The sequence below is a fragment of the Falco cherrug genome, chromosome 3 (assembly GCF_023634085.1).
Source record: "Falco cherrug isolate bFalChe1 chromosome 3, bFalChe1.pri, whole genome shotgun sequence".
Lineage (NCBI taxonomy): Eukaryota > Metazoa > Chordata > Aves > Falconiformes > Falconidae > Falco > Falco cherrug.
In genome coordinates, this window is record NC_073699.1 from 20,801,087 (window position 1) to 20,945,265 (window position 144,179).

Consider the following 144,179-nt stretch of genomic DNA (forward strand, 5'->3'; position numbering starts at 1 on the left):
AAAAATGGCCTGCAAGATGATTGAATCAGAACTGCAAACTGACTGCATAAGCCAGAGGTGACACAGACTTGAGAAGCAGTGCATAATATACTTAATATTCCGAAGGGTGAATGTATCTATGGCAATGAGCCCTGATGAACTTTTATTCCATTCTATTTGCTTTGCATGAAAAATGCTGGTATATCTCTATGAAGAGTCATTATGACATTCCTAAAATACACGGGTCCATTTTGACCACTCTGCTGAGTATTCAGGATAAATGATACAAATTTCTGACTTGGGAATTAGAGGTATATTTTGTGATATGCTACATTTCTGTCTCAGTCTTCCCATCTGTGCAATCGAGGTAAAGCTTTTACTTCCTTTCTTCAAGGAAGCGCTGGTAGGATTAAACAGTTAATATTTATTTAGGATTTTAAAAATGGAAAAGATGAGACAAGCAAAAATTGAATGTTTTATAACCGTGCATTTCTTGCATTACATACATTGTGGAAGGTATTTCCCTTTGCCTCTATTATCAGAAGATTGTGACAGTCCAGAACATTCAGCAAAAGCAATCACAGACGTTGACTACACCCACATATTTCTGAAGTTTTCGGCGATAAGTATGCAGTCTGCATACCTACAGGAATAAACATGTACCAGTTCACATAGAAAAATGAAGATACAGCAATTTAAATTAAGTGCTGATGAATTGTGTCTATCCCCCCCTCTAGCTATTTGCTGCAATAATAAAAAAATAAAATTAAATCAGTACTTTTACTTCTTCCTCCGTAAGACAATAGGCTTTCATTCCTCTTTCTTCTAGCATGCCAATGTGTCAAAATGTCAGTGTGGTATCTTTCAAAGTCACTTCAGTGGGATCAGATATTGAAGATCAAAGTGAGAAAGAAATTGGAATGAAAATCATGTTGGAATTTGAATAATACAGAGAAGTTTAAATGTTAAAACCGTTCAACTCCTGGAGGTTTATAGTTAGCTACTGCATTTTTCTGAGAACTGCTGTATACACAGTTTGTTAGCCAATACTTCTGGCAAGAGGGGAACCAGGAATATGGAAAACTATTATAATGTGGAGAACTATTATAAGAATTTCTTCAGTCTTCTCAGAGACAGGTGCATGATTAAATTTGCAATGTGATAGATTAATATGAGCACACAAAAATTCCGAGATTTGGTCTGTAAAATCCAGCTTTTGAAATAGAAAATGTTAAGCCTCCAGGCAAGCAGGAGCAGGTTTCATTGGTTTAGAGGAATTTGTGGTTCTTAGACTCTGAAATTAAGAATGTATATTTATTTACTAATTAATCGCTGGATTTGGGAAGAAAACGTTACTCACCAAAATATAAAAACACTTGACCATAACATAAAATGCATCTTGCTATTTTCTCTATAACTGTCCTTGCTTTCAAGCCTCATCAGTGACAAGAGCCACATGAAACCGGTAACTAAAATAAGCTTTCTAGAACTGTAGTTTTGCAATCACTGAGCCCTTATGCTGCTGATAGGTAGCAGGGTCCCAGGTTCCTGTAGTCAGTCACAACCCTGGCTGATCCTCCCTTGCTTCTGTCTTGCACAATTATTAATCTGTTTTGGGCACACAGTTACATTCCTTAGGTTTTAAACATCTTCAAGTAGCAGAAGCAGGCCCCGGCTCTAGTTTGTGGTTGCTGGTGTATTGTAGAACCTCATTTTTTTCCTTCTGAGGATGGAGAGCCCAAGATGGAGCCATTTTCAGGAGCAATGTCTAACTGTGTAAAGGAATGTGATAGCAGAACCAAATTAATTTAACAAAATACTACTTTGACTAGCTAAAGAAATGTACGTATGTGGATAAAATAATAAATGCACAGGTGCCATCACTGGTCTTGTTTCATTACTATTGGAAAGTGGTCTGGAATTTTGAAATAACACACATTACAGAGCTTAGAGTACCTCCCCTTCCCAATGTCTGTTATAAATGGGTTTTCTGGTAACATCTCCCTTGGTCCAAAAGGTCAGATGCAGCATATATTTAGAGGAGTTCTTCTCATGCCTACATCAACATTATACCTCTGCTATCCAGTCTTGAAACAAGCCTATAGCTCACTGTGCTTCCAAGAACTACAGATTCTTATATATTTATGTGTATATATGGTTACACATATTTTTGTCTACGTACACTGCTTTTGATTTCATCTGGCTTTATGAAACGTAGGAAACTTGAACGGAGGCTTCAGCAGTCTATGTATCTGAGCGCTGGGTGTCAGGCAGATGTCCTAAGCAAGATTTCCTCATTTGTCCTCTTCAGTGGGTGACTTTTCTGTCTGCTGTCAGCCACGTGGTATCACTGCAGAGGGAAAACCACAGAGGAAGGGTGCACCAAAAGGCTGATGTCCATTACCTTGAATACACCTGAAAGCTGAGCAAACAGCCTGGGACTCTCTCACCTAAAAGAATTCAATGAATTATCTCAGAAATAACTCTGAAATACTCCTGAGGGTAAATAATGATGATGGGCGTTGAGTTTGGCCTAAAGCCCAGCCTTATGACTTCTCTTACACAACAGAATATATGTAATAAATATGTCTGTGGCTATTCACAACCTCAAGTGCTTTGTGTTTAAGGAAATGGTAGAAGAAACAGTAAGAATGTAGACTGTCAAGATTCATTTCATTTAATATTTGTAGTTTTAACAGAATTCGGTTTACCAGCAGATGACACCAGGATCTTCCAGCTAACACTGAGGCAGATATGAAGACAGAGATGGAATAGGAAACATGGTTTTCTGCACACAGTGCTAAGAGAAATCACTGTGATACCCTGGCTCTGTCCAGGTTTAGAAATGGCAAATAAATATCAGCGAGCACCGTGTATTTTTTTGCTTGACCTTTTGGTGGATCAGATAATGGCAGTGCTTTCAGCTGTCCTGGCATTCCATGCAGGGCTAGGTAGGGTACACATATGTTCTACCATTAAAAATAGTCTTATGAGAAAGAAAATAACCTTTTGGAATCTGAACTGAAATAAAAATACATGTTTTTTGCCATAAGTTGACATAATTTGGCTGTCGTCTTAATTTTCATAAATCAAGTTCTACAAATAGATTAGCAACATGATTCTGCTGGTAGAGGGAGCCTGGTGTATAACTGATAAGCATCCAATCTAGAAACCTGTGTTTTCAGTGCTTTCTTAATTAGAGACTCTGTTTTTCATGCCTCAAATTACATGGGCTGTAGCTGGAAGGAGTTCTGCCAGGGTTGGGAGCAAAAAGTCAGAAGTGACAGCATGCCTTCAGCTGTACCTGCAGAAATCCACATGTACAACCACACCTATATCTGTCTTTCACAGCACGTGTGATAGATTTGCAAGATGCATTACCTGGACACAAAAACAGGAGCCAGATTTTGAAAAGATGATGACAGAAAACTCTGCAAAGCCAGCTTCTGCCTTTAGGCATAGGCTGTGAGCTGGCCCATAACTTCACTTTCCCTAAGGATCCCGCAACAGGAGCCATTTGCTCAAGCTCTTATGGGTGTGTAGCAAGCTTATTCTCCTGTCATTCTGACTTACTTTCATGGCCAAAAACCTGGAAGCAGGGTCGAGACTGCACCTACTGCCATAGATCCTTTACCAGCAAACAAGGAGCTGAGAGGACAGTTATGCCTCCCCTGCTCTCTCCTCCTTCATTGCGTACTATTGAGGTTTGGAGAAACAGTACAGGAAAGTGTCTGTGTAGCTTATGCTCCTTTATGTCCCTGCAGGCTCTCAAAAGGAGCAGCCACCGTGTAATTCCAGTTTAAAATGCCATCTTAGAAATATTTGGCGGAAGATCTCGGGTGCTGTTGAGACACTTGACTTAATTCTGCCACCAATTCAAATGGAGTGCTGGGCTGCTTTCCTGTCTCTGTTTGGATTTTAAATCCTCTCTGGATCCTGCTGAAATAATCTCTGCCAGAGACAACTTATCGCTAGGTATTACTGAAATAGTCCCAAGGAGCACATTTCTTTCTTTCTTTCTTTCTTATTCTTGGACTAGACCAGGTCACAAAAAATGGGAGAAATCTTAAAGAAAATTCCCAGAAGTGGATGACAAGAATACTCCTCTTTTTGCCCCAAAGTGTCATCTTCCCCAGGTTTAGGGTAAGCAAGCCAAGCGTGGCTTTGCTTCACCCATATCCCTGGTCTGTCTTCCAGGAACAAAACATGAAGTGATGTGCTTTGTGCAGGTAAGATCACCTCCCTGCTTGGGGACAGAAGTGAGACAGCATTCAGATGACATGGAAGTCATCTGCAGTCTCCCAAACATCCTGGGTAAAAACAGATGGATATTTACTGGGAATTCCCTTGTTTAAGATGTTGGCAGTAGGCTTCCACAGTGCTGGGGTTATATGTATGCATATATGTGTGTGTGTGTGTATGTAAAAAATAAGTATTCCACCTGCTGCATTTTTGGAACACTTTCCAGTAACTAGTTCCATCTTCCTGTCTCCTCCACAACAAGTCCATGGCCAGGGAACCTGTGCGATACATGAATTTAAGCACTTTTCCATAGCTGCCTCTCCCAGTGGCTTTTGCCAGCTCTGACCATTCAGCAGATCCTTCTTCCAGGGCAGGACCCAAGGGACAGTTGTAAATGGCTCCACCACCCACCCTACCTCTGCTTTAAATCCCTGGACCCATAGGTGGGAGCTGTTTGTTTCCTCTTCCAGCCTTGTCAAGCACCTGGCTGATGGCTTGGAGTTTGTGTACTGAGCACTTAACCAGAATCCAGGATAAAGTATTACATATTTGTGATACATGGTGAGTAGGTGAGGAAGGACTGTTAACAAACATTCCTCTAGACTAGTGGAAAGAAAATGGCAAGAGTGAGTGGAGGATTTTCCTAGAGCCAGTACCCAAAAGCCAGCAAGCATTTGAAGTAAATTAGTGATAAAGGGCTCATTACAGATACTGGTGAAGTTTTTATAAAACGATCATGGAAAATTCCAGCTCTTTAATATTTAGAGTTAACTCCTGCAGGAACACTTAGGGTTTTAACTCTTTCAGTATTTTAGCAGGACATACTGTATTTACAATGAACAGAGGTTTGTGTTCCTTGTAAAGTAGAAGGTGTTTAATTTGTTGAGAACATTTGTTCTCAGAAAAATAACTACGTGGTTTTATAAAAAAAGGTGATGTTTTTCTTTACACCTAGTAAACCAGATTCATTAGGAGCAGTTGACATGTCCTGGTTTTCCCACTGTTTTTCAGTTCTTGAGGTTCCAGGTTGTGACACTATGAAAGAGCCGGAAAATGTGCCAGACTTCCACTGTTTGGGATACCAGCTGGTAAATTCTGCCTGCCTGGAGCAATCGAGGATCCAGTACTGGGGTCTGATCCTTGCACAGGGACTTGCTGCCCCTTCCAGAGCTCCATGGAAAATGGTGGGGGACTTGGCGGTTGCAAAGGTTTGTCATCACTTCTGATCTCAGACTTGCATTTCAGCTAGTCTAAACCTGTGTTTAGGAAATTAGCACTATCTACCCAAGAAACTGAAAGCAGTGATGCACTGCAAAACAGCAGGCAAAAAAAAGTTGCTAACTTATTTTTATGAAATGTAACCTTAAAAATATAACATTCTTGATTATTCTGTGGCATTCCTGTTCTTCCCCAATAAATAAACTAAGCCTTAATCCATATAAAATAGATTTTACTAGAATGTAAGAATGCATGGGAAAGTATGAACCATTTACTGAAGGAAACTTGAACTTCCTGTGAAATGGAAACAATTTGAGAGCAGAATATTAAGATCATTCATTGATTATATTCATTGGCCTTAAAATTTTTATTTATGGACAGTCAGAAAAGATGGGAGAGGTGCTAGACATATCCCAGCCACAGTGTATATATTTCCATTATTGATGCTAAACCCCAAGTTATTTTAAAGAGGACTGGTGCCTTCAGCTCACCTTCTGCTTTTAATAAAAATAGCATTTTCATAGAAAAAGTAATAATGGCTTCCCTTCATTCCTCCACATTCATATTTTGCTGTAGACTTCAGTATTGGAGTAAGCACAAGGTACAAGGTAAGACTTCCTAATGATTACTTTTATGCCTAGCCATGGCAGTAAAATTGTACTCCTTTTATATACGTGTGGGTATATATATCTATAAAATGTACCATATACTCTTTAAAGGTCAGAAGAGCATTCCATGAGTTATTGATGTGGTGGAGATGCACTGCGTACGCTGTGTATGTGCTCCAGACATATGAAAGTCAGTGGAAAGACTACGATGTTCCTCAGGGAGAACTGGATCAGACTCCGTATGACTAAAGAAAAAGGTTAAACATTCCTGTTGCCCTAACTCCCTGGAAGTCAGAATATAGAAAATGTGGTTCAGTGTTTTCCTTTCATTAAACACCACTTCTTTATTGGACATCAACACAAATCCTCTGAGTACTTACTTTGTAGTTACTGCAAAAGATTAAATGCTTACACATAAAGAAAAGCCATCTGATCAAAGACCAGGAGAGATATATTATTATCAGTGATACAATCCCAACTTGACAAAAAAAGGGAGGAAAACCCCTCCATGGTAGAGATTTGGAAAAACTAAGAGAAATAACTCCCCAAAAATACTCAAAGAAAGATGAATCAGTTGAAATCAATATGACTTGCAAAGCGGCCTGAGGGCAACAGTAGGACACATGGCTGGGAGATCTCTGTTAGCGTCCAGACGCAAAGCTGCATCCAGCAGTCCATGGGCTTTGCAGAGAGGATCTTGCTGTGATGAGACAAGTCTCATTGCCTGTGACAGTGCATATACAGTGCATCTAACATGTTGAACTGGCTGCAAGTGTGCAGAGAAAAGGAATTCTCTAGACAATCTCAGGAGGTCCCCTCCCACCTCAACCATTCTGTATTTCTGTGATTCATAGCACCTTCAGCAAGTTTAAAATTTTTGCCTTGAAGTGCTGAGCAGTGGCTTCTCATTCTGTTGTGCCTACCTTGAGACACTGCTACACAAGTACTGCTGTTAAGATGATTTGCTGCTGGAGAATCAACTGAGCTGACAAAGCAACTTGCTCTGCTCCTTAGATGCCTGAAGGAAGTCCATCTAAGTGTAAGTCAAGTCTCATTTAGGCCTTTCTGCTGTCAAGGTTTGCTTTGCCTATGCTGCCGAAGTCACAGAATCGTGGAATAGTTGAGCTTGGTAGGGAACTATGGATCCATGGTCTAACCACCCTGCTTAAAGCAGGGTCAGCTGGAGCAGGATGCTCAGGGCTGTATCTAGCTGGGTTTTGGATATCTCCAAGGATGGAGCTTCTCTGGGTGATCTGTTCCAGTGTTTGACTACTTTCACAGTAGGAAAAAGTAGGGGTTTTACTTTAAATGGAATTATTGTATAATGGAATTATTGTATTTCAGTTTGTGTCCATTGCCTCTTGTGCTGTTACTGGGCACTGCTGAGAAGAGCATGGCTCTGTGTTTTTTACTTTCCCCATCAGGTATTGATGAAATCCCCTTGCACCTTCTCTTCTCCTGGCTGAACAGTCCTAGCTCTTGTTGTCTCCCCGGGTGCCAGATGCTCCAAGCCCTTAATCATCTTCATGTCCCCTTACTGGGACTCACTTCAATATGTTCGTGTCTTTCTTGTACTGGAGAGCCCAGCACTGGAAACACTACCAAGATCTGCCTCACCAAGGCTGACCAAAGGGGAAGGATCACCTCCCTGAACCTGTTGGCAATGCTCTGCCCAGTGCAGTCCAGGAGGCTGTTGACCTTCTTTGCTGCAAGAGCACATCATTGTTGGCTCATAGAATCGTAAACCCATAGAACACTTTGGGTTGGGAGGGACCTTTTAAGACCATGCAGTCCAGCACTCCCTGACATGGGCAGGGACATCCTTTACTAGATCAGGTTGCTCAAAGCCCCATCCAACCAGACCTTGAACACTTCCAATGATGGGGCATGCCTTGGTGTCCACCAAGACCCCCAGAGTCTTTTCTGCATAGCTTGCTTTCCAGCCAGTTGGCCACCAGAGTGTACAGGTGCTTGGGATTATTCCTCCCTGGGGACAGGACTTTTCATTTCCCTTTGTTGAACCACATGAGGCTCTTGTCAGACCAACTGTCCAGCCTGTCCAGGTCCCTCTAGATGGTAACGTGATCCTCTGGGACATCAGCCAGTCCTCCCAGTTTTGTATCATGTGCAAACTTGCTGAGGGTACACTCTGTCCCATCATCCTACTAAGTTGTTAACAAAGGTGTTAAAAATCCAGCCAAGCTGTGATTGTTTTCCAAAATGATCAGCCTGGAGGCAAGACACTTAGGACATGCATCCATACTCTGTGACTCTAGGGATCAAATAACACTTCACAGGCTCCTTGACAGAAGTCTCCAGACTCTTGCAGGGGGACCAATAGCCTTTTCTCCCCCTAGTATGCTTAGGGCTGACAGTAGGAGCGGTGTCCCCCTCAAAGTGGCCCCCCATAGTGCGGGGTCCACCTTGAGTGACACTGCAAATGGTAAGGCAGAGTGGACCCAAGCAAGACCCCAGGGGCCCATGGCGATAACTAGCAGGGGAGGAGACTGAGAACCGCACCTTGCACGTGTCAGACAGGCTCTTTGAGATGTTGCATTTTGAAGGCAGTAGAAGTGTAACTGGCACATTTGAGACAGGCAGCTAGTCACTGGGCCACGAGTAGTAAAGGGCAGGAGAGGAGGAAAGAGGCAGAGGTGCAGGCTTTTGAGTGCAGAGCTTGCTGTGGGGCAGATTTTGGTGAGGGTAGTTGGCTGCTGTGGTTCATTTGTGAGTTTAGTGAAAATACATTTTTAAAAGCTTTCTTATAAATACACTTTATTTTTCTAAGTGCATACTTGAATCTTATTAACGATTTCTTATTCTAAGGGAATGACCTTTGTGGCTCCAAATACTGGCTAAGCACTCAAATTAAAAAAAATAAAAATTAAACTCTTTAGGCACAGGAATAGGATGGAGGATGAAACCTTACTGAAAAATAAACTGTAAGTGATAGCCTCTTGCCATCAATCTACTTCCCTAGATGATTTTCTTCACAGTACCCTCTAAAGACATTAGCAAATGCCAAGGACTTCGTGTGAGGCTATTGGACACTGTGTCCTGCTGTCTCTTGGTTTTGAAGTCCTTAGCTACGCTATCCATGTAGGACACATCTGGTACCTTTCTCAGCAGCCCTCTGGAACATTGCTTTTGACCAAATAGCAAATCCTGACCCTCTTCCAGTCCCAGCTCAGACCCACCCTGCAAGGGGAACACCCACGCGTGCTGTGATGATGTGCTGGGAGAGTCACCGCTCCTGGGCAGCGTTGGTTCAGTTTGTGTAGATCTGGTCTGGTGTGTTAGCTTAGGGCCTCTACAAATCTTAGGTTTTGTCAGCTGTAACTACTGTGCTTAATACTAAGGAACCGTGAAGTGTAAGGTGATTTCAGCAAAAGCCATGTGGGGACGGAATGATATTGGAACTGGGAGTCAGTTTTGTACCGACTTGCATGCAGAGTTGTTGGTGTAAGCGCCAGTGTGAGCACTTGGCAAGGAAATTATACAAAAATGACTTGCCAGAGGCTTGCATTTTATTCCTGCATATATTTCTGTGGTGAAATTTCACACCTGCTAGCCAAACCGACTTGTACTTAGCTTCATCAGGAAGACTTCTTGCAGAGGCACGACTGTAGCCTTCCTGAGACACCTGTGCTGGAGCCTTTGCCATTGGCATCTCAGTTCTGCTTTTCATTCTGGGACACTCAGTGTCCTGGAGCATCAGAGAGTCAAAGTGACCATGAATGACACCTTTTTGGCATTCCAGAGTGATGTGATATTGCAGAGATTTACATCATATAAGTGCTGAGCCTTAGAGCAGAAAAATCATAAAACCCTTATGGAAATGCACTTTTCTAGCCCTCTTTCCCTCACGTGGCTTCTGATTAAACTAGATGGGGAGATGCTTTGGAAAAGCCAGAGTATATTAATGAATGGATTTGCATACCCAATTTCTGTCCCTAATAATAAAAGATTTTCCCCTGAAATGTCTAAAGGCTGGCTGTACAATGGGAATTTTGCTCAACTAAAAATCACAAAAGGATCACTACTGGGATCATCACTGAATACTCTGCAAAAGAGCAATGTGGTGTCAGCGATAGAATGCAGCACACTCTATGGAAGGAGCTTCTTCTCATCCCCATGAGGTCAGAGAGCACGCAGACATCCTCCAAGATAGTCCTTCCGTATTTCATGGTCTTCTTCCTAGTGAGTCAACAAATAGAGTCCATCCACAGAGCAACGGGGCAGGCATGAGTTCAGTATATACAACAGCATGTCCTTATTAAGTGAAGAAGGTGAATAAATAGCTTGTGCCTTGCTTGGTAGTGTCAAACTACTCACAGCAGGTCTTACAACTCACTGCAGGTAGCCTCCGAGTTGGGGTCTTGTCTTGAAAGAATTGTTCCCCATAAGGGATGGCTGCGAGTATATCCCACACATTGTCGCACATTACAATGTAATTCTCTGCTGGTGCGTTCTGCAAGAGCTTGAGGGAAGAGCTTGCCTCATTTAGCATGGTTCTCCACTCCAGGTCTTCCAGTACTGCTCAAAACCACATGAAATTCAAAAGCTAGACCAGATGCCAACAGGGAGAGCAAACCAGGGTATTGCCTACTAAGCTGCACCTCAGCATCACTGATGGATGTCAGTGAGGGCGTGGGGACCGTTGCCCCGGGCATAGCAATATATGCACTGTCCTTGCTTGCAACCAGGGCTGTGATGAGAGTAAAGCACTATGGCGAGCACAGTGCCTTGTGCTATAGGAACTCCCCTTGAGATTAAAGTGAAATACTGCACAGGGCTGTTCAACATAGGAATTGAAAGGGAAGCATAATTAGCAGCAATTGCCTTTTAAGTCATTTGATAACATGCTTCCTCGTCTCCTGGACCCTTTTCCAGTGTATTTTGTCACATGGCACCTTGAAAATGAAATGCAAATTAGCTATAAGTACGGCAGTGTCTCCTTGCCATGCACTGAGACACCTTACCTGCCCTCTCGTTCAGAATCAAGTCAGGAAACTCCAGTTTGAGTGCTGAGCACCCATATTTAGGTATGGCAACGTGCACAGTAGTCATAATGCAGGCCTCTGGGGAGCTGGCCCTTCCTGACTTAAAAAAGCAACGGGATTTTTAGACTTTCACATCACATACATGGTTTAAAAAATATGCCCCAAATTTAACTCATGTGGCATGTTGCTACCGCTGATGCACTACACTTTCTTGGTAAAGTTTTCTGTTCCTTTGTGGATAAAACCTGTGAAGGAGTACTTGAAAGATGAACTACAGTCTGCTCTCCTAGTGGCAGCATAGCTTTCTTCCAGTATCCTAGAAAAAAGCAGCAGTAAATCTCAGGCCAAGTGTCATATGAGGTAAGAGAGTCTATCTGACATAATTTCTTTCTTAGAAACTTTCAGTCTTGAAAGTCTTTAAACTTTGGCACTTTGCCAAAATCCACAATCCCCACCACAAAATTAGAAGATATCTAAAAAAGAAGTCCCTTTCCAGGAATGATACAAACAGAAATGAATGAACAGAGTGAGAGGAAAAAAATCTCCTGCTGTTCAGGATAGATTAGACAGAACACTTCCCTTTTAACTTAAAGGGCACTGGGGATTTAGCCATACATTTTAGTGAGTCTTAGAGAAATTATTATTTTCCAATTACAGTTCTCAGACCTGAGTTCTGCTCTTCCCACAACTGATTATTTCCCAGAAGTCACATTTTTCATATTTCAGTTTGGTTTCTTTGATACTGAAACTAGTTGAAACCAGGGGTCTGGAGAGAAGAAAAAACTTAGACACCTAGCTCTGAAGAAAGTATTTTTCCCATTTCTGCAGTTACTAAAATTTAGTAATTTACCAAAACTGCTCATAAACACAACATTTTCTACCCAGGCAAATTCCAGAGAGGCTGACCATCACTCTCTTTGGTTGAATTTTACAGTATCCTTTTAAGCCACTTTATATAAAAGAATCTACAGCTGAAAAAAACACGGTACAGCTTCAGTTCAGTTCACATTTCCAACTCATTTGTTCATGGCTCTCACAGAGACAAGCTGTTTTCCTTTTCTTTGGTGAAGTTTATTATAATGTGGGCAAAACATCAAAGGAGAGAGCTGGACTGAGCTGTAAAGTAAGCCACAAGGGGCACACTATTACACTGGAACAGTCGGTATTTTTTAAATGCTAAAGATAGGAAATACTTTAAATCCTTTTTTCCCCTTTCTGTTGGATGTGCTGCTCAGTACACCCTGCCCACGTCCATGAGAGAGCTGCCAGCTCCCTCCAGGACAGGTACCCTCGGTGGGGCCAGTGGGCCAGGATGGGGCATGCAGCCAGGCTGGGGACATCCAAAATTGCTGTCGGAAACAGGCTCACCTGAGACTGCACCTGGGGACAGATCTCAGCACACCACGTTGCTGTGAGAAGAGTGGGAAATTCATCCAGGCTGATAGTAGCTATGGGCGCCTGTAATGATATCATAGTCCAAAAATTTGATCATGTTCTACAGCTATCAAAATTTTAACCTGTAGCCTGTCAGGGGTATTCTGTAGCTGTTTGGTAATGGAAGGCAAGGACACGATGGGAAAATGGTCGTCACCTGAAGTTTATTGATGGCTCTTGCCATGTGAATGTAACACCCCTTTATTCATTATGGAACAACTTCAGCCTGTGTGTTTGGGAGGAGTTTCAGCCTTGATGAGGGTGTGGTGTTTAGGGATCTCTTTTGACAGCGGGAGAAGGGAGTTTAAACCCCTTAGATGAGAGAAGAACAAGCCACTCAGGGGACAGCTTTTATCACAGGAGTGTTATACAAAAAGGTAAAAAGAAAAGGACTTTGCAGACCTTGTTTTTGGTGAAATTCTTCCCCCTCTAGCTACAGGCTTTGTTTATGTGTGTTACTAGCACAATAGCATGAGCTAGAAGGTCACTTGTCTCCCTTTGGATTTACGTGACATTACTGCTAAAGCCAGAGGCTGGAAAATGGAAAGCTTTCCAGGTCAGCTTCGACTCCTGTCAAAGGCAATCCAGGAAGCTGTGCAGCCTCTGTGCTGAATACCCAGAGTTATATGGAATATGGCTGCTTGCTACCCTTTAATGCATATTCAAGTAAAAGATACTCTGAGGGAAGCGTGTTATTGTGAACCTGTCTGAAACAAGGTGCTGGAAGTCTGTTCCTTCCACCTGTCCCCATATGCTTGTACCTCTCTCAGAGAGCTACTGGTGTTATCATCAGAGTTTTCCCTTACCATCACGGAGGCTGCTGGGTAAAGAAAAATAAAGCATAAAGGTTACAAAAGAACCTTTGTTAAAGACCAACTGACATGAGCTGGCACAGCTGGGCAAGCCAAGAGCACTGCCCTACAGCAGAAGGAAAAGAGGTCCTCAGCTTCAGACCTCCAGGAAAGCGGTACATATGCTCGGTGAAGGAGGGGACTTTAAAAGTGGCAAATACTCCTCTCACTCAGACAGTCTGAAAAGCAAACCACATTCTCATTTACTTCAGGAAAATGTCATTTAGACTGTAATTGAGAAAATTTGGTCATAACAATACAAGCATTTTTCAGCGATGATCATACAGCTGAAATTTTGTCCTAAAAAGGCAGCCTTCCTTTGGTGTCACAGGGACACGTTTGGTGTGAAGGGTTAAAGATGCTATGGCTAGAGCAGGAAGCCTTGCCTGCCATTAAGGAAACTTAACACTTTCCTTTGAAAGGCTTTTTCAGTTGCTTATGATTTGCTAGATTTTAAACCAATGAGGCTGACATTCTGCATGCTGGTTGCTTGTTTTCTGCTGAACTGTCTGGGAAAGGTTTCATCAGAAGTCATTCCATCCTTTCCAATAGAGCAACTGGGAAAAACTGCTTCACCTATAGCAAAAAAAAAATCCTGTAACTAACCATATTACTAAGCTGCTGTGTGTTTTGTGAGGGAAAGGCAGGCACCTGACCACCTCCGGCCCCTCGCTCAACACTCAGCACTAGTGGCATGCCCAGCAGAGGAGTGTAACTCCTCGCTTGCCTGAAGTCCCACAGCCCTGCTCAAGACACTCAGAGGACTACATCGCTGTCTTCCATCTAGCACAAGCAATGAGTTGGTTAAGGCTGACAACAGGGAAGAATAAAAAATGGCATGAGGACTGTGAGAAGAGGCAGGGATAAAACACCAGCAAGGCACAGTGGGACTGAAAACACTACACTGAGAAAACTAGGATGGTATTGAAAAAAAAAAAATGGAGCAGAGGGAATGGTTGAACCAGGATGCTATGAGAGACTGGGAAGGGAATTAGATGATGAAAACTGTGAGTGAGATGAGGTAGTGTGCGTGTGTGTGTTTGCATGCATGAGCATGTGCATCCTGGCAGCCCAGCCCTCAAATAACAGTAGGAGAAAATGTAATGAACTGGGGAAGAAAAAAAACAGGACAGAAAGTATCTAGGAGATAATTAGAAAATTTTGTGAATCTTCTTTTTCAATAACCTTGTACGTATACTTCATTTTGACAGTTGGCTTTCAGCTTGTCACTGCTGAAAAAATGTGTTTGGGGAAAGTCTGAAGAGCAGTACTAAAGGCTAAGGTAGGACTTTCTCAGCTGACTCTGGCATCTTGTATTTATCCATTTACTGTTCCCAAAATGGTGTATAAAAGCATGACCTGATTTTACCTCTTGTTCTTCCATTGCCTTGTGAAGGACCAGGAGCCAACACTGTTATTCATTTGTACTGAATCAAGCAGCTCTGTTTATGCTAGGACATACAAGTTGTACCTTTTCCTAAAAAATCTTATTTTGGCTGGCTTGATTTTAAACTATCGGCAGGCCTCAGGTGTCAGCCTCGGGGTGAACTCAGCATTTCAGTGAGGCAGCAAGGACTGAGAGTGTAGGTGAGGCAGGGGAACTTTGCTGTTTGCAAGAAGTCACAAGCTGCATGTAAGAGATGGCCTGTGGGCCCCAGCAATGAGCCGTCCAGCCCGCTGCCCTGTTTCCAACGGTGCCAAGAGGATATGCTGTTTAGGAAGAACATGTGAGGCTGGTTGTTATTACAGCCCTTTCCCCTGGTCACAACTAGTTTCCCTAACTAGTCACAGTTAGTTCCCCTAATTTACAACTGTTGGATTAGGGATACAAGACAGTATGTTCCTGCCTCATCCTTTAAGCATAAAAACCTATTAATGTGTCTAATCCCTTTTTGAACATGCTAATACCGTCTGCCTCCAGAAGCTCCTGTGTTGGCAAGCTCCAGAGGTTCACTACCCACTGTGCAAGCAAGTACTATCTTTTATTTCTTTTAAATGAATCTTTTCTAGTTGCCTCAAGCACCCCCTAGATCCCATACCAGGTTCCTGTAAGCAACAGTTGTATGCTTGTTTTAACCAGCACATTCATCGTACTATAAATCACAATTACATCACTCCATCGCCTCCTTCGATCTGGAGCAGAGTGCCAGTGTTTTCAGGCTTCGTAAGGCAGCAGCTTCGACACCTCAACCTTTTTTGCTGCCCTTTAAATCTACTACAAGAATGCACCAGGTTTTGGTTTTTTTTTTTTATTTTTAATGCAGCAGCAACATTACACCCTCTGTCCTGTTCTTAATAACTTTCTTACAAGTTCCAACATTTTGTTGCGCTTTGTTTGCCATGGCATACTGAGCTCATGATTTCAGAGAACCATCAGCAGTGGCTCAGAGATCTCTTTCCTCAGTTGTAACTCTCAGTTCCAAGTCTGATATAGATAATTTTTTCCTAGATTCATTGCCCGGGCTTTATCTATATTGCAGTTTATCTGCCACCTTTGAGCCAACGCAGTTTGGTGAAGTCCTGCACAGAATCTGACCGCCTGAGACAGCCTGGTGTGATCTGCAGTGACCCTGTGGTGTGAGCTGGTTTGGTGGCCATTTTAGATGAGTTGACTTGGTTAACATTTATAACTCCCTAGGGAAAAGAAGTCCCTCCAAAATCCCCTTAAGGCTCAAAGGCTGCTTTCTGCTCCTCCAGCCTATTGGAGCTCCATGGATTTCAGTCACAAATGATTTATAGAGGTCAATAAAGCCCACTGTGTCCTGCAGGGAGAAGAGGGAAGGCAATCGCCTCCAGCTGCCTCAGCTCCTCAGGAAAGGGACTTTGCTCTGTAGTGGTGTCCTGGGGTCGTTCCTGAGGGATATGAAATCCGTAATGCATGGAGGCCGCCCGGAGGCGCCAGGCCTGCTGGCAGTGGAACGACAGCAGGTACGGCGGGTCCCTTCAGGGCAGCCGGGGGAGCTGCGGGGAGTGGCGGGCTGAGGCACGGGCCGGCCGCGGCGCAACCCGCGGTTGTGGCGCCATCTGCTGGTGCCGGCTGGCCTCGCCACGGGCGGCGGGTAACGCGCCCTCCGGAGCGGGGCTGCCGCGTCACCGCCGCGGGGAGCGGGAGGGAGGGGAATGCCCCAGGGGTCTCCCCTCCTGGTATCGCTTCGGCCAGCTGAGGTGCCCGCATCTCTGAGAGACCCGTGTTCGGTTCTGGGCCCCTCACTGCAGGAGGGACACGGAGGGCCTGGAGCGTATCCAGAGATGGGCAACGGGGCTGGGGAAGGGGCTGGGGCACAAGTCTGATGGGGAGCGGCTGAGGGAGCTGGGGGTGTTCAGCCTGGAGAAAAGGAGGCTGAGGGGGGACCTTGTCGCTCTCTGCAGCTCCCCGAGAGGGGGCTGTAGGCAGGTGGGGGTCGGTCTCTTTTCCCAAGTAACAAGTGATGGGGCAAGAGGAAATGGCCTCAAGGTGCACCAGGGGAGGTTTAGATTGGATATTGGGAATAATTTCTTCACTGAAAGGGTGGTCAAGCATTGGAACAGGCTGCCCAGGGAGGTGGTGGAATCACCACCCCTGGAGGTGTTTAAAAAATGCCTAGATGTGGCACTTAGGGACATGGTTTAGTGGTGGACTTGGTGGTCCCGGGTTATTGGACTCGATGATCTTAAAAGTCTTTTCCAGCCTAAATGAATCTATGATTCTATGACTTGGTGATATTGTAGCAGCTCTTCATCTTGGGAGTTCTATGTGATGTGGCACCTCACATACCCTGTCCAGCATTGCCAGCCCTAAAGCATCCACAACCCATGAGTCAGGTCCCCCAGAATAATGAGATTCTACAAGGGCTGGATTTTTATCTTGGATTCTTCACACTTTCTAAGTCTGCCATGGCCACGAAGGCTATTTTTCCCTTAATGGCAGCAGCTATTCCAGCAGTAACTTATCCCAGCAGCAGGATCCTTGGGAGAAAAAGCAAATGACACAAGGCCAAGGAATTTGTAATACCGTGTTTCAAAGGTCAGCTCTATTCCCTCTCTAAGGGAAAATTCTGTTCCTACTTCCATTAGTGAAATTCCTCACTGGCGACTGGACCTCAAAAGAAGTTGCATTTATATAACTAGATGAAAAATTTGGCCTCTCGTTCATCATGAAATTTCTAAGGTAGCTCTGTCTTTTTCTAAGAACATTTGCTCCAGCTAAAACTCGGGCTTGTTGTTTGACAACTTAATTACTGGATAGATTTACCTTTTACTGTAGGTCAAGGACTGAACCTTGGACTTGGCCCAGGAACAGCTGTCACTGCTTTGGGTAGGTCGAGCATGTCTCAGAACTCAGATGGCATTTCTGTCCGAGTCTTCCTTTTTGTCCCCCAGCTCATCCAGGGCCCATGGTGATTGGAGCCAGGGAATGGAGAGGAAGAGAACTACTCCTGGCCTTCTTCCAACTCTTAGAGCTGGTACCAAGTTGGGGAGTGGACCTGGGAAGTGGAGAACACTTCCCGTTCTCCTCTGCTCCAGAGTCTTGGGTTAAAGCATCTGCTGATGATTCACCTTGCCTCTTATTCTAACAGCCCAAGGCTCTGAGCTGGCCCTACAGGTTTCCCAGGGCTTCAGACCCCAGGCCAAGTTATTTAGTTTGAAAAACAGGTATATTAAGGAGTAAAGTGCTAGATTCAATGCCAGATTTTATACAGGGGACAAATACAACCAAGCACTATAGTCTTAATCTCCTTTTCTAATCAGTAGGCTTCCCACTCCATTTCCCCATTTGCCATAACTTTGTATGTTATCTTGGTGGAACCATCTTGAGCCCATCTGTGCCCATTAGTGTGACTGAACAGTGAATCATACCCAATACACCACATTGCTTTCTGGGTTGTCCAGCCTGTCCAGATCATGCTGCAGCTCCCTTTCTTTCCAAATACAGGGAAAAGGCAGGGAGAAGATGTGTGTTTAGGTCTTACTGTGGCTGTGACCTAGCTGCGATGTTCACCTGGACCCAGGAGTCTGGAAATACTTCCAGGTCATGCAAGTTGGGAACAGTAAGATCTATGATATCATCAATTACACTATTAATTTATGCTGAAGTATGTTTTCCACTTGAGAAGTAATCACAAAGAAAAATGGCTATGATCTTTGTGTGGGACAAAAAAGAGGCAGCAAAGTGTTTATAGAAACAAAACACTTTTTGCCTCATCGGTTTGTCTCATAAATCTTATTGAACCTAAAATGACACCCGTAATAAAGTAATATTAAAAGGCAATCATTCATGGGCACTGCGAGTAGAACTACCCAAGCATGGAATCGCATCACTAGGAAGCCCCAGCACTTTTCTACAGGGCAAGGGGTCTGCGTGAGGTCCCAGCCCTGCAGAGAGAGGAGTGCAGAAGGATGCTTTTCGCTGCAAGGAACCCCTCTGGACTTTTTCTGGTCTGCTTTTTCTTGTGCCACACCACTGGGTCCAGTGACATAGGCCACACCTTGCTGAGATGACCAGGAAAAGGTTTGTGGATGAGATTAAAATATTCAGTAATTCTTTTAAATTACTAGTAATGCTGCAATCAGGCATGGATCCCACAGGCTGAGTCCTTGCATGAGGAGCCCCTCTGGAGCCAGGCACAGTTAAGTCTGATACTGAATATGCTGGACATAAGCGTATTAATATTTTGTCCCCAAAATCCAGAATCCTTATAGATATTTGCAATAATGCCACAGCAAGAAAGGTGTTAAAACCACACCTAGACATAATCTGACTTGATCATTGTGTTCCCTTGAAAGATAGCTTGACAAGTTAGTTGCCAAAACTTAGCTCAAGTTTCTGAACTGAAAAAAAACCTGTGCCCTGGCAGGCTTATGACAGGTAATACTTTGCTAACGCCAAGAATTTGGGGCTGAAACACATTGTATAGGAGGAAGCAGCTGAAACCTGCAGATCCTGGTGAGCTGTTTCCTCTATTAAAATGAAGCAAGTAGATCAACACCTCAAGCAGGAACTCTGCGTAGCCTATTTACAATTGGATAATCAAAATTCAAGGTCAGAACACCCAGAAACTACAATGTTTGATCTAGGAATGACAATTTGGCATGTTAAACCTCCCTTTGACTCATAATCGTTCACAAAGCATCATTCTACCTTTTAACCCCGTGTTACTAATTGCCAGAGTAATCCTGCCATGACAGAGACAGAAGTGGAACAGGTCACGTACAATCCACGCTATACGGCTCCCCTTCCTGCTCAGTGCAGCCAGCAGTACAGGCTGCTGAGCACAGCACTGACATCTCACTTGAAAAAAACAGGTTTCCTTTTCTTGCTCCACCACAGATCCCCTGTGCAAGGCCTTCAGCAAGCAATGCTTAGTGTCTATGTCTGAGTCACCCACCTGTGAAATGAGAACAGCACTACTCTTTCCAGGAGCACCTTAAGGATAAATACAGTAGATTCTGAGATGCTCAGGTTAGAAGGGAGTTTAGATAAACACGGTAAGGGATGAAAAGACACTTAATCCAGTGGGAGAAAGAGGAATAGTCATGCTGAACTCAACTTCTAAAAAAAAATTAAATACTTTCCTTTGCTGTTTACTGATTTCAATACATCAGATTTGCTTTGGCTTCTGATGGTTTTGTGTCTCAACAAAGACCAATGAATCACGACCAATGGTACAAAATACAGCTAAGAAGAAATACAACATGCTCTCCCTTTGAAGTTTTTCTTTTTGTAAGACTGAAAAGAGCAATGAGCTATTTGCACCTCAGTTTGAGAACTTGTGGTTCACCGTTACCACAGACAAGACCTAGTAAGCCTTTCTGTACAAACTGGACAGCCTGGCAATGGAGTGTGAGATGCATTGGGAGAGTAGTTTCACAGTATATATGTAAAACTGGAACAAACAAGCTAGCTGAGTTTCAAGCTCTCTTTCTTTTTTCAAATTCAGATAGGAAAATGATGAATATCAATCTTTGCTTAAAGTTATCAAGCAAATGCAAAAATACAATGATTAGAGAAAGTGCAACAGGAGTCAGCATTGTCATCATCTCGTTTTGGAAGCCGAAGAGAAAGACGACACCGGTCTAGTGATTATCCAGTACTTTTTTCTTTAACTTTCTATGAAGGGCACAGATTTCTGCAATCACTGGCTCTGCCTCTCTCACCTTTTACAGCTGTGTTTTACAACTGCATTTTATGACAGCATTTTATAGTGGCATAACTTCACTCACATCAGGGGCTATAACCAATGTACACAGCCAGAGAAATCACAACCACCTGAATGGACAGATCCTGTATATATCAATAATTACTTCAAGACCTGTGTCACTTTGGGTTATTTCCAGGCATTCAGTAGGACAGAAGCAGTGTCAGGACTTCAGTGAAGCACTTGCTGTGCATATTTTCTGAGAAAGTTCTAGCTTTCTAAAATGTGCACTTTCATTTCTCTTTAGCAATAAGCAACAGACTGTTGCTTCTCTCTGCATCCTTTAAGGAAAGTCTCCTTAGAGAGAGCTTATTTACCAGCAGCTACTACACAACGGTACCCAAAAACCCCATGAAATATTCTCTGATCCTAAAAGCAGGGACCTGCATGGTACCTTAGATACTCCTGTGCTGCAGCTTCATATCAGAGGTGTTTGATGAAAACGCTATTTGGCATCTGTGGTCTCATTCCTTTTACCTTAAATTCATTGAGATAGATTATCTCCCTATGTCTTCCCTTGCCCCTTCCATTCTTTGAAGAGGTCCAAGCTTGTGTTCTTCAAGGTCATAGGCTTGGGGGAATTTTTGTACAGGGAAGAGTGATATTTATTAGAACCAGCTTGCATGTATCACCTGTAATACCTATCACAAGAATTACGTGTTATTCCTGTATCAGTATTTGCATACGGACATCCTAGCCTGCACATACCATTTCTGAGTCCCACCTTTCCTTTCCTTTCTTGTTTGTTTTTTTTTTTTTTTTTGAAAGAATGTAACTGCTTGTTCTGGTGTGTCCTTCCTTAGATCTTCCTCCAAGTACTGCAAACTCCTTGCATACTAACAGAAAATTTCCATTCTTTCACTCCTTTTTAGCTGTGAAAGCTGTTCTCCATTACTGTAGTCTTTACCTTTATCTCCTCTCTGCCCTTTGTTTGTCTTTGATACTGAAGAGGGAAAGTTCAGCCTTTCCTCACTATACAAACAGTTTCCATGCTGTGCTAACCACACTGCTATCTGGACTTCCACAAGTAGATTAAGAGACTTGAACAGCGCCCATCAATCATGATCTTTACACCTCTAAACTTGGACAGCTTTTTAATTGACACCATGTGTGAGATTCATACTCTGTAGGTTTAAACAGGCAAAAGATTAAGATCTTTCGCCCACCATCCCAGCTGGCTGCAGAGACTGTAGCTGTAGCATGCATAGCCTGTGGTGTGCAGTGCATATGCAGGTTGCAGGATGAAGGAAAAAACACACCAAAGATTAGCACCCACTTGCAACGTTGTCCCAGCCAACCTTACTCTTCTCCTCACTAATATTCATGCTGTGTCACATGGCAAATGGCTATAAAGCTATCACCAATGTACTTGTGCCTTGTCAAGAAATCTTAGCTTTAATTTTATGTCTAGCATCAGGTCAGTCCAAGTTGCAAGGTAGTTACTTTCCAAAGACAGAATTAATAAACAGACTACTGCCATAAATATATTAAGTAATTTTAATGCTGCTTAGCATAAGTCTTTGTTACATACTTTCATCCATATACTCCAGTGTAAATGTATTTCATACAGTATGAAGTATTTTTAAAAGTATATGGCTCCCGATAAAAAGTTCACAAAGTGAGTTTCAATGCAAATAGAGAATTAGAAAAAAAATAATTAGCCAGAGTACAAAATCTTTGGAAGATAAAAATTTCAGGAAACAAGATATAAGAAAACATCCCATTGCAGTAATTCAGGATGACCAAGTGGTTCCAGTAGTCAGAAGGGCGGCTACTCACTGCTGTGTCATCCCTAAGAACCTGTCCTGGGTCAGCAGGGACTGCAGGGCACTGCTGAGGGTGGCTGGCTCTCACAGATCCTTGTACCTGACAAGTTTGATAAAGTAACCTTCATAGTAGACACCCTCGTTGGCTCAAGGAGAATGAGTAGGCCTGGGAATGAAGAAAGTCCTGTCTTCCCTTACCCAACCCACTGCTGGTCTCTGCAGAATATGCAGCTGCACTGGCAAGTTGTTTTACAAATGACAGAGAGCCTTTATTCTCCCAGGTTATCAATTTGGCACTATTCACAAGAGCGAAAAACTATTTCCTAGCATTATAAAAAAAAGTTTCACCATCTGCATAATGGCACAAGTGTTAGGGAGCAGAGCGCAATGCTGTCATTTAGTTTTGTTACATTAATTTTCTATATATATTGCGTGTCATTATACAACAGGGTTATTCAGGAGAGGCTCAATTAAACTTCATTTGTGCCAAAAGCAGACTCCATAGTGGGTGGACTGCTTTGCATTCCACTGCTTTCAGCAATATGTTGCATAGGCATCTGTCCAAATAAAAACACGTTTACAACACTGCATGTTTAGAATGCAACAAATAACATACCGCAAGAATTGAGGTCAGATGTTATTCACCATTTGGTACTCAATTCAAATGCTATTGACTCACATAATAAGTAACATGCAGCACCTGAAGTTAACAAAACCAACGCTGTACTTCTACAAATTAAACCAGTGCAAATATTCCTGTTAAACAAAAATATACCATGTATATACACACATAACACAAATGCACTGTTTTGTTTTGCAGTATAAATAGATCTGATTAAGCTGAATTCCTAAAACTAATGAACTACTGACTGACAGTCCCAAACAGTTTCCACCTACTAAAGAATACAGTAAGCTTTAAGGATCAGATGACCATAGCTGGATATGGCTATAAAAGAGTATCAAAAGATTTCACTGGATGGATATTTAAAATATTTTCTCTGTACATCAAAGTTAATAATATATATACTAAGTTGGTATCACAAATTTGGTCAGCCTGGGCTCTGATCATTGCAAGGAGCAGCACACATTAAAACCAGGAGGAGTCTTCTCCGTACCCTCAAGGTTCTACCTGTGTGGAATGCACTGTAAGCTGCAAAACACTTAAGGCCCAATCCCAGGAGTTAATGGAGGGGAGCTTTTTAGCTGTCTGTGCAGTTAACGTGCTGGTTTAGTTTCCATCTTCTTCCTCTTCTGATTTAGCACTAGAATTCTGTTATCTGCTAATGACACATTTGTTTATGCCTGAACTCCGTAACACCATACAATGAGTATGCTTCTAATGAGTACAAAATAAAATTAAAAATTAGAAAGGGAAGAGATGGAAACTTGTTATCTGTTAAGGAAATTCTGGTTAGGGGTTATTTCAGCACTTTAAAATAGAGTTTAAGCAAAAAACAAAAAGTCTTTTTTGAATTAGATTACAGTAAAACAGACATGTAGCACTTAATTTGACCTGAAGTAGAACACTCAGGCATTAACCTTTCTTCAACTGCTATAGCCTCCATCTTCTTAATGCCAGGGCTGTACTGCAACCGTAACAAACAGCTGTTGCAAAGGCAAAAATCTAAAAAAGGAGCAGGAATAAAAAGAAGAAACAAGGAAAAAGTGAATCACACATTATATTGTTCTACTTTTTTTTTCCTATTCTAAATGAATACAGGAACACAAATGATTCAAAAGCTACCTCCCCCGGCCAAAATGCTTAAGGTAAAGATAGGTTTTGGATCCCCTTAAGTTTTCTCATGAACCTCTCTGTTATAACACCACGTTACTGCTTTTCACTTACTTGCCTGCTTCAGAAGACGTTTTGAAATACAGTATGAAGCAGAATGTCTGCATGAGTTACGGTACAAAGTAATCATATGTATGTACACTGGGTATTTCAGTTTCCTCTTATCTAGACTGATCAAACATTAATCTTGGATTTGTTTCCAAGTTAATGCCTTTACCAGCAAACAACTAAGACAACACATCCCTCCAAACAGCAGAACTCTTCTACTTGCAGAAACACAGAAACAGCTTCAAATCTGGCCTCCTTGACCAGATAACCAGCCATTAGAACAACTTCCAGAGAAATGACAGGAAGTTGCTATTGTTCAAGAACTGAACTGAATAGACTTGAATTGAAGGTCATGCCACAGCAAACTTGAATATATAACATAAACCAGAAGGAAGAAATGAGAAACTGAATTGCTGAAAAAAAGTTTCTCATATTGTCCAGTGTTAACAATGGATTCTGTCTCTTAGAACATACAAATTCAATCATGTCGTAAAAACCTATCCCTGGCTTTCTATACAAGTGTTAATTTCACAATGAAAGCTTTGAAAAGATGCTACACTGTGGAACTATCACCCATATAAAATGAACATATATATTTTTAATCACAGTATATAAAAGTAATTTTAAAAGACAAAATATTAGAAACCTTTTATTTTTTTCCATGTAGGTCACAGGACTGTTTTAATCAAGTGTTTCAAAGGATTACAATTTTTTTCTGTATGTCCTGACTTTATAATTACATACTTTCGGAAACAATGCAAAGGCACTAAAGACTCAGTTATCTGATTCACCATTTCCCAGCATCTCTTAATGAAAAATACTGAGGCAAATTACAAAAGTCTCCACCTCCCCTATCTTGACAGGGATTTGAGAGGCTTGAAGAACTGAATGCTCCCTTGGAAAAACAGTATGGAGGGAGGAAAGGTCTCTTGGAGTCCTCGGCATCCTGCTGTCAGACAAAATGACCATATATTCACTGGGATCTGAAAACATTGAACAAGAACTGAAGAGCTACACTTAAGGGTAGAATCTTAGACACCTGCTTAGTTTAAAGCCCTCCCTTAGTTCAGGCACAGGTATGAGACACCACCTCTGTCCTTGTGCCATATGGGCCCATACAGGGTTCAGATGTGCTCAAGTGTGTTACTGGCAAGAGGGTAACGGTGAGGCACTCTGGGCCTGGAGACTGCCATGCCCACCTCACCCCTTCAGAGACTGAAAGGACCTTTCCTTTTTATTCTCCTCTTGCAGAAAGAATGTGAACTTTACACCTTATGTTCATCTGTTTTTATCTTACGATTAACTGAATGTGTTGTACTGCACAATATTTATGGTGTATTTAGTTTTAAGGACAACAGATACCCTCAGAAGGCTTTAGAAGTTTAATAAATAAGTACAGTTCCCTGGGGTATGCAAGACCCTCTGTATGGTACAAAAAAATAAGAACAGTAGCTTCAGTTCTTTAAGTGAAGCTTACTGGCACACCTCTACTTGCCCTTCAGGAGTCCAGCCTGGGAGAAAGCTAGAGGCTGGTGTACTTTCTTACACAGCTATGCACACCCACATCACCAGATGCAATGACTTAGTGATGATGCAACTACAGTGAGTGAGAAAAATGCAGTCTGAGCTTAGGCTATCAATTAAAGCACTCTAATCCTTGCCATAATAGACAACAGGGCCCTTACAGATATTTACGCCTGATGTAATAAATGACATATCTGGAACTTCACAAGGAGCTAGTCCAAGTGTTTTTTCCCCGTGGCATGTTCAGGACTATCTAAATAGTATTAAAAAAGTAACTGAAAGTTTGAGCACAAGCATGAAATTCACACCTGATGCTTTGATGAAGGCCCAGTTACTATCTTTTCCTTCTATTCTAATAACCAACATTGCTTTTACAAAATACCTCGTCTGAAAATTATAAGCTGTAGTGATCATATATTTAAAACACAGCAGCGAAGACAGGCAACTGAGCACCTACCACATTAGCATTAGCTTATTCCAGTATTTTTTGCACGTCACTGTTAGACACACTCAAAGACAATCCTTTCTCTCACAACTTCTCCTTCTATTCCAGCTTGCTATTAAGTTCCCAAGTTAAATGGCTGGCTACAAAAGTTTACAACAGACTTCTGTTTCTCAGATATAAATGTATGAAATACATACCGAGGCTGCTATGCTTATGTTATATTCATGATCAGCTAGAAGCTTCTCTTGTGTGGTGGAATTGAATTTGCGGGGAAAGTAATGTAGAGATGTAGTTGCTGCTTGCAGTAGAAAAGCTCCAAAATAAAAGACAAAAGTTGTCCCATGGAAAAGAAAATCCTGAAAAGCAAACAACAGAATCAGTCTGGGCTGCAATACGTATCTAATTCTTCCAGTCTCAGTACAAATGAAACCAAGCACTGAAACATGAAATGAGCACCGATAACGGTAATTTGAGATAAGCAGTGTTAAATCCATGCAAAGCTTAACCTGCACATGTTTTCACAGTTGCTTGCAATTATAAGCAACTCACTAACATAATCAGTGATGAAGGGCAACTCTCCCCAAACCCTGTAGTCTTTCAGATTAAGAGGCATGTGCTCACCTATATGCACATATGCTGACCCTGTAGATCACTTCAAAGCCGTTAGAGTTTACATTGCTCTCCCTTCATGCGGCTTAGATAAAAAAGAAGGGACATGCAGGCCAATCTTATCACAATTTAAGCAGTATAATACAAGCTTGCAGTCCCCCAAATCCCTTCTCAGCTATAACCTAAGGTCCAGAAGTCCCCCCTCCACGTTTAAATTTTGCTTCTGTACATGCCTAGAAACACCTCAGCCTTGACACAGCTGAAGTTTACTTCATGATACAATCAGAATCCAAGAACTGAGGCATTTCTTGAGAACTCTCTCTGACTTGGCTCTGCCCAAAATACAGTAATTTGGAAGTACTTCATGATACTGTGGAATAAAATGCCTGACACTTGAGAGGACAGGAGTTAGGATTCACTTTAAATATGCTTCTCTCCTGGCCTTCTCCAGGCGATTCCCTCCTCTGTGGTGAATGCTAGCTGAACACAAGGTTTAAACATCTAACTCTTATTTCTGGATTCTATTACTGGAGCACATGAAAAAGCAGCTCTGGTGCCTAAATCTTACTGGGGGTTGTATTTCAGAGTCCAGTGTTCCACACAGCAAGAGCCAAGACATGTTCCAGTGCAGTTTTAAAATACTTTAAATATTCTTCCAACATCTCTTTCTGTTGTTGAGTCTGCAAAGCTGACATTTGCACTGCACTCAGTTCCTGAGTCTATACAACATATACTTTCTGCCTATACCTATGCAGGTCTGCAAAAGCCATAGACACAATTTTTAAAATTATACAGAAGTATATGCATGCTTTTTGGTGACATCCACATTGCATATTCTGCCTCCAGCACTAAGGAATTATTTATGTGCTTTTAATTCACTTGAACATAATGGAATACCAGAATGCCAAGAGTGAGAACCCAGGGTACACCACGTATGAGTCCATCCTAACAGCAGACAGCATTCGTATGCACTAGCTATTGACTGTCTGATATGGAAGTGAGAATGGGTTGCATTCCCTGTTTACAGAACTGTGTCTTTGGAAATGCGAGGTTTTATTTTTGTTTAAAGAATTTTCTTTCCCAACTCATCAGTTTTTCTGTATCTGATAGCAGCTAAAGCTACTTAAATCACACCCTGTTCAGTTTTTATAAGTTATGATATATGCTGTTACTACAGTTTCCCATTCCACTCAGATCAGGAAACAATTTTCTCTTAATTAAGAATCATTTGATCATTTGTGATTAGGTCACAGAGTGTACAGCTTTTCTTAATGACTCCCAATTACTGGGAATCCAGTTTTGGCAAAACACCTGCAGTAATTCCCAGCTTTTGGTTTTCCTTTCTGGCTGGGGTGTTGGTTTGGGGTTTTTTCCATTTTTTAAAAACAGTTACTTCCTCTTGGAGTAACACCAGGAGGCCCCACTGACATCCACAGAACTGAGAAGGGGGCAGAGGGTACCTTCCTAGCCTAGCTGGATAGCTTTTATGGGCTAAGCTTGCCAGATCTCAAGTTTTGGGTGTAAGAAACATTCCCTCAGTCACCAGCTCTGCTGTAATGCCTGTATGTCATAGAAAAAAATAGTAGGGACCTACTCCAGCACAAGAGTGCTGAAGCATCACAGAAGCTGCAGTGCTCTGCTGCAGCTGGGGGAGGCACTTCCCCACCAGACACTTAGCTGTTGTGGCTTACCCCTGCTCACTTGAGCTGGCAGATGGACACGCACAGCTTTCATGCTGCCACCTACGCACACCACATCAGACTGCATGCAGGTGTGTGTTCGCTGTGTGACGAATACTGGACCCCATATCATGGCCTGACATTTCATAACACAGGATTCCAGCAACTTGAAAGGTCTGCACAAACCCATGAATATTCAAGGACATCCATTATTCTTGGGCTGCTAAATACCAAGCATGCAACTATGCCAGCGTTACCAGCTGTATGCTTTTGGCACCACAGCTCACAAAGGAGCAAAATAGCTCCATGAGGAAGACTGTGCTTACTACATACAGGAGAGATATTTTCAGAAGACAAACTTTTTCATTTCCTTCATTCTCCTGCCAGACCCTTTAATTTCTTTCTCCTGGCAGTAATTACAGTGAAGCTATGTAGTATCAGTAAGATTTCATGTTTCTGCGACCAAAAAACCCAACATCTTATGAGGAAGGTTTTTTTGGTTTTTAGTAATTGCTAGCATGGTGCCTGACTCTCCCTTGCCTCCACACTTGTATTATCATTGAAATCTCATACAAAGTATCTGTAAAACACTACCAGATGTGCATGATATGTTAGTTTACATCTAATTTGTAAATGAGTGTGTTGTGAGTCAGGCTGTAAAGGACAGTATTTGTCATACCGTCTGGTTTAATACAGTGATGCACAGAGTGATGTACCTCCATAAGGCCCATATTTCCACCCCCTATCTGTGTGGCATCTTACTTTTGAAGTATCAGTATTAGGATCAATGGAGCTACTTGTGACATAAGGTATTACTAAATGCAGGACTGTCAGAACCCAATCCTATTTTGCAAACTTACATTTAAACTCCTGGAGTCTTAAACCACACTTCTTCATGAATCTTTACATGAAGCTACAGTACTCCAATATAACTAAACCATGACTTCCCATTTTTGACCCAATCTAATGACCTGTAGCTTCCGAGTTCTATTTTGTTTAAGAAATAGCAAAACCAGTGTATTTACCTAAATACATGCCATATTAAAACAAACAGGTACACTATTTTATACTAATAAAAATAGTTCTAGTGTTTCTAGTATTTATTTACAACAGAAGGTAAAAAATCCTTGTGAAGTGCAGCTGAAGAGTTTAGTCCCAACAGGTTACAGAACATTTGGGTACCTGAAAATAGGTCAAATGATCTTAGCTTTGTTGATGGCTGAAGGGGCTGGATTTCAGCTACCATGTTAGAGATCAAATGATTCACTCTGAATTTATTTAAAATGTTGACTTAGTTATGAGAGTTATTTAGATTAAGTTGCAGAGTCCCACAGATGCAGCTTTTATACAAGTCATGTAGCAACTTCCTGACATAAAGTGTTTCAGTAATTTCTCACATACAAGGGGACGAAATTAACAGTACAACAAATCACTGCCAGCATCAAGTAGCCAATGTGTAAGACACATTCACAAATTTGTTGTAAGATGAACATTTGTGTAGCATTTTCAATCTATAAAAGGCTATGCCCTCACCCAGCGACACTTAAATAGATGCGTGATTGTAAATTGGCAGTTTCAATGAAACCCAGGACACTATTAATTTACTTAAGTTATGCACATGCTCAAGGGCTTTGTTGCATCATAACTTGCGAGGATGTCACAGCATAAATTCCTGTAAAGGTCTCTGTAATTGTAATTCGTTATTAGCCTAATTACTGCCTGTATTGTGCTGAAAAGCTGACACTGTATGGATGTGTATTTGCTATCAAAAGTACTAAAGTTTGTTTTAATAAAATCCAGTCTGTTAACACTGATGGGCTTTGAAGTTACCAGTTAAGAGCCCCAGACTCATGAAGCTCTATGATTTGCTTTAAAGACCTTTTGTTTTAAGGGACTGTCCATGAGTAACGTGAACAGAGAAATAATTGCAGATGTTGATACTGAAACACACAATTCCAGCTATGATCAAGAAGTGTCAATAGGAAAACTAAGCCACACAGGAGGAAGGTGAAGGTGATCAGCAGTTCTAAACAGCCATACTTTTGTATTTTAGAAGTTCCAGTCCTTTCGGAATTTTTTGGGGAATTCCCATTCTGATCACAGTTTTGGCATCTCTTATTAATAAGAGAGTAACTACTTGAGTGCTAGAAACTCAAGGTAAAAACCAGTTAATAACAACAAAGGGATACATAATAGCAGTCAATAACCTGAGGTATCTATGTGGTCGGTAAAAACTGGAGCCAACCGCTTCCCTGTTTTAATAGGAAGGTATAGTCTGAGAACTATCGGCACAAGCCATAACAATCCATTACAGCAAAAATCAAGTCTTGTCTCCACAATGAAGAAATGCTGAGCAGTGCATAATGATACCTGTAGTCTCTTCTCTAGTTTTTCCTCTAAGAAAGATAAATCTTAAGTCTCCTAAAAAAAATGTTAACCGATATCATACTGCAGGTTATGTTGTCTTTGACCACCTAAGGTCTAACAGTCACTCACCAATGCTGCCCTAGCTTTAAGGAATTGACCCAAAGGTCAGCAGAAGACTTTCTTAGGAACTGGAGGAGACTGCCTGGGTGACTTATTACAGTCCATGCTATCTCAGACAACCACATCACACAATGGGTTCACGAATGTTATCACCTCCTTTACAATATTAGATGTATCTTTCTACCCCGCATTATTCTCAGGGTGTTACTACCACTTGTCTAATAGTCAGAAAGTATTTTCCATTTTCCAGTCCACAATTACTTCTGGCCATTTAAATCAATTTGTTGTCATGCCGTGTTAAACTAGTCCTCTTCCTACTGCTCATGCATTTTATGGGCTCATAGAGGACAAGTATGCTCCTTCAAACAGTTTAAAAAGCTGTGCTCTTTCAGACTCCATTGTAAAAGAGGTCCTGTATTTTCCTCTGTCATCCTTGTAGTCCTACTCCCTCTTTTTCCAGTTTTGAATTCCTCTGTTTTGAAAAACTTTCTGCTAAAACAGAAGGCCAGACATTAAGACTTAGGATCAGTACTCATGAAATGATCTTCCATTTATAAAACAAAGGGAATCCTTAAATAAAGAAAAAAAATCTTACTGTTTGGTTCCAGTTGACAGCAATTCTATTTGCATAACCAAAGAGGAACACACACAGGAACACAATGGACAGGAACCACGCAGTCACTGCTACAAACATTACCCATCCCTGCAGCAGCAGCAGCGGAACTCCAGTAGAAGCTACCAAAATCCAGACTATCGTTCCAAATAGCTGCAAGAAAGGAATACAGATGATGAACTGGAAGATTACTTTTATTCAGTCCTTTCTGTCTAAGAACTAATATACATCAACATGTCCTCAGATTACTTTTAGGAACCAAGAGGAAACACTTCAAAAGTACTCAGAGAGCCCAAGTGCCGTTCTCAGAAATGATAGGCACTAAGTGGTGGTAAGATGAAGCCACTCTGAAATTATTAAGGGCTCTTAAAATAGTCTTGAAAACGGGATTTACAAACCCAGGTGACTTGCATTCTGCTGGTGCAAATTTTACTCTTGCTTTCATTTTGAGGGAAATATAAGAAATCTGAAAACATTGTTCAGACACACAGATACGAATCTCTATATAGACACACTGAAGTTAGCATGACAAGGATGTACACCAGATTTGGATTCAATCTCATACTGTTTAGTTTTGTAGTCCTAATCAGATGGGATACAGAAAAGAGATTAAACTACATCCTCTTTTTCAATGCATTTGTAATAGAAAGCTGAAAGAGAAGAGATTAAGCAATAAAGTAAAAAAGAAAACTAGAATACAGAATAAGGTGAGTTGTAAATTATGTTGTAATGTCTAGAAAAACACACAGCTTTCCAGAATTCATAACCCAGGGAAGAATTCAGCACCGCCAATTTTCTTTTCAGCATACTGATTGCAGTGAATGAGTGGTGAGGATGTTGTTCTATGATAGGCTGATGGAGAATTTACATACTCTAAGGCTTGCCTACTTTAAACAGCTCTTGACCTAAGGAAGGGTACTAGTTCTCCCTTCGAATCCTGTCTCTTTATAAAAAAGGATAACTGGAGAAATTTGTAATTGCCATCTGAAATATGCTCATTTCTCACAGAAAGATTTATCTTAATAATCCAACCTGCTGTGTAGTGACAGCTACAATCAATTTCAAGGCAAGTTACAACTTTCCTCTTTAAATCCTACAGATTTACAACTACAAAGTTAGAGGTAACATTTCCAGATTCAGAGAACTTTCGTTTGAATCAAGGTTGGATGAGAGATACCTTTCAAAAGATGCCTGCTATAACATTAGTTGGTTCCTCTCTTGTGTTACATTGCAGCAGCATATATGTAAAGATGCATTGCTAGTCTCAGTTCAAAGCTCCCAAGGGTTTATGTATTAGCCTTCAAGTTGTTCTCTAGGGTTCCTTTTTTAGCTGTTGTGAAGAACCAAACTTTCTCTAGTTTCACAAGACTGCAGGTGCAAGTCTGTTGCTCAGAGACCAGATAGTGATGGGCAGTGAGGAAGCAGAAGGGATAGCAGAAAGTGTCTGTTAAACAAAAAGCAGAGACACGTGAATTGTTTCCAGTATTCTGAATGCGCAACTTTGAAGGCTTCTTTAAATTTAGAAATCTACCACAGAGACTGCTCTAATCTCAGCACCCACTGTCGTGCCATTTCCCTTATACTACGCCTGTCCATTTCAGCTCGGCTGTCAGATGTGTAACAGGTTGGCCAACCTAATTAACCTTTTGTCCCTACTGACTCAGGGCCTGATTCAGTGCCCGGGCTTGTGTTCTGAGTGTTTTGCTCAGGTGCAGTTTTACAGCTTGCAGGTTGGGATCCATCTCAGAGCCTGGGGACCCAAGCAGTATCCTGCTCTGACCCCAGGGAAAAAAAAATAAACTAAATTAATAAAATCAGATGAGTTCTGTCAAGGTGTTGGGTTTTTTCCTCCTATTCATTTGCACCACGGCCCTGCAGCGCCTCACACCCAGCCGTAGCTCAAAGGTCTTACACGCACACGGCATTAGACGTACTTGTAGGAGTTTGCATAGCGCCCGTAACAGGCATACGGGTAAAAACCTGCGTAACTCTCCACGGTGTGGGTTTGGGGGTCTGGGATTCCATGTGGCTCAAATGCTCGACAGCTTAAACACCCCCCGTGAGACCCGTCCCTGCGGGCCTCCCGGTGTCGCCGGGGGCAGTGCCGGGGCAGGCCGGGGGGAGCGGGGACCGGTCCCGCTGCCCTGCCCGCACCGACACCGGCGCCGGGGCCGCTCGGAGGGCTCCCTCGCCTCTGCCGCAGCCTCGGCCGCCCGCACCTTCCTCGCTCTCAAAATGGCAGGTGAGAAGCGCGGGCGACGCGGGGCGGTTTCTCGGCCGTCCCCGGGCGGAGGCACCTCGCCGCCCCCGGCCCGGGCACCGCCGCCGCGGCGGGACGGGAAGGAGCGGGGCAGCGGGGCGCTGAGGGGAGGCGAAAGCGCGGGCAGGCCGGTGGCCGCCCCCCACCCCCGGCACTCACGATCTCCAGGAAGATGACGGCTCCCGAGTAGGTGCGCAGGATGTCCAGGCCGGAGGGCAAAGTGACCCGAGGAGGCGGGAAGTAGGCGGCGGGGTTGGGAGGCGGTGGCATGGACGACGCTCCGCTGGGCAACATGTTGCTTGTGGCCGCGGCGGCGGCTGCTGCTGCCGAGCGCGGCGGGGACGGCCGAGCCGCGGCCAGGTGGGCGAGGAGGAGGAGGAGGGTGAAGGAGGGAGCAGGTGCGCGCCGCCCCGGCCGCCTCCCTCCTGCCCGCCCCGCCGCCGGGCCCGCCCCGCCGCCTCGCCTCGCCCGGGCTTGGGCGGCCACCGCCGAGGTGCCGGGGCCGGGACTGCGCCGCTTCACCGGGCCCCGGGCCGCCCAGGACGGAGGCCGCGGCGGCGCTGGGCGGGCGGGGGTGGTTTCTCCCGGTCGGTGTCGGTGCCCGGTGGCGGGGCGGGCTGCGGGACGCTGAGGCCTGGCCCGGGCCTCCCGGCGGCCGGAGGGGCCGCGCTGTGTGCGGCCGGGGCTGCCCCAGCAGCGCGGCGGTGCCCCGCGTTCCCCGGCCCTGAGTCAGATCCAGCCGCGCTCTGGGCGTTATTTCCTAACGCCGGTTTGCAAAAGGTTGTTATTTACTTTCTGGTTACAGATATTTGTGGCTTCAAAATTACGAGGTTGCCCTTTTTTTTTTTTCTTCTTTTTTTTTTTTTTGAGAAACGTAACTAGTTTGCCTATTCAAAATACCAAAAACGTTCATTTGTGATCTTCTTTTTGTTCGGTCTAACTCAACCCTACGCACCTACTTAAAAGTAATGGAAAATGCTTGTTTGATGTAAAAGTTTTGGGTAGGTGAGGGTCCAGAAAGCTCTATGTTCGTCAGACCGCTTATCATGCATTTTCTTGTACTTCTGAGTATAATTTATCTTCCCCAGATGAAGGATTGTGGTATCATCCAGCAGTTCGGTTAGTTTCTCCCTTTGCAGCTCAGGATGAGGGATGACTAGGCACAGTTTCACCCAGTGTTATCCCATGCAGTGTTGCTGGGTGTTTATCCTCAACATACGCAGCTCAATTTTTAAAGATTACATTTTAAGAAGGTTTCATGCAAGTGTATGCAGCTGCTCTGGAGGCAGAACCAGCTTGGGTGTTACCATTGTATTCCTTTATTTTTAGATGTTTGACGTTTCTCAGTTGTGCTTTTGTGGTGACAAGAAATGCCTCAGCCTGAGATGCCTGTCTTCCCCACCCCGATCCAAGGTCTAGGTGGGGAGCAGTTGGCTCCTCTAAACACAACTCATCCATGCTTCCAGCGTGCCTAGTACATGAACAGGTTTGGGATGCTTCTAAAATGCAGTAGCAGCTGCTTAGCTTCAAAATCATGGCATCTAAAGGAAGAAGAAGCAACGGTTTGCATTCTTTCTTGTGCTCTCTCCTCATCCCTACACCCCTTGTAGCTGGATGCCTCTTGCAGTCTTTAAGATGTGGGAGATGTGGGATTGAATTCTCATTAGGCTTAGGAAAGCACTGAGCCAAGCCCTCCCCCCTTTTCTGAGAGCTTTACCCCATCAGTTATCAGATGAGATAATATTCCTCCTCTAGACCTATTTTAAAAGAACCTTGTGTCCTGTCCATTTATCTTCAGGGAAGGGCTGCCGGGTCTGGAGATGCGTGCCTACAGATCCTGATTTGGGTGTGTTTTGGAAGGGAATGGGGTTCTGACTAAGTGATTAGGTGTTGGTGGTTTGTTCTTGGGGTTGCATTCTGGAGACCATATGTCCAACTAATTTCACTGTCTGGCCCTAAATCTGTTGAGACTGCCCTGAAGAGGGAGAAATCTGAGCGGGTAGAAAACCGGGTTGATCAGTTTATGAGTCTGAACAAGAAATATCATTATCCTTATCTTATACAGAGGAAGTACAAATAACACTTGTCATAAACATTTCCAGTTTTATTATCCAGCCCTACAATTAATCTCCAGCAGCACTGGATTTTACTGGTAATTGCATACCTTGTGCAGTCATTTTTTTCTTGCTTGTAAATACCATTCATTTTAACCTGCACATTCCTTTTAACACCAATTTTCTTGAATTTTAGTAGGTTTTCACAATGAAGTATAAATTTCACTGCTAGATATACATAGACACAACAAATTTATGGCAGTACTTTTCCCTAAATCCTAGTCATTTAAATGAAAGTAGCTGTTTAAGTTGGTTTTACTGTGCTCGGGCAGGATGTGCTACAATGCCATGTGGGATTCTTTGTATACTGATATATATACTGTTTGAATCTTTAAAAATCTGGATTCTTTAAGAGATTAGTATCAGGACTGCATTTTTCAGTTTCCATGGCAAAAGGACATGTTTGTTTTGGATTGCTTTTTAATAGCATTTTTGTGTAACTAATTGCATCTTGGCATGTTACAGGGTAAACTAATGTTGCTGCTTCAAATCCACGAGTCAACAAGTAAACAGAAGTATATTCACTGTACATACTAGACTGTCTGTCTATACAACCAAAAGGACTAAAAAATTCTCTTAAATAACAGTTACATAAAGTCCAAACTCCTTCCCCTTCGTGTTCTTATGTTTATGGCAGCCTAATGTAAAGTTGGCATTGTCACAGAACTACAAATAATGTAAGTTCCAAGTGTAGTGAAGTAATATGTGCATATCTTTAATATATATAGAAATTTTGAATATTGCAATTCTCCCCCTCCCCCAATTGACCAACCATTAGAAAAACGCATTAGATTATGAAAATCTGTAGTCAGCTGTTAACCGTAACATATAAGATTAGGGATTAGAAGAAATAAATTGATACTTTGAAAAAACATAGACATACATCATGCTGGAAATGAAAATTACTTATACAGCTAGTCCTATATTGCAAGACTCAGACTACCTTTTGTGACCTGTGGCGTGTCACTTCTGGAAGAGCTGAAGATTTTTAAGGATGCTAGAGTAATAGATGTAAGTAATGCCAATAAAAGTATTCATGGCCTTAACACCTTATCTAAGTGCATTATCAGAAGCACCTCTGGAAGCATGTGTAACTCTGCCGATCTCATGTCTTGTGTTGTAGTGTGCACAAGGGCGGTCTGCCAAAATAGCCAAAGGGCTGGAAAGTTTAAAAAAATAAATGAAAGTAACCCTATTCTCTACCCATGTGGCTCTGTTTACCCACAGGCAGATCTGCACAAACAGATCTTCCTAAGCCAGAGCAGAGCTGAGCAAGGTTTTTCCGATTGTATCAGGATCTGCTGCTTTCTTCCAGTTACTTTCTTGATCTGGAGGAACTTGCCCTCAAAAGCCCTCTGTGGCTTTTTTTTTTTTTTTTTTTTTTTTTAATGTATTTGCAAAGCTGCTCTTTCTTAAGAAAGAAAACAGACTCTTTTATCCCTTAGTTAGTTATATATCAAAAATAGAAAGCCCAAAGTTGGTTGTATAAAATGCAGACTGTTCTCTTTATGGATGAACTGATTTAACATGCTTCTGGAAATTGCACAGGATTCTGATCACATACTGGTGCAAACTCAGGAGTCATTCCCCTTTAGCCAGTGAAATTAAGTAGGCATAAAACTGGTTTACATAAGATGAATGATAAGGAAACCCTTGAGCGTCATTTGTATAGTGTATTTACTCAGTGGTAACAGAACTTTAATGTCATAGTTGGACCAGTGCATATTACGAATTAGTGTGCAAATACCACCACATTGCTGGGAGGTTTCTTGGGAGGCAGCATGACAGTTTTTATTTTAACAGGCAAGGCCAGGCTTTTGATTGCATGCTGTCCCTTTTTGCACCATCAAACTAAGGGGAAAAAAACCCTGTTGAAATCACTCATTTGATCGAGTTAAACTGAGCTTAAGATGCCTGCTGGAAAGATATGAAGATAAATGTGCCACCATTTTGGTCCACTGGTCCCAGGGATGGCTAGTTACCAAACCAGTTCCCAGAGCAGCTTAAAGCAGTCTCCGAGCTGCTCTAAGCAACGATTTCTGTCTGGCTTTAAGGCTGCGGTGGTACTCTGGATATGGCCTCTGCTCGCAGAAGTGTCTTCTGTGCCCAGAGCTGTGAGAGGCTCGGTCTCAGGAAGCCTTTTAAAGCCGGGAATCCTTACTTGCCTGGGTGAGGGAATTTGAGGGTCCTTTCACACAGGCACCACACAGCCAAGAGGCAGGCATTGAGCCAGAGACCCTGCTTGGTGGAGCAGGCTGCTGTTACTGAGAACAGAATGAGATCTCTGACCTGCCCGGTAACATCGTTTCCATGTTCGTAAGGATGCTGACACAAATTTGTTGCACTGCAGTTCTCTAGCAGTATAGTATAACATGGAGTCAAAGGACCAGTTCTCCTTTCATTTACACTGAGAAGTTCCTTTGATATGTGTGAGGGTGCAGCAAAGGTAAAAATGCAAAATCTCATTGTAGAGAGGAGGATCCTGAACTCACATGGTGCAGTAGGCTAGGTGGGTAGAAAGGGGCATGACAGAGCAGAGCAAAGTTACCAAGTGGGAAAATATTTCAAGAAGTCAATGTGCTGCTCTTGGTATAGATGAGCCAGCAGAAAAAATGAGTTGCGTGGGTCGTCCTCAGCAGGGAATGGGAACGTGTCGGAGGTGCAAACTGGAGCATAACATTCTTGTAGGTGAGGGATGAGTGAATGGCACTGGCTGTTTAAAGCTCGTTTAAGAATTGCCCAGCGAAACAAGTAGACAAACAGCACTGCAGCAGTACTTTATGTTTTTTCTTCCCTGTCTCCCTCCTGCTCCATGGTGTAGAAGAGGAACAGGTTAGCTGGTTACAGTGGAATACACTGAATTCAGCAGTGGGAGAGGAGGATATGCTGCCTAAGTGCTGCCAAGCTGGATGCAACACAGTGCCATGCCAGTAATACTGCTGGCAGCGTGGGGCTCTTCTCACTTTGTCATCAGTGAAGGCTTGATGTACTAATGTTTAATTATAATGCACTGGCCTCTGAACTTACCTCTTGTTGGTCAGGAGTGTATAATTATTGCTTTGATGAACTATCAGTGCTGACTGGGAGTCACTTTTTTTTCCTCAGTTGCAGTTTGTTTGCTTTTGGGGGACTGTTTGTTTTATTGAGCAAATTCCTGGCTAAAAATCCAATAGAAGGCAAAGGATAATTAAGCAAAAGACAATGGTGGCTTCATTTTATGATGAATGAATTCAGGAAGGAGCAGCAGAGAGACATGTTAAAATAAGCTTGTATAAAAAAGCTCTGTAAGGTTTTGAAATAGCATAAAAACACTGCTGCAAAAGGAGTGAGCCTGTAGATGTCAAAGCACTATGAATTTATTCCTCTGTAAATAAAAAGGATTTATCTTAGTGTTAGAATATATACACATCAATAGGCCTTTACCTGATGACTGTTAGTAGCATGGTAAAGAGTTATTTGATACTAAGTATGAGCATCATTGAGGGATTCGTAAGTAACCTCTATATTTGTAGTTAGTTTCAGTTTGTTTAAAATAGCTGGGTCTTACTCTACTGGCTTCTGTTGCTACTTACATTAACTACTGGATCTATAGGTCTGAGAGGGAGCTTTTCAACAACTGAATCACTGGCAAACCTGTAATCCTTTTACTGACTGTGCTTCATCTCAAAACTGTCTTTGACCCCAGCCTCCGAGAATCATATGCCTCTGACGATCATGAACTTTCTTGTGGTAGTTCAAGCTGCACATAAGCCAGTGTAACTGAGCTGCCGCTGCCAAATGAAATGATCCTATTCCCCCAGCCATGGTTTCACTCTGCCTCCTTTGCATTAAAGCTAGTGAAAGTGAGGGTACAGGGTAGGTCAGACCAAGGCAAAATCGTTCCTTTTTTCTCTTTGATTGATTAGGCTTGTGCTGAAATTAATTAATTTTCAGTACTAACAGATCAGTTTAAAAATAAACACAAAACTTATGAGCCAGATACACTGCCATGTTTGATCTTCTTTATGGAATGTACAGTACATGGACGTTGCTTCCCTTTCAAGGTGATAGATGGAAAGCCATTATCATGATTTTTCTTAGATGAAATTCTGATGCAGCCTCTAGAAGCCTTCACGTGGTCTGAGCCATGCTTCTGCACCTCTGGACACTGTATGCTGCTGTGTCCATATTAAGTAAAGGGAAAAATCAGATCATCACAGTTATCTATTCCTACTGAAAGAAAATTGATTTAATTATGAAATTCAGATTGTTCATAAAGAGGTGTTCAAATGTTCTTATGTATAGGTGATTTTAGGGAAATTAGTATCTGGAGTGCGTTTTCTTGCATTAAGTTTACAGCGTTTTACATCAAGGAGAACTCCAAGGGTCTCAATAAAGATGAATATGTCATGATATATCAGCATTTGTCTCATTTTTTGTTACTTAGAGTGAGCACAAATGCATGCTCTGTAACCTTGAACTTTAGATATGAGCTTGCCTGTCCTCTGCAATGGTAAAACTCCCATAGGGCACTCCCATAGGGAGTTAGGCATTTGCAGGAGCTGGGTGCCCTTTACAGAGCACAAAACCTATTTCTAATGCACGGTTTTCAGTGTCAGACTGAGAATGCTGCCTGCTGATGTGTTTACATCCTCTGAAAACCATCCCTGATGCAGGTGGCAAATTCCAAATAGTAACTGTTTCTGTTACTTCTGTTACCAGGTGTTGAAGCAACATCAGAAGTTAGTGTAACAGATGAGAACAGTATCTTATTTGAAAAGACCCTGAGTTTGGGAAGGTTTGTGGTTACTCCCACCTGCATCAGGGATTCTCATTCTGGGGAAGAGGCTGGAGGAATCTCAGCTGCAAATGCGATGAACTGACAAGTGTTTATAATCAGGGGATTACTATGAATGTATTTCTTCAGGCCTATTATCAACTACTCAATTCCTACTGCACCCAGCCTCAGTTTTTTTCACAAAGTTTTGGTAAGTTTAAGCATCAAGTAGGTTTTGATTCATAGGAAAGCAAATAGGTGTGAGGGGTTTTTTTCTTTCTTTCATAAATCCTAAACCAGTTAAGCTGCATTCCTGTTAGCCTGGCGTCCTTCATGAAGAAATAAGTATTACACACAGTATGTATGCAATTTCGTGGTAGAAAACAATCTGATTCTACTAGCATCCTTTAAGTTATGAATCATTAAGAAAGCTGAAGTGCTTTGTGCTGTCCTCACACTGAGACGCTCTCTGCTAGGATGTCATTTATAGACTATGAAAAATAAGTTAAAGACCAAATATGTCACTTTCATTTCATTACTTTCAAGTGACAGCTGCAGAATTTACTCACACAGATAATGTTAATGAATATTTTAATTAATTCACAGATGCTAACAGTTTGTGTTCATTAGTGTCTGACTTTGGGCTTTGTTTCCTGAAATCTTTCCACTTCTTGTACATGCTCCTCTTACGTAGTGAGTCACCCTCTACAGTAAATAACTCCTCCCAGTGGATGTGCACACTGTTCTCAGAGATGCTGGATGAAGGGAGGGAAAGGGATAATGAATTAGCTACCAGGAAAATTTTTTAGTTTATTTACAAGGCAGTAATTAAAAAATAAAACCAAACAAACCTAAAATAGCAGCCTCCCTTAAACAAAATCATTCTTATATTCTTGAATCTGATTCAGAGTGGTACCTTATGTTCACATATCCTTCTGAGTGTTTACAATCTGTAGCAGTGCATTTCAAATACTTGTCTTGCCATTTTCTCCCTACCAGTAATTCGTGGAGGTATTTAAGTAGCTTAAATTTTAATCCACAGCTATTTGGAAGAAGGATGAATCAGTGGTCAAAAAATGCAGCTCATTAATTTTACATAATAGCAAAAGAATAAATAGGTCAGTATCCTGTGCGTTATTTTACTAATAGGATAGTCTAATTGCTGTGTAGTTAGTGTTTATAGAGTACTTTGAAGATGTAATTTGGTGTACAGGGCTAATGTTGTGTTCATACACTTCTACATCTAGCTATACTTGGAAAGAAATAATTAACTTCATGTGAAGTCCTTCGGGTTTCTGGTGCATGGTGAAAGAAACCAGGATGGGATTCAGCTGACTAAATGCCTACGTGTACCTCTGAGCTACCTGGCTAGACCCTCCACTACAAGCAGGAAAGAAATAGCCACATCTGAGGAATGATTTATTTTGTACTCCAGTAGGTGTCTGAAAATAGATCATATGAATCATTTGTATCTGCTTCTTGACTGCAAAGGAAGTTTATGGTGGCTGGGCCTGATGTGGACATCTGCCTTGCAGATAACTAAAGTTAGGTTGAGAAAGCCCTGTACCAAAAAAATTCAGTGTTTTCTGCAGTGATTTGGAAGTAAATATAAAGGGTGCTTAAAATGAGTCAAATGAAAGCCTAGACTGGTTGATTGAAGGGACTGGCTCAACGTAACTTGAAGAAATTGTGTATGCCATATACATACGTACTTGGTTCCAAGATGTTTGATACAGGGAATGAGAAATGTTGTTACACCTCTTTTTCTTTGCCCTCCAAGTCTGTATTCTTCTTTCTGTCAAAGGCTAGCAGAGTAAGTTCCTAGGGCACACCCATCCAGGCTTGAAGCTGTATCAGCCTGCCCTAGCCTTCCAGAGACTTCTGAGCTTCCCAGCCTCTTGTGCTGGTCAGTAGTGCGAGTGGTATCTCTGAACCTGAGTCACATTCTCACGTGGTCTGTGGTAAGGTAAACACAAAGCAAGTATAAGACCTTCCTTCCTTCTTGGGTCTATGGCAGGCAGAAAGCTCTCCTCAGCTTCCCCCATGCTGAACTTATTGTCTTCTGCCCAGAATCCTTCCAGCTCCACAGAAACAGTTCTTCAGGTGATCAGTGGAATGTCTACCCATGTTTTGGGTGCCCAACACTGAATGGCACACTTTACCTCAAACTAAACAACCTTTTTCCTTCCCTTGCATGTCCCGGTCTGGCTTTTCTGTAGGAAATCTTTATTTTCAAATTTGTTTCTACAAAACATTCTCCAGCTCCTTTCCCCATGGTCTTCCAGATGGATCAATGCAGGGCTGTGCTTCCGAGGGGCTCTCTTCAACCTTTTCCAAATCTCTCTTTCCCATTTTTTTGCTAAGAATACAAGCAGTTGGTCCTCATTTCCCGCTTTTCTAGTAAGCCTCACCTCCACTGGAATAGGAACTAGCTAATACCCTTCTCCATGCACAGAGAAAATTACCTGTCTGCAGCGACCAAAAGGGGATGAATATAGGGACTGATGATAGCATATGCAGTTTGACAGCTCTAAGTTATGAATCAGATCCTTGTGTGTTGGGAGGAACCAAAGCCTGAATCCTCAGAAGCTAAGTATGTAGTTAGAACAACTGAATAGGATAAGCAAGGATACCTGTCTTTATTCCATAACCTTCCCTCCTCTGCTTCCCAGTTTCATGGCTACTTGGATAGTTTTGATGTAAAGTTATTCTTCGATCATTATTATTATTACTATTACTACTATTATCATTATCATCTTATTTTCTCTTTTATGAGTGTCTTTTAGTGGCATGGCATGGCATGGCATGCACAGTCACTACCATTTGTCACACACTGTCCTGACCAAGGAGAAAACAGTGCAGTGCAGTCATAGCATTCCTTGCTTAAACTTTAGTGGGTCCCCTGTATGTGCCTATGTTGGAAAACGTTCACACATGAGAAACTAGGGATGTAAAAATTGTGCCTTTCATAAGGAAAGACTTCTAATTGTCCTTGGTTTTGTCAAAAATGTATTTCTACTTCCTCGGGTCCTGAGAAAGTTCTCTGTCTTACATATGTGAACTTGCAGGAAGCTCTGGGATTCCTGAGTTATGGAATTGAGATTTCTTTTTTCATCTACTGACAACCTTTCAGATTTCCTCTGACAAGCTTTAAAGTATTTTCAAGACCTAGAAACTGGCTCACAGTGGGAAATAAATTCCTCAGTTCACATGCTAAGCATCCGCCAACTCTGTATTCACATTTTTGTGCACAGTTTTACTTAATCTCTTACTAACTGACTGCTCTTCATTGTTGTGCCTTCCTCCCTCCGCACGGTAGAGTGCCCCACGTGTTCAGGGAATGTTGTGAGGCAACTGATATAAAGACTCCTATTGTATGAAGTTGGGAAAATTAGCATCTCTTGCTAGACAATTCACTGCTGAGAGGTTAATAAGATAGCAAAGGCTTGAAACATGTAGTAAGGGGGGAAAAAGACCCGGGGATTCATGGCTGAAATCTGTTTCCAAAAGGACATTACTTCTATTTGTTGTACTCTTAAGGCTTGAACTATGTCTGCAATAAGGAGACCAAAGTAATAGTTGGAATCTGGTTACTTTTGAAAAGTTATTTCTGTTTCGTAAAACACATACGCAAAGACAAATGCAGCAAAAGGGAAGACCATAGTTAAATTGCATCATACGAGGAGGTCATGGCTCTGCAGACGCTCCCATGCTGTACTGCATCACACCAATGGGGATACCTACAGCCCCTCTGCTGCCCCAGCATCTGTAGATCTTCACTTGATTAGGCACAGGACTTCCACGGGATTTAAGCATAGGTATAGCACTGAGGATGTTAAGGGTCTTGGGGATTCAGAACTCAGAAATGCACTTGATCACACACGCTTTCCGGCCAGTGAGAGTTTTGTGTACTTAGTGACTATGCTTCGGTAGGCAGCTACTGCTATCTGCAGAACAGGGCCATGCGAGTTCCTGGTCCCACCCACCTCATGAAAATCGAGTGAAACTTTTCCTCCCGGTGTTGAAACATTGCATGCAGAAACCTTTCCAGGGCAGGCGCGGGTGGGGCCCTGGGGCTGCAGTCAGGCGCGCTGCACCCGGCAGGTAGGCAGAGAATGCTTTTACAATTTGCTGTTCTCCCTTACTACCCAAGCATAAAAGCAACCCAGATTAAGCTACTGCTTTGATCTTGCTCATTCTTTCTTACACGTGTTGAATAGGTTACATACAACTTCAATAAATAAGAGAGGGGGAAAAAGGAAATGGCAATTCATGTGTTTTGTACCCGTTCAAACGGATTAGAGCAAGACAATCTAGAGCAGTGCTTTCCAAATAACCACAAATTAATCCCTCTCTCTATGGCACATTTACTATTTTTATCATCAAACAGTGTCAAATTGCATCTCTTAATAGCCATTTCAGCCAGTTGAACTACAGCTGCAATGTGCCATTTCAGATTTATGTGAAACTAAATAGACATGCTTGTGTATTCTTATAGCTGTGGTCAAGAATGTGGCACTCCATTGCTCTAGGTGCTGAACTATGCATTTTTTCAAAGTGATTGAACAGACCAAAGGCAGTGAAAGAAGTGTATCTGCTTAATGCCCATGTGAAATTGTTTGAAATGCTTGAGGAAAATATATTCTTAACGGGATATATTGATTATGTGATTGGTTTTATTAGAATTAGTTTTTAAAACATTAGATTTACCACAGGTGTCTGTGCCTTATGCACGTTCTAGACCTGGGGAGAGCAAGATGGTAATGCTTGCACTGTGGCAATCTTCAGAATATAGAAGATCATAAAATCCTGGCTGTCCAGGAGGCAGGAAGCATGCTGAAGTGTTCCTGCTGTGATGTAGCAAGGTCTTAGGCAGCTGTCTTGTGTTCACTGTACATCTACAGCCAGGTGTATCAGCAGAGTGGCATTGGCTAAACAGGGAGCTTGGTGGAGCTCCGATGCAAAAAGGCAGCATAAAGGAGATGGAAGCAGGGATGGACTACAGTGAAATAATTTCAAAACATTGCCTGAGTTTGTAGGGGTAGCTGCAGGAGATCCAAAGCCTAAATGCACTTGAGCCTTGCACGGGAAGTGCAACAAGAAGAGCTTCCACTGCTGTGTTAGTATAAAAAGGCTGAGCAAGGAAAACATGGAATCATTGCTGAATGGAGCAGGTGACGTAGTAATAGCAGACACAGATAAAGCTGAGGTATTCTAAGGTTTCTTTGCCATCTTTACCAACAAGCTATCCTATTCCTGTGTGCTTCAGGGAAGGGTTCAAAGAGAACTACCAGCAGCATGTGAATGTTCAGTCACAGATTACTTGAGAGAGTTTGACCAGAAAACTCCATGGGACCAAACAGACCACATCCAAGGTGCCAAGAAAACTGGTTTGATGTCTCTGCAGGCCCACTCAATCACATTGGAAAGGTTATGGAGATCATGGAATGTTCCTAAAGGCTGGAAACAGGTAAATGTTACACCCTTTTTCAAAAAGGCCAGAGGCAATCTAAGGAACTAAAACTGATCAGCATTGTGTTGGTGCTCATGGAGCTTAGAGGAGTGAGTCCTCTTGGAGCATGTTTCTGGGCATATGAAGAAGAAGGTGATTGGGAACAATCAGCATGGATTTACTAAGGGTAAATCATGTCTGACAACCTGATTGTGTTTATGAAAGAATGACTGGATTTGTGGATGAGGGAAGAGCAGATGTCATTTACCTCAAATTTAGCAAGGCTTTTGCCACTGTCTCCAGCAACATTCTTGCATCCAAGTTAGGATGGGTGAAAATTGGTTGATGGTTGGGCTCAGAGAATGGTTAATGAGTTTTCCTCTGGGTAGAGAACAAGTAGAGTGCTACAGGGGTCCAGATCCTGGGGCTGTCCTTTGTAACACTTTTACCAATTACATCGAGGAACTGATGAAGTCCACTTTCCTCCAGTTTACAGATGACACCAAATTGGAGGGAGGAGCGGATATGCTGTGGGCAGGGCTGCCACACAGAGGGACCTAGGCAAGCTGGAGGAATGGGCCAACAGGAACCTTATGAAATTCAACAAGGACAAATGCAAAGTTTCTCTCATCCAGGAATGCCGAATCCTTGCACCAGTACATGCTGGGGCTGACTGGCTTTACTGAGGAGGTTCTGGAGAGTCCTGTCAGACAGCACACTGCCCATGCATCAGGAGTGTGCCCTGGCAACAGCATCCTCACTGCATTAGTGGGAGCACAGCCAGGAGCTTGAGGAAAGAGATTGTGCTCCTGCTCAGCACTTGTTAGACTACATCTAGACACCGTGTCCTTTTGAGCCCCCCTCCCCGCCCAGTACAGGAAAGGTGTTGAAAATTTGGAGCCGTGCTCAGCTAAGGGCCTCTGAGATGGGTGGAGTTGGAGCCATGTGAGAAGGAGCTAAAGGACTGGATTTGTTCAGCCTGGAGAGGAGGTGGCTTTAGGTGGACCTGATAGCTGCCTGCCAGGACCTACGAGGGAGTCTTGAAGAAGAGAAAGCCAGGTTCTTCACAGTGGTAATTGCTGGGAGGACAAGAAACAGCAGGCATAAATTAAAACATGAAAGGTTCAGCCTGTGAATAATGAAAAGAAAAACGTGGGGAAAAATAATATTGGGATTGGGTAAAATGATTTAGGTGTCAAGCTCTAACAGACCATAAATCCTGAATAGTCAGGCACCATTTCCTGTGCTCCTGGCTCCATCCACTTCACGTAGAAACCTAAGGTACTTTACCCACCACACTGAATTTCCATTGGCTAGCAGCGAAACCTGTGATATAGTCCACATTCTTAATTATAACAAGCATTATTTTTTTTTCTGCAAAATACAGCTATAATATTTGAGTTAGTGCAGGCTCAAGCCTGCGTCCGCATGGCGCAGTGCAGGGCTGTGTGGACCTACCTGCCAGGTTTCCTGTGTGGGACAGCCTTTTATTGTTTGGCTTGGCCTATGAGTTAGGCTTCTTGGCAAAAGTTATTAACTGGGACCCAGTGCTGCAGGAACGGGTTGCACAAGCAGCTGATCACACTTCAGCCTGGCTAGCTTGAACATCTGTGCTGTGCTCCTCTGCCCTGCTGTCCCCCTTCTGTAGTTAGCAAAGGAACAGCCACGCCAGGTCTACTTGCTTCAACTGGTATAGCCTTGCCCAATGTTATGTGAATACGTAGTGGGTATGAGGGTTAGTTTTATTGAATTTTTTTCTATTTTAAAAAGGACAAAGCTGGTGTGGTAGGAGAGGAGGAGGATGGAGGAACTGGGCAGTTCTGGCCTTTCTATTGCAGAAACCCAGCACAAGTTCCTTGCTTGCTTCCCTCAGCCATACAGCCAGAGGCTGCCACAGTCACTCTTTCCCATACATGGAGGATACTCCAGGATTACTTATAACTCACAGTCTCCTAAAAGTATCAGAGTTTCAGTTTAGATAGGTATTCCCTTATTTTGTACATGAAGGAGAGAACCTGATCCAATCTCAGGCAGAGCTTGATCCTGCAGCAATGTATTGCTCCTCTTTCACCTTCTCTCAGCTCTGGATTCCTCCTAAAGAACAGGAAAATGGCCTGTTCGTGATGGCTATAGCTTTAAAGACATCTCTGGATTTTGTTAGCCAGTGGTCTCAGCATGGCCAGAAGGTTTCCCAAGTTTGAACCCCCAGTCTGGCAAGCATGTTTTGGTGACTTTTTGGGTTAGAAGTAAAGATGAGGTGTGGAGAATGTATCAGTGTGATTGTGCCTACCCACAGGGAAGTTACTATGCCACTTCTGCATGACTAGTAAGGACTTGACCTGCTGTGAGTGAGGCTAGCAGCCCTGGGCTTGAACTTCTAAAAGGCATTACTTTTGCTCAAGAAACCTTGCCTTGAATTAGTCATTAATTCTTTATCATAACCCATTAATGATTCTAAACCCAAAGTGTTTAGCTTAATTGAGTTTATTACTATAGATCCTAAAAAGTGTAACTCTGCTTAGTTTTGGGGAGTATCAATTCCCAGGAAGGGAACAATTCAGGATGAGTTATTTGTGCTAAGTGAACCTGTTTGCCCAAATACTCTCATAGCATAGCAGGGGAGCAATGAAAAGAAATGTGGTCCCACCCCTTCATTCACGGGTCTGAACAGTTTCCAGGAAGGAGTGTAACTACACAGGTAATCTGCTGGTAGCAACAGGTGGTTTTCTGGAGGAACAAATGGCAGAGAAACTGGATTACAAGAGTGGTTCTGAGTCACAAGAGTGTCCTGGGGTGCTCCTGCACTGGTCATTGCTCAGAGATTAGCTTGGAGTCAAACTAACAACCAGCTAAATGGTTTGGAGGATTTTCTTGTTGAGGGTGAGGCTGAGGAAGTATGACGGATGTGTAGTTCCCTTTGCAGTGTTGTACACAGCAGTAGAAGGGAGGCTTGGAGCTGACCCTCTGCATTACGAGCTGGTGGCATGGCCACCTCTCTGTATACCCAGATGAAGACTACGTGCAACTGGTGCTCAGAGTGATCTGCAGGCTAAATCGCTGCACTGTGCCTAGTGTCTAGCATTCTCCTTAGCCTCCAGATATCATTCCTTCATTTTTAGTGTCACGTAGGAAACAAAATCTATAGACCTTCATTGCAGGGGCCCTGGGGTTTCCCTTGACTGTGTAACCCTCTGCTGTGAGGAAAGGTGAACCATGACTAAGAACAGGCTCGCTTCTGAAGGCAAAATGGTTGCTGTGTTTGAAGAAAGAGCCTCTTCAGTATTATCAAAGATAGGAAAATATGATCCATTATGGGCATACTGACATGGAGATATGAGTAGCCAGGCACTGACAGCAACGCCTTCACACTTACTGCTCATCATTTGTGGAGAGTCCCACTAAAGTGCATGACTAAGTTGCTCTCCCACACCTTTGCAACATAGGAAGAAGCTATAGAACAGCCTTTATCCCCCTAAATATCCCCCAGATTCAGGTGTGGTTGAACTGGCTACTGAGTTAGGGGGATAACATGTTCCTAGAATCACTTGTTAAACCGGCAATGCACGTTGGTATAGCTGATACTATGTGTGCCTGTTTACAGCCTACAGCAGTGGTGTTGCTTCCTTTCCATCGTTCTCTTTGGGCTAGAGTTTTCTACGTTTTTCACAGATTTTGGGGGCCATCGGAGACTAGAACTGTTCCATCTCTTCTTGGGTTGCCTACAAGTTGTGCAGGCTTGCATGCAGATTGCTAAGTTAATTCCTCACACCTCAGATCAGCCTGATGGATGACAGTTGGAAGCAGAGATAAGCAAGTCCTCCCCTGCATGTCGGGCAACATAATTGCACAGTCAAATTAAGAAGAGTATAAAAAATTCTAATAAAAATTTGCAGTTGGCCCTGCTTTGCATGGGCAATTCAACCAGATGACCTCCAGAGACTCCTTCCAACTTAAATTACTATATGATTCTAGCAAAAGAAGGATATTTTTAAGAGAAACTGCAAATCTGTTCTCCCAGTTCTGAAGTCACCAAGGAAATACTGGGACTTCTGTGCAGGTCAGAGATGAGTAAAGATCACACTCTTCCCATCTGTGAATTTTGCAAAGCACATCAGTAACTTAATACACCAGTGGTTACTATTTCTGGCATTAATGAAATCATATTCACCTCTGCATGCTCTAAATTTGTCCCTAAATTACACATAGAAATGCCCACCTTAAATTCCACATAGAAATTAAAAATTCCCAACCAGCTGGATGCCTTCTGCAGACCTGTGCTGACTTTATGGTCACTGTCATCTTGACAGTAGTTACTCTTGCTTAACCCAGTGAAGTGAAGGCTGGATTGAGCCCTGTCCCTGGTTGTCTGCTCTCCCTACAGTGGATGAATGAGGAGGGTTATTGTATGTACAGCAGGTGCCACGCATATTCTGCGGCATTTTTATTTCCTCTTCTTGAGGAATTCACAGACGAAGTAGATGGTGACTTGGCACTCAGAGTCATTCCACTCTCCTGTGCTGAGCATTTCCACACAGTCCTCGCGGCCAGCTGGGTCGTGAGGCTCCCCTTCCTTCCAGTTACTGTAGTTCTGCAGCGGGCTGTTGTCTGCGTACACAAACTGTCCTTCTTTTTCCATGTCGTTCAGCCCAATGAAGGCTCGGAAGAGGCCACTGTTGGAAATGTAGTCAGCGATCAGGGCATTGGTTGCCTCATCTTTAGGCATGGCCAGTGTTCCTCCTCTGTCCCTGCAGTGGATCAAGGCTTCTCTGTAATTCTTCTCTTCTTTCACGATGTAATAGAATTTTTCGTCTGTCTCCCTGATACCTGCTATAACTTTAAAGGGGAAAAAAATTTGCTTAACGGCATGTCAACGGTTATTGAAAGTGCTTCTGTTCCAATATAACAATGAGATGATTTCTACATTCTAACTAATTAAAGAGAGAGAGGAAAAGTATTCCCACCTTCGAATTTGTGATGAACGATGAGGACATGATCAGGAACTGATGATAGGAATGGGACTGAAAGGCACCTTGCACACGTTCGGACAAGAACTATTCAGTCTTGATTGGCGTGTGTCTACTGTGACACTTAAATTTTACTTCATGGATATCTAGTACTAATCAAATCAAGGCATGCTGAATGGTCAAATAGCAATGTCTAACTCTGGATCACCTACATTGCATGTTTTTGAATACAAATTGTGAAAGAGTGCCCTGGGATAGAAATGCAGGATAAAGATCATTTTTCAGGCCTTTTCCATATAGAGGAAAGTTAATGTGACTGCTAAAATAAGACATTTTAAATACAGCTCTGATATTCAGAGCAGCTATAGCCATTAAGTGGCATTGACTAGGAAGAAAACTGTGGCTGCTCAGCAGGTTTAAAAGGCAAACTTCTGAACCAGTGTATATCCCAGCGAATCAAGCAGCACCCGGGAGCAGCCTGGACAGCTGGAAGTTGATTGTCCCTGCTGATGGATTGCTGATGGTCCTGAGCAGAGCTTTGGCCTGGAGCGATTAACACTCTCCCAAACAATTCAGGAGTTACCTCAGGAATAGTTTAGGAGTTAGTAAAGGGACGCTCCTGGTGCTATGGCATTCAGTTTTGTAGGATTTGTAACACAGATGCGGGCTGTTCTGTGCTGGTTGCCCACAGTGCCAGAGAAAAGTCTCAAACATGTTTTATTTACTGATGCAGACCTAGTCTTAGAAGCAGGGGTGAAGCCTTCTCAAAATCTCTGCTATGCCAGGAAATATACTTCCTTCCTTTCAAGTGGGGGCAGTTTACATGGTCTGCCTGACAGTGCTGCCTGCAAATGTGGCTTCTTATAACCCACATCTTTGAGTGTCGGTCCCTTGTTACAGCAAAATGATGCTTGCACTGAGGGGAGCACTAGGAGTACTGTGTCTGCAGCCTTCCTGTGCAGCAGAAACATCAAGAGGTTACTCTTGCTTTTCCTGCCTGTCTGGAGCAGATTGGCACAAACCTCTCTGTTTCACTGCCTGAGTGGCTGTTGAGCCTGAGCAGGCTGATGGTGCAGAGGCAGTTAGTGAGCCATGCCTTGTGCTTTTCATGATTCTTTCTGTTGTGCTGTTGGTAATTTCTGTATTGGTTTTGCTTTTAGTCATCTGCTGCTGATATCCTTACAGGTATAATAATAATTCAGAGTGCCTCACACAGTGGGACCCTCTCTTTGGGTCACCTGTGGATGTGGCCATAGAGCAGCAATGGTAGAAGAATAGCAATGATAAATGTTATAGGAACCAAATAAATCACATCAAATATATAAGGATCCTTACCGTTCTTCACAAACTTGATGGACGTGTTAAGACGAGCAACATTGATATTCAGTTGTCCAACAACTCTGCGGTATCTTCCACAGTCACAGACCGTGCCTGGTGCAATACAAGGGATAGAGGACTTATCTGTTTAGAAGCATTTGTGCTTGTGCTTGGAGAGTCATCTGTAGCTCACTTCCAAACCTTCTGAAGACCTCCACTCCATTTGCGGAGAGCCAGTCTCACCCCGCCCCGCTGGCCATACTTCTGTTCATTTAACCCCCTTAATATTTCGGCTCTGTACACTCCCTTGCTAATTGGCTTAAGAATCCCTGCTTTTAAAAACATGGATAGAAGTGTTAGCTATCTTCTTTCCACCCATATCAGTATGGGATTTGCACATCCTCTGACCCTTTCATCATTATTGATTCCATCTAGCTGCAGAGGTGTGACTTGTCATGGTGATCACTACAGTGTTACATCTGAATGCCGAAGGGATACCTTTGTATCTGTAAACAGCACAGGTTCCCTGGCCTTCTAATAGAAACAACAGCATCCATGAAATGGGGAACTGCTGCTTTCTCGGTGAAGGAGTTTTGTGAGTATGCATAGAGGTGGGATTGGCAAAACTTTGGTAGAAAGGCTATGTTAGTGAATTGCTGCACTCAGCTGTGGTACAGCGGTAACAGTCAATACCAATTCAAATAATCAATAACTTTCAAGTACTGAAGTCTCAGTTATATATTTGTTGGTAAACTGAAATTTGGCTTGGTATAGGTTTTGTTTGTTCCTCTGTTATCCTCAGGAAGAAAATAAGTTGTGAATGATTTCCCATTAAGAACCAAATGGGCATTGCATATGAAATCTCTTAAAAATGAACACAGCTGTATTTTCAAGGTGGGAAAACATTCAAGGTTATTAGGACTGAGAAGAACTTTCTGGATCATCAGGTCCAAATTCTCCTCCTGTAAGAAAATGCATTGCATTCCTTTGACAATAGATTATGCTTTATCTAAAATCACTTATTTTTTCGTCCCCATGCTCCTATTAGGAAACTCATAAAGGACTTCATGCCTTTGGTATTCAGACACTTTTTTCTAGTTTCTAGTGTAAATGTACTGCTGGCCTGTGTATGTGTTAGTTTTTATGGTATTAAACATTGCTATTAGTTTAGGTGACTCTTCTCCATATTTTGTGCATGTTGGCATATTCATAGGCATCAGTCATATCCCTACCCAAGCCTTCATTTTGCTGAACAAAACTTTTTCAGTCTCTTCCTGTTCATTTCATCTATTCTTAAATTTTTCCATTGGCCTCAAAATCTGCTGAAACTCAAGACAAGCCAATCCTGAAATCAAAGACCCAGCAGACTTGAGCATTCTGCAGAGAAAGATACATAGCATACCTGCTCTTCCCTTTTTTCCAGAAACCCCCGATAAGCCTTTGGCTCCTTTGTCACCTGAATAAAGAGGAAAATATATTCTCAGATCTCAGACAGTGCACATGTCAGGGGAGCTTATTTGAAAAACCTGTTTAATAATATATTAACGGTGTGCTTCCCTCATGTACTGTACTGGTAGATGTGCCAAGTCAAACAAACCGTGATTAATTCTGTTGTACGGAAATAAGGAGAACCCTTTAATAGCTAACTCGCTGATAACACAGGCATCTTGCGTGCTGCTGGTTCCTGGTACCACTTACTTTAAATATAAACTGCAAAATGATCCAGAGAGGCCGAAAGCACTCAAGAAATCTGAAAGGTGAGACCTGGGTTCTCTCATTGCCTTGCAGGACAGAGCCCTTCCCTGCGTTCAGTAGCTCCGTGATGGGCTGAGGCAACACATGAGGGTGATGTGCACTAAGCCACTGAATTCATGTGTGCAACAGATTGTGCGTGTGGGCAGCACTTAGCACCTGCACAAAATAAGGTCAGTAAGGAGCAGCATTTAATTTCAGATATAGTTCATGGAAATGCGATTTATTTTCATCCAACTGCTTTCCTCTTCTGTAAATCGTAAAAATGGTAGAAATACTGCTCCAAGCTGTGCTACTAGATAAGTGGAGGTGACTAGCTTTTTAAAAAATCTCAGCTGTAATTTGGGTCAGGAACAGCTGGACTTTTTCTGAAATTCATGTCAGCTGTTCTTTTATGAATTAAAACCTTCAGAGGTCAAAAATACTAATGTTTGCTCTGCCTTGTTGATGGCTATTTTTTGATGTGCTTTTTCCTTTATATGGTTGTGGGTTTTAAAAGACATTTTAATTGGCATTGCTTGACACTGCACACTTACAAGCTGAAATTTCAGGGCTGCTTCATTAAGAACTTAAATTTTAATGGTAGGTTTAAGCAGTGACTTAGTGACTTTTGCTTCTGCAGAAAAAAAGAAAGAAAATGAGGAAAACTAGGAGACAATAAAGTATACGTTCAGGTTGAAAGAGAGCTTGATTTGAAGGCTCAGGGCATTGGTTTACTTACAGGTAAAGATAACAAATTTGTGGGATTCTTAAATTCTAGTCTCCTTTGGAGACTGAAGACATCTTAGGAGATAGCTATCTGTGTTTTCATTTGTCTAGGTACTTCTGAAAATTAGTCCCTCAGGCCAAATTCTTTTGTTCTTCTCTGACACGGAGGCTGGCTAAAGGCCATCAAAGGTTTATTAAAAACATTGGCTTGAGAAGCTCCCCAGATTGTTCCACCTGCTCACCCTCATACCTGGATTGATGTGCTGGTTAGAGACCACAGAGTTCCCCTGGGGATGGTGGAGTCCCTGCTCAGCTTTCAAGACAGGTCTCCTTCTGGCAGAAGTAGTATTTCTTCTTAAGCAACTCTTTAGGAATACTGGTAAGGAATGCCTGAGCTTCTTCTCAGACAACTGGAGCATAATTTCATTAAATTATTGTCCAGGTAGTCTTGGGGTCTACCTTGATTTGCAAGTAGTTGTCATCCCTGGTTATGTTGAATGCTTTCTTATAACTCCTAAAATCCTTTCCTTACTAAGCTGTCCTGTGCGTTACTTGCTCACGTGTCGCACAGCAGGGCAGGAGACAAGGTGTAGCATCCTGAGCAGCAGCAGAATATTGACTTAGGCCTTCAGCATCCAAAGCAGAGACTTGAATTGGGCTTGCCCTTTTAGATCATTCAGAGGATTTACTCCACAAGGGTGAGATTTCTTCCTTCCTCTTTTACCATTAAAGAGGATTGACTTCTTAACTCATAAAGCAAATTATTTTAGCCAAGTAAGTCGGATATATTGCATGTGGGAAATAAAACAAGAATATCTCAGCTCTCGTCACCAATCTTTAGGCATAACTGTATTTGGAGAGCACTGGTCACAGCTGTTATTTGGTATTACTCCATACCTGGAACTCTCACAAAATACATATTTACTTTGAGGGAAAAAACAAGAAAATTCCCAGACCAGAGCTTACCCTTTCCACCAATTGGACCAATTTTTCCAAGCATTCCCTGGTCACCAACATCCCCCACAGGTCCTTTGTTTCCTAAGAGAAGAAATAAAGAGGAAAAGAGTATGGATGCTTTCTGTCATTTCTTTCCCAAGGCACTATTTAGGTCTCTACTGCTGCTATTTTTCCTGAGCGTGGCCAGTCTGCATGTGTGGCAAAGTTGAAATGAGTGGAGCCCCGAGGGCGTTTGGAGGACAGCGCAGGTCTCTGCTACTGTAGGATACAACAGTAGGACATTGCAAGGCACCTTCATAACTGAGCTGCCTGTTCAAATGCCCCAAACCGTCATGTTTTCTTACAGAAAATGCAAACTAAAACTGTTAGTGAGTATTCAAATACTGATTTTACTTCACAGCCAAACCAGGCCAACAGCAGGTTTTATTTGGGTGTTTTTTTCTCCACCCCAGACAAAAGCCTTTCCTTTTTGACTTGAGGTAAAGTCCTCACAGCTTTGCTGGAAATCATTCTCAAAGCAGGACTGCAAACAGGGAGCTACTTGTTTTGCTGTATGTGCTTTCCCAGTCCTCAGAGCACCAAAGTTTAAGTTCTAAAATAGTTGGCTAATGATGACAGCCCAATTTAGGGAATCTTAGTTTCCACACTGAATTTAAAATCACTAAGATGATTCATAAATGGTTGGTTACCCCATTTCCTTGTATCTTACCTGATCTTCTTTTTAAGGTAAGAAGCAAAATCATAGGAATGTATTTAAAAATGGATATTTTTTTAATTATTATAACAATAATAACAGGGCGATTTTAAAGTTTCTATAAAACTATAAAAAACTTTTCTGATTAGCCTGAAACCACTATCAGGGAAGAAAGACCATGGATATGCATGATCATTAAATTCTAATGATAAATCAAGCTTTTGAATTAGAGTATGCAAACAAGGCTGACACCATCACATCTAGTGCTTCCGAATGCTCTGCCCAGCTCACACTATGGACAGGGGATAGGTTTAATAGAGCTGAGTCCCAAGACATCTACAACTCCTTGTTCTCAGCTTAGATGCTGTTTGATCAGAGAAACCTTGTGTCAGAGTATATGCCTCTGTTTGCTTTTCTGCAAAACAAGGACAACTGAGACTGAATTTTATTGAGCATCCTGATCTATTACTAGGAAATAACCCTCAAAATTCAGTTTCAACTAAAGGATCATTTCAGTAAGAGAACAGTAATCTTGCTGATTATACATATGATTTGGATAATGATTATACATACGATCTGGGCATTCTGGGTCACACTCATGACAGCCACTTGAGAGAGCAGCAGTGCATGTACTGGTTTATTACATGACTCTTTGAATTTATTGCCATATATAGCTGTATTACCATATCAGTAGGAATTGCACCAAGCTCTCCAAGTATTGTTAGGTTTACTGATTAATGTTTGACAAGATTGTGAAATCCACTGGTGCAACAGGAATGAAAAGCATTAAACTGATCCTGTGCACCAGTACAGTTGTGTATAAAGGCATTCATATACTAGCAGCAGCCAACAAATGGTTATAAATACCTTTTGGTCCTTTTGGTCCAACCTTGCCTTGTTTACCCACTTCTCCTCTATCTCCTTTTTCACCTTCATCACCTTCCAAAAAAAAGAAGAATAAAGCATCATGGTATGTTTCTCTCAGTGCAGTAAGTGCAACTATCCATCCTTAAAGTAAATTTAACATTTTTTTTTTTTTCCCTAATAATTTCTTTGTATTTCACGTTGATGGCACAGTAACCATAGGATAAATTTCCAGAGAAGAGCTGATGAATCTGACTGTCATTAGGGAAAGCTAAAACCTTTCCTTTTGGAGTGGCTATTCCAATATGAGAATTGTACAACACAAATTTCTAGTCCCACCTTTTAAGACATATTAGCTATAAAGCAGATAAATAAGCCAGTCTTTCTCTGTTGGAAAACCTGTTCGCACAAAGACGAACTGCCAGGGCAACCAATAGGAATTTATTAATTGTTTCTGGTAACTCTCTTCGTGGTGACTCTGTGTTCAAGGTATGCAGATGCTTTTGGAATGCAGGAATGTAAATATGTTGAAATAGTTCTTAACATAGGCCTTAGTATGGCAGAAGTCTTGCCTTTAGTTTTTGACAAGTGACATTTATATGTTGATATAACCAGCGTGTTTTGCAATTACTCCAATGCTTTATTTTGAAAATGAGATACAGAGTATCTGTAAGAGGTAAAATCATTGCATTTATTACAGTAGTACAGAGATTTCTCCAGATGAGATCAAGACCCTGTATCACAGGTTCCTGTACAGCACTATATAGTTACTGTTGTAAGAGACAGTCTTGCTGAACAACTTACAGTCCAAAGGAGCAAGACAGCAATTAGTAGGAAAGAAATGTTATCTCCTTCCTTTGGTAGCATACAATTTTGCTTCACATTATTGCAGGAAATTGGAGGCATAACTGGAGTTGATTTTCTTACCTTGTACTTCTTCATTTTTAGTCAAATCCCAAGAACATCTTTCCTCATTTTTTTTTCAGACAAATACTGAGGGTGGGGGACAACCACCTTTGCACCCCTCTGCACCAAGTGACCATCACTGAATACAAGCAGCCTTCCACGGGCTCTCTGTCCCCTGCTCCCTCTCCCCCCATTCCCTGCCCTTGCCTGCAATAAACCTTGCGGTGCAGTGGGAAGCAGTGCCACGGTCACTTGGCCAAGCCAGGTTCTCACGTGTGAGTGGCAGCCAGTTGTGTCTGTGCCTGCAGCCCAGAAGGGGAGAAAAGGCTGCATGCAGTTCAGCGTATCGGAGGCCCAAGGGAGGGAAGACTGCCTGGATGTCAGCAAAAGAGAAGTGAGGCCTGAACGTTATGTGACAAGACCAGTAACCTGTCTCCCTGAGGATGGTGCCTCCAGCCTGGGCAGAAGGTGTTCAGGGAACTGGGTGTGCTGAAGGTGACTATGACCCATGCAGTGGTTTAAGGGCCTGAAGGGCTTGCCTGAGCCAAGCACTGCATCTAGACCACTCATGAACAGCCACTAGTGATTCTTCCCTGCACAGATGAGTCTTGTGCCTTTTAAACCCATTTATATTTTTGGCCCCTTGAATAAATATCCTGTGGCAAAGAGGTCAATGATTTGATTATGTGCTGGTGAAGAAAATAGCTTCCCATGGTTGCTTGAAGACTGATAGTTTCATTGAGTCTCATTCTTATTTTCAGAAAAATACTGCCCACTGATTCCTGATGTACCTTCTCCTACTGCTGTAGCCACAGGGCTGTAGCGTATTGTGGGCTCTTCTGTGGGGTGATGACAGATGAGAAGTGATGTGCATCAATTGTGGGCTCTTCTGTGGGGTGATGACAGATGAGAAATGATGTGTATGAATTGCAGCATATAAAATGAAGTATTAGCTGTTCGGCTCCTTTCCATGTCAGTTACATGGACTGGGCTGAGTCTGTGCCTGTACCCTGAAAAAAACTTCAGTGTTGGGACTCTGTGGTGGAAGGCAGAGTGGCCCCGTTAGTCAGGATGCCCTCTCGGCAGAGTGGCCAGTGTTGCAAACTGAGGAAAATAAAGGGCTGAACTGTTGGGGGAGGAGGCATTTGCTAGAGGGATGGACCGGGAGGAAGCATGACACGGTGTGTATGCTGGCTCCATCAGGCACCCTGTTTGTTTTTAACACCGTCTGCTACAGGACAAAGTAGGAAGAGAAAAGGCTATAAGCAGTCAGCAATACAAATTTTAAACATCTCTATTTTCACTGGTTCTTAAAATACTGGAAAAATCACTATATATTTCCAAATGCCAAGCTCCTTAGATATGCAGCTGAAGCTGCAGGGCTGAGCCTGGAGCTGGTGGAAGGATGCCTGCTTGTACTGGGTTCTTGTCTACAGATCATCAAACAGCAGAGCCAGGGAACGTGCAGTTTAATTTTGCTGTTGACCTTAGTGCTAACAACATTTACAACTGGTAAACCAAGAAATTGTCCTTTCCAAACCCATCTATGAAACCCTTGAGAAAAGTGCAAAAGTAATTTCTCAGTAGTTCAGAAATTCAGAAAAGATTCCCAGAGTCTGACAAAGGGCTTGAGAAATGAAATTCCAGCAGAAGGTTAAGAGCTGATCTGATCACAGTCTGCAGACCTGTACAGGGCGGAAATTTGTGATAACAGAAAGGAAGAAGGGTGTGATTCAAAGGCTGGAAAAGCTGGATGGGTCCTGACTAAGAAATGCAACATGGGGATATTTAACAATTGGACTGCACTCTCTGGCAGGGGAGGGGGACGTAGGAGGCTTTTCATGTCCAACCTTGTCTCATGCAATAAATTCCTTTGTGTAAGATACGCTGTAACTCTGTGTCTGGTGTAGAAACGCTGAGGGAGTTTCTCTGGCCTGCGTCACACAGGAGAGCAAACCAGATTCCTACTGACCTTCCAAACCAGGGCTTGTAACCCTGGCAGTCCTCGTCACCTCTCAAACCAGCTGGTTCCATTCTTTGTGGCTTGCAGACTGCTCTGTTGGGTTAAAGGCTCTAGAGAAACTGTTTGCTGCAGAAGGAAAATCTCTGTGTGGGAAAGATGCTTTTTTTGTTTGGTTGGTTGGGTTTTTTTTTTGGTTTTTTTTGCAAGAAGCATTGCTTAGGCAGTTAATCTTAGAAATAGATCCCAGGAAAGAAAGTCAATATGCAAGTGGAGAAGCTGTGATTACTTGCCAAAGATGTTTTCCTCCAATCTCACTTTCAACATTTCGAGCCACTGAAGTGGCTTTTTTCTGAGACTTTAGAACAAGCTTTTCACACACGGGGCTGCTGGAGATGAAGCTGGGTTGCCCTGTATAGGCCATCAGACTGAGCACCGACAGGTGAGAGGGGTAAAAGGTGTGGGAAAGTTTGTTCTGGACGCGTTGAGAGATTAGGGAGTGTCTCAACTTTTATAGCTAATATGTCATGTAGTCCCAGTTTTTACTCAAGCCCTCTAAAAGCCTAAGGGAGAGGGAAGTAAGACCTACCACCTGTTTCATCTTGGCTACACTCTGCCGTAGGTTCTTTACATAGGAAAATGGGAAGAATGATAATTTGTGTGTCTGTAAGGGCGGGAAATCCTGCCCTTCTCCCCATACGGCACCTGAGAATGGGTAGGCCATTACAAAGCAAGGGTAGAAATACAGTATTAATTAGTGGTACCATCTCATTGTTAATTTAAGACTGGATTAAGCCCAGTGCTTGCTAATACAGTGGTAGAATTATAAATGCTCCTTTAGGTGTTGCTTACAGTGCTCTCAAATTTGGGCAGGACACGTGAACCCTTGGGTTATGCTCCCCCCGTGTGGTCTCGCTATGATTTGCAACCAGGTAGGAGGGCTTGTGGAGGGCTTGTGAGGGGGTGGTCGACTTTGTTTTGGGCAGGGGTTGAGCTGGCTTCATTTCTAATTTAGAAGTATCGCTCCCTTTCCTGTGTGACTTCACGTGGACAGGTAATCCCACTGTATCAGGCACTTTTTTTGTACTGTACCAGAAAAAAAAAAAAATCTAAATCCTGTCAGTACTCTGTAATGTGTTTTTGAATTTTGTAGTACTGTGCTTTGTGCAACGTGAGATTTCTTGCAGAAAAACCCCTTCTGATCCCTGACTTCATATGCTTGTAGTCTATACCTAGATGTTAACCTCTCCTTTGTGCTGCTTCACACTTGAGGCAGTGTCAGGTTAAGTTTTAACCTAATTAGCAGATCGTCACCTTAAAACTGTGGTTGCAAGGATGTCAGATAATGCACTGCAGTGGCATTTGAAGCATGGGTGAAGCACTTGGACCCAGTAGCTGAAGCAAGACCATTTCTCAACCTTATTAGTATTCCCTCAAGCTGATTCACTTCTGTGTTACAGATTTAAAATACCAGACTATTAAAATGAACACATGCAACAATAAATGATTAGACTTCTCCAGCTTGGGACTGTGCAAGACAGAAAGAAAGCAGAAGCCATAAGCAGTAAATGACTTTCGCAGCCATTAGAAAATTCTAATTGTAATTGAGAGGGAACTCCACTCCTTCCTTCTCCTATAAACAAGCTCAGGAAAATGCTGAAGGTCTAATAATCAGCAGGATTTTTAGGTGGTTGAAAGGGGTTCTGCCTTTTTAGGAGTTTCACTAAATAACACAGTTTTGAGAGGTTACATTTGGTAAGGATATAATTAGTAAGAATTTACTGACCTTCAAGTGACTTAGCTTTCCCTGATGAATCTTTTGTAGGCAATTTATCCGGTTTGTATTCACCAGTTAAGGAAGTTTTCAGGTTAAATTTTTCACATATATTTAGTGACTCTCCAAGTCTTGTGTTCAAGGGCTGACCCTGGTTCTTAGAGAAGCAGGGTGTAATCCCTGGGGATTATGTAGTCCACATTTATCTATAGAGACAGCCCTGCATCAGAGTGAGAGCATGTCTGCAGGTAGCCTAAAGGCTGAAGCTGGGAGAAGACTTCTAGCTGGGTTTATGCACGTGTTCTTCACTCGGACGTCTGCTGAGAGACTCCCCAGGGTCCACACAGGGTTTTATTGAGGCGCTTCATCAGGTGTGCTGGCAAGTCATGGCCTCATGTCAGCTCCAGTTCCTGTCCCCTGACCAAAAATACTACAGAAATCTTAATGCTCTCTCAGCCTCTCTTTTGCAGGTATACCTTCCTCCACCCTCTAGGGCATACCCAGCTTTCAAATAATAGAAACATCACTTATGCTGGGCATATTCAGAATTGAAAAAAGCCACCAGCAGCCAAAAAGTCCTTGAGAAGCCCTGGGGGCATGACTTACTTGCTGTGAGAGGGGGGAAGGATGTTGAATTTTGATCAGTATGCACATGGATGCTTTGCACTGCTTGCCTTGGATGCATTTAGCATTCCTAGGCTTAGCCAATGTCCCACCACAAAGGCTTTGTATGGAATCTGTTATGCAGTTTTACCTTCTTGATCTTGCAGGGGACAGTCCTGCTGAGCTCCATGTTCCATGCTCATAGTTCCACCTGAACTGGCGTGGGGACCCTCCCCACCTCTACAGACAGCATGTGAAGAGTGTAGGTGACTTCTGCCTGTCCTGGGTGTTAAACTAAAGGGATAAGGAGATGTGCACCATTCTGAAGCCTTGAGAACCCTCCAGGAGCAACCGAATCCCTTGCCCTCCTGGAAGACAGCTGGAGAATTAGCTCTGCAGCCTACAGACACTGAGTGACCCTGAGCACGGGGAACCTTTGCAGCATTTGCGCATGCAGTCTCTGTTGAGAGGTTTTGTCACCAGAGGGAGTCACGGACTCCAAGAAATAAGCAAATACAGCCCAGTTTGTCTTTCCAGTGTACAAGCGCGTCACAGCTACATCAATGGAAAGCCTTACGATTCCCTCTAATTTCACTTTCAGTGTCTTTGAGATCCTTAGGAAATTTCCTGTGGCAGTGGGGATTCTTGCTTTCAAGCTATACGTGGCTAGGGAGGACAGCGTTTCTTGACATTTTCTGCCTCTCTGACATGATGTCCTCTTCCCTGTCCTTCCCCCCTTCGGCCCTCAGCACTGGCCTGCGTGCCTCCTTCCCCTCTGCCTGATGTTGAGCACTCTTCTGACTCTCTGTTGAAGGAATTCAGCTCACTAAACAGAGGAATATATCAATAAAGCGAATACACATTTTTAGTGAGTGAGCTAATCAGCTCAGGGAAAAGTCTGATGAGTAAACAGCTGAGGCAGCACAAGGTGAAGGTAGAACCGCGTGGTCAGAGCGAGGGAAGAAGATGCTGGGCCTCCCTTTTTAGCAGAAGTGTTGATGACGTGTGTACATCTGTACACCTGACAGATGAATGCAGCTGTAGTGTGCAACTGCAACTAGTCACTGTCCCAGGTGTCCTGCAGGAATATGCAGGGCTCGGGCTCCCACAGACTGCACCGTTCTTGGAATGTCTGTCTTCACCCGGCTCCAAATTAGACAACAGGAACCCTTCCCTGATGAAATAGAAAGGGTCTTCAAAAATAAATGGATTCCCTGCTCACTTTTCTGCTTTCCACTTACGAACATCCATTGACTTCGGTAGAAACACCCTCTTCTCCTGTTGCATTGTGTGAGCCAGACCCAAGCCTTCACTAGGCTCACTGAAGCTCTGCTGACTTGTACTGTTCGAAAGTGTGGGCCTTTGTGCATGACTGGGACATACGTTATCTTTTTAGTAACACAGAAATAGTTTAAATTATTCCTGAGTCTCCTTTGACTTGATCTGCCTGATTTAATTTTCCCAGCCTGTTCCCCTGCCATTCTGACATGATCTCAGAGACCTGTGGAATACAGTGGCTTCAGTGAGGAATCAGACTGACACTGGTAAGAAGTACTGACCCAGTATCTTTGAATTTGTGTATTTAAGTCCCCACATACATGCTTTGTAGTTCAGGCTGATAAACTTCAGAAACTTAATGTTTGCTAAAATGAAGAAGTCTAAAAGCCATGAAAAATAGAATTTTATGTTGAAATTAAAGGGCTCTTCAGATCAAACATGAGGCGCTAAGAGGGAAGTTTAGTTATAGGTTTGAACAGCTTATAGGATGTGGTAAGGCATTTTATATTTTCAGAAGGAAATGCGGATAACAGCATATCTGGTTTCTGAGAGAGTTTGAGATTTTCCAGGAGTGGAATTGCGTAAGCACAATTAAAGCTGAGAGATGGACAGCTATACTGGAGACCACAGTAAATGCTATTTTGAGGCACCAGCCAATGTCACAGAGTTTATAAGCATCATTTGTCAGAAATAATAATAAGGAAACGTTCTACATCTAAATTGCTATGGGAAACTCCCGGCATTCTTCAGATTTCATCTCATTCCAGTTTCTCAACCTGGATCTGATTCAAGACCTTTGAAGTTCCTGTGTCTGGATTTCAAAGGAAATAAGCTGAGACCTGTGACAGCAAGATCTAGAGCCAGGCTTCTTAAGCACTGAGCTTCCATGAATCCACATGAAATCAGCTTCTGCAGAGCCAGCCCCCACCACAGTCATCTTTTCATCCTGCTCATGCTTTTAATAGGAGTTTATGAGTCAAAGTTTTGTGCCCTCTGCGTATTTCTGCCCTCATGTTGTTGCTTATTGATTTATGCAGAGCAGGTCAGACCCATCTCATCTATGTCAACAGCTCACTTAAAGCTTCCTTTGCAGGTTAGACAAAACAGAGCTTGCAGTCTCCAGGCAAGAGCAGGCTAGAAGAAAGGACAGAGCCAGAACACCAGTCGAAGGCAAATCCCAGGGGAGCAGCACCTGGTGTTCCTGCCACTGCCAGGACATGGACCAACAACTTGTGCTTTTGCTCTCACTGCATTATCTGCTGCCTCCCCATAGTCCCAGGTCCTCTCTCTGCAGCAGCAACAGACCAGCCTGCTTCCAGGCTTGGAAGGGTAGAAAGTAAGTGGTAGGGACATGACTAATGTTGCTATGCCAAGCACTTGGCTGCTCTGAGAAATTAATTGGGTATTTTTATGCTTGATCTGGTTCTCTTCGGGTCCAAGAAGTCAGTGGGGTACAGAACTTGGCCCTTATTGCCTTAGTTACTCAGCTGTGGATCAGTATTACCTAATGTAAGTTTTTAGAGGTCCTGTGCCATAGCAGTCCAGCTAAGACCAAGTTGTCCCTAAACATCTCAGATCAAACACAAAGAGTCACTACTTATGAATACTGAAAATCTGTTTTGGTCCAAAACATGTGTGTTTTTTTAATTTTAAATTTTTTGTTTCCTAGGGTATTTCAATAAGGGTCCTATAAAATTCCTCACACATTTCAATTTTTAACTTCTATTGAAGCCAGACTACTGTGTACCTCAAAAGCTTTTTCAGGAAGGTAGAACAAGACAGCTATTGCACTAGGGCTGTATTCATTAACATAATCCCCACTTTCTGAGAAGAAACCTGAGCATCACCTAGAAAAGGAAGCTCAGAAAGGAGTGCCAGCTTTTGCTTTTCTCTTGTTCTACTTTTTCCCTTTTTCTGGAGTGCCCTTTAGAAAATTTACTTGCATAATTCTTTACAAACAGACTTCAGCTTTCATTTGCTTGCACCAGTGATAGAAAAACAGCAGGTAGATGCAGGGGATTGCAAGGCACCTGGCTAGCATCATGCAGAACCACCAGAGGTCAGACTCCAACTCCTATTCATATCTAACGCCGAGCAGTTTAATTCACACTGACTTCTATCATTGCAACAGACAGTGCAAAAGGCTAACAGGACCATTACTGCATTCCTTCTGTTCCTTGGAGACTACATCTTTCCAGAGTATTTTCTATCTCTTTGTGTTATACAGAACGGCCTCTGGTTTTGCCTCATGCTTTTTTGGCAATTGATGGGACTGTCACAACTGATTTGAAGACTTTCCTGATAGGCAGCCTGGAATTACCCTTTCTTTTCATCCCATCACTCATATCATACTTCTCTTGTGACATCTCAGGTGTGAGCATAACAAAGAGTATATTTTTGAAGGAGAAAAGAATTTGGCTTGCACAAATTAACTTGGACAAATTACCTGTGGCTTGTACAAGTAAGCGGTCAGTTCTCCGCAACAGTAATGACCCTTTCTGAACAGGTGAGTTTCAGGGGCAGCATGCAGAGAGTTGAGTGTTTGCTTCTGTAGCAACTGTGAATGCCTACATAATGGAGAAATCCGACCTCCAGCAGTGCAAGAAACAGTGCAGTTTATAAATTCTGAGCCTCTCCAGACAACCTCATTTCTCTCTCAGCTTTCTCCTCTCCATTGCACTGTGTGATGGAAACAGCAGTATGGCTGCCATACAGCACCAGGAACCATCCCACTGGTAGCCCACGGATTAGATCTAGCCTACAGGACAACTTGTGCCTTGCACTGGGATAGGTGAGGTGTAGGAAGTCTTACAGCTATTGAATACCTTTTAATTCCTTGCACTTCTAGTTCCTTTGGCCCATTAGACACTTCCATGTTCATATGAAAGGAGGAAGTTGCCACAACAGGAATCTGTTACCTATGGTGCTAAGAAGCTGGCCAACATACTGTGCAAGCTCAGCACCTCTGTCTTGTGGGAGCACCACTGTGCTCTACCATAGCTGAAGATGCTGAGTGGATGGCGATGAGGGATAGAAACTTGTGCAGATCAAAAGCCATTTTGGGGAGAATGGTGGACAAAGGGCCACAACAGATGTAGCACAGAAAATAAAACTACAGTAACAAAAGTCAGAGGCTTGTCCATTATTGATATTAAAGTTTGAGCAGCAGAATATTGCCTGTGGCTGTGGTGTGATTGTAAACTGGGGACCATGTGTTCTGAGTCCACAGACATAAGATAGATAGAGGAAAACTGGCAGCAGAGCAGACTTTCTTCTGCCATATTAGGTCAACATGCCTCATCCTTGAAAGCAAGGGATGCCTGGGGAGTAACAGGGTAGTTAACTCAGCCTGCTCAAGTCTTTAATTGCCCATCTGACTGGCATTCAAAACAACTGTCCCGGATGAACTCAGCTGCTAGGAACTGAAATTAGTCTATAGAAATGTATCACCATAGACTGCAAAATGTATTTGATGACCTGCAATGGATGTGAGCCAGTAATTTGGAGGTGATTTTCTTGATACTCCTTTTACCAATTGTGGACCTTGAGCATGGTAATCTAATTTTAAAGTAGTAGTGAGGACCGTGCCAATATACTGTTTGGCTCCTCTCGTGTGTTGGTGTAAGCCAGGAGGCAGCAGGACTGACTGGTAATGACTAAATCCTGACTTTCTCAGGATCACACTTGCAAAGAACCATAATACTTAACCTTTAAATGCTCCCTCTACAAGCTAGACCACAGAAACCAGCTGGAGTCTCAGCTAGTCTTGTGTTGTCACCAGACCACCTCATTAGCCTTGTGACTTGTTAAACACAATTCTGTCAAACTTTGTTCTCCAGCCTGCCATTATTCAGATACTAACTAAACAAACTCCCACTAGCTCCCTTGGGGATCATTACATCTCTCTGCATTTATGCTGTGGCAGCAAAAGTTTAAGCTTGGATTGTAATCATAAAGGAATTAACTTGCTGATTAAAAATGGTCCTTTAAGCAACATGCATTTGAATAATCCATCATAAAAACAAATGAATCTGTAGCAGTGCTTTTGACTTGGTAATCTTTTTTCTGCTTAAAATTTAAATCAGTTGCATTTTTTTCTCTCGGTCTGTAGCCTATAGAAAAATTACAATAAATTACTAAAAAGAAAGCAATAGTTCAAACTGCAATAGCCATGGTGTGGAATATGTATTTTAGGTCCGTCACTGCAAGATAGGTTTGTGCATCAAGGACCTAATTTTTGGCCAAGATACCCTCCAGGCAGTTCCATTAACGTTAGTTGTGTTACACAAAAAGTAAGTTAATGCAGAAAATTTGGTTTCAGATATTTGCAAATTGTTTTGAAGATAAAAGACCTGCACATGCCAGAGCTGATCTAGTTCTTGCTGAAATCTGTAGCGAAGGTCCTGTTTAATTCAACAACAGCTGCTGGATCAGGTCTGATGAATGCAGCAGAGCTGTGTTTACAAGTAAACATTTGGAAATAATGACAGTTCAGTCATTTTAAATATAGCATATCTCTCCCTACCTGTAGGTGCAAAGTGAACTGTTCACAGTTCACAATAGGTGCCTATTTTTAGACAAAGTCACTCAATTTGTGGCTGCTAGCTGTACTGTTTGTGTGATGAATACAAGAAGAGATTTATGTGCCTGGAGAAAGATGCAAAAGGACATGTCTAACATATATGAGCGTATAGTTGCTGAAACTAAAGAAAAGCAAATTTAAGTCTTGCTTCATCACTTTCCCCCATCACAGTTCCGCTTTTCTAGATGTTTGTACAGTCTGCAATAATTCACATCTTTCATCCCCAGCCCATGCCACAAGCCCTCCATGTCTCTATTTTTAAAAATCAGCCTTTATCGGTACTGGTCTCAGCATTAGCAACCTGATACTCCTCACCTTTTGGTCCAGGTAAAATTGTGTGTGTCGAGCAGACATCTGTTGTAGGTCGATTGTCAACATCAAACCCCAAAATCTGAACTTGGAAGATAAAAAGCACTAGTAGGATCCCGTATTTCCTTAGCTGTTGTTCTTTCTTGCTGCTCATCCTTGCAGCTTCTCAGGAAATGCCTTTCGTTGTTACAGTCTTAACAAATGCAGCTGACTCAAAAATAAATGCTCCACTAACTGAAACAGTGCAAAGATTGGGAGCTACATGCAAGAACAGCTAAATAAAGTGAAGAAAGGAGTTTGATGATGCTGTAGTTATTTCTGTCCTGCACATTATCCAGGGTATTTATTTAACACTGACAGCTGTTTATTCCAATTTATCTCTTATCTGTGAGATGTTTAGCTGCTTTTGGCATGGAAAATTTCTTCAATATATGGGAATATCTCTTTTGTAATATTTTTTTTTTTCCTTTCTGCACTGGCTCTTCATGCCCAGATTTTCGCTTACTCAAGAGACAAAAGACCTCAGTATTGCATCCAAGTGAGTACTTATTAGTTATAGGATACTTGTGTTTGGTTGTGTGCTGGAAGAGTAATGCAGACTCCATATAACATGTAGAGAGGCTTTTCCACAAAAACTTTCCTCCAAGGAGACTATTAGTGACAACAGACAAACTGCCAGGCTGCTGTGGGTGGAAGTCACTGATGTTATTTCACTCCTTTTGGGTGCCATGTATGCATTGTCCCCAGAGTAGCAAATGAAAGTTGATGTTATCAATGGGTGTTCAAGCCAGAAACCCACAAGTGATGGTTTTGTGCTGACAGATTGCTCCACAATGATTGCTCCAAGCCCAGATTATGTTGGTAGACACGGTACAGACTTCAGGATTGAAGTCACAGAGCAGGATGAGCTTGACTGACTGCAGTACCTCCTGTCATATCACCTTTCCCCTGTGTTGGGAGAGGCCATATATCTGGACAGTGGCGTAGCATAGGTCCCAGAAGAATGTCATCCTTGGGTTGTCCAGGAAGCTGAAGGTGGTTCAGATCTGCTTGAGGTAGCTGTCAGGTTTTCAGTTGGGTGCTGAAACCAGGTGTAGGAGGCCTCTTGGATAGAGGAACAGGTAGCACTCAAAACTGCTGTATACCCTCTTGGAAGGAGTTGTGACAGCTACCCATCCGTGTGAAATCCCTTCCCAGAAAAAAGTCTAGCTTTCTCTTAGGGAGGGCACAGTAACAAAGGACAGCAGACCATTCAAGGTAGCCTGGCAGAAAAGAAAGGGGAGATAACTTTTTGTAATCTTTTCAGGAATGTCATTAACTTCTGGTTTCTCACACAATGAAGGAGACAGCTACTTGAAAAGCTGAACTAAGCTTTTGAACTGGCTAGCATGTGAGAGCACATTTGCTTTCCATTCTAGGCAAAAAAATGTATTTCCTATGATCATAGCTTTTGAGATGCTTTCTTCATTATTTAAGATAGTATTAGTTCCTGGCCGTACAACGTTTCATCCTTTTGGCAGACAGAATAAGTAGCAACACTGATGTAAAAGCAAATTCCTTTTCTTAAAGGCTGAAGGAAGGCTTTGATTTCAAGCTTTCATCTGGGATGAAATGTTGGCCAAAGTCCCAAGAGGGGTCAAGACACTCCTCTCCCTTTTTCTTTCTAGCCTGGTCGCAGACTGTCCCACTTTTCAAAACACTTTTCTTTTTTGTTAAACTGTATACAGTACTTTTCAGAAATAAATAGCAGTCTTTGTCCTAAAGAATGTCATCTAACTAACACCCTCAAATGTGGCCTTGATAACGGATACACCACAGCTAGAGGCGGGGGAAAGAGAAAGCCAGGATTATAGATGGATAGAGTCGTACCAGCAATAAACTCTGTGATTTGCGTTGGGCACTGTGCCTCTGACTTGTACACTGTAAATCTGTTTTATTTATCTTTTTTTTCTCTTCACTTTCCATTTTGTGAGCAGAAGGTCAATGTAAGAGCAAGAATAGAGAGCGTAGGAGTGGGAAGCTAGTGTACTTAGCTTTGGAGGAGGCTTTTTGGGAAATGTTGCCAAACTGACGTGAATGATGCTAGCTGTTCCACAGTACTGAGAGACTTACAGTGACTTCTTTGTTATTTATCAGGGATAAAGAGGGGTAAGTGTAAGTGAGGGAGGAAACCATTTGTTTAACCACTTCAGTCACTGACCAGGACTAAGCAGGGAACATTTTTCTGATGCTACTATTGCTGTGATCATTTACAAATGTTCTTATTCCACATTAGAAAAGAAGTCAATACCTTTTTTTTTTTTCCTTCCATGACAGTCACAAACCCCCTAAACACACAGTGAGAAATGAAGTTTAATATATCCAGGAGCTCGGTAATGAAGGCACTAAAAATGTAGGAAATCCAGATTCAAATTCTTTCTCTGCCTAATTCAAACCAATGTTTGCACCACAGCCTTAAGGTTATATTGCCTTATTACAAGGCTGTTTGCTAATCGATTATGTCTTCCTGTATGTTGGACCATAAATCCTGTCCTGAAGCTAGGAAACCTGCTTTAACAGGCAATCCATCAAAACTGATATACTAGCACAAAAAGCTTGAGTTTTGGCAAATCGGTATTTATCAAACCAGTTTCATTGAAAAATCTTCAAGCAGCTTCATTGCTGATAGAGATTTAATGAGGCACATTGCCTATTGTGCATGTTAATTCTCATTGAATCGGCCTTAGAGAAATGTCTGTAGGCAAGAGAGAAAAACAAACCAGGCAGTGTTGTCCAGACATAAAAGGCATAAAACAAATATTTCCTAGGGCATGAACGCTTTACAAGGAAACCCTGAGAAGACACAAAAGAAAATCCTGAAGGATTCTGGTCCTTTGAGAAGAGCAATAGTCAGGTAACCTTTGTGTAGTGCGTTGCCTCCTTGGAGTACAAGTACTTCCTTGGTCATGTGTATTACGTCCACTTGGTTATTTTCAGACATTAGCAGTTAAATGTCAATAACTATAAAGACTACGGACAGCATTCTGAAATAGTGTTCATCAAAAGACTGCTAGATCTAGAGCCAATTTTAATAATTTGTAGAGCCCCAGATCCTGTGGTTGGACTCCAGCTTAATACATCCTGCTTATAACCACGGTCTGATTCAGCCAGAAGTGCTGACAGTCCACTGGCATCCTTTCTAACCCAAATTTAGTGTTAAGGAGAACTTTCCTTTTCTGTACTGTATCGTACTGAATAAATCCGGGGGCATCTGAAGTAAAAGGAAAAAAGCTGTACAATATTCCTCTGCTTTGGGATCCTAGATGGTTTCTGTTCTCCTGGTGTCAGAGGTCATGACAACTTGGTATCAGCCGATTGTATTGGATACATCAATTGCAGTGGCAAAGCTTAGAGAGAATGGAAAGGAAAAGCAGTAACGTGTAGTTTGCTAAGCGTAGGGAGGAAAGTAATCCTAGGCCTATTTTGTAAAGAATCATTTTTGGTTTTGACACCATGCAGTGAATACTTGAGCCTGTAAACACAGTCTCCACCAGTTGTTGTTCCTCTGAGTAAGATATAAACAATGACTAGACTTGATATGCCTGCAAATTACTGACAAGAACCAAACTGAGAACAAAATTCTCCAAAATCTCCTTGCTTCTGTGTTCAGTAAATACAGCTTGTAGGACTCTAATGATTTTAGGTAATTTTTGTTGGATATTTGAAGGGCTTTATCAACCTCAGCAGCGTAAAAATATATGTTTCCCCTATCTCCCTGCTTTCCTGCTAGTGAGTTTGACTCTGTGTTGAGTTGGGTACCTTGAGGGATGGGTGTGAGTGTTCCCTGGTCTGACACAGGGATGACGCTCTAGCAGAAACTTAGGTCTGCTTTAGAGCTTACAACCCCTTCTTGGGATACTCTTGCCTCTCCTTTCCCACTCCTATCCCCCTCAGCTTTTAGGGCTTAAACAGAAAAGCTGACCCAGATTCCACCTGGAAGCATGTTCTGCAAGGCAGGAGGGATCTGGAGACAGCTGGTGCCCGGGTCAGCACCGAAATCTCGGAAGGAGCTTGGTTTGCAGAGCGCAGATTGAAAGAGCTGCTGGATGCTTTATGAGGAGCAGTGCTAAACTCCATACCCCGTTTTTTAAACAGACCTCAACTGCGTATAACTTCTGCTCGCTCAGGTAGCACTGCATTGCAACTTTGCATTTCTAACTTTTGCACTTTGCAAGAATTTACTGGCTCCCAGTGAATGTGTATAAGCACTTTTGTTGTAAATACTTTCATTAAGAATACTTCCCTGGCAGTTAACCTGCAGGCTTTTGGTTCTACTGAAGATGTCTTTGTCTTCACTCATCCAGCATCGGACTTCCTCAGAGGCCTAAGATACCTGTTGCTATTGTTTTCCATGCAATCGCTACTCAGAGAAGCTGTCCAAAAAAAGTAAGGCATTCATATATGCATTCAGAGATGTGATAGAAAGTGAAATACTCAGTGTGGTTTGTAACTGTGTTTATCTAAGTGCAGCCTCTTCCTGTGTCAGAACAGATTTTTGCAAACAAGAGGGCAATGATTCAGTTCCAGGGGAAGACTGACAAAATAAACCCCGGCTTCTGCTGACCTGATGCAGTGCTGACCAGTGTCCTACCCTGGGAAAATATTTCCTGCTTTATTTTCATAAATATTTATGTAATTCCTTCTGGGAAACATGTCTTCTTCAGAAAACTGAACACGCTGCTCCCTGTCACAAATTTAACTGTTTGTTTACACATGAGAGATTATGGGCATGTACCCAGCCCTGGATTTTTACATTCTTATCTCAGGCATTTCTGTCTTTTAGAGCTCTCCTTCGCTCTCCTCCTAGAGATCACATCATGTCTTGAGCCATGGAGCTTAGAGTTCTGGCTCTGGAATTTGAATATCCCCAATGCTCTTTGGAGAGTTGTTATTTTGGGCTGCAGAAATAGGGACCAAATGTAATCTTCTGCCTGGAATCACTTCTGTCCTGCCCAGTTATGTCTTTCCCATTCTGGTTTGAGGCTCCTCTCTAAAAAAAATAATAAAACATTTAAGAAATTAAACAGAGGGCTGCATGGTTAATGAAAGTATTTCTATTTAGAAACAGACCTAAACACAGTGCTGTGAGCTGAAATAGAACTGGCAAGCAGTCTTTTGAGTTTGCTTTCTAAGTTTATAATAAGGATTAGCAGCAAAGTTGTGCTCAGTTTGCCCCAAGAGAACATGTATACTCCCCACCATGACAAACCAAAAAAGGTTGATCTTGCTCTCTTTAACATTTTTTAAGAGAACAGAGAAGTTACTGACCTTGAAGTACAGACTGACAGAGCCATGTATGAAGCTTTGTATTAGTGCAAAGCTGAGCTTTGCTTGCCAGCGCGCTCACAACCCTTCCATGAAGTGGTGAACTGTGTGTGGTTCTTTGGAGAAAGCCGTGTGATATGTGGAAGACATAGTCACAAGAGATGGCAGACACTAAGCTTGTGCCCAGGAAAAAACATGCAAATGAGTAAGTGGTACCCAGGTGATGTGCTGACCTGTGGATTTTATATGAAACCTGTTTGTTGTACGGAGCAACAACAAAACTTCAAAGCACAAGACTAACAAGTCCTACAAGATCTTATTCTCCTGGTCCTAGCATTCAGCTGCTGTGCTTTGCATTACCCATTTGACCTTTTTGTTGAACTGCATATTTATAGATTATATAGATCTATAATTACTTAGTTTCTCTCTTTTTTTTCCTTCTTTTTCAGTTCAAACTCTGCTGCACACTTTCTGAACAGAGCCAGAACCAAACAACTTTTAGCACTTTCTTCAGCGCTTTTTGCAAAAGAATCCCCAACAAATCAGGAGGCATCTACCTGCCCTGGAATGTTTATGAGCTAATCCAGCAAAAATGGAAGGCAAGGGTATGAGGAAGATGAGAGAGAAGAGAACACAATAAACAAAGAAGGATCCACAGGAAAACAGAGAAAGCTTGCAGACCTCCTTCCTAGCCCAGAGGTATGTGACAATATATGCATAATCTATAACAGGCATTCCAGACTTTTTTTTTTCTTTTTCTTTTCTGTGTTCTTGAACGCCACCAGTGGTGACATTGGCGGCTGACCACTTCGAAGGGGCTCACTTGCTGCTCTCAGAGCTCCTGGCCTCCATCACGGCCTGAACCCTGCTACTAAATGTGTCCCAAGACATCTGTCCTGCTCAGTGAACTCTGTCTTACCTCCTGAGTTGCTTCCCTGGTGTTTGGGGACGCACAGTGTTGTGTAATGTGTATCGTAACATTTGTTTCATGTCTGTGTGGGTGTCCTTTTGGCAAGAAAAAGAAAGTTTTGAACCTCATTCTCCCACCTTCCTAGTTATTGTCTGCCAGACTGTTTGCTAGTGAAGGGGAGGGAGGGTGATGGTGGTGGTGTATTTTCTGCTTGACAGCCTAACAAAACCAAAGGAAAAAAAAACCCCTTCACTCAGTCTATACCCAGAAAGTTGTTTGTTTTGGGTTTTTATAACCTGCTAATGAATTGGACTTTTTGCAACTTCAGGTTTTGATTAATGAAAAAGGATAAAAGGTAATGGTATTTTTCTGCTGAATTTTGATTGCTAGTACCTCCAGAGCTTTTGGCCTGTGATTTGAAAACTGGAAGGCTGGATTCCAATCCTGACTTCATATGTGTGGCTCTGAATTGTGGGTGCTTGCTTAGGTATACAATGTGGTGTCATTATGGCTGGATTTTAGTTTAACAATGGTTTAACATAATAAGTACAGCACTTAGTACAGACTGGATAAAAGGACTGCTGTGACTCCTAGCATTTGGAGTAATTCACATCACTTGGAACTACTGCTGAGCCACTCCTGGCAAGGAAAAAATTGAGCTACAGGTCTTATAAAAAGATTTCTGAATAGTAATTACTTTGCCATTGATGGGAACCACTGAATTTTCTGCATTTTTCCCCAAGGCAGGACACCCCCAGACTTTAAGTTTCTGTTTGTCTCATCCTCGCATAGGAAGTGACACCTGCTTGGGTGCTTTGCTTTTTAATCTACCTGCTCTCTGGCTGCAGCAATGTACGTATAGGTATAGAAGAAAGGCTCATAGATCAGCACAGTATGTCTCATCACCAAGAATGGGTGCATGGTTTTGTTTAATGTGTGGGCTTTTATAGCAGTGTTCAGACGAATTTATGAGTTTAGAAGTAACATTAAATCAGTTCCAAGGACAGCATCGGACTATATCCAACACTGTCAGTAAAACATTATGTAGCATTGTCATTTCTCCAAGGGTTTTGGAGATTCCAACTTTATTATGGGATTCACAGTCACTTTCAGTTTAAGGGACAAGAAATTGCTACAGTCTGCTAGATGCTTGCAGTTTGGTCAGAGCAGCATGTGCTGGGAGGAAACAGCAGATCCTTGTAGGTTTTTGTCCTACACTGTGGTAGAGAGGTTTTACCCCTTGGGCCATGACCAGCCAGAAGCAGTTAAGAATAAACCTGAACTTGTGTGCAGCTGATAAGAGATTATCTCTAATATTAACTGGTCCTTGGCTTTACAGCACAGAAGAGATTTGCCATGCAAAGCATCCACAGAGCTCCATCACAGATCGGATGTTTTCTTTCCAAAGACCAACAACCTAATCAAAAGAATAAGGACTACGCAAAGGGCAGGCAGAGCTTGAATGCCAACCCATCATTAAGAAATCTCCAGTTGCTCTTGTCCTTCCTTTCCTCCCTCTTCTTTTCTTGTGCAATATATGTCCTGATCCCTTGGTGACAAAAATGACTTCACACAGTGGAGGAGGCTGTTTGGCTGATCTTGGAGGTGATTCCAGCTTCACACTGCTGACACAGTCCGTAACTGTTGAGTCTGTGCAGAGGCTCCAGCCATACTGTTGCATCCACATTCCTGGGCTTGGATTTGTGCCCTTTGTGCCCACAGTCAGTGCGTGCACAGGATTGCTTGGCTGCCCACCCTAGTACCCGTGCAGTAGGATGGCACGGTGCCTGCTCACAGAGGTGGGAAGCCAATTCCACAAGGGTACAGATGAGCACTGGAAGCGGATTTAGACTGGCGTCCTGCTCGATACTGCCTATGCCAGTTCCCCAGCTGAAGCTGGCCTCTTTTCAATGATTTTTTTTTTTTTTAATATTGTTTCTAGACTTAATTGATCTGAAAGTGAATTGCTGCCTGTTAACACTAGGAGGAGATTCATAGACAGCACGTGTTTTCCTTTAAGGAGGATCTGTGGCGGGGGATGAGTCAGTAACTGTGAACTTTTCCTATGTGTGGATGCCAGTGTGTCCTCTGTGCTGGCTCCCTCAGATGTGATGACCATTCCCACCATCATGCTCTGCCATACAGACAGGCACGTGTTCAGTGAGTGTCTCTCCATGTTGTGGTGGGAAGGGCAACAGAGGCACAAAATGAATGCTGAACTGCCTTTTTCAAGGAAGCAAAGGGCAAGAGCTGAGATTTATTGACTAGAGCCCCTAAACATGGCAAACATGATAGCTTCATAACTCCAAAGATTTGCATCAGCCAGCACTTAATAAATAGTAAGTAACAGGGGCACACAGAAGTAGAGCAAGGGAAAAAAAGAACTAAGCAAACTTAAAAAGAAAGCAGAGATGAGAAAATAAGAACTTATGATTTATCTGTTATTCTAATTACATGGGATTAGAACTAGACTAGAAACATCTGCTGTTTTGATTCTGCTGCTCCTGGGATTCCTCAGCCCTTTCCTCCTAAGTGCAACATTTCAAATGAGCAGCATCTGACCTGAAGAAATCCATAAAGCTGTATTCATTACTTACGTTTTCTGCTTGGGCTGATGTAAAGATTTGACCATTTTAATTTTCTTTGGATTAAGGGAACTCTCCAAAAGAATGTGCCATTGGTTTTCTGTTGGTGTTCTGGTTTTTTTGGTTTTTGTTTTTTGTTTTTTTTTTATGTGATGCAATGCATTAAAACTTTCATGCAGGCAGTCATTAATTGTCAAAACCAAAAATACTCCTGAACTCCTGTCTGCAATTATCCATACTGTGCTATATTTGGGACACATTATGGTTTCTATCATTAAGAAGACCTCCTTGTAATGCCCCATCATGGATAAAACATAGCCACAAAAATGATGCATATGGACAAAATATAAAGTGAAATTATGGGTTTCTATACTGAAATGGAACTACTGATGATGCATAGTACCAGACACAAGTGACACACAGAACAGAACTGTTAGTAAACACGGGGAAAACTATAAATATGCTTAAGACGAGACATCACGCATTGTTTCAAGTGACAAACTTTGTACTAAAAGAAAGAAAAAAGATCACAAATCTAGACAGACGGCACTGCTAAAAGTTATATAGCTGCATGATTCATTCCCCAAAGAAATCAATGTCAGGATGACATTTTTCTTCAGGCAGTACTGGCAACTGCTCGTAATTTGGGTAAACTTTCTCTGCCCTATAAAAACAAACCATCAAACCAAAAGGTAACCACTGAAACAGCTACCACTCAACCAAAAAAAAGTAGTATTTTAAACAGAGCACAACATAAAACTGCATGAGTCAATCTACCGTAAACTTTCGGCAAATAAGATGTGTCATAGAGATCAACTCTGGTGTTTCCAAAGAGCATAGGCTTATACAGCAGGCTTTTTAGAAACAGACTTCACCTCAAATAGTAATTCCCTACTTTCAATAAACCCTGACTGGCCGCAACTAGTTATTTCTCCTGATACAGACAGCCAAAATAACTAACTCGTAAACAGAAGCCTATGGAGCTAGATTAATTACAGGGATTACATACGGTATTCAGAGCTTTTAAGACCAGAAGGGATCATTATGATGATCCCAGCTGGCCTCCTCCGTAACATAAGCCTTGGAATTTCACTGAACAGTTCCTGCTTACAGCTGCTGGTGGTGATGGGAAGATGTATCATCACTGTTGAAGTACTTAAAGTGAGTGAAAACACAACTACCCTGTTCCAGTGGCTAGTTACCCTCATCTTGTAACCTGCTGGACCTTCCGCAGTGCTTGTTTAGTAAAGTATATTGAATATGTGTGCCTGTTTAAATAAACAATTGCATCTGAAGAATTTATAACTTCCTATGAACTGGAGGCCCAAATGCCAACTAGCCCTACATCCTATATCCTATATCCTAAAAGCTGACATGGTAGAGAGCACCTTTTATCCTGAAGTGTAGTACTTACCAGTGAAATTTTTCAGCACACAGAAATACATGTTACTTAGTTTGCTTTCCATCGGATAACAATCTTGATGTCCACTGTTTTAGCTTGTTGCAGTATATAGTGTTCTTGAAAAACTCCACAGCTATTTAAGTTGGGAGGCTTTAAGTCTTACCACTGTCTTTCATATAGGGAGGTGGCTGCGATGTTACCTGACTGTCCTTAGTGACCTGGATTGTTCTCTTTTGATGCTACTTAATATCTTTCTTGAGAAAAAAATGAGTTCAGATATTTGCAACAAAACTTCAACATTTTGCAGAAATAACCTTTTAGATGAGACAGCCAATTTGCCTGATAAAGCAGAGAGAGAGAGAGTCATCCCTCCGTTATGCATGGGAAGTGATTTGTTTTGCAGATCGATCAGTGCGCTGGTTACAGAGAAGAGCTGAGATGATCCAGCGTGAGTCAGTTAGGCCTAGCAAAGCTAAGGAGTTGAGGCACGATGCCACAGAATCACTTATGCAGTTCTTCCCAAGGACAGTTCAGGTCCAGAAGAAGTTGTGGCTGTATTTTCCCTTTGGCTGTGGTATCTCATAACTCTGGAGACTTGATTCTAATAGATTTCTGCAAAGCATTTGGCTTTGTACCTATATGTGGTAGAAACAAATTCCACCATGAGTGATCATAAGAAAGCCAGGTAGCTCTTTTAATCCCACCTAGTTACACCAGAAAGGCATGTGATAGGAGTTTGGGAAGAACGCATGATGCAATTGGGAAAGAGATGGGAGCAACAGAGAATATCCCAAGCTACCTTTCTGTGAAAAGGAGTAAATACGGAAAAGAGAAAAATATAAGGAAGCTACAGAACTGGAATGAACTTCTCCACTGGGTCTTTGAATGCAAGTGAGTGAAAACGCATGACTCCAAGGAAACATTTTTGTGGGTGAACATTCAGAAAGACAACGAAGAGTTAAATGTCTGTGATAGAGAAATAGAAAAAAATCACATTAACTTCCCAGAGTTTTATACAAAATCCTTTGTGAATTACATAGCATGGAAAATTGAGTGTTTAAATATAAGAGCCCAGTCCATCTCTTCACCAGGTTCACTTCAACAGAATGACATAAACTCACAATGGGAACAGGTATATGTAGAAGAACGTAAGAATGGACATATTAAAGGTCCTTCCATTCCAAGCAATTGTTTTTCACTTACTTTGGAAAGGAGAAAAAATACAGGGTGAATACACATGAAAAATAATATAATAAAGATAGTAAGACATGCAGAAAGGTTTCTGTTGAAGACAATTCTGTGCTTTTGCCCAGCAATACAATTTTGTGTCCATGAGTGCTTTCATTTTGGTATGGCTCATTGATCTGTATTAGATTTCCTTCAGAAGTTTCTGAGGTTTGCAAAAAGGAGAAATCACAAAGAAGGGTTGTTACATTTAATGCTGATGAACAGCTTATCTATTTATCAACATCCCAACGAGGAAGCAAGGTGTAATTTGTTCCACCACTGCTGGAGCAAGGCTACATATTGGATTCTTCAGTGAATCATGCTGGGGAGCAGTAAAATGGGCCATCATTCTTAGCATTTAGTCAAGTACACAGAATTTCAGTAATTTGGGTTGATTCTTAGTTAAGACAGGAAATCTAACAAAAAAGAAAAACAATACAAATGTCAGATCTCAACTATAGAATATGTCTTGAGTGTCAGAAGAGCAGAAATCTGGTACTGTTTCTTCAGCTGAAAGAATTGTTTTAGGTCATAGCTGTATTTGCTCACCTAAGAGCTTTTCAGCTGAGATGGGAAATTCCTCACTACCTTGCTACAACTATTGCTGTGGATGTCTGTCAGAGAACGTGATGAATGTTACCAATAATTCAAAGAATCACCTAAAACTCAGTTGTTGATACAGCTTTACAGGTACAAATTTTGCAAATTTTTCTTCTGTGCAATTTCACAAAGCTGGGCTGTGTCTTTCCTTAGCTTCCTGAGAAAATCTACTATCATCTGCATCAGACACTGAAACTGCACGCTCTTGATAGTCACTTGGGAACTATTAGCATAACCTCTGGTTTTCTGTCCTTTATTTTTGTAATGCTTACTGACTGGAAAAATGAATAAACATCTAACTGTAAATGGCCATTTGGAAAATCCAGAACTTTTACAGAAGAGTCATGTGGACGATCACTTGTTCTCCGTGTCTCAACTTTGTGGTGGTCTGGAAGGGAAAAGAGACCTTCCTCTGGCAACCCCCAAAGATGAACAAGTTAAAGAAATAGTTGTACTTGGGTAGTTTCCTGACATCAAAGCTTCTTGCGGGAGAAACATGCTATTACGTGACATTATTCTTTTTTTCTTCCTGTAATAGCTATGGCAGACACTCAGCATTTGCTTTGCACATTTAAAATTTTGATTTATTCAGGGAGACCAGATAAGAAACCTACTGAGGGTTTCTCTCATCTTGAAGTCAGTGGTAGCACGTTTGTTGGGGTAACCTGGAGCAGCATTGGGCACTCCATATGTGAGTGTGCACTGGAGGAAAGGAGGAAATGCAGGAGGAAATTTTTCTTCAACCTGATGCTCTGTGGGAGGCTGTATCTTATATTGCTTTAATCATTGGGGTGGCAGCTGGCCTACCTGTATGCCAGAGAGCCCTGACACATTTCAGCATAAAAGGCACTTGTTACTTCATCTCCTGAGAAGTTTTAACATCTTTGGTGCTTCCAACAGGGCTTTGAAATATGGCTATGTGAGGAGTGTGCACGTATGATATGTATGCAGCAGGACAAAAAGGAAGGTGTTCTTAGTGCAGAAAAAAAATAGGTTTCTTTTGTCTGGTAAAATTGTTTTTCCAGAGGGGTTTCCCACCTCTCCCTACCACAGCTCAGGGATGCTGTGGCAGCTTGCCAGCACCACACTTGGTGCTGGCATGCCAGTAGCTCCACTGCAGCCAGCACAGCAGGAAAGGTTACAGGGATGCTGGAGCTGCTCTCTGGGAAAAGGGGGCTGGGGGAGGCTCCCTCCTCTGCCCCACTCTAGGAGCCCTCTCCACCCCCTCTCCCACCAATTCTCTCCACTGGCAATAAGGTGTGTGTGGCTGGTAGTTGAGACCATTCATCTGTTTTTTTCCAGCAGCTGCCTTCTGTGTAGCTATCACAAGGAGTCAGCATCGATGTCCCATGAAGAGGTGGCTGCATGTGAACAGATAGGCTTTCTTTAAAAGGTAAAGTAGCCACACACACTTGAAATTCACACTTTTTTTTTTTTTTTTTTTTTTTTTAGGTGGAAAATCAAGTCCTCTGAAGTTGGGAAATGCCAGATATTTGTCTGTCTGGCCAACCCAAATTCAGCCCGGTGCTGGTGTGTTCTGCTACGGTCTGCCATTGCCTTCATCATGGGCTCTTTCTTCCCCACGGCCCTGATTCATGTGAAATTAGATCTGGTTACAAAATCAACGCTTCGAAATCAGGAAGTACCAAACCTGGGGTTTCCCAAGCATCCTTCACTCTGCAACACTGCACGCCTGCCCTTCTCCATTTCATGCCTAGCCTGAGCACAAAGTGTCAAAATTTAGGCTATCTGGGCAAATGCAAATCTGTTATTGCCTAACTTCTGCAAGTTTGATTTTGCCAGTGTTGCAATCTCTTAATGCTCTTTCTTTGGTAAGTAATAACCAGTGTAGAAAAACTCCCATTGAGTCCAAAAATCTGAAAGGATCAGCAATGTGAATGACTTTTGGGCTACCAATACAGCATTACTGCACTCAATGGATCGCTTCATCCATTCATATGTACCTGTCACTTTTTGAGTACTTAAATCAGAAGCTAGTATAAATGCCAAGGCATAGGAAGGAGTAAAGCAAATAATGTGTGGGCTGTAAGCAGAAATTTACCCTTTGTCCTTAACAGTAGAGCAGAACTATAAGAAAACTGGCAGATATTTTAAAATCAATAGGAAGGTAACCCCTCCAGCCCCCAAACCAAATTACGAAGTTTTAAAAAACAACTTCTGCCATAAAGAAGCTAAATATTATAGACACTATTTTTATTTTGAGTCTTGCACCAGGCTGCTGAGCTGAGGCTTGGCAAACCTACACCTTGTTTTGGGTTTTGTTCCTGACCTGCTGCATAACGCAAGCAGACCCAGACATTCAGTGTTTTGCTTAGTTACCAAGTAGGCTTTTACGGCAGATTGTCCCTTTCCTATAAATTTTCCTTCATGTGGACGTCTACTCCTAAGACTAATCCAATATGTTACAAGTTTTCAGCACTAATTTATTTTCCTTTTCCACAAGTAATCTTTTTCTGACGTTCTGTGTATTGCAGTGCCAGTGGAGGTGAACAGATGCAGCTGAATTGTTGAGACACAGCCGATCCCAAATGGCTCTTGTTCATTGTAACACACTGACTAAATATGACAAATTTTTCTGCATCAGCAGTGCTTTGCTGGGTCTGAGTGTGTTGACCCCTTCTCAGTAAAAACTTTTTGATGCAAGTGCCCAAAGTCATATGAGTAACTATAAACTACTGCTTAAAAATTACTTGAGTTTTGAGAAGATATTACTGTAAAATATTTCTTTGTCTGAAGCAGCACATGGCACTTCACATTTTCAGACTAAATGTGCCTAAGCACCATTTTGATATATTTGAGTATTAAAGATTCAGCTTAGTACCTCCATAAGGAAAATTGTTAGGAGGGGTTTTTTGTTCACCACAGTATCCTCAGTTGGTTTATTTGTTATTTCAGCAAAATGAGTGCACCCCTGTGTTATTCTGGGGATACATCCACTCCTGGGACTGGGGGCAGAATACACACCAAGCACACAGGGTATTGCATTTTTGCTGTGTAAAAGGGATGAGGCTTTACCCAGACACTTGTCTTATGCTTCAAAGCAACTCTTAAAAATTGTGTCTTTAGTCCCTTCAGCTGGCATGTTTGGTACAAGATTAAAGTCGGTAGTTTCCTTCCTTGGAGAAACATATACTATGGAGGAGAGGTAGCACTGCTTCCAGTACGTGTAATGGGTACCACATGCATAAAATCTCTGTGTGACTTTTACTAAACCATCATTTAAAGTGAAGTTGGCTCTGAAGTTACATCCCCTCAGGAAGTGCAGGTGGAAAGCCTGTGACACCATTATTCTACTTAATTGAGGTAAATAAAACCTTGTAATCATCAGTCCAGTAACACGGCTGGCTGATCTCACAGAGTGTCAAGGATATGTTGATGTCTTCAGCCTTGAACAACCCTTCCTTGTCAGGTTTATTACCTGTTTTGCTCTTACATTCAGGAGCTGAAAAAAATTGATTAGTTATTAAGGTGTCTCCTTCTATCTTGGAAAGCTCCTATAAAAATTGCTCAGGTGATTCTCACTTCCCCTGAACACCTCTAGTAGACTGTCCAGTGAACTAGGAGTCCAATAGGAAACAAGAGCAGGTTTAGATAAATTTGTTTTCAATTTGATATTCTTCAGCCTCTCGAGCTTCTATGTTAAAGAAAAAATATGATTCAATCCTGATATGGTTAAAACACAGCATCACAGTCTGTGTGCACGGCCAGCTTCTTCATACCTTGTCCCCAACAGTTTGACCTGTGGGGCTACCTCTGTTATTTGCAGCATTTTCTTTTCTTTCCTTTCCTTTCCTTTCCTTTCCTTTCCTTTCCTTTCCTTTCCTTTCCTTTCCTTTCCTTTCCTTTCCTTTCCTTTCCTTTCCTTTCCTTTCCTTTCCTTTCCTTTCCTTTCCTTTCCTTTCCTTTCCTTTCCTTTCCTTTCCGTGCCTTTGCCTTTGCCTTTTTGCCTTCCCTTTCCCTTTCCCTTTCCCTTTCCCTTTCCCTTTCCCTTTCCCTTTCCCTTTCCCTTCCCCTTCCCCTTCCCCTTCCCCTTCCCCTTCCCCTTCCCCTTCCCCTTCCCCTTTCCCTTCCCCTTTCCCTTCCCTTTCCCCTTCCCTCTTCCTTTCCCTTTTTTAACACTATGGGTCTTTTATGAGTTGATTCAAAATTATTTGCCCGTAACTACTACGACAAACTTCAACCCTTGCAGGCCAAACATATGAGAAAGATTGCTTCAGTAAGCTCTCTGTAAGCTTGATCAAAGCCTGCTAAAATCGAACTTGTAGAGCAGTTTGGTCCGGAGCTGAGTTGCAGAAAACTGCACTTTTCCCAGAAGGCTGCCGTTCCAGTATATGAAGATCTGGATTATCTCTCTTGGGAAGAAAAAAAAGGAAGGTAAGTTTCATCATGCCATGTTATGTAACAGCTTTCCCACGTTATATAGTGATTTTACACTAAAAATGAGCACTTTTAAAAATAATTCATGGAATGAGACTGAAGCACAAGAGCTGACAGATGCAGCATTATGAGGAGGGCTGAGAGGAGCGGGTCTGTCTGCAGGCGCTGCACCTCCTTTCACTCAGGAAGTAAATGTTAAAACCACCTGAATGGGTAATTAAAGTGCACTGTAGTGTTTTAATATGTAATATGTATTTTAATGAGGGGTGTTCTTATTCTGGTATTTCTATAGATAGGATGGACTGCACAGAAAAAAAAGAAAACTATTGTCAAAATGTGGTTTAATGGATGCTGTTGAAAGTGGGATTTCTGTTTTAGATGTGATTGCTATTGTTTATCAGTGCTTACACCTCAACTCATTAGGTGAGGAGATGATAAGATGTTGGCACACTTGCTCGTCAAAAAGCTTCTTCTTTCATTTCCACAGGCATATGCTTTTGGCCTGCAGCTCACTAAATCTGTTGGGTACGGCACTTTTTTTGAATATTTGATGTGGGTTTGTGGTAACTGCAGTAGAGAATTAAGAGGCACAAGCTCTGCAAATATGTTCAAATTGTCAATGGATCTTTCTTTGTTGGTTTCCCTTCACTTTTTTATCAATTTCTCCTGATCTCTACTTCTTGCAACATCTATAGTTATGATGTAAAAATTCAGGAAATATTTTTTCCACTATCTGTTCTGTATTCCATCTCTTAGTTTCATCTTGAAGTAATACTGCGTATCTGTTATGTTTACATTTTTTTAGTATGTCTTATACAATTTTTGTAGCTACAGTAGATGAAATCATTATTTTATTATATCCATTAGGTATCTTCTTAATAAGTATGAGTTTCAGCTCTTCCTTTAACATACTATCTACACAGTAAAATATGTGCTAGTAAGTAGCTGTATGTATCAAAAGACAATAGTTTCAGGCTTTAAGTCTGCCTCTACCTGCATCGCAGGATTGTACAGATGTGGTCCTGCTAGATTTGTGTAGAGAAATACTTTTGACAAAAGAGATACCATTTTTTGAGTGTGTTAATAAGAGGAGGGAACAATTTCTGCTGCAGAAATTCTGAGTTCTAGCCTCAGTAGCAGAACTGGTTATCTACAGAAACACTCATCAGTTTATTTCTGTCGCACATTAGTCTTCTTCCAGTAACTGTAATATATATTATTTTTTCCCTGTTGTATCTATGTAAGATATTAGGAGCAGGTAGAAGGAAGATGCATAAGACTTGCTGCATTATCAAACCTATCTCCTTCAAAGGGTAGAAGACAATCCTTTTTCCTAACCGCTTGCGTTTCTTATAGTTTAATTGAACAAGAGCGAAGAGTACAAAGCTGAACAAAGTACACCTGAAATTCATTATGCAACTGAGATAGCATGATTTTCTGTGTTAGGATTGTGATCTTTGTCCTTTCTTCTATTGGCAGATGTGGCTTTTACTTGCATGAATCCTAGGCATATGTATGGTGTCTGGTTATGTATTTATTTTGTTTATTAATTGTTTTTAACAACAATTAATTACACTGGTCCCCGTGCTTGCTTATTAAAAATGTAAACAAAGCTGTGGAACTCAATGAGACTCCTCAGGTGCTTAAAACCAAGCATTTGACATTCTTTTCAGAATCAAGTCCTTAGTCCTTTTCCTTGCGTCCTGTTCTGGTATAGCAATTTTTGACACTTAAACTCACCTTCCTTCACCAGACAATATGTGTGAAGAGTATATTTCTGCCATAAGACCATGTTTTTATGGCAATGATAAATCCCTGAAAAGGAGTTTGTAATGGAAATACTGACTACTCCTTAAATGACTAGAAAACTGAAGGCTAGGCAACACTTAACAAAAACAAGGGCATATTTTAAAATTAGACCTACTATTCCTACCTTTAATAAGGACTGGAGGAAATTAAATGGTTCAGCTTCAACCTGGAGGCAAAGCCAGGATGCTGACTGTATTGCACCGGGCACAAACGTGGTCTGAGATCTTAGATATATATTCAACTTTCCAAAGATCTTACAATCTACCTAGTATCAGGCAGTCAGGGGAATCTTTGAGGGAAAAACAAAGTGCCACAGGAAGTGGCATTGTGATTCAGAAGATGACATTCTTCACCCTGAGTCACTCACGCCCTGCTGGGGGGCTCTCCTGCAGGTAAATCCCAGCACTGAGGCTCTGAGTCCTCACCGCTCCACTCAGTAAAATATTGGATGACACTTGTCACAAGGATAGCAGCATCTATCCTGGCTTTTGGCTATATTACAGACCGGGTAATTACTTTAAAGTTCTGGCTGCTTTAATTGCCTATGGTTCTTTCTTCGTTACTTCCTTCCCCTTGGTCTGTGTAGGTTGCTGGCACTGTTACAATAGCTGATGTGTTTGATGTGTTTCTAGGGGTGACTGGCTTTGCTTGATGCCCAAGGGGGCCTGGCTGGATTTCAGTGATTTCTGAGTTGCTGCTTCTGCATTGTGCCTTTGTAGCCTGGGATGCCGCTGAAACAAAAGCTGAAGTGCCTTTCCTGTTTGGAAAGAGCCCAACCTGCTGGGGATCGTATCCAAACAAGAATACTGCTAGCCTGTGGAAATTTGTGCTATGTCAGTAAATAAAAATAATCTTTACGTAGCATCACAGGCACCAAAAAGTATGAAGTACAATAGGCAGAAGATGCCATTCCCACAGAGAAGACATACTTGGCTTGAGTCAGTTATTATATTTTATTTCTACTGCGTATTTGAACACTACCAGAAAATTGTCAGCCACATGTATCTACATCAGGAGCACTTAGCACGTACTTATAAAGAATAAGCAATTACTCTACTCCTTTGCAATTTATTTTTAAAATAAGGAAGGTCTGTCCTACAGTTAGGGAATAATAAGCATTGCAATTAATGTTAAGGACCAAAGTTTGCTAGGTAATAAAAGCACAAATAAACTTAATCCTCCCAAACTTCAGCTGAATTTTTATCTGGAATGCCTTAATAATAACTGATTTGATTTCTTTTCAGTGGAAATTACTTAATCAAATGCAAATTTTAGAATTACTCCGAGGCTGAGAAACCACGCAGCAAATATCTGCGTTCAGTGGATTTTTATGGTGGCTTATAATGGAAAAGCTGATAGAACTTTAGCCATCACCTTGCTATCAAATGCTTCTGTAATTCCAAATTAACATGCCTTATCTTATCTGCTAGCTCGGCTGCTTGCTTTGCATCAATTATGATATAAGAAATGCTAGTTCCTTGGTAATTTTATTAATTTTGATGTCTGAGAGTGGGTGTTTTGAGTTTCTTCTTCTATTCAAAGCATATAGCAGAAAACACTCTTACCAATTTGTTAGAAACCTGATCTCAGTAAGCACTGGGTGTCTTTTGACTTGGTTCTGTTGAGATTTCAAAGAGCTGAGAGTACACAGTGACTCACAAGACATGTTGGCACCTGGCAGAATCACATCCTAATCGATCTGTGTGGTGCTGGATGGTTTCGGTTGGCAGAGTCATGCAGCCTATTGCCTTTTATTATATTATACATTCCAACCTAAGTGGTTTTGCAAGCCTTGAAGTTGGCTTTGAGCTCCAGATTCACATCTTTTGGAAACATTAATGTAAAAATCCTTCAAGGTATCACATTTCCTGACTTCCATAATGAAAACGTGCTAACTGTAAATTTCATAAAATTGTGGTGAAGGGAAATGAAGCAGTGTTATTAAGGTTGCAACTCAGAGCAGGTTCAAAAGCTCTGTGAGTCTTAATGGACCTTTTGATACAGGTGCTGTGAGTTAGGAGTCTTTTTCTAAGCCCCAAACACAACACACTTCATGTAAAACCTAAAAGGAACACAGCTGCTCTTGCCATACTCAGCAGTTATTTCATTCAGTTCTGTTTAGTAAGGGGCCAGTCTGCCCTTAGCTTTTGCCAAAACTTCCACTAAACTCCACAGACTGTTTAAGCACTCAGCAAGCATATCCTTTTACTTTATTTCCTTAGTTATTTTTGAACATGTACAGCCTTGTAATGCATGTACCTGTGCACTTCTATGTGTCCCTTTAATCTCTTAATTGAGACTGGTTTTATACAATCCTTTGGCAGCTATAGGACAGCTGTCTAGTTGCTCATTTTATGGAAAGATTATGAAGGATGGGGATGAAACTAGATCTTAAGGCAAGAACTTAAGAAGAGCCTTACGAATGTCTTAAGAAATGCCAAATTTTAAAATGGAACCTGAGTTCCCATTTCAGGGATACATTTTCTGGAGATGGGGTTTGTCCGCATTGCAGAGCTGATTTCAGTTATCCTTTTTTAGTTGACTTTAAACCCAAATCTATATTATATCCCTACATTATGCATGATGGTGCTTTTAACTTGAGATATTGATCTGCCAAGGGGGGGTCAATCTAAGCTTCAGCTAACACAACTCTTCAGTTATTAACAGGATACTAGCTGCCTCCTCTTCTTTTACTGTCTACTCAAAACTTCTCCCTGGCACGCAAAAAAACCTCAAAGTTCCCTCTCAATTCACGCAGGAGCATTTCAGACCCACAGTTTGGCTGTCTGAAGACTGAGGACAAGTACCATCGCCCCAAAGGGCTTCACACCACGCACAGGTGACTCCAGTCCAAACTAAACAGTTCAGGTGTCACTTCACAGTGTGGCCACCTCCATAAGCATGAGCTTAGATAACATAGAACTGAAGTCAGGTTGTTCTCCCATATTCTTCAAAGTGTTACTGAAAAGTCAGTGAGACTTCCATCCTTCCATTCTTTTCAGCACCTATAAAAACCAGACCACAGCTCATTTTGTGCGTTCATTTGTGCTGGATCAAAATTCAATGTTTTTCAATAGCAAAATTTAAGTGAGGAATGAACACAGGAAAGTATGTATGCCAGGGCCTCATCTACAGGTTGCATATTAAACAGTTTCTAAATGAAAAGGTTGTTTGCTGTGCTATGAAACAGTCATCTTTCTGCAGACCTACAGCCCACCGGAACGAGGGGACAGGATGGAGTGTGCCTTTTCCAGTATTCCCCACCCACTGACCCAGAGCATGAAACCCACAGAGTTCTTGGAACTGCAAACAGTGTTTGAATTCAGACTAAAACTGGAAAACAGAAACTGGCTCTTTTTTTTCCCCTTTTTTTTGGTTTTTTTTTTTTTTTTTTTGAGTCACATCAGTCAATGCTATTTACAAAATCGGTTTATGGAGACCACAGGTGGACACTCTGACTCATTACACATGAATACTAAATATATCCAAGACAATCTTGGAAAATCCCATGAAGAAAGAGGGAATAGCCGTCTGATTTTTATATTTTTAACGTTGGGTTTTGGATGCCAGTAATGGAAATTACATTGTTTTCACAAAAAGCAGGTGAGGGACAGTAAGGGACTGAATGATTGCCAGGCTCATGTGGCTTGAAGGAGAAGAAGGCTTAAAGCTAGACACGGAGGAAGGTTTGTCATGCTGCTGTAGGTTGCCGTTCACATTTGTGGCAGGCTGTGGTGAGGTTAGCAATGCATTCCACAATTGTCAGGAGCTAAGCAAATGTTACGTCCTTTAGCCAGGGTGAAAAGCACACCTGCCCAGGAAGCTGGCGTAAAAAATTTGGTACTGCCTCAACCCTGCTTCAGTGCTACATGGAGAGTTTGAGTAGTGCTTATGGCCTCATATCCTGCCACATATTTAAGTCTCTCTGATCTTGAAAACCAGGGAGGTCCAAGGTCTGTAATATATGCAGGAAAGCAGATAATGGATCCCTTTTTGTTTGTCATCACTGAATGCTGTTTTGATGGATGTTTTGGTGCCAAGGCTTCTCTTATTCTTAACCACCGAAGGACAGCTATTGCTGTACTCCCTGCAGTCCCTAGCTTAGCTCTGAGAAACATAACAGGGTGAAACTGAAACAAAACATGTAAGTTCTAGCCTGAAAGCTTACTTTAAACAGAAGCTGAGAAACAACAGCTTCTGTTAAGAGGAGCTGAGGAATGAGTTAGTGATTCTAATCTATGTCCTTTCCTAAATGACCAATAAAGTGAATAAATTACATCCCCAAATGCAAATTTTTTTACTTATAGGTCACCCAAGCCTGTATTGCAGGTTTATGATATTTCTCATTGCCAAAATTCCAAGCCAAATTCTGTCTAGACAGTGGAGATTAGTTCCTCACTACTCCAGTCTTTGAAACAGCCCCAAGGCTAGAAAGAACTTCTCTGTCGCTACTGTCTTGTTGGAAGTAGCAATGTGTGGACATAAACACAATGAGAAATTACTGATGCAAAGACAAATTAAGTAGTCATAATTGTTCTGGTCGAAGGTATATAGCAGAAGTGGTGTCATTTCTTTGTGAAGTCAGTTTGTATCAAGTGGTTTGTTGGTTGAGCGGATGTAATGGGGATTTGCTTGTGGTCTTCCTTCCTAATAACATCTGCTAATTAGGCTTAGCTTGACGATCCTTTAGCAAAATAGACAGAACTTCAGAAAAGTCACTCTTCTGGTACCCTGAACGACTAAAGTTCAGGAGCTGGAGCTGGAAATACCCAACCAGCCTTTCTGTTTGGCTCACTGCAGTCCCTCTCTAATGAGCTCTCCATTTGTTCTGTGTGTTTCTGTAATGCTTCTTCCAGCCTGCTACTAAAGTACTTCTAATGGCAATTTCTGTTTCTTCACTGCTTTCAAAGGAGTTGGTTCTTCAGTGTATTATGCTCGTTTCTGTCCATTCACCTTTAATACTATCTACTTCAATAGACTTAAACCAAAATAAAATACCGCTTGAAACGTTCAGGATGTTGTTGTTGTTGTCTGTTGAATGTAGCTCATCACCAGCGCAGAAGACGCAAACAGCACAGCACAAATGGAAAAGTTTATTGCAAAACCAGAGGGATGGCAAAGTAGTATCCCTTTTTTCCCTGAAAAAGAATGAGCGTCTTTGTTTCAACCGTTAGTCCAGCAATTCCTACCAGCTCACTGTCTGCAAATTTTGGTACTATGTTGATCATCATAGTCATGTGAAATTATTTAGCAGGTATTTTGTTGCCAAGGTCACATGAAATTAGTTAACAAAAACCTAAAAGTGAATGTGCCAGTCATCTCTCATTGAAACACTGTTGGCTTCAAAGAACCTGCTGAGTTGTAAGAATGAGCGGGATTGGGCATTTTCCCAATAATAAGATGGCAATAACAGGGAGCAATGCTTGACTGTTGTATGGTAAGTGAACAATGCATCCACGAATTTTATATTTTTATATTCTTAGACGCTTCATGATGACTTAGATCTGTGGCTAGTTATAAATTACTTAGTACAGGGAAATCACATAGGTGGTCGGCAGCCATGGCTAAGACTTTTGTTAAGTACCCCCAAAAACAGTAAAGGGAAATTTAAATCTTTCTGGGGAGGGAGGTGAAAAGAAAACTTTTGGGGAGTAAAGAATAATTTTATTCAAAGCTTTGCAATGGCTCTTCACTTCAATCTAGTTCCACTCAGTGCACAGTTTCATCTGTTACAAAGAAGCAGTACTACTGGAAGATTCGCTCTTTCATGAGGTAAAAGGGTCCAAAGAAAAAAAAAAGTTTTAGTGTTTTGATACTGAACACCTGCAATCTGAGCCCTGCTTTAGAAGCAGAGCTCCCTCACTGCTGAGTTACCAACTGTAGGTCTCCTCATTGCTGTCTCTCTGGGCTCATGGATCATGATGATGGGATCATGAATTATGATAAAATTCAGGTTGCAGGGTAACTGGATCTCAACGAGAAGGGACAGTGTACTCCTTACTCAAGAGTGTCCTGTGACCTCTGGTTAGGCTCTCTCCTGGGAAGCAAGTGCCGTGGACTTGGGCTCTATTATCCTAGAAGGTCCACAAGCCAACTCTCCTACTTGAGCAAGTACCATAACCTCCGGGTTACTACGTAGCTCACCTCTTCCCACTGTCTTCAAATGAAGGTGGCTGTGGCTGCAGGTCTGAATGCACTCTGCTTCTGTTGTGAGCGTACCCAATGAATCAAGCAATTTATGGCTGCAGTTCCCTTTTGTACAAATCCCAAACAGCCCTAGGCAGGAAAACGGCTTCTGAATGCTGAGCTCAGCCAAGGGAGTGGTTCTTGTGAGTAGAAGTAATAACTGGAGGTACCCATCCAGCCACAGGTGCATGTATGGATTAAATGCAGCTTTTCTGCATCACTTGGAGTCAAAATTGTGCATTTATTTGTCTTCTAGGAGTCTTCTTCATTGCAAAGGAGGTTTGTCACTGAATGTGTGAATTGTTGTACTCATTCGTTTTGTTTAGATATTAAACCACAAAAGTATTTATAAGACTTCTGAGGCCCAGAGTTCATCTACGTGAATAAGAATGTTCTGTATCAATAAACAAGGGATGAGGCCTTTCAAGAAAGAAGCAAGCCTGCTCTTGTCTTAAAGGAAATTGCTCTTTGACTGCTCTGGCTGTTCTGCATTCTTCAAAGGAGATCACGCTGTGTCAGCTAAATGATTGAAAAAATAGATTTTTTACCAGACAGTGTAAAGTTGGACTCTCCAAAGTGTTTTAAACAAAGTTGAGACACCACAAAACTTCAATTCAGTACGAATTGTTCTTTGTGCTGCTTCCACTAAAGAAAAACATATGAAGTATTTCCTTTGCTGAATACAAAAATTCTTCTCACTTTTGCTGCAAGAGATTTGGGTTTATTTCAAAGGCTTTACTTTTTAAACCATAAGAATTTCTTGCTAGACATTGTGTATGTGAGCCTGTGTATACCTTTATGATTTTAAAATAAATATATGACAATTTTAACCTTTTCAAATTCCCCACAACAGCATTCTACTTTAATTCCTTTAACCCCACTCCCAAACCAGGCCGATGAAAAGTCTTTCTTGACCTGATAAGAACCCAAATAAAGTTCTCCTTTACCTGATTTCATTAAATCTGGGAGAAGGATGGTTTGGATTTCTCTTTGGTTTTTTTTCCCCGATAGTAGTAAAAGAGGTATTTGGTGACTCCTTACATTGTCCAAGGTCACATAGAGAAAATGTTGCAGCAACAAACCTTTGAGTCCTAGTTCCACAATATAACCACTGTATCACTGGAAGGGGAAAAGGGAAAACCCCCTGACATTTGTTCTAATAGAAGAAGAGTCTTGGCTATCTATTGACTCCATTATGATAAACAATGTAGGCAAGAGAGGACTTGTAACAGACCTTCTGGTTGCCTGCTCTTCTGAGCAAAGGTTTAGCCACAAAAATTGGTGGGGAAAGGGAAAAGGTGAACATCTATATGAAAACCTGACTCTTCACAGCAGATCATTTTAGGTAACTCTTTTTAACATCTCGAGGGAGTTTGAGAATCGAACAAACAGAAACCAAAAACCATTTCCTCTGACTTAGGAGATTTGTTTCTCCCATTGGAGAAAACTCCAGCTACAAAGAAGTCTGTGGCTGCCCTCCTGCAGTGCCCTCATTATAAATAAATGCTTAAAGCAGCTGCTGCTGCAAGTACCCTCATGCCACTCCAGCAGGGAATAATCCTCCCAAGCAGTGCTCCAAGTCCACAGGAGCATGGCACGCTGCCGCTGTCTGAATGAATGACATGTCCATCAGAGGCTTCCAGGCTGCGCTCTGACCACCAGTGTGGCCTCAGCCAGGTGGGCTGCTCTGCACAGAAGCAAGGTACGGCTGAGCAAAGCAGTGTCTCCGCAGTCCCGCCAGTGATGCCCAGTGGGCTGGATCTCCATCGTCTTCTCCAAAGCCAGAACGTGCTCAGCTGTGAGAGGAATACAGTTTAGAGCTGGGAGCCGTTGCCTCTCTGTGTACGAGGCAGCAGCTCCTGCTGAGGCTGGAATAACACCCTCGTTTCCCCCCCCCTCGCTACTTAGACTACTGGTTTCAAGCCACGAATCAGGAAAAGGACATTCTACCAAAAAGCAAAGAGTCTGTGTATGTAACTTATGAACACTGAATTCCAGAAGTTCCCTCGGCTCAAATCCTAGCTCCAGCAGTAATGACAAGAAACTAGCACAGCCAAAACCAGAGCCTAAGGACCAGGAAATGAGCTGATCAGATCTGCCATGTCTGTTGTCCCCTGTTGTCCCCCTCAGGCAGCTATTAAATATCATTAGGCTGAAATTCCCAGGGACAGGGCCTGATTAACCTTCTTCTGGAATATACAGGTATCTCGTAAGTGGAGTATAATGTAATGCTGTTCATTCTCACAGAACCTCCTGCACACTAGCTTCCTGAGTATGCTGTGCCCTATGAATTATTTACTCAACTTTACTGGTTACACTGGAGAAACTCTGCACCTTTTTTTTTAACCTAATGCAAAGCAGTGGTTTTGTATTTTTGCATGTGCCGTAGTTGGCAATGATTAACAGCTTACGTGTCTCAGCAGTTTCTTTTTTCTTCCTCACATTTTAAATAAAATGCAATGGAAATTCAATACTTTGATTCATATTCACCCTTCTACTCACATCATTTCTCAGAGCTGTCAGATCTCATTCGCAACCCTCCCTTCTTCTGTCATCAGAAAATTACGTCAATATTCCACACCACCTGAAGCATCCTCTTGCCACTTTGTCCAAAGATCAGAGAAAACATATGTAAAGTACTAACCAAAGTGTGAACAATTACAACCATTGGGCCTGGAAACAATGCAGTTTGCAAGACATGTTGTCTTTATTAGAACTTACACAAATAGCCAGCCTCAAAGTGAAAAGGCTGGGTGTGTGCAATGATCTCACGCACCAGTTATTAACTCTAAATATTGAAGGAGCTTTGGAAATGTGTTGTTCCCCCCGAGTACTGGAAAGAGCACAAGCATAAAACACTCTGAATCCAAGGCCACACTCAGGGTTTTCCTGTAAGGAATGTATTATGGAGAACACTGGGAAAGCTGAGAACTTGTATGTGAGCTGATATCTTTGCTCGTTAAAAAAAAAAAAAAAAAAAAAAAAAAGGAAAAAACTCTGCCCTTGAAATGGAGTGGAATGCATTGTTTGTATTTGTTTGTCTCTCCAGTTCCATGGAATATAGCTCTAAGTTGATTCACAATTAAAAGACTCTTCAACTGGAAAGATTGAAGGTCCATTGAGTTTCTTTACTGGAAACTCCTGTCATCAGTCAAAACTTTGCCCAGAGAAGAAGGCTGTTGTGATTCCAGTGTGAATTCCACTATTTAATGAACTTAAATCACCAGTTACTGGCAACGTTTAACCTTGGGACACCTTGTTTAATACTTTTCTTGTGCATATTGAATGCCTGAAGAGAAACATTTGATATGGTGCAGTCTTAATAACTTAATTCACTGTGGTGCAATATACCTGTGGTGAATGTAGGAAACCAGAAAGAAAGGCCACAGTTACCCATCCACTTCTCAGTTGTGGCCATTGGCGAGAACTTGCAATAGCTATAGCGATAGTGCCAGCCATTTTTGGAAGAAACATCACCACAGAGGGCAATTAATACTGCTTGTTTATTTTCTGGCAACCTGCACTAAGTACTGGCCCACTGAGGGAGAGCCAGAGGCTGCTTTAATCTTCAAGAATTAGCAATAACATGCTGTGGCAGAATTTTAGAGATCCAACTGAATCCATGCTAGCTTTATAGCACTCACAAAACATTGAGGCCGCACGGACGCTAGTATTTTCCTGCATGCTCATAAATGCCACTCTGATTCTGGCATTGAACATCTGATTTCATTTCATTTCATTTCATTTCATTTCATTATGTTTTATTGTTTCCCTCCCTGAGTTAGCTCCCCTCCCCTCAAGCCTGCCCCCTGAATTTCCTGTGACTGAAATCCTGAACACATTTCCTTCCATCTCCCGTCTCTGACTGTTTGGTAGAAACAGCCTCAAAAGATCAAGAAACAGATGGATGGACTGTTCTTGGTGTTTCTCCCAGGAATGAAGGTTTAGTTGCCAGTGGCTTTAGTTTCATTGGAAGAGGCAGCTGCTATCCCACAGCCAAGTGGAAAGATTAAATGATTTGGGGACAGTGAGTTCACCCAGGAGAGAAGGGGTGGAGAAGACAGTGTCTTGGCACAGTGGGTCGCTTTTGTGTGGGGAGTGCAAGTGGCTGGACTAGGCTGTGCTGGGAGGTACAGACTAACCCAGAAATGACTAAAACAAATGGTGCTTGAAGCACGATTTGAAGCAGAGCCTACAGCACATCTGCAGCGCACATGAGATAAATCCTAGAAATGGTTGGAAGGGACATCTGACTGCAACAAAAGGCTGAGTCTTACTTTAAAGTGCTCGGAAAGGATGAAAAGGGCCAGTAGAAAAATTGACAGGGTGCTAAGAATGACAGATATTACATGGCTGATGGGAAATTTAGTACCTGATACTGCCAGTGGGATGGGCAGAGAATGTGCCTTGCTTAGATAAAAGCACTGTGCTGTATTTAAGAGCCCCAACCATCCTTGAACTTGCTTCCTGATTCCCCAGAAGGAACTGGTGTAGCCAGGGGGAAGACTGTTGTTCCAGATGTGCATCTGGGTTTCTCTCAGCTTCTCAAGGCCTCCCCTGAACAAAAGGTCTATTAGAAGATGCTCCCCTGCCATCGCAAAGCTGCTTGGAGGATTTAAGCACATTAATTTTATAGCAACAAGAGTCTACAGGTGGATTCCCCTGCACTTCCTGACCTGGTTGACATGAATACCTCCCCTGCTTTCTTCTAGAGGATAGACATCAAACTCAGCCCTGCACTTTAAGGTCCTTGAAAATCTGAGCTTTGCTACTTCCCCCATATCTAATCAAGCATTTCAAACATGTTCTGCACCTACTTGTTGCTTCGTAGGCCTGGTAGGCAAGCACTATCAAGGGAGACAGGAAAAGGAGCTCTACCGGGAGAGATTTTTCTTCTCTGTTTCCTGAAAAAGGCCTCTGGCCAGTATTAGGAGAAAGTGATTTTCTGTGTGTAAGCCTTCTTCCTGGTGTTACTGGCAAAAACAAGAGGCAGGTTTAAATAGCTCCTGGGCGGATCTCCTTTTGAAACCAACATCCCCAGCTCAAGCTCTCTTGCAGACGGTGTCCCCTCCTGATGTGCTCCTAGTACACAACACAGCTTTGCTGCCAAGGAAAAGAATTTGCAGGAGACTGCTGGGGCTGTATTTGAAGGAAAAGGCACGCAGAGTTTAGTGGGAGAAAACAGCAATATGTCTATATGGATGATAAATAAAAAGCTCTGCCCCGGTAACTCTGCCAGGAGTCCGTTAATTTGGTTTCCTGTCTGCTGGTGTAAACATCCAACAGCAAATGTCTGCTAACCACACAGCTTCATCCCGCCACCTCTGCTAAACCTCTCTGCCAGTGTGGTGGCAGCGGGTATAATAGGCCTAAAGTCTTCAGGTGTAGTTGGAAAGCCTCTCCCTAAACCTTTCGGAAATGTTGCCTGGTTCTTTCCTGAGGCTTTCATACCTACTGCAGCTCTTGTGAGTCCAGCGTCAGTTGATGGGGAGCAGACACTGTGGGAGGACTGTGGCTGTGCCCTGGAAAGGACCCTGAGAAGCCAGTGGAGACCTTCTTCTGTCTCCAGATAAAATCAACTGTAGCTGACAAAGGTTTACCTAACCTCTCCTTACACAACCCTGATGACACTGAAGCCATAGCTTCTCCACACAGTTCTCTCTTCCAGTATTTAACTGACTTCCAAGCAGAAAGTGTTTTTCCAGAGTGCATCCCACATTTCTCTTGCTGTCCTTTAACCTGATTTCTTCCTTCTCTGTGCTCAATATGGGTAGAGAATGACTAATTTTGCTGTTACTTTTAATGTTTTTAGAAGACTTGTCCCCTCCAGACTAAGTCATCCCAGTTCTTTCAGTCCTTTCTTTGCATAATGCTTCATTGCTCTCTTTTTCATTTGTCCATTTGGTTTCTGTTTTGAGTAGATAAATAGCTATGAAAATGCTCAAAATGACCCTTGAGGGATTCTGAATAAAAATCTTCTAATCTCTGTAGTAATCATCTACTTTATCCATGCTAATAAGGCAGAATGAGGTATGAATAAAAAAATAAGCCCAAGGCACAGATAATACAAAACATGTGTAAAGGAGATGGTAAGTCTCTCTTTTGTAGCTCTGGAGCTGGTTTAGCTGTACAGCTACTTTAGTAAACAGACTTCCACAGAGAAGAACAGCAAGTCTGAAATACAGTGAGAGCACCTGAGTCTAGTACAACTGGCACACAGTCTCCACCGTGGGCTCTCTGGCAGCTTCCCATGCTCAAGAGTGCAGGAAGGTGGGGCTCAGCGCACCCAAAGATACCTGCAAGTAAATGCCATTTCCCACTCTTCACTCCTTCTAGCTCAGAGCTTACATTCATCTACAGTGGGGGATAGCTCTACAGCATCGACCCTTCAGCCCCTTCAGGGGTAACTCTACATCATCTAGAGCAACAGACCCAAAGCTTTATTGGCCTGGGACAGTACTGACTGAAAATATGTTGTGGAGCAACAACATTTACTGTCCTTATCAGCTTGGGTTTTGGTAGTAGCAGTCGTGCCTGGCTACATGTAATGCTGAAGTTGGAGAGTCTGTAATATTGTGCGTAAGCCACTTCTCTAAAGCTTCAGGCTGCAGAGCTTGCATATCATTTGCTAGGATTGCATGGTCCTTTGAAGCTGTTCCCTGTAACATTAGGTTTAGCCACTGGCATAAATATAGATATTTGGCAAGGTATGTTTCTGGTTAAGACTCTCAAGATGCATGATGTAAAGAATTAAATGCTTTCCAAGCCCAAATACGTAAAATGTGCCATACTGTATTTAGCATAGCTGCGGAGAGGAAGAAAGAACATTTACCAGCAGATTGGGTGAATCAAAATGCCAGGGTAGTTTTTGACAAACATTATTTAACTTGTATCATTGCTTGTATGCATCTTCGATGTAGTATGAGAAATGCAAACTGGTCATATTTCAGTGTAACCCTCTATTAGGGAAACGTTTATAATTTCAACCCAGAGTACGTGGGTAACAAGATAGCCATGTTAGCAAGCTGTGTGTCTGAATGAGTCACAAGCCTCTTGCACCATCATACGGATCACAGAGGATGCAAATCTGTGAAGATTTCCCTTTGGATCGGCGGATTTTCTACATGTGCATCTCTTTCTGTTTGCCACCATCAGACCTCTTCAAGGAATGGAAATCTGAGGTCTGTGATCTTCCCCAAAGTGGGCCTTATCTGGTAGCTTTGCCAGACACCTATTCCACTTGAGTCTTTTGAGAGGGATTGAAGAGGTAAGCTTGCTTAGCCAGTCTGAATCTTCTTCTTGTGTAGACATGTACCAAGCAGGTATTTACCCTGTTTTGGTCTATACAGCAATATTAAGAGTTGTAAGCTTTTCTCATCCTGGTTGTTGGGGTTTTTTTCTGATGCGATTGCTTTGGAAGGGGACAGAGGGATATGTTCAAGCGATTTTTTGAATATGGTTTTATGTGTGAGTTGGCTCTTGAAGCTCAGAAAACTGTTACAGAGAAATGGAGGAGAGAAAAAATTACAATATATTTGCATTCTACCTTTATTCTGACATTTTAAAATTGCATAGCATAATATACAACACTGGCACCAGGGAGAGAGACGAGTAACTGGGGAAGCCTGAAATCTCACTTGCTCTAGGACACTCAAGAGTAGTAAAATCCAGTGCTCAGAGGGGTATATCTGGTTGACTGTGATAGAAGTCATAGGTTTTCCTCCCTGAGATTGACTGGAAACCAGAATTACTCCGCTGCCATTCACCCCACTTCAGTGTCATAACCAGCCCCAAAATAAAGTACTTTGAAATGTGTTCAATACTCACATTACGTATCCAAGACATTTTTTTAGTCTTAGTATGGCCAGACTGAAACTACCCAGTTGTATTTTGAGAAAATGAGTAAGTCATATCATGACAGTGTGTTAAGGGTGAAGTTCCCCTTTCAGTGCAATAATTTCAGGAGTTTGCCACCCCACATGGGAACACGAGAAGCTTATTTTACATTATGTTGTCATGACTACGCCCATAACTATTAAGAAATACCGCTCTGGAGATGAAGCCTTTTCTTTTTTTAGAAAGTCCCCATTAAAAAAAATAATCCTCTGAGTAACACCTGTTGGGAAGATCTATCTGTGAAATTAAGATATGCTTTGTCAATGAGGCTATAAATTGATGACTGAAAGGCTGACAGGTATCTTCTAGTGAGAAGTGAGGGAGAAATACCCAGACACATAAGAATGAGAGAGATTTAACCTTCACAAACTGCCAAAGGAAGAGAGAAATTTTCTTTCTTGACATTTTCACACCAGTGCTTTCCTGGAGGATTATGCTATAGTCAAACATAACTTATTGGCAGTAATTAGGTGAAATCAAATGACTCGTGTTATGCAGGAGACAAGGCTAAATGACCTCATGGTCTATTCTAGCCTATGAATTGTTTAAATGTAACTAGTTATTTTATGCATTTTTTTCCAATTCAACATAGTTTAGCAGTTAGTCAGGAGAGAATTTGGTTATTCCTAGTAAGGAAGTGATAGATAAATGTGGGTAATGTTTACGTGAAAATGTCAATGGTCTGCACATCTTGATGTGGTTTCTTTCATGGTTTTGTACATGAAGGACTCTGCAGAATGTGGGACATGACTGAGCTCATGGTCTGAGGTTATACGGTATGACATTCGGTTCTTACAAAAAAATAGAAGGCTTCTTTGAATAAACTGCAGGAATCCTTTTCCAGGGAGATCACCGCACGGGTTCTTCTTTGATGTCATGCTTTCCATTGTGAAATTTCAACTGGTCATGAAGACAACAAAGGTCAAATTATCAACAGGGCAGAGAGTGGGCATGGAGGGCACAGAAGGCCAGCGGCAGCTCTGACCTTGTGGCTAGTTCTGTAGCTGCCCTGGTCCCTGCATACACTGGATATGTTGGGTATGTTGGATACGTTTCATACTGCTCAACAGCTACCAAGGACATGTAGGAAGCCCTGGTTTGCTTGCAGTCACTTTGTACCTTTTTCTGTTCCTTTATGCATGTGCAGGAGATCCCTCACTTGGAGGGGAAAAAGGTTCCAGTAATTTGGGTGCACGCTGCTGAACTGACTTGCTCTTAAAGTAGAAAAGTTTTTTCTTGTACCTCCTACCCAGTGGCACCCTGGACTTCTCCAGGAGGGAAAGCATGGTGTGTGAAACATTTCTTCTGGAGAACGGATGCATCCTCATGGTGGGAATGTGCAAGGTTCCACAGTTTCAGGCAGGAGGAACAAAATGAGTACCCAACTGCATCCCAGCCAGCTTCGGCTTACAAAGCTGGTTGAAAAACAGTGATCCTAAACTGGTCTCTTGCATCACCTTTTCTCCTTGTGCTTTATTACCTCCACGGCTGCCATTAATAGGCTGTGTTTTCAGTGCTTTTACATAATTTATCATGGCAGGAGTGATGCCTGTTACAGGTTTGCCTTTCAGTGCAATACATAAAAGAGAACATATCATCACGTAGCAGCCTAAAAATATAATTTTTGTATTTTTAATATATTATGGGAACACGTTCATCCATAAAACCATGAGAGGGCAGCATTCTCTCTATCATTCATATTTTCTTTCTGCTGGAAAATTAAGAGACACTTTCTTTAACATTCATCTCATAAACCACAGAGAAGTGTTATATATAATTCAGAGCCTGGTTCAATATTCTTTGTAATCAATAGGAATGTTTCCCTTGATTTAAATAGGTGTTGGACTGAGGCTTCAGTTGTTCAAAATGACATCAGGAAGAACTGTCTGCATAATTTAAATCAGAAGATACCGAAAATAAACAGTCAGGAAATAATTTTGGTGGTGGTTAACCATTGGAACAAAATACCAAGAATACTGGTGTATTCTCCACTTCTTTGTGTCTTTGAACACAGACTACATGTCTCTTTGGAAAAAGTGGACAATAGCTGCTGGGTTCAATACTGAGGTAGCGGACTGGTGTTCTGTGAGCCGCGTGGCATAAAAAGAGAAGTTGTTGCTGTATGTATACATGGAAGATAAGCCACACATTTTTTTATGCCGTTAGTAATTAGTCAGTGGAGCACCTTAAGGTTTCAGGGAGTGATTTTACAATCAAAATGGGATGCAGTTCCACAGGATTTTCTCTAAGTCAGTATTATACAAGCAGTCAGGTTTGCTAAGCAAAATGAACTCTCTGGCTCTGGAGTCCATTAATCTGGCCAATGAGATTAATCTAGCCAAGTGCAAAATTTTACAGCTGTCATGTGATCCTTTGAGTAACATGAAATACATTGTTGTAGCAATAAACGACTGAGGTTTTTAGAAGAACTAACTGTGCATTTTTTGCAAAATTAGAACAGCACAAGATGGAGAAAGAGTTTTGAATGGGGGAAGCAGAATTGTTTACCTATAAATAATTGCTTCAGAAATAACTTAGGTCACAAGAGACTACAGATTTTAAGCCAGATGAATATTTAGACAACTCACAATGTCAGTCCAATGTAGAGTGGCAAGTGCTAATTAGCATTCTTGCTTTCAGTCTCAGCAGAGAGGAGTATTTAATGAACACGGAAACCAAGATATTCTCTCTATGCTGCTTGACATGATGACCCAACTCCGACCTCCATGGGTTTGTGATGAAATTGTATTTTCTGATTTGTTTACTTCATCTCCTGCTGGTGAGGGAAATTCCTGTATGTCTCTTATTCACTGTATTTCAGTCATTTCGACACCCCTAAAATGATGCACAAAGTTTTCACTGTGAATACCCTTAGGAGATACCACAAACCGTGGTTTCACAGAAAAGTCATTGGGACAAATGCAATGGTAGGCAGATGCAGACGATTCAGAAAGCGTGACATGACCCAAGCAACCGTGGTTGGCGGTAAAAGAAACAAAAATGTTATTCGATCTATATCTACTTGCATTTTCTTTCATTGATATGCACTACTTAAAAAGGTTTTCCATTGTTTAGGGGGAAAGAAGTTGTGTCTCTCTGTGATTTTTAATTAGGACCATCATAAAGAAAAATGTTAATTTTCTAGTTATGTTTTGAAGACTATTACAGCATGTGTTAGCATTTGCTAACTGGAAATATTTTCACATTGTTTCCATAACAAAGAAAAATGTGAGGTATTATTGAATTTCCTGTAACTTGCAGTATAAAAATGAATTCAACAATAAATGAACTTTGGAAGACCGCTGTATGTTTTTTCAAAGAAATAATGTAGCTGGTTCAGACTAGCCCACATTTTACATGGGGTTTGTATTAGCACTTTTTCAATGGATCTTAAAGGCTTCCTTCTCTCTTCAACACAATATTGAAGCTCCAGTTCGAGAAGGTACTCCATGGTGTGAGTAACCCTATTCAAAGCCATGGGCTACTGACACACTTACAGCTGGACACATGCTTATACATCTCAGGAGCAAGGGCATGGCACGCAACGGAACTAGCTGGTGTGTGTGAGATCCGCACATGATTTGAGTCTTGCGCTGTTGCGGATGGAGTCATGCACTTCACTCGCATGTGTGCATAATAATATATTTTATTAATGTATGACAGTGAGTTAACAAAGTTCAACAGTAAATGTGACAGTGGTTTAACAAGATTAAATGGCAAGGTACACTTGAGTATTTACTGCATAGAGGACAGGATCAGACAAAACTGTCAGGGACACCCTCCTGTTGAGTTGTGAGGTTCAGAAAGGCCCCGCTGCGTTCTAAACTCATTCTCAGAGGGGTTTAGGTATGGCTGGATCCAGACTTAGTCCCATGCCTGGTCAACAGTTTATGCCTAAAGAATTGTATATGCGCAATCAGTCCTTTATATCACCTAGCTATGATTTCAAATTTTCAGCACTCTTATTCCCTATTCACTTACCACATATCTGAAGCAGTAAGGTTCCTCTCAGCCTGGAGGAGTAACCTTGAGAGGTGTTCCCTCCTCAAGGGGAGATCCTGGCACGCAGCCCACCGCCATGCAGGAGAGCTCAACGGGCCCTGGGCTACCCACTATATATGGAGTAAGATGACTGACTTACAGTCATATTTGCATACCAGCAGTATTTTGGTTGCTGCACGCTCAACTACCCCTCAGCTGTTGAGCAGCATTTATAGCCCTTAGCTATTGTGTTGATACCTGCCTCCCCAGAGTCCAGCTTAAACCAGATGCAGCCATCAGGACTGCTACTGGTGGCTATTGCTTAAGCAATAAGAAAAGGGGCAGGGGGGAGCACACTGCCACACACCTAAGTTTTGATTTGATGTCTAAGATAGTGCCTGCCACTCTTATTTGGTGTGTGGGATGCCACTGCCACACACGTGGCTTTATCTTCATCTTATTTATTCAGGTAACATGCAAGAGGCCACAGCCCCATTGTGAATAGTGTAAAACAGGGAAGTATAAAATGCAAATAGACAAGACAGGACCCAGAAGAAACGTCACAAAATGCAAGGAAAATGAGTAAAGTAGTAGCAGCAAGCAAGGGCATAGCTTTATGCCTCTTCCTTTTTGTACAGAGGATGGGGTAAGGTTGGGGAGGGAGGGGTGAGGTGAGGGAAAGGCAGCAAAGCTGCTTAGAGATGTGGAGATGGAGATAAGGGGTGGAAAAAACCCAGCTCTTCACTGTGGGGCAATGGAAAGCCACCCAAGAGTGCTCAGAGGTTCCTCATCTGGGTTCTGCTTCAAATGGAAGGATTCACTTTTCTTAGGCTGATTCACACTTAAACTGAATCCATTGCCTAACCCTGCGTGGCAGGGAGAGGGGAGACAGACAGATAACCATCTCTGTCTGGCTTTTGCTGTTGCCAGAGTAGCTGATGAATCTCCTTTGCCACCCTTCTCGTCTGCATGTCTGGCCTTAGTTTGTTTTCCTCTGTGCAATGCTGTTGTAGAGGGCCATAGATTTTGACTCATTTTAACAGTCACCTGATGAATTCAACAGAGACCGTATTTTGCTAAATAAGCTACAAAACAAAACACCAAGAAGCATATTGCAGTGAAATAAAATACGGACTCTAATTGATGCAGTTGTTTTGAATAAATCTTTCCACTGTCACAGTCAGCACACTAAATGCCAATGCCTGTCAGCACCACTTATTAGTTACCTACCCAAGGTAATTACATAGCTCTTCTCACTGCAGAATCAAACTGCATCCCAATTTGAGGTATTCATCTGTTAGCAATCCCAGTTTACGGCTTTATACCCAAACAGAATAAAAACCCGCAGTAAAAATAAATGACAGGCTCCATCTTGCACCATAGTCAGATCTCATCTCTGCTTGCAGAGTCAAAATAACTTTGAGATCACCATAGATGTCTTGCTGGGAGTGTGTGGGCGAGGTGGTGCCACAGCAGAGAACTAAAGTCAGCTTTTTCAAGAGCCTTACACTGGGCCACCCATCCTTTTGTGGAGCAATGGCCTTGGGGGAAGTAATGTGAAATTTCTCCCTTCTCCTTTTACGTCCATACTCCCAGGCAGTCCCAGTCCCCGTGGGCACGAGGCAGAACATTCGATTTAGCAAACATTTGCAAACAGCCCATGCCACCCACACGCGAGGTTCATGAATAGTAAATTTGCTGCGTTTAGTTATGGAACTGTGATGCTTTTCATCCCTTTTCAACTTCAAACTCCACATGTGAGCAGGAACAGAAGCCGCTTTGTCCTCGGAGTTGTTCGAGTCTATACAGAAGAGAGGAATCCAACATGCACTTATGCTGAAATTTTACATCTGTTCTTCTGGGTGACTACCTAAGTGTATTTCCACTCTGAACATGTAAAATCATTTTACAGGCAGAATGGGAGTAAAAATGAATGCCCAATTTATGAGAAATATTATGTGGAGGGAGCAGAAAAGGGGATGTCACTGATTATGGGCTTCTGCTATTTCAGGCCACACATCACACAGTCCCTTTCACAAAATTAATGGTTTAGTGAAAAAAAGAAACGTTCTGATACCAGTCTGGCCCCAAACTGTGTCCTGCACACCCCAATGGCTTCAGCTGCCTTCTCTGGGTTGTGTGTCAGACTGCAGCTAGGCCTTTAAAAAAGAAAGGTCTTTTGTGGCATTTTGTGCAGAATAGTTTAAATAATTTAAGTATTTAGGCTTCCAGAACTGATATTATATTTAGAGGAAAAAAAAAGGTCAAGTTTTATTTTCTTAATTTTCTTCTGTTTTTCACAGATGGGCCCTTTCTGTTCTCTTCTCATACTAAAGGGCCAAAATGTGTCCTGGTAAAATTATCTGTAAAAATCTAGTTGAAGATTCTGCTATTGTGAAGAAATCCTATTGTATTCAACAAGAGGTATTAAGGAAGGTCTTATAAAAAATATTATTGTCCTGCAAAATCTGCCCTAAAAGCCTTTTAGAATTTGTGATATCTGTAGGGTTTTTTGTTGTTTGTTTGGGTTTTTTTTTTCCAAACAACTATATGACAAGGATATAATTTTGCATTAAATTGTAACAGCTCAAAAAGTATATGAAAAGATATAATAATTTTCTATTAAATGCTAAAGGACTTTCCTCCATGAGGATATAAGCAAGCTCTACAGGAGCTGGTAGTTATGCTGCAGAAGGATTTTGCAGGCTTAGAGAGCTTGGGGGAGGGTGTTTGAGTGCATTAGTATGCACTCCACATTCTTGCCTGCTGTTCCACATGCACTGTTTTGTGCCTCCGTAAACTGCTCTGGATGCAGATCAAAATTATTTAAAAGAATTCACAGGGAAAAAAAAAAAACAACAGAGCAGCAGTTTCAATGTTTCCACATTGCCTTCATTTTCGTTGACATTTACTGTTAGCCTTTTTATAGCAATATGAAAAAAGATGGCAGAAGCAGAGAAGGGAAAGGCTTTCTCTGATAAGAAAGGTTTTTACACGTTAGGGAGAAGTTCTCACAACAAATCAGAGTGCTGTTAGCTTTCCTTGTGCAGTCAGCATCAACAATTTAAAGCAGCAGCACCGAATTCCTTAATGGAAAGGGCACTTTGAAATTATTATCATCCTTTCTTGTTTGCAATTACTGCTTTTACATAGGAAAAAGTATGTTCATCTTTTCTGTGTTAATCCTTTTTAATAGGGTGAACTTTCACTTCCTCTCTTCCTACTTTTTGCTTCTCAAGACTTTTGAGTCCTAAGCCAGTCCAAGAGCAGACCTAGACAAGGAGCCATGCTTCCATCTTCTCAATTTGAAATCATAGCTGCCGGAACACTTATTGCAAAATTTCATGAAAGATCAAGTGAACACAATCACCTGCAACACGTGGCTATATCAAGCAAGTTCTGGTTTGCTCCTGCTAAAAAAAATGAGCTTCTTGCTAATATCTTGGAGGGAGAAGCCTTTAATTTCTTGTTCACTGAGACAAGCCTGGTTCATGGCCCACCATCACTGACTCTAGTGCTCCTTCCTTAATGTTTGTTCTGGTAGTGATATTCTTGAATCCTTATTCCAAAGGAACATGGTAATATGCAAATTTATCTCACAGCACAAAGCTGTATTGCCTACTCTGGAAGGAAGGCAGAAGAATTCTTGTGTCTCCAGAAACATGAAAGTGTGTAGTAACCTCCATGGAAAAGAAAAAAAAAAAAAAAAAGAAGAAAAAAGAGCAAAGGCTAGAAAGTTGAGAGAAAGTATCAAAACCAAAATCCCCGAAACACTGGGAACAGACAAGCTTAGAAGACAGCTGAGAGGGAACCTTAGCATTTTTTAGAAGGGCGAATAAAGGTGGATTCAGGGAAGAAGTGCATCTTGCACACACACATACACACAGAGAAGTCAAACGTCCAATATTTAAAATCCACATTGCACGAAATACAGCAAGCCCACTCAGTGCTAACTGAGGCACTGTACGGTAGACGTAAAATCTTTAAATCAATAGCATTCCCTTGTGGCCAATAGTCCCTTGTCTCTGGGCAATCTCTTTAAAAGCCCTGGTACCTGCTGGGTGAAGAGCTGGAATTTGTGCAGCTGCTCTCAGGGTGCCACCCTGCTGTGCATATGGTGATGGAGAATAAATATGCATGAAGTCGACAGTTAGCTGGGCTTCCACCAAAGCTTAATTTAGCTCACTTCTCAGCACTGAATAAGAGAAATTAATAATGATAATTAATAGTTCTTTTAACACAATGAGTAAAGAGCAGTGTGTGATAAAAATGCTAAATCTGGGGAAACTCCAGAGCTCGGAGGCAAGGACTGTGCAGTGCATTCCACATTGCCGAGGAGGTAAAACATACTTTACAAGGCACTGATGGACTAAATAAAAGAATATGTCTGGTCAGAGGGAACAAAGGAATGCACTGGAGCATCCAGGGAGGATGTAGCACAGTCCACAATGGCTGGAATGCATCTCCTGAGAAGGCTGAAATTCCTTCCACCTTCTCCCCCCTCCTTTTTTTTGGTTTTCAACCTTCTCTGCCAAGAAAAGGACAAAAGCTTTATTATGCCTGAAGTTTGGCCACAAGCAAAAGTACCTAAAAGGTGCTTCAGAGCATTTAGTACATGAGCATGTGCTATTTCTGCAGGGACGTGGCAAGCTTTCCCAGTGACTTTTGCCATCATCCACAAATTGCATATTCCTTCTGTGTTACTTCGCAAAGGTCCCTCCTTTTTTTCTTGGCTTGCACTACTGCACTTCCTTTGAAGCCAGAAGCTGCAGAGCTGACATTGTACAAGGAATTTCAAAGAAATTCTGATAGCTGTGCTGGGGAGGAAACGTTGGGTGTTCATTATTGGTTTTGTTACTTTATTGCTATTGTTTCTGTGTATGGTCATAAGTGGGGCTTTTTGTGGGTGGTGCTGCACAAGGTCTGAGCAAGGCAGCATATTTCTTAAACCTGAAAATGTTTTTAGAAGTACAGCAAGTAGATGGCAGAGAAGTATATTATTTTTTTATAATATGTATACACACATATATTGAACACTTTTTAAAAAATCTTCCTTTATATTAGACTGGCCTTCCCCTCAGACGCTCATCTCTCACAGGCAGTGCATTGCTCCCAGAGAGGATGGATGGGTTAGAAAGTAAGAGTCCTCAAACTTCATTCAAGAAGGGTGACCTATGAACAGAGGACAGTACTGATGAAGACAGGGAGATGGTTGTGGGAAAATGGGCAAGCTGAGGCTGGCCTCAATGGCATGGTGAAGGAAACAGAAGCCACATGAAAAGAAACACAAAGATAATTAGGAAGCGAAAAGACCATGTCTTTCTCAAAGGTGTGGGCAAGATGGTTTAACTCAATTCAGTGGGAAAAAGAAAGGCTGTTGTAGAAATTCAAAGGAGGGTGGTACTGATATGCCAGAGGGCGAGGTCAGAAACTTTTTATGAACAAGGGGAAAAGCAGTGCTATGTGTGTCTGAAATTAATGTTATCTACATACCTTATGGGACTAACATACAAATTGCTGGATATTTGCAGCTGGAAAATACTGCTTTTATACCCAATATCCCTATTTTGGTTGATTTCCTTAAAAGGCTGCACTCTTTCATAGTGATTTTTCTGTTCACCCTCACTAAAGTCTACAGGTGAGGTTCCAGTCTCTTATCTCACCTGTTTCAGATTCTTCAGCAAAATCCCTGCTGTACTGCAGAGGTTCACTGCCATAAGAAGCAGCTGAGGTCCTGTGCCTAGGAGCAGCCAGGTTCTTCTCATACATGATAACTGCCTTTAATTACTTTCCTGGTTGGAAGGGGAGAGCCTAGCAATCCACAGGTGGTGAAACTATTTGGATGTAAATTTTACAGGCTGTCCATCAAGCTGCACAAGCCAATAGCTGGTTCACAGTTGAATGAACCCTGCATCAGAGGGATTTAAATTCAGAGCACGTAGCAAAAATACCTCAGATGTCCATGCAAAATTCACTGAACGCCAAGGACGGCATCATTGCTGGCCTGACATCCTTGTGTATATGGAAAACCAGAAGGAGGGAAAATTGGTGCTATGTTAATACCACCCAAATATACACAATGAAGTCAGACTGAAAGCAGTGAAATTACAGCTGCTTCTCATGAGCTAACAGGACCATTTTCCTTAACCAGTGACCTTCAATTACAGAGTAGCAAGCAAATTAGTAGAGACAAAAAAGAAAAACCTGTTAGCCAGAAAATCTTACTGGCTAAAGCTTGTCTTGTTTCAGTTCCAGTTTCCGTAGCTTTCGGTAAAGTGTGTGCTGTCGCTTCTGGAGCACTGGTGTTAACTGGAAATGTTGATTCTGGGAACAATGAATTCCTTCTTATCAAACGGTTGGGGTTTACAACTGAGTTTTTCAGAAGACCTTAGAGCTTTCTGAGTGTTTGAAGGGTCTGAATCATTGCAAGAACCCTCTTGATGCCACAGAGATCAAGCTAGGAAGAAATTCAGGGCCAAAAAGGCCTGAGCAGGAATAATTAAATTAAACCACTGTTTGTCTGTTCCCAGGTCTCCAGCATTCCTTATGCTCATGGTTGATTGCCTGTAGGTCCGAGTGACTGTGAAGCAGGCTGGGATGCACATTTACCTTGCAGTGGTTTGGTGGCCCCCGTACATAGGTACAGGGATTACTCTCAACTACAGCTATCTGAAAGTTAGGAGTCTGATCCTACCTGGCTCAGGTTGCTTACGCTACCTGAAAAAATCACAAATCCAAATGAGTGATGTGGTATGAATCCACATTGAAAGGGGACTAGAGAAGATAATGTTATCTGCAAGCTAAGAGTGTCCACGCAGGGAACCAGCACTTTTCAGTTTCACAAGCTGACTTCATTCCCTAGGTAGGCAAGCCCGAACAGCAAAGAATATATGGCCTTCTTCACTTTGAAGTTGAAGGAGATGTTTGTATATAATTGTTTATGGCTGGTAACTCTATACACATTCTGTGACTAATTTTTCAGTTCCTCCATTGCAACCTTCAAATCCTATAATCCAAGTCAAGTTCTGTTTTGATAGGACAAGCTCCATCTTTCCTTCTCTGGATACATAGTTTGACAAGTGAGGTTTTCCTCTTGGTATATTAGCACCTTGTATCTGCCTCAGATTTACAAAATAATAAAAAAAAAACAAACCAAAAAAACCCCAACAACGAGGCAAAGCCATTTACAAGATAAAACAAGCCACAAGTTAAAACAAAGATAACCACTTAGGTATAAGTTTTCTTTTGACAACATTATTATCTAAAGTACCTTTTCTCTTCCTTCAGTATATGTTGGCATGAAATCTTTTCCCCAAGGTTTCTGAGTTATATGAGAGAAAAGGAATGGGGATATATCTCAGGGGGGGTTCACCTACTTCAGCAAAATCTGAAACATGCCTTCCTGCTACCTGCACCACTACACTATCTGCAGATTATCAGGTTTCTTTAAGGTCCTGTTTTCAAAGTTTTCCCAGGATAATTCAGATTATCAGCTTTTACAATTTAAACAGAGAGATTAATTTCTAAGGGACTTCTGTAACAGCATGGTAGAACGCCAGATTGTTTCCTTCTTGCACTACTAATACGTTTGCTTTCAGAGGCAATCAATCTCTTCGAGATCCCTCCTCCCCTCAGTTTGACAGAAATCTGCTAATGACGAAGCTCTGAGTGTTCTCTAGATGCAATGTGTGGTGAACTTTGAGTCCCAAGCCTGAAGCCACAGTCTTCCCACTGTTTGTTGCTTGGGCTCAATAAACATCACACTGATATATTGAGATGACTCAGCTACACAGCGTTCACCTGCCAGCACCAACTCACTGGTCTGGACTTGTGAGTTTTTCCAGATAGCAGACAGGCTGAAAGAGCAAAGCCATTTATAGACCCGGTGATTATAATGATGAATGGGAACAAAAATAGATTTATAACAATCATAACATCCAGGACAGCAATACAAATAGTGAGGATAAAAACCAGGGAAAGATAAATACCTGTCTGGAAATATGACTACTACTGAATCAATAAGCTGATGTCCTACCAAAAGCACATCATGACAGATTGAAAGCAATGTGGTATCAGTAACTTTCAGTCTGCCCAATGAAAGTGATCCTTTTTCTCAGTTTTATGCAGTTACAAACTGCAGTGAACCATTTCTGTTAACTAGAGAGCTGTTTCTGCATCACTGTAATGATTTTAAAAACAAGTTAGTCATATAGTCATAGTCAAGCTAGTAACACATTCCTGTAACACGGAATGGACTACTTAATGCCTAGACTCACCGCTTTAAGTTTGTTAGTAATAGAACAAATCCTGATTATTTTTTTCCAGTTTCTTTTCCTATTACATCTTGTAAACAATGTTATGGATAATGAATAATTACAGGGACTTAAATTTTAAAAAAATAATTTCAGGCTGTGTCTCTTCCCAGTTATGGCATGTAGTCACAAACGTGGTTCTTTTAAACACTGCTGAGAACAGCTTGGTTGTAGCATGGACAAGTGTTTATTACAGGGTTTACTGCCTTGTCCTATGATTCCATGCTCTGCAAAGCATATCTTAACTAATTCCCAAAGGCAAAGTGGCAACGCTGTAAAGCACTTGTGAAAACATTCAAACTGCAGTTTAAACCTTGTTAAAGCACAGTTTTTCTCTGAAAAGTGACATTAAAAATGGCAGTGTGGGATCCCATATTTATTGTCTATTTGTGATTTCCAGATCAAACATGCTAAGTGCAACCATATAGCTCCCTTCTAACATCCACAGCCTGCTCCACAGACTTCAATGAGATTAGATAGTTGAAACTTTCATGTTCACCTATCATTAGGATGATGGTCTCCTTAGCATCTGTCCAAACCTGCTGTTCTCACTGAAACAGATACACTTTGGCCTCTTTCCATTTACCTGAATGAGCTCGAGGAGGATCTGTTTTCTTCTCGTTAACCTCTGTCAGTTTTTTCACTGCTTACGGGAGTAAAACATCTTTCCAGGCAGGTCAGTGAATCTAACTCTGAACACAAATATACACAAAACAGATGTGTTGAAGAAGGTGCCACCTCTTAACCACAGCCACATTTTCAAGAATTTCAATAGCTTTTTAATTTGTTTTCTGGTCTGTTTCACAGCATGAAATATTTCGATCTCTAGAAAATTCTAATACGAGCAGTATTGTCTACATACATTAACCTGTTTAAGCACAGGCTTATGAGCTACAGTTTTATTTCCCTAGCGAGCCAGCTGCTGTGTATTTATGGCTAGCACCAGCAGTGAGAAGACACAGTGCAACCCAAAGCCCACTGAAATTCAGTCACACTGTTCAGTTAACCATGGGGAGCTTGCCATGGGTTTGGTGCTTTTCCTTCTGCTGTATCTTAGTGTGAAGTAATCAGCTTCACCCACCTGCCAGGGACCTCTGAGTTGACCCTGGAGCTTGCTAGTTCCAATCAGGAGAAGAGACACATTGCCATGTCCAGCTCTTGGCCTCTGAGAGGATATAGCTAGTTTGGCTTAAATAACTTCTGCTAATGGAGTTGCTATAGTATTCTGGCTGACACATAAAGTAGGTCCCTATATAGACAATCCCATACTCATGCATAAATACCCTGACATGGTCAAAGATGGCCATTTCAAAAACAGTCCTTCCCCCTACCTCACAACGAAAATGCAGAAATGTAAAGATAGAGCCTGTGTATTGGCTCTACTGTCCCTTTATCTGGGCAGTATGTTCATAAATGTATCTAAGAATAGATGCTAAAGTACTAAAAAGCCTCTGAAAAGATTACAGGAACAGTTACAACACCCATACAAGGTGCAATAGTAATCAAGTGGTGACTACTACTCAACAGATGCCAACAATACTCCCTCAGCTGGTAGGGTTTCTGTGCCAGTTTTTACATCACCTCTTACAAAGAACTCATCACTAATTCAAGCGTCCTGAATTTTTATCTTCCTTATGAGTGTAATCAGCATCTGTTTCAATCTTAGGTTATGCTTCGTGGGTGTTCAAATGGTTACAGATGTGTAAGGAGGAATGTGCGAGGCTGTGCTTCTTGAAGAAGATGGTTTCCTGACTTAGCGTAGCTGAATTTTCATACAAAAATATGCGGGCTTTTTCCACCTCACTCTTTTGCCAATCCCGCACAGCCTGGTGACTCAAAGGGGCAAAACTGCATAACCCAGCGCGAAGGTGGGCCCCAGATTTCAAATGCTCGAGAGCTGGAATAACTAGAGCTGAGGTTTTGGTCTGGCCTGTGAAAAGGGAGAGAAAACCATCTGTAAAAACTGTAGGCACATCTGGTTTTGGCTTCTGCCCCAGGATCCCACAGCCTCCCATAATGACATTCCAAATATCTGCAGGTTGGGAGAAGAAATCCTTCCTGCGCAGCGTTGCTTGGAAAGCCATGCTCAGCTCCACGCCTGGTACACGCAGGTTCCCGGGGAAATTCTGAGAATCCAAGCAGGCAAGACCAGCAGGATTTGATCCTTATGGCTTTAGAAAAATGCCCTTTCCTAAGTAAAAGTGGGGGAAGGAAGAACAGGCCCTGAGTGGGGCTTCTCCTGTGGGCAAGGGCTTGCTGAAAACACTGATCATCACTGGAAAACTCATGACCGCACGTGCAGAATCCCCGTACCGTCCCCACAGGTCTCTCCTCACAAAGCCCCTCAGGGCTGGTGCTGGGGCAGCCGCCATGGGTGGGCGTCCGCCATGTTGCGCAGGCCTGCCTTGGTGAGTGGCAGGGGCAACGGGGCCATTCCTGACATTCCTGCCTTAGCAGGGAATGGAAACCAGCGGGATCCTCTTTTCCCTGCACCAAACCCTCCCTGGCCTTTTCCTCCCATCCAGCCCCACTCCTGGAAAGCCCTGGGGAGCTGAGCCGAAAGGAGCCCGCTGCCTCCCATGGAAACGGCAGCCCCGGTTGTGCTGGAGGGCCCTGCGGTCGGGCGGCCATGCTGAGCCCTGGCAGTGATTTTTAACCGTGTCTCCGTGAGCCCTGGACGCTGAGGGACCCGCTGGCGTCCCCGGGCAGTGGCTGGTCTCTGCTCCGGGCCAGCTGCTCAGGGGAGAGGAGGGGGCACAGCCAGCCAGCCAGCCAGAGCGCAATTAAACCCTCCCCTGGCCAGCCCCTGACACTCCCTCCTGCATTTTCCAGTCTGTGGTTACAGCACTCAAAGGGTTCCATTAAGTCATCAAGTTTTACAGGTTCCTAAAAAAAAAAAAGGAAAGAAAGAAAGAAAGGAAAAAAAAAAAAGCGGGGGGGGGGGGGAAGAGACAGCGTGCGAGAGAGAGAAAAGTTTGGTCATGGTAGGGAATGAGTGATCAAAGCTGAGCCAAAGCTTCCTGTTACACCGGGACTATATATATATCGTGTCTTTAATGTTGGGGGATGTAAGCAGGCTGCTAGGAGACTGGAGCGGGAGCTGACTCTCTGCCTGATTTCCCAGCTCGCTGAGGTTTCTTCCACCGACCACAATGAACAAGTTCCTGTGCTGCACGCTTGTGGTAAGTCTCTTCAGAGGTAGATAGGCTTTCAGATGCATTACAGCTTCAGAGATCAGGCTGTAAAGACATATGGCTTTTCTTCTGGTGGGTTGGGGTTTCTTTTTTGGTTGGGTTTTCTTTTAGGTTTGGGGCTTTTTTGTTCTTTCCCCCCCCTTCTCTCCATTTTCTGGGTAAACCCTTTTCATTTCATCACACCGAGCTTTCCTGGTGAGGTTTGCAGTGCAATGGACATGTCCAGCTCCAGGGAAGCAGCAGGGATTTTCATCCCATTCTTAAGGTAGTGGCATGATTTGCTTTCCTTTCACCTTTTTTCCTGTCTTTCTCTCTCCTTTTTTTAAGGCTTCATCATACCATGCTGACACAAAACACTATATCTAGCAATCAATTTAGAAACTGTAGGCTGGGATGTTTGTTTTTGCTTTACAAAAGCTCTGTCCCTGCCTGTCTCTGTAATCTCTGCTGCAGTGGCTCTGGTCAGTATCCCAGATACAGGGCTGGCTTTCTTACCCGGGAAAACCGCTGTAAACTCCAGGAAAAAAAGCACAAGTGTGCAGTGCTTGTTTTGGCTTAGAAAATTCAGTTTCATGTGCAAGAAAGTGATGAATTAGTAGCTGTGTCAGTAGCTATTACAGAAAAAGTTGTGTTATTAAATCTGGTATAAGCCTCTGCTTTAATAAGGTTTTGTTTACTTTGTGATTTAGCAAGATACTTCCAGATGCAACTTTACAGATGATAGCAGTGCAGTAAATCTTTCAAATCATTCAAAATGTCATTTAATCCATTTAGCCATATGGAATTGTGTATGATGTCAGATTAATTACAGCCTGCTTACAGACAGATACTGTGTAACATCTATTCAGAGGCTATTCATCTTTTGGATAGGAAAACATTCAAAGAAAAACATTAAAAATAATATTCACAGCAGGCTGTTATGCATGCCTGCACAGTAACTTGTTCCTGAGTTGTTTTGGTGAGTACAGTGGCATTAATGTTGTGGCAGAGCATTAGAACTGAGATCCATTTATTTTAAAAGCCCTTCATAAATGCAACGAGATTTCCAGGATCCGATGAGTAATGCATGTTTATTACTCTCCGTACAACTTTCTGAAAGAGCTTTTTGAGAAACAAACCCAAAGTAATTAATGGAGCAAGGGAAGCAAAAATTGTCGGGCTCGTGGTCAGCAAATTGAAACACAGGAAAACTTTTTCATTTCATGTATGACGATGTCCCTTCTTTGTCACATGAAAGCACGGGAAGTTAATCTGGGAATTTCAGCAACAGCCTGTTATCAGGTTGTCTTCTTATCTGTGGCTGTCATAAAATAATCACATTGGCATTTTGATTTTGATTAAATGTAATGTGCTTGTTCGTGTTCTCCTGTAAAGTTAATAGTGTTTGTTGAAGTTCAGTGTAATCCTCTGGCAGATGAGTCTTGGAGCTGAAATATGTCAGTGGTGTACATACCGCAGTGCTTAATCATTCAATTCTTTCTTTCCTTTTTTTTTTTTTTTTGTTTTAAAAGCAATTTTTTGAAGTTATTGTGAAGTTTAAGTAATGTCAGATGTGCTAGAGCTCAGACAAGTAATTTTAGTACCCGTTTTATAAAACTTGTAAGAGGCACAACAGCAGTACAAAGTTGTGTATGTTTGGCTCCCTCACCTTAAACCTAGTTTGGAGACACCATAGCTAAAAAAGACTCTTTGGACATGATGTACTTTCAGCCTTAGCCTCTTTGCTAAGGTTTCAGAAAGGGGACCTGCTGTGGTGGTGCATGCATGTACGTGTTGTTTGCTGAAACACTAAAACTGCTTACAAACAGACAAGTGTTATGAAATCAGACAGAATTAAAAGAAATTCCCCAGAGCTGGATCTCGTTACTTGTCACGTAACTATCTTGACCCTTAAACTTGACCTTTCTCTATTTTGGATCTCTGGGCGCATGTGACATGCTTTTTCTGGCCTGCCTGTTGGGTTTGCTGTGTGTAGGCAGTGGTGGCTTTGCAGCCCGCGAGGGTAGGAGTTATCTTTCTGTCTGACTTTCCTTCTGTCTGTCTGCATGTGTGTTGGTTAAAAATAAAACACCAAGGTTACCAGAAAATTTTTTAAAAGATATTGTCACAATTTAAATAACACCCACCATTCAAATCTCACAGAAACTTTAATTTTGTTTCTTCTGTGTTTAACTTCTATGCTAGTAGATTTGCTGCTCTGACGGTCTTCCTGGAGAAAAACACCTGTTTGCCCATAATACTGGGCATAATGTTTCTCGAGCTGGATGGTCAGTTGTTAGTAATTCTGTTCAGTGCAAAGGCAGACTGTAGTCATCTTGGTAACATCCCACGTTTGGGTTGGCTCTAAATCTTGATGTCACTCTGGTGAATAATGTTCCAAAATGTGTGCTATGGATAAGACACATCTTCTGGTGAATACCTGGTTAGTCTTTTCTGCTTTCTTCCTCCACATGCTTCAAGGCAAATATAACTCATAGAAACAAAGACTTCCAATGTAGCACTTCTTCGATAAGATGTAAAACTGCTCTTCAGCTGAGTGTCATTTTTCTACCACTGAAAATGAAACAATAGTTTAGACCCCTAAATTGCTTTGTGAATGACAACTAATGGTGCCTTGCAAAGTCTCTGTGAGATCTGAATTGCTGACATACAGCTGTACTGACAGAAATGAAGACAGTGGTTGATAGCCTGCTTTGAATACAGGTGGCTCAGGAGAGTCACTAGTCACATTCCTTATGTAAAGGAGCAGCCTCCACTTTATGAAGCATCTACTGTACAAAAGTAGGTTCCTTTACGTCCCAAGTGAGCGGATTGCATTGGAACAGTTTGGTGGAACAGCTTTATAAGCTAAACTCAAACCAGCAAAAATGACTCCATTTTAGCTTGTGTTGTGTACCTGACGCTCTGCTGCAGTCTGCCGAAAGGTGCCCTGCCTGGGCTGTGCTCTACGTGAGCCTGAGGCAGCTCCTGGGCTCAGCAGTGCTGCATAGCCGCTGGCCCACAGAGGTTACTTTCGGTGATTGCATGGGGCCCCCCAGAGCAGCAAGGTGGGGAGAATGAGAGCTGAGTATCTCCCACGTGGATGAAAGTAACTTCTCCCTCGATGACAAATATTTTACAGTGGTTGTTTGCAATAGATGGCCATGGATCTGATCCAGAATGACACTGTCACATACTGGATCTAGAGTTACTGTTTTGATTTGACAAGTTGTTGATTAGGAGAATGTTGTTAATATCCTTCAGTGCTATATTTCACCACTGGGATTTCTCTGGGGTCTGTGCATGATTTCAGTGAGGCATTCTGCCTAAGGGCTGAGGGTAAGAGAAGGCCTCTTGCCTTAGCTTTGTCCAAATACTTTGTGTAGAAAGCAGAGAGTTGGGAGGTTTTACTTTGAACCCAATGCAAACACTAGAGGCAATCTGACAGATGCCTTGAATGATTATTTATCACGCAGGAAAATATGCTTCGGAATAGTTGTGGAATGCAAAACAGAAACAGATTTATCTTTCTCAGCAAATTAAACATTCTTCTTTGGTCTACAACCCAAAACCACAAAGCCAAGCTATATAATAATATTTTCATATGCTGAAAAGCCACTTTCTTTTCTTTTACAAAGCAGTGATTTAAGGGGATGATGCTTGAAGGATTTTTGCTTTATGTGCTTTGTCTTTCAGTTCATTTTAATTCAACAAGAAAAAGCAAGTGGCTCTTTGCCTTACATTTAAAGATGAAAGAAAAGGGCGTGTACTTTTTTCATGCCCAAGATCTAAAATGAAATTTTACAATCACATTATTTCTCTTTCAAAAGCATCTTCTAAGGGCTCAAATAAATGGAATGCACAGGCCTTTTATGTTAGCATTATGCATGCTGACATAAAGATAGTATGGAAAAATACAGCTTCAGGTCTAATGTGTTGAGTGACACAATGAAAGAATTGTTTCTTAACCTTGAGTAACTCATTTTGAATAAATTCTCAGTATTTACTTGTATGACACTGACTTACACTAGACTTGTACTTCAGTATTTACAGTTCATCTTGGTTCCTCACACGAGACAGCCATCCTGAGAGGTACCCAGGATTTGTCCCAGGGAGATGGATGAGGACTGAGTTTTTCAGTCCTCTCAGAAATGAGCCTATGACACTAGAACTGAATTTCACCTGACGGGTTGATAGATGTAGTTAATGACACTAGGTTTTGTTTTGGTTTTGGTTTGTTGTAATTATTTTGTTACTGATAGCATTTCATACTCATAGAACAAAACCTCCCAACTCTGGGGAATGTTTTTTTTAAACTGAGCCTTGGATTTCACTACCCCTAGGAAAATCATTTGCAATTGAGTGCACTCTGAAACAGAATAGCAGTTGATTTGTTGGAGATGAACAAGATACTGAGTATCACTGGCTTCCATTGGTGTTGGGATATAAAGGACTTGCTTGGGGATTAAAATTAAAAGAAGCTGCCTAGATCTTTTCAGTCCATTCCCCAGCTCTTCCAGGAAACCAAATGGTGTATTTGCTTTCAGAAATGCATTGAAAGCTATATTTAAACTGCTTGGCTTTCTTGCACCTGCTTCTCAGTAAAAGGTTGTCCCCAAACTTCCTCTGATGAGAGGATCCCTTTTTCATTTGCCATCATTATCCTTTAATGGAGAAAGTTCTCTCTTGTGTGTTCGCTGTCTATCTGTACTGTATCTATAGGTACTGTTTTGACTTGCCAAACTATTAACCAAATCAAGAACCTCTTCAAGATTAATTACTCCGTTTCCTGCTAAACTTTTTCTGTACTTCTTCCAGGCTGCATTAACCTTTCCTAAACAAGGATGAACAGAATTTTATGCAATCATCTGAGTGATAAATCCATCACTTTGGCCAGGTGTAGCACTGATAGACTCCAGCTTTGGTTTCTTAAGGCTTAAAAGGTGAACATGCTCGTTGTCCCTACTTCTGATTCCAGTAAACTGAAGCCAGACTTCTAGTTTCTTTCTCCTTTCAAACTGGAACATGCCGAACTTTTCCAGCAAAAGCAAAACAAGCCATTGCTGGCATGATTATAGGAGAAATCCTGCTTTCTATGAAGCTTTTGGGAAGACCAGTGTTCAGAACTAGTAAGTTCTGATCATGGCATTTTCATGTGCTCAAATAGTGCCATTTCTTACAGTGGAGATTCAGGTGTTTAGTACATAGCCCACCTTTAAACATGGGCATTCAGGTTAGTCAAAGGTTTTACGTGGCTGAGAATCTGCTACCAAGTTGGTTATAGCATAGTTCAGGAGGAGAATGTCAGGAATGACATAAAATGCATTTAATTATCATTTTAATTAGATTTGGGAACACGCTTTTGAACGGCCTCTCCTGATTATCCTTACTTACTGTATTTTAGTTTGCACATCAGGGCAGACTTGGAGTGCACAAAGTGGATTTACAAAAGTAAACTGGATTGATGAAAGTAAATCCAGGGACGGACTCCAGAGACGCACCAGATGCACTGTAACCACTAATGCATGCTCAGTCCACGAGAGCAGACTGAAGTTAGTCCAAATATCCCCTCTGAATCATGCATAATGTGGATGTCAGGTGCCTGGCACCATCTGTTTTGCTCTACAAATCTGCTGTAACAGGTGATCCAACTTGCTAATGTAAGCAGAAATTCAGTGTGTCTTAGGACAGGAGAAAGGACAGTTTAGTGACATTCCCCTCTGACTTATTCTGTGAGCTGTGGGACAAGAAGAGTCTTTCCTTCTGTTTGTGCCAAGTTGCTGCAGTAAAACTAAAATTATACTTAATTACCTTACACTATTCTTCCTGCATTTTTGCAAAACTTCTGAAAAATAGATTGCTTTTACTTTGGCAGTTGATAGTTTGGCAGTTCAAGGATAACTGCTGATTTTCAGGTTGCATATTAATATTCAGAATGCTCATGTGTGCTAGGTGTTTTCAGTCTGCATAGAAGACAATCTTGCAGATCTATTCTCTTAAGTATTATTAAGGGACCTACAGTAGTCTTATGAAGAAGCGTGGTATTGGGGATTGGAGTCTAGAAATGTACTTAACTACATACTAATAGCTGTACTGGGTCTAAGAAAAAAATGATCCAGAAAAAATGTCCTAAAAAGCCCCATATGCTGTCTATGGCAGGGGCTGATAACTGGTGCATAGAGGAGATGGAAGAAAAAGGCAGAAAAATAGTGATATTTTCCCAAAACACTCCTCTAGACTCAAGGAAATTGCGGTTTGGGGGTTCCTGATCAAAAGATGATGTTTATGTTTAATAGCCCTTCATTATTTTCCTCCATTACTATGTCAAGAAACATTTTGAACTCAACCATTTACAATGTCCTGTGGCAATGAGCCACAACAGCTCACTGTACTAGTAGGATCATAGTAATCAAACAGTAATGGTAATGGTAACCTAGCTCTATGTTGAAAAATATGTAAAGAATGTTCTGGCGAAATACTGAGATACTGATTGAATTTATACCTTTAGTTTGACTGAAGAATCTTTTGTCATAATTGTTTACTAAATAAAGGTGTTGGATCCTGCACACAAATGGCTCAGCCACTGATGGATGGATTATTGCAGCTATACAAGTTGTGTTTCTGGGAAAGAAGACAGGCGTGATGTGCTTTTCTTTTAAACAGACAAAGAAAATATCAGATGCAAAGACTGATCATCCTTTTAGTGATCCTGATTTATTAACCCTGTTATTATGGTTACTGGGTATGTTTATTTAGATTAATAGTATTCTGGTTGCCATTAACAGTTCATAGCTGTTGGTACTTCCAAAGGCAAAGCTTTGCATGATCTCACACATGTATTGTTCAAGTATTTCTTTTTATTTTTTCTCAATTTTTTAAAATCATTTCCTCTCAAATTGTGTTGAATTGTTTTCATTTTTTTATTGGCTTGCTTTACATAGCTGTAGGTTCTTCAGGAAACATTTTTGCCTACAAACCCCCATGCTCTTATACCCTATTTACCAATTTTGAATTATTTTTAATGTTGAATCATCCCCTGCAGCAAAACTTCTCACTTGTCTCATATATGATTTTCAATGTAAAAAGCTGGGTAAGGAAAATAAAGAAAATGTTGTTGCTCTTGCTCCTGCAGAGGTGAGTTAAGCAGTCATGAAATGGTCCGCCTAACCTTTCAGCACCTGAAAATGTGTCACCAAGGGCAGAGGCGTGACTGAGAGGAGCAGATTCTGCTGCAGTGACAGCTTGGGATTTGTTGGGAGCTGTACATTGCAGAGCAGGAAAGCTGGTGTTTCTGCACAAGGACACGCTGCCCGTGTGTCTGGTTGCTGTCTCTAATAATTTTCGCAGTGTCAGATTTTCATCTGAGTTGGGTATTGTCTTGGGTTTCCGCAGACATCTGCATGAAATGTGGGTTGATGCTTATCTTTGTAGCATCTGTGCTGCATGTTGCAGTCTGTTATGTTCAGCAAAGGGAATGTGTGTGTCCATGCCAGTCTTGGACTCTGGGATGCTGTATCATCTATTACTGAATAAAAAACACAGAAGGAAACCTGACTGTTCACATTAACAATTAATGGGATTACCAGGACTTCCTTATTACTAGAGTAATAGCTGTAGATTTACCAAGGGTGGGTGCATTTTTCATCAGTGGAAAGCCATTCACTATTAAAAAATGTGCTGCACCCTCTGGTTAAATAGATCACATGAAATGGATCCAGTTATTTAACGAAAATGGAGTGGTACATCATACTTCAATGACTAGTAAGGAATTTCTCACAGCAGAAGAGATTGTGCATTGAGACCACAAGAAAAAGTGGGATCTCCATCTGTAGAAATCACAGCTAGAACAAGTTACAGGCCTTAGTCAAGGGGAACTAAAAGAGGCTGTGGGGAATAGCCATGTGATCTGCACTTCATTCTTTAGCCTGTCTAAGTATAGCTGTATAAAAAGTGGATTCATAGACCGGCAACAGGAGGATGCACTTAAGAATATTTTCTTAAGCAGTAAGAGTTCCTAATTTAGGCACCTAATACTACTTGGTGCAAATGCTGTGACTTGTGTTAATGCAGATGAATGATTAAGTTGTCCTTTGCAACCTTAATAAGACTATCACTTCAGAAGTGCCATGCTGTGACAGAAGTGAGGCCCTTAGATGACACCTTTTTAGGAAATGCAGAGTCTGAATGAATAAAAAGTGTTAATTCCACTCACACTTTGGGGACATCTGCATTGGAAAAGAGGAAAATAACGTTCTTGAAATGGAATTGGCAACTCTGTGCTACCTGACTGGGATTAAAATAGCAACAAAGACAAGTTAGTTGGGTCTATAATTTGAATGATACGCAGCACTGGGGCAGAGCCATGTTCTCGATGGGCAGAGGGAGCTGGCAGCTGACCCTGTGGGGCTCAGGGCAGTGTACAGGGAGTAAACCCAGGACTTACTTTTTTGATAGGCCGGTGGAATCACAGAACCAAATTTTCAGTTACAAGACCAAAACGATGTGATACGGAGGTTGTTTCAGCAGAGGGGCAAGGTCATCTCAGATCGCTAGATCCCAAGTGGCACCAGCGAAGCAGGCTGTTGCAGGAAGCAGAAGGGCTGTAGCGGTCATGACGTGTGCCAGTACTGAGCCAGGTCCTCACAACAGCTGTAAGCCTGTGGTTTTATATGGGAAGCAAAAGTGTTAGCCTGGCCTCTTCCAGCTCGTGCAATTAAATCTTCAACGTACCCTTCATAAACTGCAGCATTCTTTACCTCTGCCTGAAGCTGCATCTTCATACTTGATGTAGCTGCCACGTTTTATCCCTGGAGCTGCTGCTTTGCAGTGCAAGATTAAATAGAAAGCATTAAAATGAAACCTATATTGTTCTAGCCATTCATTGCTGGTGAAAAGAAATATTGTAAGGAACCACCTTTAAAGGTATCTGTGGTAATGGTGCGGTATGCTGGTCAGATTTGTATGCTGAGATGGTATTTCTTTTGCATCTGAAGTACTGATACTTAGGAACACAGGAGTGCATAATCCCCACCTTGTTGCACATCGAGCGTGTCACCAGTGAAACTAATTGGCCAGGTTCTGTGGTGCCAGGCGGTAAAAGGTCATTGCCCAGTGATACCGAATGCGTGTAAATGAGACAAGAATAGGATCTACACCTACGGAAGAACAAGGAAGTATGTGTGGCAGGAAGATTTGCTGGATAAGATCGTAAAAATTTCCCATTCTGACAGACATAGGAGAGTCTGGAAACTGGTTAATATTTTATAAATTTCTAATGCAAACATTTTTTTTTAAGATAGTGACATGATTAGATTCATAAACTCATTAAAATGTAGGCTTCTGTGTGACCACGGTGCTCCCCAGAACTAAAGCAAGCCATGTTGTATTTTCCTATTGCTAGCTCTTGGACATTTCTGTTAAGTGGGCCATCCAGGACAGCTCTCCCCCCAAGTATGCCCATTACGACCCAGGGACATCTCGTCAACTGCTGTGTGACCAGTGCCCTCCTGGGAGCTACGTGAAGCAGCACTGTACAGCCACCAGCCCGACGCAGTGTGCCCCGTGTCCGGACCAGTACTATGCTGAGGAGTGGAACAGCAATGATGAATGCCAGTACTGCAGCACCGTTTGCAAAGAGCTGCAGTACATCAAGCAGGAGTGCACCAGCACACAGAACCGCGTCTGCGAGTGCATCGAAGGCAGATACCTGGAGCTTGAGTTTTGTTTAAAGCACACAGAGTGTCCTCCTGGATTCGGTGTTGCGCAGCCAGGTACGTACCGCTTGTCAGTGTGCGCAGACTTAATTAGACCTCTACCGCACATCAATGACTCGTAGCACTTACAAGATTAGGAAAGAGCCTTGTCCGGATGAAATTACAGGACAGTAAATTGTAAAGCCAATTGAACCTGTTCCTAGTCTGCATCATTTGGACTGTAGCCAGAGGAACATTTCTCAGCGGAATACCCTGCTCCTACTGTAATATATAACTTAATGGCAGTAGCAAATGTAGCAAATTGCACTCTAATGAGAAACATGATGGATTGCCTCTTTTAAAGGAACATTATCTGGAATGTAGTATTTGTGTGTGTGATAAATAATAATGTTTTTCATTTTGAAATCTGCTGTTTCAAACAACTGTATATCTTGACAAACACCAGGAGCACTACATGTTTGACACCAAGTGTATAATTATAACAATATTAATACAGCTCTAGCATCACAGCAATATGTGGTAATAATTAATTATCCGCATCCTAAGTGGAACTCTTAGGGAAACTGTTACTATTATGAAACAAACAACCATTTCTTTGTCAAGCAGGCTGGCGTTGTGCTGTGTGTCTCGTGAGGATACAGAGCGAAGTGGTACTTTTCAGTGGAGTGTATTCATTTAAGACAACATAAATTGTTAAACCAATAAGTTCTCTCAAAACAAAATACATCATTTATCATTTGGCAAATGTCAGGGCTCAGTTTAGCTCCAGTATTTAATACAGCCTGAAAGAATTGTAAACTGTCATTGTACAGAGATTGATAACTGCCTGGAGAAGCGTACTGAGGAAGGGAATATGGAAAATCAAAGCATCTCAGACACGAACCCGTAGGCAACCAGTCTCCAGACTACAGAATTACTTCCCTAGGAATTATGTACATAGTGAGAAGCACTAGAGCTGGTTGGCCTGTACATTTGAGAGCTGTGCCACATGACAGCTTGGGAGTCCTTTCTTGGGTTATGAACCTCTCACTGGAGGACAACTTTGACGTAAGGAGTGTCGCTGCTGTAGCTGCTCAGTAGTCCCTGAGTAATTGGTTACCTAAGCATTACCCTGATGCCCTTGCCACTGTTAAGCATTTCCACTGGCAGCTACCGCATTTCCATATTATAAACCTTCATTAACCTAAATTGTTATACCCAGGGGCTTGGGTTAATGAGGTTCCACCGTACCTTGGCAGCAAGTCAAAAGGGGCCAGAAACAAAGTTCGCAGAAAGACCACTTGGGAGCTGAACAAAGAAGTTTAAATTGTCTGAGCAACCAGCCTGCTGCATCTCTGTGAGCACAGTGAAACCGTGGCAGACAAATTTGAATCCCTGTGTTCAAAATGAAACAAACTTTGGAAGAAGATAAATTTTTGAATTGTGTAATTTATTGTAAAGTTGATTTCCAAAAGACTATCAGAACGAACCAGGTAGTCCCAAGCAGACCTCAAACAAGGAAAGAAGATGTAAAAATAATTGCATACCCCTGTGTCAATAGTCAGCTTTTGAGGTGAGGCATCAATTGAGAGTTTAATAAGCATGGGCCAAACTGTGTCCTGCTTTCTGCCTTTCTGAACTTTGTAATGATGTAAATTCAAGTGTAGTAAAACCTAAGTGTAGAAAAATATGCTTCCACTGCCACACAAGAAGTCTCATTTAAAGCTTAAAGCATTAGAAATCTGTTTCCCCACTGTCAGTTGCTCATGATTACGTTGGGCAGATCACTTTACTTTGGTAGTCCCCTTCTGTGAGTGCAAGATAAAGGTTTTGTTCCTTTCTGCTGTGGTTGGCCCTGCATGTGGCAGAGCGTTTAGCAGCAATGCGCTGGGGAAGCAGCACCGGTATGAGGAGGCACTGTCTTCCTGGCGGCTGCCGTTTCCCTGGGGAGAATGGGGGATTCCAGGCAAATTGGAGGGAGCGGCGGAAAGGCAGATGGGCTGCGGTGGTTTATGCCCTGAACAAGACCGGCCAGATAAGCAGCGAAGAAGAAGGTGGTAAAGCTGGGAGGTGACTTTGTGCTGAACCCTGAGAATGCTGATGGATTACCCAGTTTATTTCCCTCTTGTGCCGCAAAGGTTATAGAGGTTATAGAGGAAGCTCCGAGCAGAACAACGCACTGTTTGCAGGGACTCTCCTTTCTTCCCCTTCCTTGCTGCCAGAACACAACAGCGGCGTGTCTGAAGCAGGGAAAGCTGCTAAGAATTCAGATGCCTCAGGAAAGGTCATTACTGCCGGCTCAGGTACAGGTCTTGGCCAGAGTTCTGTGCAGCCCCGAGAGAGTTTTGATGCTCTCACACTGCACAAGAAAACACAGGGGCAGACACTGTTGCTGCAGGTGGGGTGCTGGCTGCAACAAGCAGAGGATTTTGGGGGGGTTGGCAATGCGCAGTCTCTGTTTTTTCAGATGAACAAAAACTTCTTTGTTTTCACTTGTTGTCTGATGAGAGAAGTGCTAGGTCACGTATATGCAAGTATTAATCTTCATTTCACAGCTGGTGTAAAACTTGAGATTCATACTCTTTTTCTCTAAGGAAATGCACAAAATAAATAAAATTACTTAAAAGCTAGCATTAAAATAAGCATCAACATGTAAATACTTCCAAAATACACTAGATGGAGGCATTTTCTTCTTCAAATACGTTTTCCAAATATTTCAAAAAAATTTAAGCATGTGCTTAAGTTCATGTTCAATGCAATATTAGATATTAGACTTCAGGCACTTGCTTAAATGTTGACTGAATAAAGATGAATTAAGAGTGAAAATTCAACAATTATTGGTGCTGTTGCTTTCCTACCACTGGTGGTTAGATTTTGCATTGTTTCAGGTTTCATGCATCAATTGTCTAGCTCTTTGTCAATGTGATAAAACCATGTATTGTCATTCTGTTGTTGTGTTATATTTTTGATTCTGAAGTAAAACTATGCTGTGTAAAAATAAAACACAAAGCAAAACATACGTATGCATATTAAATATTTTTGCTATATTGGAAATTGATTTTATTTGCTTTTAATAATATTTTATTCAAGCCCAGAAAAAAGTTCAAAAATTTTACTGAAATTCTATTTTCATGTATAATTTAATATTTGAGCAGGGAAAGTACTTTTCAGAGGGTCTTCAGTTGATATTTAGTTGGGTTGTATTTTTAGCTAGAACTAAAGTAATCCATTCAAGCAAGGTTCTGGGCAGATACTACAGAGTAAAATTTAGAACAGTTTCTCGTGCCGTTTAATTATTTGACAGAACATTTCTACAGTTGACAGATGAAGGTCAGACATCATGTAACGTCTAAGTAGACTCAAGTAATTACTGATTTAAAGATATTACTTTACTAAATTACTGATTTAATAAGTTATTACTGATTTTAAATTCAGCAAGAAGTATATGTAAAAGTACTATTTACTCCATTATTCCAGCAGGAACATCATTTTCTTAAAGGACATGTTTTGTTTTTCAAAATTGGAGGTGTTGGGTTTGCTTTTTTTCCTAAATGTGATTTCTTCCTAGATCAGAAATGTGAAAAGCAGAAGCATGACAATTTGGAGAGGAATATTTTCTTCTGTTTTTGTATTCTTGTATTTTTTTCACAGTTGAAGTTATATGTAATTGGATGCATTATTTTCCTGTTTCCACAGGTACCCCTGAGAGTGACACTGTATGTAAGAGATGTCCAGAAGGATTTTTCTCAAATGAAACATCATCCAAAGCAGCCTGTCTAAAGCACACGAACTGTAGCGCACTGGGTTTCAAAACAGCATTGAAGGGAAATGCAGTTCGTGACAACGTCTGTCAGGAAAATGCAGATATGACACCTCAGAAATGTGGAATAGGTATGTATCTTATTAAGGAAAAGTGCTCTGAAAACATACCTTTAATTATAGTTAAAATTAGTGTTTCAGCATTTATGATAAAAATATCTAGCTTGTTAGCCATTTGCCTGCTATGGTGATGGCTATAGTACAGTTTTAATTATTGTAGGTCAGACCAAATGGAGCTCAAGCACAGAGAGCACCAGCACTGTAAAGATCACTCATTAGTTTGTTTTTTAAACACTTCTTATCCTTGCTGCTTGCTTTTTTTTTCTGAGACGGGCAGGGTAACATCAGACCAATTGACATTCCTTTTCTCTTTCTCATTTCAGATGTAACCCTGTGTGAGGAGGCTTTGTTCAGGTTTGCTGTTCCTACTCAGCTCACACCTAACTGGCTGAACATACTAGCAGACAGTTTGCCTGGGACAAAGGTTAGCACAGAAAATATCGAAAGGATTAAACAAAGGCACAGTTCTCAGGAACAGACCTTCCAGCTTTTGAAATTATGGAAGCAGCAAAACAAGGAACAGGATATGGTCAAGAAGATTATTCAAGGTACCTTATTTTCATAGCATGTATATTAAAAGCAACCTTCTAAATGGCACTTTAAAAATTGCTTGGGATCAAATACCTCCTGGTGATACATTATGCTTTGAGGAGGACCTGCAGGGTTTGACTGCGTTTTATCGATGCCATAAGCACAGTGAAGTCGAGGGGAAGCAGGAAGATAATTTAGCTTCTGGTCACTGAATTCTTCCCAGACTTGTAGCCCCTTCGGGAGCGTGTGTGGTGTCACAGCCAGGATTGCCTTTTGAGAGTGCACAACATAGGAAGAATTTTGATCAAGTGGGAAAATGTTTCTCACTGTCGTATCTGAGCAGTGGCTGTTGAGGTTAGAGGGAGCTGGATGCCTGCAACTGAGAGTGCAATTTGTCTTCTGTAAAGTGGAGATTGACAGCTCGGACTAGAACATCTATTCATGGACTGGGGACACATGGGACTGAGGAATACACAGACAGGCTTTCCCTTCTTTTTGCCTTCTGGTACCTATTTGTCATGCCAATTCACCGCTTTGTTTGTGCTGAATCTGCCAAGACAGGTGTCAAAGGTGAAATAGTGCTGCAGTGTTAACACCAAGGTGTTTTATGAGAGTCAGGCCAAGTCTTTTCATGTAAGCCATCATCAACAACCACCACATTCGAACGACCTTTCATCCGCTCAGAACAGATTTGAAAAATGCTGCAGACACGGGGTTTTTTCCCCTCTCCTTTTTAGTGTGCATGCTTATGTCAGGCTGTGATGTGTCTAGTATACTTCAAAAACCAAAATGACTATTTTAGCAAAGCTCGCCTAGACGTTTCTGAAGAAGAAGAGAAAAATTTTCATTCACTTGAACCAAATATTGGGAGCCCTAACACATACACAAAACATTTTACAAGATAAATGAACCAGGCATGTAGGAATATATACTTGCTATGAAGTCTGTAATTTGAGGCTGTTTGTATTTGCAAAGTTAATTAAATTCTTAAGTGTTTTCACGAGCCTAAAGAAAAAGCATTGCTGAGAGAATTATTTGAAATAAAATTAAAAAAAAAAAATGGGAGAGAATATTCACCTTGAGTTTTGGGAAGCTTTTTGCAGGCTGTGGTAAAGTTGTAATACATTGTACTTACCTTTCTTTTCACTTTCCATAGATATCGATCATTGCGAAAATAGTGTCTTAAAGCATATTGGCCATCTGAACCTCACCTTTGAACATCTTAACACACTGATGGTAAGCTTACCAGGCAAGAAAGTGGGAAAAGAGGATATCGAGCGCACAATGAAACTATGTCAACCTACAGAGCAAGTTCTGAAGCTTCTCAATCTGTGGAGAATAAAGAATGGTGACCAAGACACCATTAAAGGTTTAATCTATGGACTGAAACACTTGAAAACATACCATTTTCCAAAACGAACCATTCAAAGTCTGAAGAAGGTGGTTAAGTTTCTTCACAGATTTACAATGTATAGATTATACCAGAAACTCTTTTTAGAAATGATAGGGAACCAAGTTAAATCAGTGAAAGTAAGATGTGTCTAATTCAAGATGTTTTTAATTCTCCACTGACTATTTTCCCCTAATTACTGCCAGCAGTAATTAAACTGGAACGTTGTTTCCTTACATTATGTCTTACTATTTATAGAAATGCCTGACTGGAATAGCTCTAAGTCTTTTGCAGTGTTGTCGGAGTTTTTTTAAAAAAATAAAATCACTTTTGTAAAAGCTATTACCCTGTTGATAACACTAAGAGCCTGATTCTGCATTTTTGCACATTCAAGAGTTGAAAAGCCCCACTGTAGTCACTAGATGAAAAAAGAATGCCGGACCAGGCTCTACTCCAGTATTTGCTATTTATATTCTTTGAGGAATAAACAGTTTTGTTGTACATATTTATTAAGTTAAATGGAAATTGTATGAGACTGAATTTTAGGAAGAGAAATGAAAAGCACACTGTATATTTTCTAGCTAAACAAAAATGATCCCATATATTTTTCTGGCAAAATTTTGTAGCATGCTGTAAGAGTTATTAATTTCTTTACATTTTGTATTTAAAAAAGTATTATTGCTTAGTTTTATTTGTATAAGTTGTGGTATCTTTTGGTAGGGATGTTTTAATTTATCCAATGATTTTAACTCAAATACGGTGAAAATATAGCATAAGTGACCTGAATATTTAAATATTCTGTGAGGAAGTGAATGTACCATATTTAAGAAGCTGGATTTTTATATAGAATTTCATAATCTTATTTTATAAAACAATTAAATTTTTCAGTTTACTTTTTGACTGGTGTTTTACTCTTGACTCTGAAATAGGAACTAATAACAAAGATCATGTGGATTTCATGCCTTATCTTGGGCTTGGCTCTGTGCTACTCCCTGTCTGGTCTAGTAGTTAATATGTGAGCCAAGTAAATATTGACCAGCGCTGGATTTTCATGGTCACTGTACAGGTGTGAAAGAAGGTGAAAAGTATTAAAGGTCCTAGTTCAGAGGGCCCAGGTGGTTGTGATACAACCATAGACACATTTGGCCCAGTGTCATTCTTGGAGAGCTCACAACCTTTGCCCTAACCACAGCTTGTAATTTCATGGAGGAAAGATGATGCACAGCCCTGACAGGCTTGGAAAGCCTCACATATTGCCATGATGTTTAAAGGAAGGGAGCACAGAGAGGTCACATAAAAAAAAAAAAAAAAAAGAATAAAAAGATTACCATTGCCCTCAGTTACAGAATGAGACACCTGCAAAGACATGGCCCCCCAAAAAAGGCAACAGGGAGTACTGTTACCAAAAGCTCACATAATTTTAAGGGCCAGTCATCATTCACAGTGCAAGCCAAGGGCTTTGGTGGCTGCAGAGGAAGACTGTACTCCTGTTCTTTAAACCACGTGTGAACAGAGCTGGAGTATTCAATATATTCTTCTCCCGTGTGTAAAGGAAGGAAAAGCCATCAGCATTTAGCCTTGTATGACAATATTCCTCTATTACAAATGAGAGGATCTTAAGCAACGAACGAGAAAGAGAGTCCTGGTAGATATGATAGGTGCTCATCACAGCTGCTCTCCTTACAGAGAGTACATATTGCTTTAAAATACTTGGGTTTCATTTTTCACTGAATTCTCACATCACTTTTTGTATCAAGAGGAATAAAGTCCCTTTTATATTTCATATGCTATTAGCATCTCATTTTTCAGCATAGCTGAGAAATGGTGCTGAACACACACAAAAAATTCCCAGTTTTGTGTTCATTCATTTGAAATATTTACATAATTTTACAACAGAAACTGTTTTTACATATAATTAAAAGATGATAACAACAGAGTCTCAAATTAGCAAAATAGAGACCAGATGTTTCCATGACTCTGCCAGGTGTGAAGGTTTGGAGTGTTGTAGGTATTAAAATGAGAATAATCATCTTACTGGCAGTCAAATGAAGAGGATCCCACACACCTCTTATAAACATTTCCATCTTAATCCTTTCTACACTAGTTCTGGTTAATACAGTGATTTAGTAATTGGTAGTGCAGTATACAGTAGTAATATAGTTAAAAAATGTATCAGTGGAATCACTGTAAGCTATTGGCTAGAGAAAAGCATAGGTGCTTCATAGTACATGGTACTGTTTTATACAGGTACTGTTTTATACATTTATTCTTCAATATTCCAACTAATTATATGTTACTCTTCTTGTAAATGACACTAGATGTTTGTGGTCCTTCATGAATGGCAATACTGAAGAAGGTGCTCAGAGTCACAGAATATAGTTTATGCTATAGGTACCATATGAACATGCTGTACTTCACTACAGTATAGCCTTGACTGGATTTCATGGGAAACTTTAGCATTAAACTATTACCTGTGCCTCTTAAAACAGATTTATTTTTTTTCCCCTAAGGTTACACCTGTTTGACAGATTATACCGGTGAAAGCTGATTCAGCTAACCAGGTGCCTACGCTCAGGTAGACACTTTTCAGCCAGTTTATGCCTCATTTATCAATTCAGCTTCACTCAGCTGGAAGGAATCGAACACTTCACATTCTGCAAGCGACACTTAAACCGTACTCCCTTCCCCAAAGAGCCTCCAGCCCAAAATAGCCAAGACAAACAAAAGCGAGACCCAGGATAATGAGGGAGAGGGTGAGGCAAACAGAAAGTGGGAGGGTTGCTTGGAAAAAATGTGGGTTTGGGGGTGGTAGTTTGTTTTTCAGGGAAGGTTGCAGGAGGAAAGAGGAGGTGTGCGGCAGGCAGCAGGTGGGAGAGGGGTCCCCGTGTCCGTGGCACAGAGGAAATGCCACTGTGGGGAGGCAGAGGTGGGGGGAAGGAAGGAGGCGCGAGGGCTGGGGACAACCAGCCAGAGCTGGGCCTTGGGGGTGACATGAAGAGGGATGCTGTGCGCGGGGTACCCTGACCTGCCAGCGTACCAGTGCCTGCCCTCCTCCCAGCCTGGCTGTGAACCAGACCCAGGGGAAGGCAGATGTTTTGCCAGCCCCTCAGCAGTGAGGCTGCCCCTGCCTTGGGGTGGAAAGGAGGAGAGGAACGGGAGGAGAGAGGAGTGTGCTGCCTCCACTGCCTCTGCTGCCCAGGGCATGCTGGGGTTTGTCCTGCCCTGTCGGCTTCTCTTTCACCGAGAAAAAGTAAAAGCAGTTTCAGGAATATTTGAGGGAGACGGTGAGATGGGCTTTGAGGCAAGTCCTTCAGCTGTTGTCTGTCCAACTGTGCTCTCAAAGAGTGGAAACGACCCTCAGTTATCAAAAAATACCATGGGTTTAAAGCAGAACCTGATGATTTCAAAATCTTCTACAACCCCATTTTTTAGATCTTTTTTTATACACACTTGTCCTCCAGTGAGGCAGTCTTTTGTGTCCCAGAAAATATACCATGTTTTGGGGTAGAAGGTAAATTAAACAAGAAACTAGATATTAAGCTCCTTAATCTTCCTTTTTTTTATGCTGTTCGCATCACCAAGCACAACAGATTCCATGTCCCTGACTGTGACTCATAGATGCTCTCATAGTAAAATTACCGATAAATAGTATGGTCTGCTGTAGACTGAACATTTGAAAAAAAAAAAAAACCACAACAAAACCCAGGTATTTGATAGTTTTTAGAACGTTTAGAGAGCTGGATAACAAAGGTTCAAATAATTAGTTAGGAATGGGCACATGTCTGTAACCAAACCACATACGCACGCAGCCCCCATACACCGTGATTATAACTTGTGCTGGGGGCTTTGGCAGGCTGTGATGATGAATTCAGTTCAACCAAACCCTTCATCACCCTCAGACCCCCACCCTGTCTCTCCTGGTATGGATCAACATTGCCACCTCCAAGGCAAAGGTATCTGGTTTGCAGGTGAATCACCATCAAAGTGCCCAAATTTTCAGCCTTAAAGTAACTCAAAACTGTGGCTCAGAAATCAGCAAATATTTATAGGAAAAAGAACCAGTAGTTTCTGCAGGCTATCAGAAAGTATTACACTTTGGACAAATGGCAAATATAGGAAATACCCACACTCCAAAATATTTCTTTGTTGAAATAATGTGGAGAAGCAAAAAAAAATCAACAAAAATAACTGAAAAAGAAAGAGTTTTACATTTTTCTTCCTTCACCTTAATTAGATGGTAGAACCAATATTGGCCATAAGCTCAGTAGTAAGGAGGGATAAAAATATCTACAAAGCTAAGGCTGTAGTCATTGCGTAAGTGACTATTCCCAGCGGAGTCGACAGACAAATCTATGGAAAAGGGTGTAAGAATGGTCTCAGAATCACAATAAATTGAGTAATTCTATTTTTATATTAGAGTCTTGAACTGAACAAAATTTGAGACAAAGCAGGTGAATGCAATGCAAATGTCGTTTATTCCACTCATCATCATCTTCATCCCTTGTATTTATGGCAAGTTTGCGTAGGATTCCTCTGTTTGTCTTTTTGCATTTAAAAAAAGTTCTTTCATACTACCAGGTTATTTTTTTAAAATCTTCCTGACCTTTAGTACCTAGGAGCTTATTTAAAAGGAACCACATGATGAAAGATTGTGGCTTTGGCAATATTTCTTATATGAAGAGTACAGGGCGTGGTTCAATAACGGTGAAGAGAGAACTTTCTGGAGAATATTTTTCTCCTTTTTTATTTTATCTAAGAAGGAAATTCTTCGTCCACTTTGAAATAAATAAATAAACTTTCTGGCAACTAGGATATATATAATTCTGGATGTGCAGAATTTCATCAGCACACAAAACAAGATTTCTGTCCATCGATGGTTTCGTATTTGTGTTGTGCTTCAGCTCTGCCTATGGCATTTAAGATGAGTGGAACAGTATATCCTAAAGGATGATTAATCCCATGTAATGCAATGGAAACTCAGTGTCAGGAAGAGATGGATCTGGTCTTTGCATTATTTGAAAGGGACAGGCAGACACAAAGCTGAAGGTGCCTGAATTCCAGTAGGCTTGCAGGAGCTGCTCACTCCCAGGCAGGATTAAGGAAGACTAACATAGACCCATGTTTTCGGGAAGGGTGTCCACACTCGGGAGATGTGTCAATGCTTGAAGAAGGGTGTGTTTTTTGGATTGCAACAAAATAAGCCAAGAGTGGCTGGCAGGCCGGTGAAGCCAGCGGGAAACCGGGCTATTCCCGTCTCCATGAGGTAGAGAAGAGCAGCTTGGTTTTACGGCGCGTGGGTTGGGAGCCAGCACAAGGATACAAGGAATAGGTAGTTACGGCTGTTGAGACGTGTTTTTGAAAGTCTAAGTGGACTGACATGCTGAAACCTCAAGAAGCCAGAGGAACGATGCAGAAAAACTACATTTTGTGCCTCAAAATTAGACTTTCTCTCTTGAAACAGTCGCAAAACCCAAGTACTCAGAAAAGAAGAGGTTTCTTTGGCAGCTAATGACAAAGACCCCATGTCAGCATTTGGGTGATTTTGTGTTGATAGAGGATGCTCACAGGCAAGTGATGGCAGCACCAGAGCACTTCAATGCCTACGTGCAGAAGTGGTGACCTGCTGATGCTCCCAGGCTTTCTCTGTACCCTCCGAGGACTTGGACACTTTCAACTCAGCACAAGGATGCTCAGCCCCACCAAGAAAATGGCTGCAAAGGTCTATGTGCTGAAACCGGATCCCTCCCTCCTCACCCCATCACTGGCTTAGACGTCTCTGTGAAACGTGGTGTCATAGCCTGGCTCTCCCTCATGGTATGGTCCACCCAGACGATCCCTTTGGGGGCAGACAATTGCTTCACTTCCCTGCCACACCTGAAGCTGCTGGTGCCCACCTCTCCTTGCCCAACAGCACAGACAGGCAGCAGGCACGGGCTCCCTCCTCCCCAGCCTCAGGGGCTCCTACCCACCCGCTGCCGGGAAGGGGCCCTGACTCAGCCTGGAGACACACACCAGCCTCCAGCCTGGAACGGGGCCACGCCAGCGGCTGAGTGCGTATTAAACAGCTGCAGAACGATGGGCAGGCAGCGACTGCATTTCAATTAAACAGGCATAGAAAAAAGTGCAAGCAGAAGCTGCATTTGTGTTAAAGAGGCGAAGAGGCATAGAGAAAAGTGCCTGCGCAGACGGAAAGCGATGGCCAGGACACACAACATTCTTCCTCCTTTTCCCCGGCCTCTGAGGAAAGCAGCCGCATCTGCAGGCTATGAGATGTTCCTCCCCACATAACCCACCATGAGGCATTTACCACCCGTACAGTGGCTCAGCCTCCAAAAAAAGGGCTGGAGGGCTGTGGCCACTGACCCCGTGGTGAGCCTGCGGCTTTCTGTCCCTGCAGCCCAAGGATGGACTCGAGCCATGGGGCTGGTGGGTGCGGAGGGAATGGTGGGTGCACAGGGCGATGTGTGCTCACTCAAAGGGCTCTGTATCTCCAGAACAGTGTCTTTGACCCCCCAGGTGCCACCAGAGGCCGTGGACCTGGTTCCCCCATGTTTTGTGTCTGCACAAATCTGGAGTGACTCCGCAGGGGTCAATGGAAAAAGAAAAACATGTGAGGCAGAAATCTTATCCCAGAGAGCCTGGGCAGCCAGCAGTTCTTCAGAGGCAGGAAGGGTATCTGTCACCCAAGGAGGGGTGGATTCATTATCAGCCAGAGTAAACAGTCGATTCTGTAGCTAATTTTGTAACCCTAATATGACAGTAAACCTGAAACTACCCCACATATTCAATTTTTATTAATAACTCCCTGACATACATCATATCCTTTTCAAGGGAGCCTGTGAAGCTTTACTCAACGCATAGACGAATTCCTATATTCCAGCTTAGAGGTTTGCATCGGGGGGGTGGGGGTGGGGGGGGTGGGGGAGGCAAATGCTGTATTTTACCCAGCTGCATGAATTTGGAGTGATTTTAAGTCCCACAAGTTTGCCCTTTTTCTTTCAAAGATGAAGAAAACAACCAGCCAAACAAACCCTTTTCTTTCAAGCATAATAACCTCAGCATAATTCCAGAAAGTTCTTAGAAGAAGTGAAACCTTCCCTGCAATCACGTGGCACATCAAACCCCCGTCCGTTTGATGCCTGCAGGGAGCTGCCTGACGGACGAAGCATGCAGTACTGGGGAGTCTGTAATGGTGCCGGAGGTTTACTTGTAGTTCTGCCTGGGGAAGTATCAAACCGTCTCTGTACAGCACTGTGAATCCAAACTCCACGTCATCTACCATTAATTTAGGGTTCTCTTCACTTAAGGTAACTGTAGTAGTTCTACACGCCCAAAGAGAGGCATTTAAAACTGGCTGTTCACATCCCACCGTCCTTCTTCCTTTAAAACCACTCTGATCGCAGCCCTATTACCGCTGTTTCTCCTTTCTTGCTGTTTACAGTTTATTGATGCAATTCCTTCCTTCACTCTGGCAGAGTAAATGGCTCTGCTGTTACACTGCGTTTTACCCCTCTCCCATCCAGCCATGCCATCATCCTACTGCTGCCGTGCGGAAAACCTGCAGGGCACAAACCGAGACTGCAAGGAGCAGCATTAGCCCCAGAGCCACCCCGCCTTAAATAGCCGGCCCTATGGAAAATATTTTGCCAGTGCAAAAGCTCCACCAGTGGGGAATAGGACAGCGAAGCGCCACGCTATTGCTCTGTGCTGCGCTGTATTTACAAGCTGCTTTGGAAGTGCAGAAATTGCACCTGTTTCCACACAAATCTCCCTGCTCCCCCTGACACCGTGTAAGAGGTTGATTACTGCAACATCCGGCAATGTAATCCTGAAGGGTATAGGACAAACTCAAACACCCACAGAATACAGAATAATAGGACTCTGACAACCAAAAAGGCTGGGTTATATGAAGGGTAATGTCAAGGAAAACCCTTAAGCTAGGAAAATACAGTCCTGTGAAGAAACATCATTGCTCCCACGGTGCAGGTATTATAAGACACATGCTCCAGTTTTGCTGGAGCAACGATAAATCTGACACACACACACACACACACACACACACACAAAGCATCAGTCCTGTTGCCTGTTTAGGCTTGCTTAAGGCTAAAATACCTACAAATCCATTCAGCACGGGAAGTACTTAATCAGCAGTTTCCTGGGTTTGCTCTCATGGCCCAGAAATACCATTCCCACAGACAGTTTAACTGTAGAAATAAATGTATACTTCCGGAGCTGGCTAATTAAATAGTAAATTAAAATAATTACAATAATAAGAGTAAGATAGCATATTTCTACCATTCTTTAATAGCCACCTGTGTTCCTTTTTTGGAGAAGAACGCTGGATTTCAAACTCAGCCCTAGAGCTAGAGGAATTATTCACTCTTGCTCCAGAGTAAGATAATGTACAATTCAGAGATGCCTGAAGGGAACCTGTTGCCAATACTGGAGGGAGGCCTGGAGTAATTTACCCACCTCCTGAGCAGTTTACTACCTTCTTGTAAGGTATCCTTTGGGGAGATAATGGGTCCTTGGCTGTCATCTACGTGGTGTTCAGCAGTGGGTTTTTTATGTTCCAAATGTAAGGTGTTTTCCAAAAAAACTCCCATTAAGGCATAACAAGCTGGCAGTGTTTCCATGAAAAATCCCAAGTACTGAATCTTGTGGGAAAGGATGCTGACTCACTGATACTGATGGCTCAATACCGAGCTCTGATACAAAGAATTAGGACAGTGGCATTATTCAGGCAGGAAGAAGAAAGCTACAGAAATGGGAAAGCAAGAGGGAGGAAAAGACAATTTTATGTTTCCTTATGATTGAAGACATACTATAAGAAGAGAGAGTTCAGACATTTGTCATACATGGTTTTAGTTGATATGCATGAATTTGTTTTATTCAGGTTCTCTGTGTTGTGCATCAGGAATACAAATTCAATATGAAATTTTAAATTGTGGGGCATCTAGCTCTGTTCTTATCCCAAGCCATGAAGAAAGTCTTCCTCTCCTTTCTCTATACCAGACTCTGAAAAGCATCTAAGTCTCCTTTCTGAGTAAAACCTGCAATGGATGAGAAAACACTGATTTCAAATGGACATTTTGGAACTGCCCTTTGTGGGAGGGCATCTGATTTATGGTGTGGTGTCCCTCATGACTTCAGTTGGATGGCTTATGCCCAAAAATATAAGGCAATCTTCAGCCCCAAGTCAGGCATGCAAAGATATCTCTTACTTCTTACATTTCTTTTAAATTATGATTTAAGGTTTATGTCTGGTATTCTTCGCATGGCCAAGGCTTGCTTGTTTTTGTTGGATTTGTAAATGCTTTAGAGAAAAGAGCGACTGAAAAATTAAATTGCCACAGGCAAGCAAAGTAGAGCCAGCCTGCACCACTGCCAGCATGGAAAGTCATTGCCAGCACAGACAGTCGTTGCTGCAAAAGGAAATACTTTCAGTATGACAGCTACAGTCTTCAGACAAAGAATTATAAGGAAAAATGCTATTTCAGTGTTTATTCAGAGAAGGAAATCTTGCTTCTGGAGAGATGGGCTGAGGAGGAATGGATTCAACTCAGTTTTAGTTCAGCTATACCATGTGGGACTAGGCGAGCAGTAACCACAGCCACTGGGAGTCAGCCCAGCCGCCCAGCATCCCGCCTTGCAGCCATTTTAACCCCCCAAACATAATGCTGAGCACCAACCAGAGAAATTCTTGTGGAAGCTCAGATTTCAGATCCACTGGCTTTCCACCTCTCTCTCCCAGGCAAGCGCTAGCTGGTTGTGCTGGAGGGGAATTTTGAGCCTGCGGAGACAGGCACCTGATTGCCCAAAGACTTTCTGGGTTATGCTGATGTGCCTGGTTTCGGTCTGGTCTCCACAGATCTTCTGCGAAGTTTCAGTTCCTCTTTACTTGCGGATTTCTCTGTCCAGAGAAATTGAATCTTTCAGTGGATGCCTGATTCTGGTCTTGCTTGGACTGGTGTTGCGCGGCTGTGTATCTTGATCTGGAGTTTTATTTTCTGAAACCATAAGAGAATGACTGGGTTCTTCAGCCTACCCCAGATCATCAACCTCTGTCTTCACGCTGCTATGGCTCCACCCGTGGAAAGTGGCCACAAACAACATGAAAGAGTAGCAAATGAGCTAGCTAGTTCCTGGAGATGCATTTCCAGCTAGAGGAGAAAAAACGGATTACCACTAGGAGCAGCAGGCTGGGAACTCCTATTACCAAGGCATACTTGCTACTGGAAACAGCAGGAAGCTCAAGGGAAATGGTTAGTGCCTGCTTGCTGATGCAAAGAGCAGAGAAAAAAAAATATTCTCAGATTAAGTCCATGGGTCACTTCAGTGGTGTTATCCTGAGTCAACAGTCTGGTTTCCTTTTAAATACTTGATTAAAATAGTATCAATACGCTACAAGTGGAGAAGCAAAGTATTTCATATTGTCTCTGTCAGCTACAGTTTAACACTTCACATTTTGCTGCTCAGTCCAATGCCTTTGTGCTCAGAAAGATTTGGCAAGGAGGTTTGTTTGAATATGGCAAGAGAGTGAGCTTTGGCTCGGTTATCTGCTAACTGCATCTGTCTGGCACGATGCTCTGCTCCTCTCCCATGGCCACAAAGCCACCTCCCTGAGAGCCCGCTGCAGCCACCCATGGGCAGAGCCCAGAGGGCTTTGAGTATTTCACCCGATGGGGAACTTCCCCTTACTCCAGCAGGAAGGGCTGAGGGAACCCCAGCTGCAAAAGTCAAAGGGTTTAGATCATTCACGTGGGAAAATCTGAAAGCACTCTCAAATTCAAAGCAAGGGGTTAAACCAGGCTTTTCCTTCTGAAGAGTCTTGTCTAAAATGGAGCAGGCAATTCTGTCTCCCCCGCCTCGCAAACTAAACAAAAGCAAATGTAATATGTTCAACTAAAGCATTTTAAATTAAAACAAAAGAGAAAAAAAATCAATTCTTTTCATAATCCTGTTTTTATTTTCTAAGCATGACATGCTGAGCTGAGCTAACATGAATGTCAATCCCACTTGACTGCAGTAAGTGGAATGGTTCCAGTTCATACAAAAGCTGTATATGCCTGCAAAATCAGGGAGGAAACATTTATTTAAACCTTCAGAAATAATTAAATCATGTGTTTATTACAGCGAATGGTTAGATCTGATTGCTTGGAAGACTGGGGGACAGAAAATAGTGTTAACTTATGCTGCTTAAATATATTTTGGATCTATTTTCTGAGATGAAATGGATGCAGAAAGTGTTTCCTTTAACAGGCATTGCCACAAACAATCTGTGGAGCAGGGACTGAACTACTTAGTTCCTCTGTGTAAAAAAGACAAAAAGTACTGGCCTAAAACTGCCTGCTATGAAGAAGGACTAGGGAAAACAGGGAGTGAAAGCATCTCTAGCTTCCCAGTTGTGGCAGCTCTCCTCTGCTGGTGCCCTCCATCTTCTGCCTGAGCAGGTAGTGGGGAACAAAACAAATCTTGTTTTCCCCTTGGCTTAGTTTCCTTTTTTTCAAAAAGACCCGAATTTCTTACATTATGGTATATTCAACTTGCATAGGTCCCCTGTCCCACTTTCTGCCCTGGCACGTCTCTCCTGCTCTGCCTTCTTTGTGGGATAGCTGCGTACAGCCCATTAATAAAGTCAGATTAGTAAATCAAACCCACTAATCATCACATCCAAAACAAATAGGGCCCAAAGTTGCAAAGTAAGAAGGATTTTGCCTGCACTCCTGCATCTCTTCAGAAGACAAGCCAAACTTTTAAGAGAGTTGGCAGAAAGTATTAAAAGGAGCTTTTCTTACCAAGCAAGAGCAACAGCCGGGTGTTGAAGTGATTACCCTCAAAAGAGCTCAAAGACAGACATGCTTATTTGGCTTTTTTTCACCTGGGTTATCCATTACTGTTTTTCAGACAAAAATTACTTGATTCCTGTTCAACAAACAGTGAAAGCAGCTTTTATTTGACATAGTATAAGAATGTCTGTTACCCAGAAGTGTAGCTCTTTTTGATGGCACAAATGAATAATTATGACTACAGTGGAAATTCTGGAAAGAGCATGCAAGGAGGAAATCAGTTATTTATCCCTTTCTGGAAGAAAGGCCCTTCATTTCTTAATAACTGATGATGTTCCTGCTTTAGCAGCCTATGTGCTTTCATATGGCCCTGAATCGAAAAGGGCCTTTAC

At 42.0% G+C, this 144,179-nt stretch overlaps 3 protein-coding genes and 1 long non-coding RNA gene across 10 annotated transcripts; 2 read left to right on the plus strand and 2 right to left on the minus strand.

Moving 5' to 3' along the window:
* Positions 1-21,989: 21,989 nt before the first annotated feature.
* On the minus strand, positions 21,990-34,403 carry MAL2 (mal, T cell differentiation protein 2). 2 transcript variants are annotated; one of them, XM_055703652.1, is made up of 4 exons: positions 33,893-34,403; positions 31,558-31,626; positions 26,283-26,441; positions 21,990-23,900 (listed from the first exon to the last, which is right to left on the minus strand). In XM_055703652.1, exons 1-4 carry the CDS (start codon positions 34,025-34,027, stop codon positions 23,829-23,831), a joined length of 435 nt encoding a protein of 144 aa, XP_055559627.1. In that variant the 5' UTR covers positions 34,028-34,403; the 3' UTR covers positions 21,990-23,828. The 2 variants fall into 2 exon arrangements, with proteins under 2 accessions (XP_055559627.1, XP_055559626.1); XM_055703651.1 differs by having other exon boundaries at positions 31,456-31,626; positions 33,893-34,384.
* A 1,437-nt stretch (positions 34,404-35,840) lies between these two features.
* On the plus strand, positions 35,841-95,615 carry LOC114014524 (uncharacterized). Of its 6 annotated transcripts, none has more exons than XR_008731195.1 (5): positions 35,841-46,073; positions 64,020-64,098; positions 74,477-74,726; positions 82,204-85,146; positions 87,591-95,615. It is a non-coding gene; the product is annotated as an uncharacterized LOC114014524 (long non-coding RNA). The 6 variants fall into 6 exon arrangements; XR_003558049.2 differs by having other exon boundaries at positions 82,204-82,583; positions 84,962-95,615; XR_008731196.1 differs by having other exon boundaries at positions 35,841-44,707; positions 46,011-46,073; positions 82,204-95,615.
* On the minus strand, positions 48,524-70,190 carry COLEC10 (collectin subfamily member 10). Its single transcript, XM_005434429.3, has 6 exons — positions 68,730-70,190; positions 57,315-57,386; positions 55,763-55,834; positions 53,739-53,792; positions 52,355-52,450; positions 48,524-50,888 (listed from the first exon to the last, which is right to left on the minus strand). The coding sequence occupies exons 1-6, from the start codon at positions 68,875-68,877 to the stop codon at positions 50,497-50,499; spliced, it is 834 nt and encodes a 277-aa protein (XP_005434486.2). The 5' UTR covers positions 68,878-70,190; the 3' UTR covers positions 48,524-50,496.
* A 20,625-nt stretch (positions 95,616-116,240) lies between the features above and the next one.
* Positions 116,241-132,890, plus strand: TNFRSF11B (TNF receptor superfamily member 11b). Its single transcript, XM_005434430.3, has 5 exons — positions 116,241-116,515; positions 125,907-126,276; positions 129,895-130,089; positions 130,401-130,625; positions 131,765-132,890. The coding sequence occupies exons 1-5, from the start codon at positions 116,486-116,488 to the stop codon at positions 132,151-132,153; spliced, it is 1,209 nt and encodes a 402-aa protein (XP_005434487.1). The 5' UTR covers positions 116,241-116,485; the 3' UTR covers positions 132,154-132,890.
* Positions 132,891-144,179: the final 11,289 nt, after the last annotated feature.

Bases quoted from the DNA above. Each gene is read 5' to 3' on its own strand.
- TNFRSF11B (XM_005434430.3), top strand. From the start codon at position 116,486: ATGAACAAGTTCCTGTGCTGCACGCTTGTG. The intron at 116,516-125,906 runs GTAAGTCTCTTC...TCCTATTGCTAG, and splicing joins TCCTGTGCTGCACGCTTGTG to CTCTTGGACATTTCTGTTAA. The intron at 130,090-130,400 runs GTATGTATCTTA...TTCTCATTTCAG, and splicing joins ACCTCAGAAATGTGGAATAG to ATGTAACCCTGTGTGAGGAG.
- COLEC10 (XM_005434429.3), bottom strand. From the start codon at position 68,877: ATGAGCAGCAAGAAAGAACAACAGCTAAGGAAATACGGGATCCTACTA. The intron at 55,835-57,314 runs GTATTTATAACC...TTCTTCTCTTAG, and splicing joins TGGACCAAAAGGACCAAAAG to GAAACAAAGGACCTGTGGGG. The intron at 52,451-53,738 runs GTATGCTATGTA...GTATTGCACCAG, and splicing joins TGGAAAAAAGGGAAGAGCAG to GCACGGTCTGTGACTGTGGA.
- MAL2 (XM_055703651.1), bottom strand. From the start codon at position 34,027: ATGTTGCCCAGCGGAGCGTCGTCCATGCCACCGCCTCCCAACCCCGCC. The intron at 31,627-33,892 runs GTGAGTGCCGGG...CCTTTCTTGCAG, and splicing joins CCGTCATCTTCCTGGAGATC to CTATTTGGAACGATAGTCTG. The intron at 23,901-26,282 runs GTATGTATTTCA...CTCCTTTTTTAG, and splicing joins ACATAAGCATAGCAGCCTCG to ATTTTTGCCTTTGCAACAGC.